The sequence below is a fragment of the Zosterops lateralis genome, assembly GCF_965231275.1.
Source record: "Zosterops lateralis genome assembly, chromosome: 3".
Lineage (NCBI taxonomy): Eukaryota > Metazoa > Chordata > Aves > Passeriformes > Zosteropidae > Zosterops > Zosterops lateralis.
In genome coordinates, this window is record NC_139764.1 from 54,953,783 (window position 1) to 55,075,678 (window position 121,896).

At 38.2% G+C, this 121,896-nt stretch overlaps 2 protein-coding genes across 3 annotated transcripts; both read right to left on the bottom strand.

Annotated features, from left to right (window-relative positions):
* Window positions 1–55,358: 55,358 nt before the first annotated feature.
* VIP (vasoactive intestinal peptide) lies at window positions 55,359–61,505 on the bottom strand (the record flags this gene model as incomplete). Of its 2 annotated transcripts, XM_083858300.1 has the most annotated exons (6): window positions 55,359–55,530; window positions 57,045–57,153; window positions 57,748–57,867; window positions 59,356–59,460; window positions 59,841–59,981; window positions 61,393–61,505. In XM_083858300.1, the coding sequence occupies 6 exons, from the start codon at window positions 61,503–61,505 to the stop codon at window positions 55,522–55,524; spliced, it is 597 nt and encodes a 198-aa protein (XP_083714426.1). In that variant the 3' UTR covers window positions 55,359–55,521. The 2 variants fall into 2 exon arrangements, with proteins under 2 accessions (XP_083714426.1, XP_083714427.1); XM_083858301.1 differs by lacking the exon at window positions 59,356–59,460.
* A 12,037-nt stretch (window positions 61,506–73,542) lies between these two features.
* Window positions 73,543–99,914, bottom strand: MYCT1 (MYC target 1; the record flags this gene model as incomplete). Its single annotated transcript, XM_083858001.1, has 2 exons — window positions 73,543–78,881; window positions 99,665–99,914. 2 exons carry the CDS (start codon window positions 99,912–99,914, stop codon window positions 78,349–78,351), a joined length of 783 nt encoding a protein of 260 aa, XP_083714127.1. The 3' UTR covers window positions 73,543–78,348.
* Between the last annotated feature and the right edge of the window lie 21,982 nt (window positions 99,915–121,896).

Below are 121,896 nucleotides of genomic sequence, written 5' to 3' on the forward strand. Positions count from 1 at the left end.
AAGAAGAACTGACAGGAGTCTTTCTGGTTTTCCATAGACAGAAAGTCAGATATTCATCTGACATAGAGACATATATATTCACTGACTTTGAATCCATATTTTGTCTCAAAGTAATTAAAAGGAACACCCCAAAATCTCTCAAGTTGCTGCAATGTATTGTTGGAGATATCAAGACTGGTCTTTAGCAATTTTTTCCCCTTCCTGTGGCAACTGACTACATCATTATCTGCTAGGAGTTTAGGTATAATACTGTTAACCTGAAAAAATAACAGAGTCTGTCTCTGCCAAAGCAAATTTTGAAGTAAAATAACAGGTCCAGGATGTAGGAAACAAACATAGAAAACACCTGACCATCGCTTTCCTGGGTTGGTTATCCAGTCCATCTTTGGGTGACCAGACATCACAAGGTGCCTTGTTACTGCAATGCAGTCAACCTCAAAAGATTTAGTTGTGGTGGATTCCTTATAATCTTTCCACGCTCTGGATGCACCCCTTGTCCATCTGCCTTCTTGATGATTACTTAGGTGTTACAATTTGTTACATTATTTCTATGAAATCTAATTACAAAACCAAGAAAACTCATCCTTCAATATCTTGTTTCGTGTTCTAACAGGCAAAAGTAGCATATAGATGTTTATGTATACATATAATTTTTCTACAGACTCTCTCAGCACCAAGATTTGATGCCTAGAACAGAAAATCGTGACAGTATTCTAAGGTTTGGTCTTCACTTTAAAGTACCTGTCATTTCATCATTGTGTTGTGTTAGATCAGCCCTGAAGGCAGTTGTAGATGAAGCCTGTTAAAAAGGCACAATAGGAATTTACCAACTTTGGACTTGTTTCTGTTACAATTATGGATGCTCTTTCTCAGCTAAGTTTTTGGCACATTTTAATCTGATCTTTTTATAAATAATTCTATTGTTTGCTTACCCAGAAGAATAATTACAGTCATCAGAGCTATGATCTCCTCTTCCCTAGTCCGGAGTAACTAATAAATTATTTTATTTTATTTTATTTTTATATTTTCTAGTTCCTCCCCAGATTCCTTAGTTTCCCCTTGTGGATTGCTGAGAAAATGTGATATTTAATCACTAAAAAATACCCAACAAAATTTCTAAAAGGAAAACAATATACACAATTCTATGGATGAAAACAATTTACACAGTTCTATGGATGCTGGTGTGGATGGTAATGAAAACCTTCTTTCATTTATGTGTAACATTAATAGCTGAGTACCTAAGTCCTTTCTCAGGGGAAAAATTGAATTACAAAAAACTGAAGAGGTGAGATTTCATTTCCTTGTTGCATCTGCAGAACATTGTGGGGTCAACAGTCTTTATTTTATTTACTTAGTGAATGATATAGAAAATGTGCTTTTTAAAGAACATGAACACACCAGAAAAACAAAGATCCATACAAACTAAATGAAGGCTTTTTTTTCAAAAAAACTCCACTTAGTCTTTTTCCTGCTGTTTAGTTAAAAATCTGAGTAAACCATGTCAAAGGTTAGAAATACAAGAAGCAATTAAGCACTTATTAGGTTTTTTTCCCCCTTTTTATGTATTCTGCAGAATAAAGATGATATCTGCTTTATTTACTACAAATATGCAGACTTCAGATGGCCTTGCTATTATCCAACCTGAATGCACAGAGCTAAATCAGAGAAAGCTGTTAGTGAAAAACAACAGGAAACAAAACCACTGCAAATATCAGATCCTTCAAAGAACAAAGAAGAGCTGCTATTTATTCTCAAGTGGCACTGGAGAATAGAGGAGACAGAAGCAAAATAGCCTGTGTCCAAACAAGCTAGTGGCCTGCAGCCTCATCATCTCTGAATTTAGAAACAAAACAAATTCTACAATCTTACAGATGCTGAGGTTGGCAGAAGTGAGAGTGGATGAGTTTAAAACATACTGGGAGCAAGCAAGGGAAAGGCTGCGGCAGTTTGCAGCCAGACTCACAGCAGCAAGGAAGCAAGGAACTGGGTGGACAAAGCTTAGTGATACTGGCCAGGAAATACTGGGATGCAGGCTGAGAATGAAGCCTATTGCTGCTTTAATAATTTTGCTTTATGCACTGCAGACAGAGAGGGTCATAAAACCCCACATTTTTCCTTTACAGAAACTGGTTTTGAGACTCTGAAGTCAAACATTATTTGATTTATTGAATTTATTTGTCATTGCCACAGGTTTTTGTTGCACTCTGCAGAACAGGCTGCATGCAATTGCTTTCCTGCTCTCATCAGGAGGTGTTACCTGAAGTTGTACCTATCTGGTTGTGCTCTTGATATAAACAGAAGACATAACCCCCTCAAATAACTGCAACTTGGCACTTTCCCATATAATCCTTCAAAGAAGGAGAGGTAGAATTCTAGTCCCAGATTTTCTAAGGTAGCAAAACCCTCTCTTGGTTCTAGTTATGGAGGTTTAGCACCTCATCAGACTTTTGATGAAAAAAATGCTAGAGTTCAACAAAAACCCAGGTGAAGTTTGGTTCCTAAAGGGTGCTTTTTAAAAAAAATAAATTGCTGGTGTGTTCATAGTAAGGTCTTATTATCAAAACTCTATTCTAGTCATATCCAACACCAGAACAACTGAACTAGTTCACAAATTGCCCTCACTATTACAGCATCACAGTAAATATATGGTATACTATACATTTATCTGGAAAAATGTATAGTAGAACACGGCACATTGTTTTAAATGTTTATACACAGTGTCCTCTGGAGGAATTCGATATATTTTTTCACTTAGCCCAGTCATGATTCAATTTCTCACATTCTGAACAGCAGGCACAGATCTATATTTTTTTTCTTTATTTCATTGCTGGCTGATAATTTTATTGTATTTCATTTTGAGATTCGTCTCATGAACACAGTATGTGTTTTGCATTTAGCTAGATCTTTCTTATTTTTAGATCTTTCCTGATTCACAGTATGCTTAAAAAAATAATAAAAAAAAGCCAGCCAGCCAGTAGCTTTTGTTCTTGCAACCATTTAAAATCAATTTGTGATCCTTTCCACTCAATCTTTTTCTTTAAAACTGATAATATTTTCTGCATGAAAAGTTGCTGAGTTGAGAACAATAATATATATTAAAACCATACATGCATTTTTATTTTTAATTGGTTTTATTATATCTGTGCATTTTCTTATCACTGTCTTCAAAGATAGGATTGTATCATGAAAAGCTTTGTACAAAAGAACAAATAAAGGGCCCACACATTCCCTCTGTGACTTCACATACTGGAAAAGAGATCTCAGCTTGGGCAGTCATGTGAAAAGCTTTTTATCTTCCCTTTTTCCCTCTAAGGTAAGAGTCCTGACTTTTACTCTCTAAGGTTCTTTGAGGAATAGGGGTGAGAAGTCTTTTTTTTTCTTGTTAACCACAACCTGTCAAGGCAATCACTTTTTCTTGTAACTCATGAAGACTTCTTGGTCTTGTCTACAACAAAGTACTTTAAAACACGAGTCTGGTGAGTGCCCTTTGGGAATTCCCAAACTGAGGCATTACCACTGAGTATCCCATCTGTAACATGCCAGCAACAGCCTGGATCGTACTTTGGGGATATCCCAAGAGGCACATCTGCAGTAGCCAGAGCAGCCAGATACATGATCCATGATGAAATTTGCTTCCACAAGGACTACTGCCAGACTGTCTCTGAATTTTGTCTCAATTTGATGCTCATTCCAATACCCTAAGCACAAAATATTTACTATTACAATGGAGGAAAGACAAGATACCAGTCTAGAAGTTGAGAGTTCCTGCTTTTTCTCCAACCTGAAAAGTATTCAGACAATATTTGGGACTGGAGTAGAAAGTGAACTAGAAATGGAGCCACAAAATTCTCTTAGATTCTCATTCTTATGCAGGAAAGTTACATTCCAGACAAACGTCACAAGTAAGTGATGGAAGGAAATACTGGTAGGAAATGTTTGAAATATTAAAACACAAAGCACTTCAAACTTTTTTTTTTTTTATGTCCAGGTGTCATATGTTTTTGTCATACAGCTTGGCATTACCATTTATTCGTACATGGAAAGTGTTTTAGTATTTAATAATATTCAAATAGCTGGCACTGATAAAATTTCTTTTAGGTTAATATATCAATGCAATCACTGGTCAAAGTATGCCTTGGATTTCAGGGTTCTTACCAGTAGCTAAGATTATGATTCAGAATCATTGTATCTTTTCATAATTATACTAATGTCAATCTGATACAGTTATAAAAGTAAATAAATATACAGAAGTACATTTTTTGAAATGCATTATCTTTGCTTATGAATCTTTTTGGTTTTTCAGTTCCTTGCAATCCCCCAAACTGTTAACCACTGCTTTTCATCAGTAGTGTATATATATATCATTGTGAGGTCTCATATACAAAGAGGTCCACAAGATTGTAGCACTTGTTTGGACACCTCCAACTCATGGTTTTTCCCAGGTTGGGTTGCATTTGGGACTCCTGGAAAAGTTGACACAATATTTTCAGACCGAGAGTATGGGTTTTAAAGTTTGTTCAGCCCTTCCTTACCATTAATATTTATAGTCTTTGAATCCTTTGGCACACAAGTACACAGACAATGACCCTGCAGAAATAATGTAAAGAAGCCAGACATAGGGACAAACAGAGATCTGATGCTCAAATTCTTCCTCTGACTATTTTATTCAGCAATATACAGACATAACCTGAACCTCCTGGAGGACCTGATAGGTGACTTCAAAGAACCACTTTGCTTCAGCTAACTTGTGGAAAGAGACACTGAGTATATTCTCTGGAGTTTGTGATTCTGAGGTTTTTTCCCTCTTTTTTGTCTCAAAAAGATAATCTTTCGTCTTTCATACATGGACCTTTCATCCTTCATAAAAGGACCAAAATGAGATTTTGGTTGCAAAGATAGTGACAGTCGTAGGAGTTTGGTTGTCCAGTGCTGCAAATTGATTTATTTATTGTAGAAAATATAAGTTTTGATGGGAAAAAGGAAAAAAAAAAAAAAAAAAGCAAACTATGTAGTCCAAGTTGTCACTTATATTCAGGCCTTTGTCCCTATCAACTATTATCCGTGGCACCACTCAGTAAGGATATCTGTAAGCATTTCAAGATGTAAATAATGTAGTCAGTTGCTTCCAAAACAGAAAAATTGGGATTTTTAACTTTCTTGTGGCTGTCTCTAAGGTCTATTGAACTCAGGCTGTGTGCCTTGGCTGATTATACCTAACATACTATACCTGTTTGCTGTAAGCTTATAATAATTTTTAACTCCTGCTCAGGGAAGCAGATGTTTAAAAAAAATGTTTGAACAGCAAGCTGAGCGCAGCCACATTACTACATGGCCTTCAGCTGTGTAAGGTTACAGAGTTATTGATGTGCTGCAAACTGAGAGCACAGATTTTCTTTCATATAAACCATGTTTGACTTTATCTGTAACAAAGTAAGCAGAAATCACATTCTCTGAACTGCAACTGTGGCAGTTTTAATATTTCTGTAAAATTCTTCTTTCTGCAGTATTGAGGCGTCCCTTTGAATATTCTATCACATGTCAAGGGAATTTAAAAAGAGAGAAGGAAATAGTGAAAGAAAGTTCTAGGACAGATTTGTGTTAAAGAGTTTTTATATGTTAATTATACTTAATTTGACTTCTTAATGTTAGTGCAAGACCTCAGTAGAAAAATTTAAAGGCCATGTTATGGGGAAAATACTAGAAATATGAGTAAATGTTATAACTGAGAAAGAGAGAAAGTTCTCCTAGGGAAGGAAAAGCCATAGCTCTCAGATCCTCAATCTCCTTGTGAATGAGCTCAGTTCAAAATACTTCTGGAGTACCTATGGTACTAGGATTTGTTTCTTTGCAAGCATTTTAAGTGCACTTTACTAGACATGCAGTGTTGGGAGGAGGACCTGTCATTTTGTGAGAATGTGAACAGCAAACAGGAGGAATAGTGTGTTTCCTGGGAATAACCAGAGGAAAATCTTGATCTGATACAGTAAATTGCAGTGAACATTGAGCACTTTGGAGAAGCCTGCTTACTTAAGTGGGTCTTTTGGGGGCTTTCTTAGCATTTCATTTACCTTAAAAAGTATTTAGCTTTGGAAAGTTCCAGGTGTTTTTGTTGCTGTTGTTGTTGTTGTTGTTGTTGTTGTGGTGGTGGTGGTGGTGGTGGTGGTTTTTTGTGTGTGTGTGTGTGTGTGTATGGGGTTTTTTTGTTGGTTTTTGTTTTGTTTTGTTTTGTGTTTTTTTTTTTTAACACAGTTATCAGTATTTTACATCAGTCTCTAATCTGGATTATGCCTTCTAGGCAATTTTAGAGCATAAATATTAAATAGACATTGTACAGAAATAATATCTTTCTCAAATACTACTTAAGATATAAGAATTTAGTATATGCAGATGGATCATCATATCTCTGGGGGGTTTTACAGCTTACTGCTTTGATTGATATTTCTCATTGATACAAAAGACACCGTTTGCATATCTGAAATGTGGCATGGACATGTGAATTCTGAGCATGAATCGCCAATATCAAATTTTAATGAGTCTTAGCCTAGCCTACATTGCATCTTCAAGTATATTGTACTAGGCCGGTAATTACAGTCTTTTATACAAGACCTATTTTAAGATACTGTTTTTTATATAATGTATATTTTTATCTTGACTTTGAAAGATCAGATCCTGTTTGTCATGTAAATTCTGCCTTGTGAATGCTTCAGTGACTTAAAGGAACATCTCAACTTCCAAGCAATTGAAGCAGCAGTATTTTTCCTGTGATTGCCATGTATATGCAGTTTTCTTCCAAATTCTTCTGACTGAAATAAAGATGATGGGGAGAGGTGGAAGAAGAATATATGACAAATTTAAAATTAAGTCCATTCACAAATGAAACAGCTAAAATAGATTTTATTTAGCTCTACTCGGAGTCAAAATAAATGTTAAAAAATCAAGTATTTATATATGCAGGCTGAATGCTCAGTTCCAACACAAAGATTAGTGGAGGTCCTCTTCTTTTTTCTTGTTCTGCTCAATCTTTCACCTGGGTAAACTTGAACACAAGAAGCTTAACTGAGGTATCCTATGTTGAGTCACCGGTACAGATCTCTCTGCCCAGGATCCCTTTGGCTTTTAAGAATCTTGCTGTAGTCCTCTTGGGATCACCCAGGTCTGTGGGCTTCAAGTAGTATTAAGAAAACCCAAATAAGTGATATTTTAAACAGTTGGTTTAAAATCAAACAACCTGAATATGTAAGATCATGCTACAAATATATTCTTCAAGAGAGAGGAATTCTCATCAGTTTTGCCAGTTCCTACCAAATGCAAATCTAAGTGAGGGTATTTTTTTATATACTGGTAGGGATGCTGAGTATAATAGGTATTTTTTATGTCTTCCAGTAATCTACTCTGTTTTCCTTTCACTCTTCATATAGTATCTGCTTGGAATAAAAAAGATGTGACAATCACAGTGGCCCTGGCGTTCCTAGGTCCAGCAGCTGTCTTGAGATGTATAAAAACTGCTTATTTTTAAACATGCAAAACTACTGGGAGGAGAGCAGAGGAAAATGAAGAATTCAAAATGATTACCAGATTACAGAGATATAAATAATATGTAAAACAATGGTATGTAAATGTACCATGGTGTAGTTAGAATATATTGCCACAAAAAACTTTTTATTTAATTATAGACCATGGAAAATGAATCTCCAAAACCAGGCAGAATTTTAGACAAAGCTAAATAATGCTTTAACATTTCATAAAGGGGGCAACTACATCCTCACTTCTTGTTGTGGAGGCAAACTTCAAGCTAATAAACGACATCAGAGTAACAACATTTTTCTACTGGTGAACAAAGAGTTTGGACACAAATCATGTCATTTTCTCTACACTTCCAGGATTTAGGATCTCTCTCTCAGTTTTAGGAAGACTTCCCAGTTCCACAAGTAAATTACTACTTTTCTCCTATGGGATTATACACCATCATGTTTCAGTCTGACAGTAACGTCTTTGTAAGGATCATCCAGCAGCAACTGTATTATTGAAAGTGATCTGCTGAAGAAAGAAAAAATTTCAAGATATCAACATTTTGGCCATGACATTTAAATGATACAGGCTGAGCTCTGTGTGCACATCCTAAATTATATGGCCAGGTAACTCAGAAAACATAATCTGTATAAAGAGAAGATTTTTTTGATATAATCTATATAAAGTAAAACAATGTGAAAGACATATCTATTGGTGTCAGAATGAAAGCACAGTAGTTTTTACTTCATGAAATATAACTCAACAAGCGTATAGTTCTTATTTCACACAAGCCTCTTAGTTCTCTTCTAGTTTAGGAAAAGTGATTTGAAATATGGGTGATACTACTTACACCATCTTGGGTCCATCTATGAATTCATCATTTGAGTTCTTACTGATATTATTTTTCATTGCAAAACCATCAGGGTAGATTAGGTTTTTCAGAAGATGAAATCCACATGTTGGTAAATGAGGTTGTTACATTTCCTACTTCTTCAGTGTTAATTACTATTCAATTCATATGGTAGAATTAAAGCTAATAATGAAGCTGAAAAACTTGTGTCTCAGCTATTATCAGTAAATTTGAAATATAATCTGCATTTTATATGTCTGTGAGAATAGGTATTGTCCTGAGAACTTTTTGTATTATTAGTATCGCTCAATAATTTATTTTGATGCCTAGTCATCTTTTATTTCTCTCTCTCTCTCTTTTTTTTTTTTTTTTTTTTTACTCCCCTGTAGGAAATGAAGATTTTTGAATACTCAAACATAAAGCCTGTTTGTGTGTGAAAGAGAGGAATGCTTTCCACTAGCGTATTTAGATATAGACTTAACCCTAGCAGTCGGATCACTGCTCTGCCGCACTTCGAATTTGAAAGACCATGAGGTATATGCTTGCATGATATTATTATAGCTTTTTTGAAGAAGACTTTCTTCCTGTGGCCCATTTTATCTTTGCCAGTTTTAAGTTATTTCAAAATGGAGTTGACTGTCTGTAGCTCCTGAGGCACACCAGCTGCCATGCTGCAGTGCAGCTTTGACCTCTGTGTTCTGGATGACTCCAACAAAATTGTTCGAGTCATTTGACATTAAAATAATGTTCAGTGACTCTGTCATTTTCAACCAATTTCCTGAATAATTTCAAATCTATTAATATACAGGAAACTGCTGCTTGACAAAGGTTGGATTCTGTGAATGCAGGAGCACCAGTTAATTTTTAACTTCCCTTATTATCTGAAATGAAACCTGATATGACAGGCTCATTTTCAATACCAGATAGTGAGGAAGATGGAAGCAATGCACATAACTGACATCCTTATCTGAAAAATTGCAGTGATGTCTTATTTTTCTTGTAGTCCAATGTTTTACATGACAAAAAGAAAGCTAAGATAAAAATATAATGCTACTGCACCAAAGTCTCACAGAAATTCAGGAGAAGAAATTTAATTTTAAACTGGAATTTTACCTTTATACTTGTAGCTTATTAACTGAGCCTGTTAATTACAGTTACAAAAACCCCTGCTACATTTTCTTTCTTTATCAGGCTTCTTGGCTGGAATGAAAACAGAAGAGTTAACTGATGTGTATTAGGCACAATCTAGATCTTGTTACTGCTTCTTTCAGTGTTACCTCCATTTTTATTTTCATGGTTTTACCTAATGACAATATTAAATAACAAAAAAAAAGCCAACATATAGCCTGACACTTAAGGGTGCTGAACTCCCTTAAAAATTATTCCAAATACATTTTTAATTTACCTGTTACATTTTAGACAGCTAACAATTCTAGCTCTGAAGTTTACACCTGATTTTTTTTTCATGGCATCTTAGCGAGTGTGCACTAAAGGGTGTCTGTGCCAAGCTACTTAAACTTGGTGAAAAGATCATTACTCTGCTGAAGAGACTGACTACATATTATGAAGCAGTAAGAACTGAATCACTGAAGAGTTTATTTTCAGCAGACAGAAAAAGGTATGATGTTGCCAGATTGAAAGATATGACATATTGTTTTACTTTGATGAATATTGAAGATTGTCTCTTAAAGAAAAATTGAAGACCACAGATCTTTACATGTCAAAAAAATGGATAAGCCCAAGGGGAAAAAGGAAAGGGAACCACGAGCTAAAATTGAACCGTTGAAATGTGGTGATGATTGTAGTCATTATACTGCTGTCAATTAGATTAGCAAGTAGCTCTGGAAATGGAATTGGATGACAAAGTAATGGAAAACTTATTTTGACTGCAACCAATTGGCTTACAGCAAATTAGCTAATGAATGACTTGAGTTTTCAACTCAAAGGTAGATTTCTCAAATCTTCTGGATAAATACCTAAAATTAATCAGATCATTATCTTCTTACAAGCAACATCTCTGGAATACAGAAAACAAACAGCTCTTACTGAATTTTCCCCAAATACTTCCAAAGAAATGGAAAATATGCATCTCTCTCCTTTCAAACAGGCAGACTCTGAATACTCCTTATTGTCAATATCCAGCCTTCACGGAGAAACTCACAGAAAGGCAACAGGCACCTCTGGACGAGTAAGCAGTTTTACTATTTGATGTAGGGAAAAGAGCAACTGTAGAACAGGACAACTTTAGGACACAGAAATTCTGGTCTGAGCCCCCAGCGCAATGAACACAAGCCTGGAGCCACATGAAAAGAATATGACCATATGCAAGGAAGTGACAAATTTGCTTTGTGGCCTTCAAAGCATGGCCCATGTCTTTCGTTACTCTCTGTACACGCTGGGTGCAGTTTGGTTTCTGGAAGGAGCTAGACATCATGTTTCCATTCAGTCTTAACAGCCCAATCCTTTATTTTTATTCTAGTGAAAAAACAGATAATTTCCATTTAACACTGCTAAACAAAATCTGTCAGTTCATCAGTATAGGCAACGTTAGGTGTGCAAGAAGTGGGAAAATGTGCCAGAGATATATAAAAGCTATTAAAGTATAACTGATTTCCTCAGCTCTAGTCAGAATTGAGACAATCTACATACATTTTATGCCATGACTTCAAAAAAGATAGTACTCTTAGATATATTCTTAATCTAGTCACAACATGACAGATATGAAGGTCCATTACCTCAGTTCTTTATTTAGAGTTAATCAGTGTAAACAAATCTGAAATTTAAACACATATATCCATACAGGATTTTCATATGCATACTAAAACTATTTTTCAAGTAATATAAGTTAAATTGACACATCTTTTAAGACAGAAAAACCTTACTTTGCAGTTTAAGGCATTGAATGGCTGAATTTCTGTACATTTGTCTCACACAGGGTAGGAAAGGAAAGCAGTAATAATAGCCATGAGTCAAAGCTGTGATAGCAGGCTTCAAACTGTAACATCTGTATATGTTCACTAAAAATATGGCTCTAATAATTGCAAGACCATTCCATCCAGTATTTATTACAGAGATGATTGAGTACAGTTGTATAAAACCCAGACTCTTTAATCCATTTTTCTTGTCTCTTTGGACGGTGGCCATACTTCAGATGCACTGCACTGCTGACAAATGAGTGAAGAATACAGAATGCCTTTTCTGTCAGGAGCTTTGCAGCAGGATTGTCTAATTCTTACTGTAGATAAAATAAACGCCAAAAATCTATGCACAAATGTGCAGCCATGCTGGAGACAGCAAACCTGAAATGCTCTCCTATATCTTGCATGAAACTCAGTCAGGTGATAAAGAATTTTCATTTCGTTCATCTCATTTTTGAGGATTCCACTTATTCTTTAAAAATGCAGTTCTTGGTATTTTACTAAATATGGAGATGGAGAAGCAGAAAAGTTTGTTTAGAATATAAACCCATTTCAGCTGTGAATTCTCAACTTATTTTTTGACTAATCTTTTTTTTATTGACTTTTTATAAACACTTTTCCTACCTCTTATTCCACTTTTTTTTTCTTTTTGTTACTACTTCAGTTTATTTTTTTAGAGAACATTAAGAAAACATAATTTTTAGGATAATCTATCTTAAAGTACCCCAAATCCTCAGCAGGCAAGAATTAGGTGCACTGAGATCACTGGCAGTCTTGCTGAGCAGCTTTTCAAATTGTCTGTGTCATGTGGGACTGAGGAGTGCCTTTTTATTCTACATAATTCTGGACAACACTTAGGACACTAATGTTCAGCACCCAGCAGAAAAGTCCTATAAAATATAAAGATTAATAATTTATATATATATATATATGTATAAACAGATAATATCTATATATCTTGAGAACAGCAATATTGTGATCACCTGAAACAAAAATATAGGAATTTTGATTAGACACAAAGAATACCTACAGTTATGTCTTGATTATCTGTACCAAAAAAAAAGGTAATAGTAATCACATTTGGTATAAAAAGGCCGAAAAAAGAGGCAGGGTTTTTTCCATCTTTTATGGAATGAAAAGCCTGCCATTCTTTCTGGAAAGTGAAAAGGTCCCTCACAGGAGAATAATAGTCACTCTACAAGAACAACTTAAGGAGAACATTGCCCTTTATTCTACATGGAATGACTTGTACAAAAATTATTTTTACTGATGAATTCAGACAAGTTAATACAAAACATATACAAGTCTTAAAAGAATATTAACATGTTAACATGAGAGCAATAAAACATACACCCCAACATATGATCCAATCCAATTTCAGCTGAAAGGATTAGAAAGAAAACTTATTCTTAGAAAACATTCACTCATGCCACTAGGGAGGCAGGCTTTTGAAGTTACAGTGTTTGATATTAGAATGAAATTTTCAAACCATTCCTAAATAAAATAATAAAATTAAATTAAATTAAAACAAAACAAAACACAAACAAACAAACAAAAAAACCAACCAAAAAACCACAAAACAAAACACAACCTCCCCCAAAAAAAACAAACAAAAAACCCCCAACAAACAAACAAACAAAACCCCACCAAAAAACCCACACAAAACCAAAACTAAACAAAGCAATTAAAAAACAAACAAACAAAAACCCCCCCAAAAAACCCAAAAACCAAAAAAAACCCCACCAAACCCAGCAGTTAAGTAAACAGCAGAAAACCTGCAGCAAAGGCTGGTAATCTGAAGCCAATTTTTTAAATCACATTTTACTGTAGCAGATAACACAATTGATGAAACACAGCCCATCATATAATTATCTCATATTACTGGTATGGTTGAAACAGGACAGTAACTATATCCTTCTGCCACTTCTCTGTCCAAACACTGTCTCTAAAACACTATGGACTTCTAATATAACACAGACTCCTTACCTTGAGCCAGCCAGGCTGTAGGAACTCTGGAGCTGCCCAAACAGAGCAGTTTATCTATGCAGCCACTAGTGATGACATATATATGATTAGGAGAAGACAGGCTGCTTGCACTGTTTGGTGGTGCTTCTGGTCCAAATTGCACAAATACTTGTGGATGGCATGAATTCCTTTTCAGAAAGGAAAAGGGAGTTACTTGATCTATTTCCTGAAAACAATCGTCAGCTTAAAATAGCACCAGAAACTTGCTTGAAGTGTCCAGAGCATTAATGTCAGGATCTCTTAAAATATTTAAAGCAGAATTTCAGTTCTATGAGGTTATTACCTAGCAGGTAGATCACAAAAAACACCTGTTTGTGCAAAAACCTGAAAAGTCAGTGGTGAAATTATTTATTTAATAAATTATTAATTGTAATAATGATCTATACAATAACTAGCCAGTATAATAACTCATACAACTATCCATTGATTATTAATAATTTTCAGACAGTGGGAGGTTTTCAGCAACCCGCAGTACTACTTTCCTGAACCAATGCAGTTCCTCATTCTGCAAGGAGCATGGGAGAGGAAAACTGTATCACAGAGAGAGGAAAAATATTCAGTTGTTCTGGATTTATACCAAGCTAAAATTTTTCAAAAGGCAGGATATTGAGTTCTTCCTAATGGTCTTAATAAGAACTTGTCCAATAGCACCCATTTGTATGAACTCTGAGTATGTATAGCATGCAATCAAATAAATTGGATAATCACTTTCTCTTAATAGTCTTGTAGTGATTGTAGTGACTGAACATTCAGATGCTTTCACATATTCTACGTGTTTGGTTTGTAGTATAAAAATAGCAGGAAAACTCTGAATTATTTCATCTTGTTCCAAGGATGAAAACATGACATAGGCTTGGCATACTTTCCAGATTTAACTTGACCTATAGTAGTTTTTCATCATGTAGGTAGTGAAAGGATAGGGGGAGTGGAGGAAGGGTTCCACTACATTTCTTTAAAAAATGGTTAGGAATAAATCTGTATGATATTATTTACTCAGTGCTTTTGTCCTTCTGTTCCATTTGTGTGCTCAGCACTTCAAACTGATTATTCCCCAAATCAAGCTAATAGGCCAATTAGCTGAAAGTAAAGGTAAATTAGACATTGTAAATATAGCATAATTAGATTTACTGACAATTAATGAACTGCTGCAGATACAGCACATCCACAAAGGAATATCAGGAAAAGTAGAAAATGACTGATCTGAAAGTATAATTTGTTAAAAATTTTTATGCTAGAAAAGATTTATTTTATTCCTCTATTTTTGATTGCTACCAGCATTGCTATACTATTATCAATAACAATGAGTATATAAGTAAGTAAAAAATTATTATCTTTTCTAAAACATGGAGGATAAGCAGTCTTGTTGAGCAGAAGACCCTTAACACTGATAATTTCAGTATTGTACTCTGTTGACACCATTAGATCTATCCAGTAGTTAACAGTCACTGTGCAAGTCGAAGTGGAAAATTTTAATTCCTTCCTTTCGTCCCTTTCCCTTCTCCACCCTCATTCCTCTCAGCTTTTAGCAACAAAGCCATCAAACATCCTGGTTTTACTCCTGCTTTCGAAACATTGAATGTTTACTGGGTATAGAACTTGGGTGACAGATGGAATTCAATAAATATTGAGATATTGTCGTTTGAGGTGCCCTGATGCCATTTGAATTGGATCATCAGTGGAGGTAGAAGTTACATAAAAAACCTCTTGTCTAAAATGGCACCAAATATGGTTTTTTAGGCAACTGAATCAAACCTCATATCATTTAAGAATCTAAGCATCTAAGCATCTCATATAATTTAAGCGTCTAAGAATATGAGCTGTAATCCAGTTTGAAGTTAAGGTGGGACTAAAATTTTGCATCTAGAGTCAGAATTCTAGGTGAGTGTCAGATGCCCTTGTTCCCTTTCCAGTCACTAGGCTTGGTTTAGCTGCCTATATGCCAGCTCCTTGTGGAGCACTCTGAGGTGTAAGTCCTGGCCTCCATCTGCTTCTCACCTATGTATCTCACCTAGGTCCTGCTGCATTTATTTGTCATTTATGTGCAGTTGTATAAAGCTGCATAGAATGCCACAGATATTTCAAATTATAGCAAGCAAGTGTATACATGGACAGCTCAGCTGGACATTAGCTGGCCTTTTCACATACAGGTGCAGTCAGATCAACTCCTTTGAGCTGAATCTCACTGTTAGAACCTGTATGAAATAACCCTGCTCCTCCTAAAGTCAGCAAGAAAATGAGGCCCTTCCAGAAAAGGGTCCATGAAAATTTCACTTCAGAGCATCAGCATTACTTCACACTTTGAGGAGGACCCAGTTCTGAAGAAGCCTGCAGCTCCTTTGCTGGAGCTGACAGCCCAGGTGGGTGTCTTAGGTGGCACATGGATCTAGACACATCTGTATGATCAGCTGAGTCATGGAGTGCCCCAACCTAACGATGAGCAGACAGCAGGAGACACTCTTGTAAGCAGTGGCTCAGTCTGGGAGAAGGTCCAAAGCTCATGGGAATCTACAGATTGTGGATCTATAATCCACAGACAAGGTGCTTCCCCAGCTGAGCAGTGATCTCAGCCGTGAAAGGCTGTGATGATGTAAAGTCTTTTGATATCTTGTACCCTCCTCTATGAGTCTGCCTTGAGCTTTTGTCCAGTCAGCAAAGGCAGCTCTTGCCTAATCAGCCTTTCTGGGACTTTGGGAGGACATTTAATTCATTCTAAATTTTGAGCAGTCAGAGCAGTTCCTGTGCTGGAATTCCAGTAGGAATTAGAAGCTTAGATCATAATGCTAAGTCAAAAGATTGACTTCAACAGGTCAACATTACCTATGAATTGCCATAGGTGTACAGTGTTTAGCAAATTTTATAAAGGTACTTACTGGCCTAAAATATTTTAGTGGATTTTGTTTAATTTCAATCCCACAAAGCCACTTTAAAATTTTTGCATGTACCATACAAAATGAAGTCTTCAAATTATGTGACAGGAAATAATATAGATTAAAAAAAAATATAAAATATGCATAAAATACACATTTTTTCATTGCGGGATATATTTTGTGGATTAATACCTTAAAGATTTTGAAGTTAGCCATATTGTATATTTTATAATTATCATAGTTATCGATTGAATGCAAATGCATTTCCTTGAGAAACTCATATTATCAGAGTACACCTTCAATCCTCATAACACTCAAAAGAAAGAAAAAAAAAAAGACAAGAAAGGTACCCTAGTATTCCAGTAGTCTAATATTATTACTGCAGCAAAACCGTTTCTTTCTCATTTTAGTGTCATCCACTAGTTCAAGAGTTAATATATTTCCTCTCCATTTTAGAAATTTTCATTAACTGTCATGGTGCTATTTCAAAATATAGATTACAATGCTTGCATATCTGAGCCTCATAATTATATTCTTTTAATGTAAAGCACTTGTATCATGTATATTGTGGGAGACTGAAGAAAATTCTAAAATTAACATTGTTTCAGTGTAAAGGCCCCTTTCCCCAAAGGCAAACTCCCGCCTATATTTAGTATTATCTGGAGATATCTGCAAATGTCATATATGACCTTCTGTTTTTACTTGACCACTTCAAGCTACATTGAAGGTAAACATTTAGCTAGACTTTTCCACTTTTATGAATCCAAACCATTTCCTGCCCAAAGCCCACCTTGAAGTCTCTGCAAATATTTCCCTGTCTGGCTGTGCAAAGAGCTTTACCTTACTGCAGTTTAATAAATTTTTACTCACCTCTTTCAAAACATAAAGGTCATTAATGTACTCTTTCTTCTTTTTCCTCCTGAGATAAAAATTATTCTGAGGACAAATTTAAACCAAAAACCAGAAGAATGACTTAGGGTTCTAATATTTAGCTAAGGCTATTAAATGCTTTTTGTTCCACCCATCCCAGTATTTTAGATATAGAGTGAATTTTATACAGCAGTTGATGAACTCTGATGTCACTGTCTAAAACCAAGAGGAGTTTAAGGAAAATTTGATATAGAAAGGATCTCAGGAGGTCTTACAGTTCAATATTCTCAGAGTAGGGTCAGCTGTGACATTTTTCCCCTGGTGAGACTTCCTGCTCCAGACCATAGCTGACCAGTTCAACAAGGGCTCAGCCTTCTGAAGATCCAAACTACACAAATTCCTTTTGAATTGGGCTGGTGGTAAAGAATTTCTACCAGCCCCCACAGAGTTCAACAGGGAATTAAAGGTACTCAGCTGCTTACAGGCTCAACCCAGATAAAAGAATAAAGCATAGCATTTGTAGGGGAGAAGTTTCTTACAAGGGAATTATTATATTTTTTTATACACTCACCAATTAAAGAGCTCTCCCCTGGGCTACCAGAAGCACTGAAAACTTTGTAAGCCTGTGTCCTTTCAGCAAATGAAGAAATACATAGGGGGCTTGCTCCAGAAAGCCAAAACAATTTCAAACTTAGTGACTCATGAGCCTTGTTGAATTCAAGAACAAACAGTTGTTTGTAGGAAATAAACAGCACAATTGAAACGTGAAGCTTTAAACCATTAAAAAGAAAAGAAAAAAAAAAAAAGCTCGCTTTCAGTATGGTTTTTATTCTTTTTTTGATTCTTTAAAATAATAGCATAAGAGTTTAGAAGATGATAATGTGAGGACCTGGACTCTGCTGTGCCTCCATGAGCTGTGCAGTTTTGAAGAATCTACACTACTCTTCATCTAATCATCAGCTAGAGTTACCTGCTGCCTTGTTTTGATTTCACTGGAACTGATGCTAGCAGAAGATGAATATACTGGCAAAGACCAGGTACCTCAACAGTGAGACACCAAACAGAACAGTCTCTGAATAGTCACCTTCATTTTATGATGTAAAAAAGACCTGGTTTTGTAACCTTTAACAAATTTTACTCAAAAATAAAGCAGTTGTAATAAATGCTACTCCTAGAATAAATATATATAATCCCATTGAAAATTCCCTTCCTTAGAATTAAAAAAAAAAAAGTTCCCTTATGCCTTCCAGAATTCAATAAAATATTCATCGATGTTGAAAGGGTGGAAGGGAAAAATCTCATCACTTGTGTTTGCTCTTTTTCTTTAACTCTTACTTCTCATACTCTTCTCAAATATAAAGAGCACTTGCACTGGTTCTTTTATTTAATTTGAGCCTTAAAAAATGAATTTACTTGCCATTTATAAGAAATATATTGTCTGAATTCCCACTGTTTTCACTCTCTATCCATAGACTTACGATGTCTTTATACAGTTTGCAAATAAAAGACCCCAGGATAGTTTTGTAAAAAACAGTGGAGGGTAGTACACAGAATATTCTGAATTGAAAGAGACACACAAGGATCATTGATTCCAGTTCTTACTTGAATGGCCTATAACTAAGCTATGATTGTGGAAAGATGTGATATGATGTAATCATGACAGCATGATGTAATAGAATTGTATGGATCTCTACGAAAGCAAAATTGCCACAATTTATATCACTAATGTGTTTTTCTCAATCCCTTTGGAGACAGAGCGCAGACCAGTTCACCTTCCCCTGGAGCAGCATCCAGTACACCTGGAGATGACTGTCCCAGGGATAGAAACACAGCCCTCCTTATCTGCCATGGGCTGATCCAGACTGCACTGGATCAGGGTGAAGCTGCAGAACACCTGTGGTACATTGGTGACATCACTGTGGGCAACAATCCAGAAGGAGTAGTTCAGAAAGGGAAGCAAATAATCAAAAAACCATATGAAAGCTGGTTTTTTATATTCAAAATTTTTAAGAAAGGCAAACAGGAGATCCAGTTTTTAGGAATAAAATGTCAAGATGGACATCATCAAATCCGAATAGATGTGATGAACAAAACAACAACTATATCTCCACCAACTAACAAAAGCCTTCTTAAGCATTGTGGGTTTTAAGAGAATGCAGGTTCCAAAGGACAGTCTGATTGCCCTCTCTATCAAATGATCTGGAAGAAGAATGATTTCATATAGGGCCCTGAGCAATGACAAGCCTTTGAACAAGACAGGAGATAGTTCAGCTCAGGTGAAATCCTGCTGAAGAGGTCTCTGTATAATAAATTATCAGAAAGTGAGAAGCAATATGCCTTGTTTACTGATAGTTTCCTACTGCCATGTTGTAGGAAAGCCCTGGAGGTAGAAGTCATCTATATGGAGTCCTCTACGGCAAGTCTGGAAACTGCTGAAAAAGAAGGGAAAATGAAGTCAGTTTGCAGAGGTGAAAGTTATCCACCTGGCTTTAGACATTGCTGAAGGAGGAAAATGGCCAATACTTTATCTATATACTGACCTCAAGGAGGATATGCAATGTATAGATGGGATCATGATTGAGGCATGGACTTGATATCAATGTGAAACATGCTGCAATTATCAAGGCAGCCAGTTAAAGCCTAAGTGGCATGAAAGACAATGGCTGAAATATAAATATGGGGAGGTCTGGAAGATTGGCTCTATCACACTCCCACAAGCCTGCCAAGTCATTGGGCCTTTCTCTGCCCCTTTGGATTTGGAGAACTCAATCCAGCTCCCCTTCAGTCACACTATCAAGGCAGTAAAAGTCACCCAGATTAATGAAAAATGAATTTTGATGAAACCACACAATCTCAGAGGTGATGGGATCAGATTTGACTTCAGCATACTGCAATCCAGCACCACACACAATATTTCATGCTCTGAAAGAGTGTTATGACCAATTGTGTCCAAAATCATGAACTAAAAACTCACTAGATATTTTACAGGGATTTGCCCATAGACTAAGGGAGTAGTATCTGTGGATATATATCACAAGAAAGGAAAGGTGATGGTGATTAACTGGTATTAGAAACTGTGGGAACTGGGCATGACTTAAATGCTAGAGAATAACAGATAGATACTGTCCTGGTTTTGACTGGGATACAACTATTTTTCTTCCTAGTAGCTGATAGAATGTGACATGTGATAGGTTTAGATAATGAGATTATTGTTGATAACAAACTGATGTTTCAGTGGTTGGCTAGTACATACCTTAAATCAGGCACATTTCAATTTCCCATGCTCTGCCAGTGAGGACATGAACTAAAAACTAGGAGGGAGAACGGTCAGGAAAACTGATTCAAACGATTCTAAGGGATATTCCATACCATAAAACATCATGTTCAGCATGTGAACTGGAGGTAATTGATGGGGAGAGGCCAATCCCTGCTCAGTAACAGGCTGGGCATCAGTCGGCAGGTGGTGAGCAATTACATTTTGCATCAATTGTTTTTTGGGGTTTTTGTTCTTCTCTCTCTTCTTGTTATCTCCTTAATCATTATTATGAATACATCTCACTTTATTTCAAAAGGGTTCTTAAACTGTTCTTGTTTCAATCCAAACGTTTTACCTTTTTCCAGTTGTCTTCACCATATTACTGGGGTGAGGTGTGTAGGGCAGTGAGCAAGTGGGTGTGTGGTACTTAGCTGCTGTCTGGCATTAAGCCATGACAGGAGGCAAGCCTGTAAAAAAGAGTGCTTGCAATGTGTAGAGGACATGAGAAAAGAAATTCAAGCATTTCAAACAAAATTTAGAAAAAGTAATCTCTTAAATTTTGTTGACATGGTAATCACAATAATGTATTATTAGTATCACAGTTAGGTAGAGTCAAATAACTCCTCTTCAAGCATAGTAGGGAAATAAAATGATTGAAATTTAATTGAGCTTTGTTCTGCACACTGAAAGCACAACTACACTTCTTTCTGGTGCTCTTGAATGTGAATCGGTTTTCATTTGACTATTGAGATTGTTTCATTTACTCTGAATAAAGCTGATTTCCTGGTTACCTGGTTTACCTAAAATATATGTTGGGAAAACACATTTCAGAACTATTGTATGATAATTTATGGCTTAATATCTGATGCCTTTTCCATTTTTTAGGATCTTTGTAACTTTAAATGCTGCGTGAAGGGGAAATAATTTTTAATGCATTTCACATTAAATAGATTACTTTTAAGTACATGGTGCTAAAGTTATTCTTTTAATGTTAGGTATTGCAGGGGGTAAAAGTTTAGATTAATTCATAAAAACACTCTTTAACAGAATTTACCATATCACAGCACTGGTACCAGCTATACAAACCAGCTATAGCCCTATGGAATTGCCCATTACATTCTGAGGTTTTCCCATCCTTATAATTCTCTATAAATGTTCATACTGCACTTCCATTTTTTGGTGATCTTTCTAACACTTTTCCTGATGACCTTTCCCCTCAAGATATTGAAATAGCCTGGTGATCTCAAATTTTATCTATTTACAAATTTACCAAATTCATTTAACTTGTCAGAGATATCAGGAAATATTTACTATCTTATATTATCTTTGAAAAAATGCCTTAATATTCCAAGCAAAGCTCAGTTTTGCAGCTTTTGTATTTCCATATATCTTCAAAGCCACCTCTTTTTTTCTGTGAGCACTCTGGAGATGTTTATAACATTCTCATTAATGTGCCACCAGAGCACTAGTTGCATGCAAATGTGTCTCTTGTGATACACTAAAATACCTAAAAAAATGTTGTCTTAGGTTCTAGATACCTGGGAAATATTTCTGTTTATTACTGGTTTAAATTAATATATAAATAAACTGATCTTTTATATTTTTATTGACTAGGAAAAATTATAACTGAGTTTCTTGTATTTTAATAAAAATATTTTGGTTAAGAAAATGGTCCATACCTTTTCAGTGTGAATCTTTCCCAATCTACTTTCAGTTCCCCAATCTGCATAAACAAGAGGTGAACACTGCAGAAATATTCCTCAAGTATTGGTCAAAAGCAGAAATGTTGCTAAACTTGGTATCAGTCCTACTAAAGGAGCAGTAACAACCCTCTCAAAACAAGGATAGAAACTCTAAACGTGTAACTCATCTCAAACAGTTAGTTGTTCACTTTGTGAAATTAGCAGATCCTAACATTAGCCTGTAAAATCTCATGGTTTATGAACAAACAGCTGGATTCTATGATTTATGAAAGATGTGTAATTAGAATGGAAAATGCAAGAAATGCAAGCAGACAACAGAGTTTAAAACTCTGTCTTCCCATTAAGATACTCTTTAGAAGGAAAATCTCTGGACGGCACTGAAGAATGAAGAAGCTCTACAAACCTCAGACACATTTAGAAATTGAAGTAGGAAAAAATTTTGCTAACCTTATCATTCCAAATGAACTCTTCATTTTTATTTGAATATGCCATAATTCCCAGACACAGCCTTTTTAGCAGGAAAGGTCTTTCCATCACTCCTAACATTTATTTAGGTGCTGATGGTTTGATTTCAGTTCTCTTGCAACTGCTGACATTTGTGCCTCTCCCTAACTTCTTGATCTGAAAAACTATACTGGATTTTTCTCCTCAATTATCTTATCTCATTTGCAAAAATCATTTAAATAAATCTGTTTGATTTTGCATTACAGAAGTGGACCTTCCTTGCATCCTCATGACACAGCCTGAATGATCAGGGAGGCCATGACCCAAGATATCATTCCTACACACGACTGAAGTCTGCCCATTCCAGTGGTTGTAGGAATCTCTTTCTTTTTCATACTGCACAGTACAAAAATCATGTATGTCATGTTTTTTTCTGAAAGCAAGGATGCTTGTATGGCTCAGAGCAGGCTCTTCACATCACTATGATGCAACAACTATTCAGGGAATGCTTAAATTAAGAAATTTCCTAAATTTGATTCTATATCAAACTTTTAGCATCCTTTCAAATGCCCACAGAGCAGCTGATCCCCAGAAGTCAGTCAGATGAGGAGTATTTTCAGTGATATCAAAGGGTGAGGAACAAGTGTAACTACGTAACAAAAAACTAACTCAAAATAAGAGAATTGTTTTCAATCTGCATTTGAGCCATGTGCCATCCACTGTGCTTGCACTGTCAACACCTGAAGATCTATGTACTCCTGTCCAGCTGTTGGTAACTGCAAGACATCTGAAATCAAATCATGGAGAGCTAAATTCTTATTCTTATTCTTCCAGAAATAAAAAAACTCTTTCTTCTTAAAAAGATTCTGGCTGATAAATTTTGATTTTTTCATATCTAAATTAACACTCCCACAAATTTCAGGGAGAAGTCCCTGTGATACAACCTAAATTGTTGCAGTCTGCACATTCCAAAATGGAGGGATTGCCAGAGAAATTTCCTATTTTTTACTTTACATTTATATATCTGTAACACATAAATCTGTCTTTAAGCCCAAGATTTTGCAATGTATTACTTAAAATTTGCCTTCACAGGTGACTTTATCGTCCAATGAGTAATGTAGAAGGTAAAGAAAAAGAAGAAATAATTTACAGTAATGATTATTAATATTAGCAATGATTCTTTGGATTTGAAACCTCACATATCACAGAATCACAGAATTCTTAGGGTTGGAAGGGATCCCTGAAGATAATCTAGTCCAATCCCCCTTCCAAGGCAGGGTCACCTAGAGCAGGTGACACAGAAACTCATCCAAGTGGGTTTTGATGGTCTCCAGAGGGGGAGAATCCACAACATCCTTGGACAGACTGTTCCAGTAGTCTGCCACCCTCAATGTAAAAAAAAGTTCTTGGGATAAAATTTCTAGTATTTATTTTATGGCCATTGCTCTTTGTCCTGCCACTGGGCACCACTGAAAAGAGTCTGGTACAATCCACTTGGAACCTGCCTTTGAGATATTTACATGTATTGATGGGATCCCCTCCCAGAGAGGAAGCAGGCCCAGCTTTCACTGTCTCTCCTCGTAAGAGGGATGCTCCAGATCCCTAATCATCTTTGTAGCCCTCCACTGGATCCTCACCAGTAGGTCATTCTCTTTCTTGAACTGGGGAGGCCAAAACCAGGAACAGCACCCTATATGTGGCCTCACTAGAGCCAAGTGGAGGGGGAGGAACCTGCTGGCCACACTCATCCCAATTATCTCCAGGATACCACTGCCACTCATAGTCCATAATCCACCAAGGCTCCCAGGGCCTCTTCCACAGAACTGCTCTCTAGAAGGTCAGTTCCCAGGCTATGCTGGTACTTGGGGTTATTCCTCCCCAGGTGCAGGACTCTGCATTTGGCCTTGTTGAACCTCACCAGGTTTCTCTCAGCCCAACTCTGCAGCCTGTCAAGGCCCCACTGAATGGCAGCACAGCCTTCAGGTGTATCAGCCACTCCCCCAGTTTGTATCATCAGCAAACTTTCCAAGGGTCCATTCAATCCCTTCATCCAGGTGATTGATAAAAAAGTTGAATAATATTTGACTCAACTGTCACCCTGATCTTTTTATGCCTTCTGATGTTTGCATTTTTGTACTGAAGTTTCTCACAGATTTTCAAGTGATGTTATAGCAACTGTCCTTCTTGTTTTGGAAACTGGTATTGATGTTTACATACCTCTCTAGAAGAAGAACACTTCATAGACCTTTAGTTTGACCAGTGGGGTCAGAGAGATGTCAACCTCATTGCCCAATCCCTGATCAAACTCCAAAAACTATATATATGTCGAAGTCAATAATAAACTGTCTCTCTTTTTGCTCTTACAACCTGACCACATAAGTGTTGTTCTTTTGTGTCCATCTAGCAATGCTCAACATTGTTCCCTGGGGAACATCACAGAGGGCAGGCTTCCCTCTGGATTCTGCTCCTCTGATCATGGCCCTCTGAGCTCTGCCATTCAGGCAGTTCTTGATCTACCTCACTGTCCTTTCACGTAACCCATATTTCCTGAGCTTACCCACAAGGATAGTACGGGGGACAGTGACAAAAGCCTTGCTGAAATCGAGGTAGACAACTTCCACTGCCTCCACTTGCTGACACATCCTACCATGCTATCACAGGCTATCAGATTGGTCAAGTATGACTTGGTGTATCTATGCTGACTATGCCTGATGACCTTTTCTTTTTCATGCTTGGTGACGACCCTCAGAATGACTAGTTCCACCACCTTTTCAGGGATTGAGGTGAGGCTGACTGGCCTGTATTTGCCTGGGTCATTCTTCTTGCCCTATCAAACCAGTCTTTGTTAAGTTGAGCTTTGTAAGCAGTGAGGCCAAAGCAACAGAAGAGCTTAGAGATTTGAATCATATTAGATGAAAAGTGAAAAGTGCAGAGCTAATATTTTATCAGTGTTTTAGGGAACAGTGAAAACTGCAGCCAGTACATGCAACCAAGGATAACTAATGGCTATAGTAAGATATATGCTTTGTGCAACTGGGGTGTGTGACTGCAGCATATATCAGTATATCAGCCATTTTCAGTCTGGTTAGTAGGTGTATGAAATACAGCTGTACCATGGGTCACAGATTTAGTGCAAGATAGCAAGAAGTATACACATAGAAGTTCTCCAAACCCACCCTGAAAGCAACATCACTGCTTTTGCACTGCGCTTACCTGTCAAGTTAATGTGGCCTTTCTCTTCTGGTGTTAGTCATGCCCACAATAGAAGATAAGAAGATTATTGAGCTCTTGGGCTCTTATGATAAGCCTTATGCACTATTGCAATTGAACATCATGATTCCATAACACACATACCTTAATGCTGCCATCCAGCACTTTCAGTGAGACTGCCTGACATGCCAAGAGGATGGGCAGAAACTTGCTGCCTCAGGTGTTGCACCTCTTTTTCTGCAGTTCCATGTGTTTATTTACAGTTAGCAATTCCTAATGGTGGGATATGACCTCTTCTCACAAGGACAGACAGTCTGGTTAATGTATTTTATTTGTACCATCTGGCTTTGTAGCTTTATCTGAGAAACATATGGGCACCTTCAGAATAAGTGAAAATAAAACATTAGGTGCAAGAGGCTGTGGAAACAATCTGCCACTCTTCCTTGGCAAATCCCTCCCACAAGTAAATGTCATCCAGGAGTGTAGCTGTCAAGTCAAACAGTGTCCCATGCAGCCCCAGGTGCCAGGCACTGAGCCTACCAGTGGATGTCAGGAAATGTGGTTAAGGATATGCTGTGCAGCCACTCCTGGGTCAGCTGCTGGAGCAGTTCTCTGTCCTGAGAGGGCACTGTCAAATGCTGGACTGTCTTTTCTTTGGAAAGAATAACAGGTGGGGGAAAATAGTGTACTACTAGCAAAATTCAGCTTCCTCATAAATCCTTCTGAACTGATGCAAAAATTTTATCCAGACTTATTCCCTGAGGCCTATCTCTTATCAAACTCTATGTGAATACTTAAGCTTTTCAGCAATAGGTAAACAATCGCCATGGTTCTGAGCTCTGTTTCTGAAAATATCTGTAAGAGAGGTGAGCAGAAGAACAGGATGAAACTCTCAGCTTGGTTCTCATCTCTCAGAAAGCTTGAAAGGCAAAAGCAGTGTTACAGATTAATACATAACTTTTTCTTTACATATACATGCACTTCTTACATTTGTACAAATGTACAAATAATTCCCAAGACAGATGAGGAAACAAGTCCTTCACTCTTTTGTTGAAAAAAATTGTGATTGAAGATGAAAAGGTTTTGTAGACTTTCCCTTTCTAGCTAAGATTTGGAAGGGGCTGCCCTTGGGGCAGTAGTGGTGAAGCTGGGTAGCCCTGACCTCTTTTCTTCCTTTCCTGGGACAAGAAAACTCTTGGAATCCCTTTGCTTTGACTCCAGGGCGCTGCATGAGAAAAACTGTTAATTCTTTATCCTAGTCTCAGGGGCAGCAGCAGGGCCTGAATTTCTTGCACTTCCTCATGAGCCTCTGGCATCTTGACATTTATTCAGAGTTTGGTTGACCTCTGCTGCCTTTATGTATCTTTAAAGTTCATTCCTGTGCAACTGTCAATACATCTATTTTGTAGCTTTGAAATAAGAAGCTTTAGGGTGACTAAAAGGACACTTGTAACTGTTCAGTCAAGTGTGGTTGTGATTTTAAAGACCTTCCTGTTTTCGGTTGACTTTTTACTAATATCGTACCTATTTTCGTCAACACCTTTGGAAAATATGTTGCATTTTCTAATCATTTTACCTTGTGTTTCATGAAGTAAGCTATAAGGTAGAAATATAATTAGTTTAGGGTTCAAAATTTATCCCAAAAAATATTCCCTGGAGCAAATTTTTTGTTTACCTTTCAATCCTTCATAATCATAAAATCAGTTTTTCTCAGAATGATTGAAGTGGTGTTATCATAAACCAGAAAGTAGACTTTGAGTTGTATAAAATATTTTTAATATGACACTAAAATAGAAGTAAGAAGTGCAGATTATATAAAATGTACCAGTAATTGAGCACTGAGATTGAGGTTAAGTTCTAGAAAAGCTCCCAAGGAAATAAGGGGATACAATAGGTCACTTTAATTCTCTGCTGAAAAGAGACATGGCTGTCATCTAATTGGTTACATTATATGTGACATTCATATCTGGATAGAGCTTCAGGAGTTGTAGCACCAGCTCTATTTCTGTTTGGCCATTATATGTTAGTGCAATAGTATGGTAAGTCTAATACAAACACTTCAGGGTGTTTTTTCCAGTTTAGGACCACAAAAAACCCGCTGTGCTTTATCTTTTTCAGTCCCATGCATGAAGTAAGTCAATCAGCAACTTCAGGTGAACTAACTGCAGTAACTTCAGCTGTTCTAACTCAAAAGAAGCTGCACTTTGTGCTATATTCTATAGCATGAGATATGTGTAGGCTGCAGAGATAGCATGAAAAAAATGACAATGACTTATTTGTTGCATGAAGTGTCAATTTTATCCTCAGAAACCCTTGCCTTTCAAAGCTGTGTCTACGATGTAAAGGACCATTGTTTTCCATCTCCTTGGGTGATTTTTAGTGTCAGGGGAGTCAAAGGACCCAGTTAAGCCTATTAGACAATCAAAAAAAATGTTTTGCCCATCTGGAAGCATAGCTCTGTTGTGGGCAGCTCTGCTCTGCAGCAGCAGGACATGGCTAAGGTGTGCCTCATAGGAAACTGTGATAATCAGACCTGGAGATGGTGTAGTCACAAGTTTCATTGCTAACTAAGCAGAGTCACAGCCTTCACTCTGAAATTTTTAAAAAATTGCTATCTCAATGGCTTGTGCCAGCTGGTTGCTGCAAGCCCTGGGGACCAAACAGATGTCTCAGGAGGTTCAGCTGACCAGGACCATGCCAGGAAGCTCCTTCTTTCAGGAAGGCACCCTTCAGGCATATTTCTGATTGTACCAGGCTGTGCAGACTACCAGTGCCTGGTCTATCTGCCAGCCACATTCAGTAGAGAGACCAGAGCATCTCTACTGACATTTGCATACATATATTTGGTTATTTATTTTCTACCTCTTTGGCTGCTCATAATTTTTCCTGCATTCCACACCTTCTGTTTTCTATCAAACTGTATCCTTTTGTATCACAGACAATTTCCTTTGGTCTTTTCTCTTTCTCCCTGGTATTAAATCTGATTTTTTTCTTCTAATTTTTTATTTGTGTTCACAATTCCCCTCATCCTTTTTTATATTTCCATTCTCCTCTTTTCCTGTTTCTTTGCCTGAATTCTCACAATTCTCTTTGCTCCCTTCTCTTTCCTGCTTCCTTTACTTTCTCTCATTTCTCTAGAAAAGGAGGCTCAAAGATGACCTCATCACTCTCTGCTCCCAAGTAAAAAGTGATATCATGAAATCAAATAGCCTCAAGTTGCATATGAGGAGATTGGATATGAGGGAAAATATATCTTCACCGAAAGAGTTGTCAACCATTAGAAAAGGCTTCCCAGTGAAGTATTTGAGTCCACATCCCTGGAGGTTCTTAAAAAAAGGTGTACATGTGGTGCTTGGTGACACTGCATAGTGATTAGGGACATAGTTTGGACTTGACAGTGTTGGGTTAATGGTTGGACTTGATGATCTTAGTTTTTTTTCCAACCTAAATAATTCCAAGTTTAATGATTTCTTTTGTCTTTCTTCTTGATCTGATTGTTAGCGCTACATTGTGGTGTTGGATTAATCTATTTTTCAGTGACATTTCCAGGCTGAGAATTTAAATAAAACTAATTCATGTACTATGAATATAAATCTGGGATGCGAAGTGTTTTGTATGAAAACCTGTAGAAATCCAGTCTTCAAATCCAACTTCTTCAGGTAAAGGCAAATGCTGAATTTAAAATTAATCCCCTCCCACTCATACATCCCACTTCATTAAACACCTTCCCTATTAGGTCACCACAATAGTTTTGTCCCTGAACTTCACCATCCTGAGACTAGAACTATTGCTTTTTGGATTTTTCTTCCCTATTCCTGAGGAGTTGTTTAATTTGTGAGCAATTTTTGTTGTTGTTGCTGTTGGTTTTGGTTTTGGTTTTTTTTTTTGTTTGGTTGTGATTTTTGTTTTGTTTTGGGGTTTTTTTGTTTGTTTTTTGATTTTTTGGGGGTTTTTTTGGGTTTGTTTTTTTTTTTGGCTAATTGAAGAAGGATATATTTTTATGACATATGGTAGTTAGACAATGTCCCAGTCAAAATCAAACAAACCAGAAAGTTAGAATTCATTAAATTTGTTTAAAGCTTCCTCACTTTCGGTACTCATTGTAGCAAAAAAACCCCCAGCTAAAATGCTACTTCTCCAACAAATATATTTTCGTTTCTCTTGAAAAAAAGGCAAAATAGTAGCAAGAGTCAGGTAGATGTCAAGTTTAATACTGGTCTTCAGTTTTCTGATGTCAATGATTTAAAGAGGACATTGTATTTCTGTAGTTTTAGTGGGATCTCTAAAGGACTTAGCAAAGAGATGGTGGTCAAAAAAGCTGCATAATACAGCCTAAGCTCACGTGAATGACAAATCTGGGTGTCTCTGTCCTTTCAGAAACCCTCAAAGTCCTCCTTTGACAGGAGTGAAATTAGATGTCATCTTTAAATCATTGAAGCCTGCGATCAAGCAAGGCTCCTAATCTTAACAATTCTTTTCCTGCACATCTTGGTGTAGCCATCAAGGTCAGAACCTGCAGATACAGTGCTTGCTCCTAATACAGTGGTGAAGGAGGTTGCAAATGGATGGGCAGTGCAGACTGGGCAGTGGGGAGAGAAATCTGAGTCTCGCAGACAAGGGAACACAAATCTTCAGATATTCTATGTATTTTGCACATGGAAAACAGAGTTGAAACTTCATCCAAGTACTGAGTAACACATCAAAGCTTTTTTTTTCCTTCTATCAATGTTTCTTAATACATTGCCCTTCACTGGTTAATATCAACTTACGTTAGACAAGGATTTTCTCTTATCTTATTCACTTTTCTATATTGTGGTTTATGAAAAAATACATAACACAATGAGGGGCAGCAACAATCAAATTATTATCTTTATTAGCAATGTCTCTTTGGCACAGTGAGGATTGCTTTCTGATAGCCCAGGTGCATGCAAATGTCTTCTAGAGAGCTCTACCCCTCACTCTGAGCCAGAGCAGTCTGTGACTGAGCCAGTTCCCAGGAAGGCCCAGAGAAGCTGAAGCAAGGAAGAGGACTCATGTCAGTCATTATATTAGGCTGAAACAGCTCTTCAAGACTTAATATTTATTGGCAAACTGTATTTCCAGTTTTGAAGTCTCCCACATTGAAGGCAAAGGCCTGGGCCAGGCTTCATATGTCCAAGTTGTGAGTTTTAAGTAGAATAACTGTTCAAAATAAAATTAAAGCAAATTTCCTGCTGCAGGGTTCAAGCCTGGCATGGATTTACTGCAATTCTTTTTTTTTTTTTTTTTTTTTTTTTTAATGAATATTGAACTGAATATTCTTTAGATTCCTCTGGCTGGAGATCATAGTAGTCCCTACAGAACAGCAATTTCAAAACTTTTTTGATCAAGGTAAAAACTTTTGTGTAGACATTTTCCACATACCTACATTTATCTATCTATAAATTATATGCATGCACAGTGTACTATATAAAGTTCACACTCTAAGTTGTACCAAAAAGAAGAAATTTTAACAAGGATGATATAAACACAAAACAAGCACTGTTTTCAATTTTTAAAATATTCTATCTTTCTTATTAATGGCACAAAAATATTTTCTTCTTGCACCCCAAAGGATTACCTTGCACACCCCCTGGGTTTTATACATGTCACCACACTTTGGAGACTACTGTTTTAATTGATGTGCTATAGTGGACTAAGCACCTTCTCAGTAGCAGAAGTAACAGTAACAGTAGCCCAGTTAATCTGTCCACAGACCAGTAACTTGATTTTAACATCACATTCATATGGATTTTTCAGTCTTTCAAATCTAGTTCATCTTCTGCTTTGAGTTTTCTGGAATATATGTGGCTGGTTTGAGTTAAAAACACTTTTATTATGGCTTTAGGAAGTGATGAAGTAACATCACATTCACATAAAATTTTCAATCTTTCAAGTCTAATTCATCTTCTGCTTTGTGTATTCTGGAATATCTGTGGCTGGCTTGAGTTAAAAGCACTGTTATAATGGTATTAGGAAGTGATGAAGACTTGACCATAGCTGTCTGCTCACTTCCTTTTGAACAGAATCACAGAAATTAAATAAGAGAGTGTTTGTCATTTATTTAATTGTTTGGAAATGACTGTTTATTAAAAATTACTGGAGGATGGCTGATGTATTTCCAGTATTGCCTTCAGGACCTGAATCAACATTGTAACCTAAAACACTGTTGCATTTAGACCAGAATTGATGATATATCGTTTATCTAGGAGCCTAATGGTATAACATTACCATTAATTCAAATTCATGAAATTGATGAATTATTCCAAGTTATAAAAATATTTTAAAATTTTCTCTGAATTTCCAACTTTATATATTTATGTAAATCCTGCAAAGCACGGTTGGTTTTTTTTTGTTTGTTTTTATGAAGGTCAAATATTTGAATGCCACAATTTGGCCACTAATAAAATATAGAAGGAAAGCAACCACCTCCAGAACTCTTCTGTCCCAAAACAGGACTCTGAGGGTGACCTGGGATGGACTGAACTGCTGCTGTAAAAAATAGACTTGAGCCCTCTGATCTGCTGTCTCTGACACAAACATCACTGTAGCAGCAAGCATCCACAAAAACTCTAATCTCAGAACTTTATTTTTCCAGAAAATATGACCTTTAACATTAATGCCAAATAATTAAAATTTTAACTAATAACATTTTAAAGTCTAATCTTTTAAATGGATTTTTCAGTTTTCTATCCCTCAGAAAATCATATATGGTGTTCAGCTTATTATTTTTCTCACTGTAACAGCTGAATTTCCATCTCCATACACCTTGACAAGTTGTAATAGTGTCACAGCTGCCTTTAAGTATTATTAGGGAGTTGCTGAACCCCAGCATGTGGAAGAACATGGATAGTATTGAAGTTCATTGAAAATCCCTTTCCTGGTTAGAACCAAGTAACATGCAAACCATGTAAATCACTGACATGTAACTGTTCTGCTTATGCCACATTTCTGTCACTGCTACTTTTTCCTTCCACAGTTTAAAACTGTTAAAGGAGTAACCATACATTATCTCTGCCTTGCAATAGCAACACTGCCCCTCACTTAAAGCTAGAAGCTATTATCTTGCCAAATTAGGGAACTCTTCTTGGGATTCCATGGACAGGAGGGACATTTATTAAGTCATCTCTTGATTTTTGTCAGTGAAAAGATATTTGTGCTTCTCTAGAGCCTCTTCAGCAGCAAAAATATGATCCTACTCATATTTAGGTAAAAAAGTTCCCACAGAGTTAATTGGAAATGGAGAGTAGACCATGGTCAAAAGTACTGTAGTATACAGACATCACAGCAGCACCTAGCTGGCAAGAAGATTAGAAAGCACATCTGTTCTGAACCATTAAAATGATATAAAGAAATTGCCTTTAAACCACCTGCAGGACAGTAATTTCATACAATCATTACAGAGTCATTAAAAGTTAATGTAGAAAAAACACCACTGTGGGAAATGGAATCTTCTTCTGTGTTCACTATATACTCTAAATATGTGAGCAGAGAAAGGTCTGAAATTTATTGTGTCAGATGATTATCCCTTGTCTCCAGAATATATTGTCTCAAATATTTCTTTTGTCACAGATTAGACTATTTTCTACATTTTCAAGCCATACAGAGAATTTTCATGTGCCACATGACATGCACATGGCAGCAGGATTTTGGAACCCATTTGAGATGATATTCTTGAATTCTAAAAATGGTATAGGGGTCTGAATTTCAGGTTTTTAAATCCTTTTATTCAAAATAGAAACACCAAGATGGGTATAAGCAATATGGACATAATGAAAACTGAGAAGGGGACACAGGTATTCGTGCTAGGATCAAAGCAAGACTGGAGAAAAAAAACAATGGAGTGTTAAAAAAGGAGCCTAATGTTTTAAATCAAAACAAGAGAAAGGCATTAAATGATGTCACAGAGAAGATTGTGGTTAAATACTGGAATGTTTTCTTATAATCCTTTGTTACATGGATAACACGAATGTGAAGGGACTATGAAGGGGCTCGTGGAAAGAAGAGATATTACTTACAAATGCATTCATCTGCTCTGAGGGACAGAAATTCTCAATGACAGACTGGGCTGGAAGAGGATGTGAAAAGTACTACCTGTTAACTTTGATGATGTCCCCCACAACAGTCTTGTAAACAAACTATGGAAATACAAGCTTGGACAAAACCATTGGGGTCAGGGAAGATCCATGCACAGGAGGAAGATAGTGTATGATGTAGAATCATCAGTATGTCCCCATTAATTGTAAAGCTACATTGTGTGGAGTATTTTCCTTAATGAATGAAAGAAGAGAAGAGAAAATCCTATTAATTGCAAATAAGATTAGAGGCAAAGAGACCACATGCATTTGGAAGGAAAAAATAAAAAGAATGAAAAATGAACTTGGCAGATTGAGCAAAGGTTTGAAATCAAGAGTATGTAATTTAAGTGGCTCTGGATATTGTAAATTTAAATTTTTAATAAATTTGTAAATTTATTGTAGTTTGAAAAGCACATGATAGTGAGATGTGTAAAGGAGAAAATTCTAGCCATAAAAATACACAGTATGAAATATGTGTGAAGTAGTCTTTTAAATCTACCAACATCTACCTGGATTAGTTTTTCTTTACTTCAAAAAAGGTTTATCAGAGGTGTAATGTCTACCAAAAAACCCCCACCAAACAAAAACAAAGGCAAAACCAAACAAACATACAAAAAACCTCAAACCAAACCAACCAAACAACAGCAATAAAATCAAACCAAAAAAAGTGGTTTGAGCAAAAACCACTCAGAGCAAAAAGTGTGGTCAGAAATGTTGAAAATATAATTGAAAGAGAAAAACAAGGAGACCTTTTATGGACCCAACTGTGCATGAACCACAATTTATAGGTTTTAAATGCTGATTTTGAAAAATTCAAATGCTATAAGATGTTCCCCACATCTACTAGGGACGGTACAAGAAAGAATACCTCAACTGCAGCAAACGGTGGTGAGGCTGCCTATTAGGAAAACAGTCCATTAGGATAGTGGAATAACAGCTGCTGCTTCACAGAAAAGTTCAGAATATCCCATCACTGGAATTTTTAAGACATTGTTTTGTCAAATATCATTTAGGGAAATGCTGATGTAATTGACTCCTTGTTCAGTCAGAATCGTGGCTGGTGTCTCTACCATCCTATGGTGTGGCAACTGCCTGGAGTTTTGGAATAAAGCCATTTGTCCAATCCAAAACTATATTCGGAGGAACACAATTTTGCTACAGCTGCTGAAAAAGGGGGAGGACTGGAACGGGAGGAGTAGAAGGAAGGTTGGAAATGATCTGTAAAGCAGAGTTCTGCATCAAAAAAATAATTTTAAAATGTGTAATTTAAAATATGTCAGTAAAAGGTAAAGCTACAAATGCAATAAAATAATCAAAGGAAATAGACACTTCTGTAGCAAAAATCTGGTCTTATGTCATTTAAATACACAAGCAAAAAGCCAATCAATATTCTGTTAAGCCACTGAGGGATATACAGAAAGTGGGAAGTAAGTTAATGACGTTAGTATTGCTCTGAGCCTGAATAAATTCTCTGCTTTCGTCTTCATGAAATAAGCCAAAGGTCAGATTCTGAGGATTGGGATATTTTCCCAAGTGGGAGGGAAGGGAATGGAAGCGTTGAAAGACTTTATGAGTACATCAAAGCAGAGAGGCAATTAGAGCTGATAAAAGTTCACATAGAAGCAGATAGAGATAAATTGCATCCCAGATTTTTTTTAACCTAGCAAGTTGTAGAAAGATGTAGAGTTTTCCAGCTCATAAGCTCTAAGAAAGCATAATACATATATAGGATTCAAGAGAACAGAGATTCAAGAGTCAAATTGGGGTGGCCATGACACTGAAGTTTATTTATTTAATGATTTATATTTTGGTTTATTTATTATCTCAGCGACACACATGGGAAAGACTATACAATGAGACCCAGTGAAGTGAGTTATACATGACAAAGGAAAGAGATAGCAGTAAGCATTGATCTGAAATCATCACTGTGGTGTTTTCAAAGTAATTTGCACTTTGCAGTCTCAGGTGTTTGCTGTTATTGAAGTTGTTTTCTTAATATCTCATACTTCAATTAAACATACCTGAGTTACTTGCTGTAGAATTATGACAGAAGATAATTCACTGATATTCAGTTGTGATGATCTCAAATGTAATTTGTTCATATCATTTTAGCTGTCTTGAGTGAACAAATTAGATAACATTATCTGTCTTCTTCATCCTACTTTAGCTTTGCTCAGTTGGATCCCCCTATATAGAATATTACTGTGTTCTTAATAAACCAAAACCAGGGAGAACAGTTAAGAGCAGAGAAGAAGTGTGCGGTTTCCCAGATAACATGAGTTAGTGTACTGCCCAATGCATTCAGTAGAGGGGAGTGATCTGATTTAGAGAAACAAACTGTGGGAAACCTACCTATAGCATCTACTAAGACCTTTATGTTTACATGCATAGACCCTTGGGCACTTCTTTTTAAGTGAGGGGCTTCCTGTATAGCTCACAAATGTATTTCATAATTTCAGTATTATTCATAATTTTTTTGTCTTTCTGCTCCATCCTCTATGGCACCCTATAAACTGCTGGAAACAACTTTGCAGAAGAAAGTTGTTAAGTGGTTTTCTTTGATCAATAAAAAGCCAAGGTTTATCAGATGTTTAGATCCAGTTTAACCACAAAATATTAGCACAAATATAATCATTAAAAGATTTCTATTACTAACTGGTCATCTAAATATGTTTAAAAAAACTCAAAACACCAAAACCAAAAGAACATTGGCATCTCAGTCAAAATCTACCTCGAAATGCATAAGCACATATTTTAAATTTAGTAACAGAAGTAGTAGACAGAAAGCTAGAAAAATCTGCACAGGACATCTCTTTTCCACAAAACTGCTACAGTACACCAAAAAAGCAGTTTCAAGTGAAAATGGCAAAGTAAGAGCTAAAAGCCAAGGAAAACATTAATCCCTCTGTCACAAATTGCTTCAGACAATCCTTGCACATTAAAGATGGTTCTGGTTAGAAATGACAGTATTCAGTCAGCTCTTGTGTTTTCAGAAGTGCTAGCAAAAATTTCTAATTGAGAAAAAATTACTTCTAAAACCTTTTTCTGGGAGATAAAATACAAGTACATTTAATATTAAAAAAGTATTTTTTAAATGCTTTATATAAATATGATCTCTGTGATCATTAAAAACACACATTAAAATAAGCTTTAAGACACCACGTGCTATATAGCTCTTTGTGCATGGTTTGCTAGAAAAACATCATCATTTAAAATGCAACTTTTAAACAAACAAAAAAAATTTTATTCAGAATACTGTTCTGAAGTTGTGTAAATGTGTCTTGCAGTTTTCAAAAGCCATTTTTGCTAGATTTAATAATTTCTAGTTGCAGGCATTTGAACTCAGTTTTTTGAAAGTGTAGATTTGAACCGAAAACATAAGCAACAATAAATACAAGGAATAAATACAAGGTTTTACAAGGAAATTGAAATACATGAAACCTAGTGTGGAAGAATTTAATTTTATTTAATTCTGAATATCAAAAAAATTCCTATATTAATCCATTAGACTTTTACTAGATGACTTTACAGCCCCTTCCACTCAGAGAGTTTAACATTTTCAGGGGTTTCTGTAGCAGTTGCTACTTTCACATGGAAAGTGACCCATGTTCTCTTAATCTATACTGAGCATATGAGCACAAAGTGAAGTACCCTTATGGATTAGTTGCTAAATTAAGTATTTTAGTAAGCAATTTAGTATTTTAGTAAGTGCAGTGCCTTGCCTCTCAAACCCTGCTGCAGCCATTGGCTGAAGAACAGGCACTTTATGGATTATTTTATCTTCCAGCTGGAGGACTGGGGCTGGGTCACAGGATGTGCCTCCATTGTGTTGACACCAGGCACTGCTCTGCAGGACCTGTCCACCTGTAACTCTAGTTTAGGCAGTGAGGACTTTTGGGGGGACATTTTCCATTTCTTAATATATTTTAAATGCAAAAGGCTGTTACCCAGCCACTAAAACAATGAATCGACAACCGAGGGTATTGGATTTAATTTCTGACTTTGTGGAGATATCAAATATGCTGCTTATATTTTCTACAGCATAGTTTCTCCTCCTCTGTCAGATTTTAATGATTCTGGCTCTGCTTCCCAGGAGTGTTCTTGATGAGCTTTAATTAATATCTTTAAAGTGTTCTGAGCTCCTTACCTATGCACTGTAATATCAATATGAAATATGATTAGATTTCAGAAACAATGACTATCCCAAAGGTTAATAATAACAAGATTAATAGTGTATTGAATTTTATGTCATCTGTTAGCAGCTTACATGTCCGATATTATGGTTTATACTTGTGCCTGCCTAGAGGAAAAGAGTTTTTGACTAAAGACTTTTTTCCTGTCTATTTTTACATATCATGTCTAAACCAGTTCTGGTAAAAAGTCTCTGTTCCTTTCAGAGATTGCACTAGTCATCAGAAATGTTCTTTTTAGTAAGGAAACAATAAGGTAACATCACTGAGGTAGTGACCAAAAAAACCTTCTGCTCCCACACAGGAAAAGTGAATTTCATGCTCCTCACAAAACCTCATGTCAATTAACACGTTCTTCCTACTTACTCGGGCAGGTTTACTCAGTACAGTTCTCACTGTTCACAGATTTAAAATGGAATTGTGCCAATTTTGCCAAAAAAATTTTTCATCTGACAGCCATCCAGGGCAATGCTGAAAGTGTTTTGATTGCCATGGTCTTGGACTTCTGGTTTCAGAGGGCTACTTGTCACATTTGTGCTAAATCCTCCCTCAGTACCCTTTCAGATGTTACAAGCAGTCACAGAAAGAAAACCAATCTTGTCATGTTTTGAATAAAGGGAGGCACACTGTTGAAGGGCTACTGAAAGTCTTTTGCTTCCACTGTTGCTCTTTGATTTAAAAAAAACAAAGCTTTTTGCAACATTACACGGAACTGGATGTCCAAAAATTGCTGATAGTGAGTGCCAGTACTTCCTGTACACAGTAGGATGCTCAACAGAGCATCTGCAAACCTCGCATGTGCTGACCAAGGCATTTCCTAATGTAGGCCATCCTGATTCAGCAGGATATCTCAAGGGCTAGGTTTCTGAACAGTATCAGGATTAATTTTCTTTCTTTTTTTCTTTCTTTTTTTTTTTTTTTTTTTTTTAATTATTCTTTATATTCCAGGATATAGATGCCAGTACAATTCCCTTTCTTAAAAAATTCTGTACATTTATTCAAAACCCATGATATAAATAAGAAGTTTTCCTAAGCATACAAAGAATCCATGCTTCTCCCATCCTCATCCATTTTTGCTGTTTTTCTGGCATCATGAAGGGGTTTTTTTTGCCGATTTATAATGAGGTATTTTCAACAGAAGAGCTCGAGAACATTCCTTTCTGGCCAGTTCCTGAACGCATACATCCCTTTGGTCAACACAGTTCATCAGAAGGTGAGCTTGAATCTGCCCTGGCAGTAGCTGACATTAGTAGAGCATTGCCAAAGGGGGAGTGTTACCACCCCTTGGGCATGTGGGATAAACAGTGGGATGCTGATGTTCAGAGTTCAGAGACCAGTCACAGTCCAGCACATGTAGATGCAACAGGCAGCAGCGCCTCTGCTCTGTGGATATTTATGAGATGCAAACATCACACCTGCTGCAGCTGGAGGGGCTTCTGGATTCTTCCAGGATCAGAATTTTAAACATGAGGAAATGTAATAGTTTAAATTACTTTGTGTACCATTAAGTTCCTTCAGGGTCAGGCAAGGGAATATGGCTCTTTTCTCTGCCTCTCTCCCTTTTTTTTTTTTTTTTTTTTTTTTTTTAATGACTACTTCTTTATGTACCCTTTTTTGCTCAGATACCAATGAAATTTTGAGACTTAAGTCTAAATTTAAAAACTACTGAATAATACAGTGAGCTTCCTATTTGCCAGCATGGTTTCAGTTTCATCCAGTCTTAAATGCCTTAAAAACAGTCTTTTGAATATTTAAATAAAATCTAATCTACTCTATTAATTTTAATTTTGCTTCCTATATTGTATAAATAATTGTGTGTAATACGTAATTATTTTGCAAACTATTATACATTAAATATGCATGTAATAATTCCTGCTGTTGACCCTTCTAAACTTACAATATTTTACTCCCACAATATCTCTTACATATTTTTCCCTCTTACAATTAGTAACATAAGACACCATTAATTTTACCTTGTTTTCAGCTAAAGCATTCATTTCACATCAGACTTTCAGTGTCTACTGATAATTTCATTGCTTGTTCTTAATTAATATTATATGTCATTCAGCTTACAGCATTCAAAGCAAATGTTAAACCTCTGGCAGGAAAAAATCCAATCGGCACTTTATGTGCTCCAATAAAATGGCAGACAACAGTTGGGAGTTCTTTGGCAAAAGGAGTGCTTTGCTGGGAAATGGAGCATGAGCATGACCTCTTGTGACCCTGAAAACCACTTAAGAGTCACAGGGCTTATGACACTGACCTCAGGTAGCTAAAAAGAGCAGGTCCAACATGCTTGTGGGGACAGCAGCATTGCCACACCACTGCTTCATCTCTGGGATAAACCAGAGTGCAGGACTCAGACTCTCATTGTTCAGGACCTGCAGAGGAGTTATGAGACATACTTTGGCCTCTCCTGAAATAGGTGTCAGTCTTTTTAACACGAAATTATTTTTATGTATAACCAAGCAGTATTATTTTCTATCGTTGTTATCTGATGTATAACTGAAAATTATAAATTCAACTCAGTGATTATTATTACTGTTATAACCTGTCATTTTCTCAGGTTGTAGAGATGACAGTGAGGTGCATCTACCATGAAGGTGTAAGAGGAACAAGGATTTATTGTATGGCTAACCCAGGCAGACTTGTTGTCTTTGTCACTCAACCACACTTCTCTGTTTTCTGGAACATATGCATGTATCTGTAGAAAATAATAAACCCTGCCAAACACACTCACCAGGATTTGTAAGTTGTTGAGATCCTGAGTTGGGAATAGAACATTAGAAGTGCTGTAGACATTCTGCCCTGGCAGGATCCATGAAAGCTGCCTTGTCCCCATCACTGCCACCGCCCTGGCAATGAGCACGTCTCTCTGAAATGTGTCATCGGTCCAAGAACCAGTTTACATCAAGCTCCCTAATCTTTTGTAGTGTCACCAGTCACCACAAACAATAGGGTTTGATTGAGATTTCTTCTCTTCTGAAGGAATCAAATTGCAGTTTTGTCTCCCATGAAATAAGGCTCACTGGTTTGTGATTAAGATATATTATATATCATCATTTGTCTCCTTGTTCGTATGCCTATATATGCATGATGTGCTCAGCCAACATTGTGATAAATAGATTTCTTTCAAGAAAAATCTCTTATGCTTTGAGGTCATATCTCCTTACATTATTTTCTGACAACTGAAATTAACAATACCTCTTGCGTAAAGTTAAATATTAAGATTCACTTGCATACTATTAGTGACTGGCAGGTAACACTTGTTTAGAAGGAAATCTTATTTCCATGCAAATAATTTTTCTAGCTTTTCTGTGCAAGTACAGCTCATGACAGAGAAGATACTAAGGATGTACAGTTGCAAAATGGAGATCTAATGGGGTGAAATAGGATTTGAATAGGCTGAGGGTTTTTTTGTTGTGTTACAACTCACCATGGCAAAGACCAAAATATTTCTTCGTATCTTACAATTAATGTAAGATGGCACAGTAGCACCTCACACAGGGTTCTGTTTAGGGGATAGACACCAACCATGTTCAAACTATTCATCATTTCACAAATAACCAAAAGAATGACTGTGTGATACTTCTTCTAGGATAAAATGGGCAGGGGAGTTAAATAAGACAATCTTTAAAGGTCTCTTCAAACAAAAACCATTCTATAATTCTGTGATTCTATTAAAGGAAGGTTATTTTTGTATGAAGGTAATAAACATCTTTATATTAAAACACAAATACTCCACCCACCCCAATAATACACAAAAAATCTATATCAAATATTAATTCCAGAAGGGATATATACACCTAACTTTATCTCAGTTCTATTGAAAGTGAGGGAGAGGAAATATATTTCCTTTTCCCAGTTGAAACTGACAAAGATTTTCCCTATCAAACTAAATATCAGAGTTCAGGTATGAGTAGTGCTACTCCTATTTGCTCTTTGAATTTTTAATATACCTTTCACTTAGAGTATAAACACCACCAAGACACTGAATGTACAAAAGCAATTAGTTCTGAAATACATAATGATGGTTTTTACCATGATTGTTCCAAATTATGGTGCAGACATTCAAAAGGTAAAAAGAATCATGGCTCCTTCCACAGCTGACTATTAAAAAGCTGAATCCCATTCTATGCATACAATTCCATTTTTTTTGTTTGTGATACCAGAAAGACATAAATCATGATTGTTATTTCAGATATATATATTTGGGTTGTATCCTTTCAAATTGGAGTCTTTACACTGTACTGTGCTGCTTTGCACTGGAAAAGAAAACCAAAACAACAAACAAACCCAAAACCCAAAATAAGAGAAAACAAACCCACAAACAGTATAAGACCGAATTTTTCCAACAGCTCCTTGATACCTGTAATTTTTTTTAAATTAAAACTTGTAAAAACTTTTGTAAAGCTGTAGAAGAGATCAAAATAGATCAAAAATCTTAAAGCTGTGGAAAATATGCAAGGATCTAACTCGTTACTACTGGTTGTGATGTGCATAAAGAATAAATTTGAAATTTGCCTATGGTATGTTCACCTCAATGGAGCACAACCACAACCAGTTTCACACAGGTATAATTTCTCTAAAACCTTTGGTGTTAAACAAGCATAAAACTGCAGTTTTAAACCAAAGTTTTAATTGCAATGATGTATTGAGACAAGGGGGGAATAAAGGTAGAACGAGTGCTAGAAAGCCTCCTGCGGCAAAGCAACTGTTGGAAAGAAAACTAATCAGTCACAGTTGGAAACAGTTGGCTTTGATAGACTGTAAACAGTAAAAGTCATGATTTCTCCCCAAGTCATCTGACACCTTCATTACTGCAATTACTTATTTAATGCCCCTCACATCAAGAAGCAAACACGGCTTTATTAGCTCATGCAAGCTTATTTTTTAATCTGTATTCTTCACCAGTACTTACCAATTAACACTGTGCATCAACAACCTGCATTCGTAGCAGCTGCAGAGCTAAAAATGTATTCAGATAGTAGAACAGTATTCAGAAGTGTCATACTCCTTCTAGGAACATGACTAAGTGAAGTCAATATTATAAAATACATATTGAATCATGGATTTTGATACCTGAAAGGGAAATATTAATCTGTAGATCTACCATGGCTGTCCAGCTTAGCAAACATTAAACATTGCATTTCGGTCTGTATGTTCTTGGTCCTACTTCACAGATGTTCAACCAAGGAAATATCTCCAGTTTCACCCACAGGCATCTTTCAAAATATTTAACTTAAATCTTGACTTCTCGTGCTACAGAGGTTAACTCATCTGCAGAATCTTGGTATCAGGGCTGTTGCAACCATAACAGACTGAGGAAGTGAATAAAACCAGGTCTGTGAGGAGAAACAATACCCTTTAAGAGATCTACTGTTACAGTTTCCATGGAAAACATTCAGACTCAAGCTTTTCTTAAAGTAAGAACCAGAAATAACTAAGAAACTTTTGGGATCTTGTAATTTCATTTTGTAAAAATAAGAAATTCCTGGATTCTGGCCTCAGAGATTTGACAGTTTTCAAAGATATCACTTCCACAGAGTTTTCAGAACAGCTGTAGTGAGGCTTTATTTAGCCAAATGCCTGTAATACATGTTTATCTCTCTTGCAGTACTGAGCTAGATGTCAAGTGGAAGGCTTGGAGTGACTTTTTCAGTTGTTAGATTGATTGAGATTTTCTCTGTCTTTCCAGTGCGCTAGTGTAGGTAAGAATACATTTGTAATATGTAGAAAATACCAGTAAAATCAGAATAAGTGACTACACTTAGAAAGAAGGATTGATGCATTCAATTATCACAGGAAATATCATCAGTGTATTTTAGTATCATCAAATATTTTAACCCCTTAAACAAAGAGTTTAATTGAAAGTGCTATAAAGTGCCTTCAAACTATGTCATGAACTGAAAAGGAAAATTAGTCTATCTTTTTTTTTTTTTTTTTTTTTTTTTTTTGGTCAATTTCCTTGTTATTATGCTGGCTGAAGAAAAAGTAGGTATATTTGCTATAGGATTGAAATGTGTTCCTTAATGTCTCTTTGCAACATGCAGAAATCATTGGCCTGCACTTTGAGATTAATGGGAAGATCTCACAAGGAGCTAAGGGCTTAAATAGAAGTAATGGAAGTCAATCTTCCATTTTTTTCCTGAACACAATCTTGCATACAAGAAATACACACCATGCTGCAAAACGTTAAAACTGAATCTACTGCATGATGTTCTGTTATTTTATTTTTCCACATTCCATATTTCAGACTCCTTTAAAGGTTTTTCCTTCTTGAACTAAGATTTTAGTACATGACTTTGTCCAATAAAAGCTGCCTCTGCAAAGAATCATCATGGAGTAGGTAATGTTATAGGTGCAAACTGAGTTGTAGTAATTTCTTCTGTACCTTGCAAGTGTAAAATTCTTGTACTCTATGATCTCAGAGGAGCCAAGCAGCCCTTCTGTTCCAAGTCAGCCTCCATTAAAGTCCTGCAATGCACATTAATGCAGTGTTCCTAAGGGAATGCCATGGTGATATTTATCCTTGCTTGCCTACTAAGAAAATCCCTGCCAAGCAGGAGAGGAAGCATCTGTATGCGTGGTTGAGTGACATTTTTATCCTAGCAGATATTCAAGGGCTCTGAAAAGATTCAGATTCAGTAGGAAATGAATTTGGAAAAAAAAAACCCACCTGAGGAAAGGCCATTTGACTTTTTTTCCCCTTTAGTTTCGGGCTTACCTTGACATTTAAACTAATAACACCATCTGCAAAATCATGTCTTGTGCAGGAGTGCCATTATAACAAGTTGAACTCTTTCAGATTGGATGAAATAACAACTTAATTGTGGTCTTAATAGATTTTCCAGTTGCTTGCTGCAATCAGACCTACCTTTTTAACAGTCCTCATTGCTCATTAATTACATTTCCTCTCTTAATTTCTCCATTTCTTTCCTATTCCTTGAGGAGTATGGAAACCAGTACAACTAATCACCTCTGAATTATGTATGTGAATCATCCCAGAAACATGTGGTTGGGATCTTTCTCCAGGTCAAGAGGGTATTTTAGATACAGAATAATTTCTCATCTTGTGGTAGGGACTTATTGTGAACTTCAGTTCATCCAGAGGCCATGTTAACAACTGGCTCTTAGGCAGAAATTTTCATTCTAAACTAATTAACATGTCCTAAATTTTAGACTGCTATAAATGAGAAATAATTTGAGATGACTGACTCACCTGATCATTCTTTTCTTTTCTATTAAATGCACTTAAATCTCTGAGCGCTCTACCAAATAGACTTCAACTTACCCTGACTGCTGTGATTAAATGGATGTGGATACTTTTCTTAGACCATGTTTCATTATGACGTAAGTTTCAAGTATAAAGATGTTACCTGGTACAATGCATTGTTTATGTGATTGTAATGGAGTTGTAATATGCAAATAGAAAATCAATTAGAAGCAGAACAATGCCTAAAACAGGTATCTGTTTTCTCTAATAGATTAATTCAATACAACAGTTTAGCAAATTATTTCTGAGTAGCACTATACAGAAGGATCTCAAAATATCAAAATGTTGCATTTCTGTCTTAGTCCACAGTATTTTTCATTGTCTTGAGTGGGATTCAATTCAGTTTTTCTCCTCATATTGGTCTTTCTTTGGCTTACCCATAAAAACAGTGATATAGTCCATCTTCATATCTATCCCCAGTTGCTAAGAGTCAGAGGGTTTTTGTGTGCACAAGAACAATATTATATGTGATCTGCATAGATCTTTAATTTTTGTAGATCTATAGAGCCAGTCAAGTAACTATGACTTTGCAAGCACTTACAAAGTCCACACAGAATCCAGGCCTCAGGGGCTGCATTCCTACCTGTGGAACACAAAACCAAATTTAAAAAGTAAATTTTTTCAATAAGAAGTTTTCTGAAGAGCCATGAAAGCTGGATTCCAATGGCTCACTTTGGTGATATAATGAACCTGAAGGTAGTGGGAAACAAAGCTCTGATTAACCATGTTTATGTTTTATGCTGCTTGTTTTCCTTCAAATTGTCATTTTCCCTGGAAAGTCCAACACCTGCCAAGAATTAGAAAGACAACTATGGATAAAAAGGTATGTTGGAATATATCTGTATATATTTTTATGTACATTGAGTGAATTAATAAACATGCAGCAAAACATATTTTCCCAACTTATTTTATTTATCATAAAAATGGTAACGTGCTACATTTTTCCACCTAAAAATGTAGACTTCCTTAGTTATGAGTGATATTTATATATGTATGGGATTTCACTGTCTCTGGAGGTCTTTTTTGACTCAAAATATTAATTATTCTCTATATATCTGCATTTACTGCTATATTTTAAAAACTAAAATCAGTACATCTGCAATATTGTCATCCATCTAAGTTTCTCTCAGCCTGTAAATCTATACAACAAAACAGACAATGTGAAACTCACTTAGTTCAACAAATAACAGTCATCCACAGTGAAAAGATTTACAATTTGCTGATCTGTGATTTTCTTACATGTTGACTTGGAGTAGAGCACTCAGAGCCCTTGGATATTTGAGATCTTGCTATCACAGAAGAACCATATCAAATTACCAGTTTCATAAATGCACTAAATATATGAAGTAGCAGCTTAAAATTCAAATTGAAACATGCTCCCATAATTTCAGCTCTATGATAGCTAGAAACTTCATCTCATTTCTTACCTAAATTTATTCTCTGCTAATTTACACAAACTTGTCTTCCACAGGCATTATCCTTTTAGTTTATGCTTTCTTTCGCCTATGTATTTATTCTTGATGGAATAAAAAGGAAATGAAAATTATGGAAGGAAACTATATCAACCCTTAGATGCTGTTTTATTTTGAAGTTGTATTTAAAATAAAAATAAAAAATCCAATTCACCCAACTACTATTTTTTAGTACCTATACATTATATACTTAATATAAGACTCAATAAACAAATACAAAAGTGGTGGTTTTGATTACATTCTACAGTTATAGTAACAGGTCTTTATGTCTATATGATTAAGGATAAGATCTTCACAACTAAAAGAAATTTAACCAGGAATATGAAGTATCAGGAAACACATGAAATCACAATCTTCACAGTAATTAAATGTAACTCTACACAATTACTTTTGACACAAGTAATAAGAGTGAGCTCCATCCAAGATGTGGCTACAGCAGTTGTGCCTCTGGAGAAAGAGTCACACACCTAACCTGTAAGCCACAGTAATTCAGAGAAGTCATAAACATGCTGGCTCCTTCATCAAAATAGAAAGATAGTGGTGTATCTGAAGAGTACTTTGCTTTCAAACATTCCCTAAATATTTTATCAAGAAATGAGCAGTTCATTAATTAAATAAATTGTCTCCTAACTAAATCAAATTATTTGAGACACTCTTCAAAATCCAGTTTCTTGGAATTCTTGTTTGCTGACAGTGAATATTAGCAAAAGGAAAACAAGATTGAAAATATTCCTTTGCCTGGGTTACGGTGCAACCAGCTTGAAGAAGTCTTAATAAATTTTGGCGTGTGTGTTTGAATGGTTCAGCTTAAAACTTTCTACCACTACCAAGTACAAATAGAACATAAGTTCTTTTTCAATTTACTCCTATTTTATTTTATTCTCTTTCCTTGTGTGAAAAATTAGCAATATGTACCAGTTTAAGTTTGTATCTAAACTGCGGAATGCAAAGGGAAAATGACAACTAGACCAGATGTCATTGGTAACTTGTTATTTGTACATTTAAAATTACTGTCTGAGTTAAAGTCTTTAATCAACACATATCTGAAAAGCTGTCATAGAAGAAACAGATCAAAAAGTAAAAAATACAATTATGAATTATTTTTTTCTATTAGATATTTTGCATATGGGTAATTACTCTAGCAGATTTATAGGAAGTATCTAGTGCATCTAAGCATTAAAAAACCAGAAGATTTTTCCAACATTTGAGCTGAAAATCTCAGAAAATTAAACCTAACCAAGTGTCTGTTTTTTGAACATGACAATGTAGAAACTATGAAAAATATGCAAAATACGTATGTTTAACAATTCTTCAATTAAGTATCAGATTTTACTTAAAAATTATTGACTTGGATTGCTCTTATTTTTTCAGTAGCAGATTCTCCCACAACAAATAATACTCCATGAAGTTGTCAATTTCTTGTAGTGTCCCTCTATGATGCATCTTGTGATGTAAATAAGTTACAATGAGATGTTCTTTCAAATTACTTTGTTTATGTCCAGTAATAAAAAGAAGCCTAAAATAATAGTGGGTACTCAAGGAAATGCACACTAGACAAAAATTCTTGACCAGTCAGAGCTAGCCAAAAAGAATGCTCTTCACTCTGTATCTATGTCATGGGCTGAATTTGGAAGACTCTGGTTCCTAGGCCTGCCAAAACTCCTCTATTGATACACAGCCCTTGCAAAATTTAATCACACAATGTAGGTTATAACAGCTTAAAATCTGCTTTAAATTTTACCAGAAAGAGTGTAGAAGTCCATAATATTTTCTGCTGTGGTCTGCCATTGCAGCTAGAGTAAAGCTGGGGCAGGAAAGGTTCTCCTTCATTGATTTTTTCACTTTTTAACAGAAAATAATTTAATAGTCTATATGGATTATAATTTTGTAGCATGCTGTTTTTACACTGAAGAGCATCATTCAACAAACAGAAATTAGTATAAAACCTAATATGTCTTTGAAGCAGAATTTCTGATAGATTTCTCCCAGGGAATTGTTAAGAGGCAATGTAATTAGAAATATAACGTAGAATATTTATATGGATTAGTTCTTTTTACAGAGATAAGTTGTCTAGTGGCCATAGACTTTCTTACTAATCAGATCCTGCAAACCTATTTATAAAGCATAGGCAAGGAAAAGTCCCATTGAAATGTCACTCTGACTTTACCAGGTGAAGTTCTGTTTGTTCCAATACCGAAAAGCAATCTAATTACCTCATATATGATTCCAGAACCCTTCAGAACATTGCAAATGTGAAAAAGCTATTCAACAGTGCTAAGGCTAGGGAAATGAAATTTTGAATTAGCCATTCTTTGGGAAAATACATTTAAATGGAGACTGAAAGTTACAGAATGTGCAATACCCAATTGAATTTGATCTTTACAGAATCAAACCCCTTCTCTATGAAAGTAGGGTACATTGAGCACTTGTATTCTCACCTGTACTGAACAGAGTATGAATCATAAATCAAAGAGCGATGACCCAAGTAGTCCACTCAGCTGGATTTCTTTATTCCTGCACAGCAGTAGACTAATGATCCAGAAGGTAATCCCTGTTCTAATCCTTTAGCTATGCCTGAAAGGAGACCCTCAGCCCCTTAGCATCACTGGCATTATACTTTAGCATGATATTTTAATATACATGACATAAATACACAAATGAATACTTTTCTGGCTCTCTTCCATCTTTCTCTTGAAGAATTAATGTGGATGACAGGCCACTCTGTGAACTATACTACTCACTACTCACAGGGCAAATCAGAGGACATAAAACTGTTTTTACCCTCATCTCCTTGATAGTGTGCTAGGGCTTTGCTGTGAGCTGCTCTCCCTTTTCCCTTAGGCTGCCAAAAGTCAGCAAAGAACAGGGCTGCTCCTGCTGCCACCCATCTGTCCAGTATCACAGTGTATGGAAGGGTAACGTGAGGGCTGCATTTGTCATTTCCCTTGGCTGCAGGTTAAGGAAGTTGAATTAAAAATATAGGCTATAGCCCTGTAAAAAGGACGCAGAGATCTAGGTGAAACTACTCAGTAGTCTGGGCAGTTGCCTTTTTAAGAGTGGAGTTTTGCTTTATATGCATTTTAGATTGAATTGAGTGCACTTGCTCCAAAAAAGGTACCCTATATCAAGTGCTCGGTGATTCTGTTTTCTCAGCTTTAGAAAACTCACAAATGTTTGAGAAAAAAAAAACAAACAAACAAAAAATAGCTGGACTGAAAAATCAGCTCTTCCAAGACCTTCAAGACAGAGGCCTTCAAAATCACCAGTAATTTTTCCTAAATATTTGCAAAAACGAAGAGACTTTCAGATTCAGTTAGCAAACAGTAATTTAGGAGTGTTAAAGTCATTATAGAATATGAGCCCATTGGGCATGGGGCTCCAGTACAGTCTTGGAAATATGGATTTGTTTACAAGATTAGACAAGACAAACTGTTTCTTCAGCCTAACAAAGCAGGGCTGGGAGTGACAAGGCGTCTATAAATACATCAAAGAATACAGGTCCCTGAGATGAGTAATGGTACTCATACAATGGGGAGATGATTAGGATTGTAAGAAATGTTTGAAAATATGTGGGTCAACTTAGGCTGCCAGTAAAAGGGAGGTTCCCAACAAGTACAGCTGCTAGATCTGTGCAGCAGCAGAATTAGGGGACAAACAACCCAGCTGTGCTACTGAGGGAGTTTGCTAAGTTAATGAGTGAACTTGTGTATTGTGAGGTCCTCTGACATAAGAGATGGCTATTTCTTCTTGAAGCAAGAGTCTTAAACCTACAGGGAACAAACAGCCCTATATAAGTAAGTTTAACATCAGGTACTTTTTTGAAGACACAGTCTTCACTTGCTCTACCTCAACATTCACCAATTTCCTCTTTCATACTATAATTCCAAGACCAGAACTCTGATACCAGCTTTGGAATTCCAAGTACAATGCACTGCTGTGGAAGGAATCGCCAGATGGGACTGAAACTATTGACACCAAAGCTTGAATTTTTCAAACTCTTTTTAACCAAGACTCGGTCTCTCTGCATAAATTATATACCCTTAGCCTTGTCATGAAGAGTCTTCCTAGAATGCAGCAGTTTGCTTTCTATACTCCCTAATAAGGGAAAATTGCTTGCTTAAACCAGTGTGCAGATGTTCTGGCTGTGATTATGGGAAGAGGGACTGTCTGAAAAACAAAGATTAAGAACTGTGTTAGAATAGAAACAAATGGTGATAAGACATCTGTCAAACATACTTGTGACCACTTTCTGTGAAAAGCAATTCAACAGCATATAAAACAAGCAAACAATGAGGAGCCTCCCAAACTTCATATAAATGAATTCTTCTCTTTCAAAAAGCTGATGTGTAACAACTGACACCTCCCAGTTAACAGTTTTACTATTTCATAAGCTACTGACAAAAGTTTTTGCTCTGAGTTCATTTCCTAAGTAGAAAGGTCTTCACAGATACATCTCATCCAACAGAAGACTGTGACTGTTTTTAGATTTTCTTCTGCTTTCCTGCCATTCCAAAAATAGGGTATGTGTTGGATAAATCCTGACTAGAAAACTACTAAATAACTGTATCTACATACTAAAAGTGTTTAAATCCCATGTTTAGAAATAACTTAGGCTATTAGATGCTGTGGTCTCATTGAAATGTTCAGAGCTGTTCTAGAAAAGGATACAGAAAATGGATCTTATGCACACTTCTCATGTACATTCTTCTAAGCATATTATCCTATGCAAAAATCAATCTAATACTAAATAATCTGCCTAATGGAGAAGAACAAGATAGTTCTGCTCTTTTTTTTCATCTCATTATGGAAACAGTATTTTTTCCCAAAAATATGCTTTACTGGAAATATTGTTCTTATCATGATAATGTTGATATTTAGATATGTATCTCTTTTTACTGTAATACTATTATTTATGTCACTTTCAGTTTAATTTTGAGTAGTCAGTCATATTTTTATTTACAAATATTGATTGATTAAGTTTTTGAAAATGTTTATCCTCACAAGAAAAAGTTGTTTTTTTTCCTCTCCCTATTGGCCTGCATGTAAGTGTGTGCAAAACTGAAATAAAACCTTTCCTGTTTATTTACATCAGAGAAAGAATATGCATCAAATTATTCTTTGGACTTTCTAAAGATTGGTGTAAAAGGTGCCTAGTTTCCTGCTTCCAGTTCTAAACTAATTTGGCCAGCTGGCAAACAATTTGTCTGTGACTGCTTGAGATCAGAAAAGAGAAAAGCTGAAAATATGGTAGGTGCCTGAGCCAGCACAAGCCCCGGAGGACACATTTCTGTTTGATGTATCCAAGCAGAGGTCAGTCTTCTCTGCCAGTCACACAGCAAATGGGAAGTCTCCAGTGGTAAGTCAGGGACTGTTTGTGAGCAGAACAGACTGCTCCTGCAAATCTGGTTGTGCCAGGTTCTCTGGTTCTCTGCAATACTCCTCTCCATCAACCAGGCTGGCAGTTCTTAGATTCCCGTGCCTAAACTTAAATTCTGATCTAATTGCCCTTCTCAAAAACAACAACAACAAAAAAATTCATACACCAACATTGCAAGGCAACAGTGAGTATATTAAAGTCTGAGAAAGCCTGTGGTAAGCGGGAGGAGGGAGAGAGAAAGTTAGGAAAAATAAAAGAGGTAGTGGAAAGCATAAGTAATATTACTAAAGGCAGTTGGCAGCCTTTTCCATCTCCCTGCCCCAAGTATCTTGCAAGTAAAAAATTATTCCTGTGTGCATACATCTCTTTCCAAAAGGTCCACCTTTGGGGAGAATTCAATATGCCTATACACGATTGTGTAACTATGTTTTGGATCAAAGCTATCCATTTCCTTAGCTTTGAACGGATTTTTTTTCTCAGACTTTCAGGTGGAACAAACACTCATAGCCCTTAAAATCCATTTAAAATATCAGAGGAGCTGTTAGGGTTTATTTGTTTTTAATGTGCTTTATGGCTGTAATCTTAAATTGTTTTGTCAACTTTTGTAATTCTCATGGTTTTATACACAATTCTGACTCTCCTTGAATGGATGATGAATGCGCAGATGCACGCAAGCATGAAAATTCTCTCTATGGATTTAGGACCAAAAAAGATCCTTTTTTAGTGCTGTTGAAGATGTGCTTAAAGGTGATTCTGTACCTTTCTTTAAGAGCTCCAAAGGAAAGCTTTAAAAAGCAAACCCCATTAGATAAAACAAAGTCCAATTAATTCTATCCTGTGAGATCACAGGTATGCCTATCATGTGTTAGAAGTGAAATTCTGAAGAAAAATTGGTGAGATCTTTCTTCAATATATACCCAAATAACCCATAATAGTTTTCTTCCTTCCTCTCTGTCAGTGCTGCTCTTCTAAATCTCCAGGGTATTTTTTCCCCTCTTAGCAGTTCTCCTGACACTCCCTTTGGGGCTGACTTCTTCGTTCTCCTAATAATGCAGTGTTTTGATTCCACTCTTAGGACATTCTGCAGATAGGCTTTAAGACTGGTGGGATGTATCAAATCATTGACAGGATGAAAACTTGTGTCATTCAGTGAAATATTACAATTTCTCTTCAATTTTGCCATTTAACCTTACCATGACCACTTGCCCATGAGCTTGAGGTGAAGTGTTACCTCTTCCTCAATTAATTCCTCTCACTGTATTAATTGGGCTTTAAATCTGCTAGGGAAAGTCAAAGGTTGCTATAACAAGTTAGAAGTCATCCTTTAACACAAATACTAAGCCAAAGATATTCTGTAAGTTAGTGCCTCTCCTGTCAGTGCTAGGTTTTGCTACACTGTACACAGAATTTAGCATGTTTTTTAGACTGTCACTGTATGCTAACCCTCAGGGGAAGCTACCATGCTACTGAACTATTACAATGTCTGTGTGTGTACGTGTATATATATATATATATATATATATATATATATATATATAATTTCCTAGTAAGTGTCTCTGTTTTCTTCTTCATCTTAATGCAAAAGAGAAAATACAGGTTTCAAATTGTGCTATTTTCTATGGAGAACAAAATATCAGGAATATCAGGAAGATTAGAAAGAAAAATTTAGGAAAAAATTATTTCTGGAATTGTGTAGTCAAAAATTTGATTACTCCAATTTTCAATACTTTAAATTGACTGAATGACACATATTTAAAAAAAACAACTATGTATAAAGACCATATGCAGCTTTGCTTCTGGTTGTATTTTTTCACTTATTTTTTAATGATTACATCTCACAGAAATACTAACATAGTTCAAACTACACAGAGGAAAATTTTTAAGGAAGCATTATAGCATCAGTCTGTTAGGATCTTTCAAATATTTACAAAGATGTTTTTACTTTCAGATGTTCATAATATGATAGGAATTGGGGGTGGAAAACCACTTTTCAAGAGAAGACTTCAAAATTATGTCTTTTGTGAAAATATAACTTTTGTTAACCACTCATTGGCTTAGGTTAAAATAGATTCTGTCAAGGCTAGATAGAAATAGCAATATTAGCACCTGGTCTGTGAAAGCTGGTTTTCTTTTGACATACAGTTGCCAATATTCAAAAAAAATTGCAAATTGGAGGGCTACATATTTATGAGAACTAGTCTCCATAAACCTCAGATTTTATCATTTTAGAAGTTTCTTTCTAAATGAGAACAGTAAATTTGTAAGTGAAACTTGCAAATCAGTTTTATCACTGTCTATGTGTGCATATGTATGATTTATAAATATACTTGAAATTCCAAACTGAGCTTGCAAGTAGGTCTGATAAATTTTTCTACTTTCTACATCAATGCTGTGAATCAAACAGCTGCAAATTTTCAGTTCCATGGTCATCTACAACAATAGAAAGCTACAGAAAAGGGGACTGGAGGTTTATTTACTTGTCTTTCCAAAATAATATAGCATAAATCAGTTAAAAATATGATCTTCCCCTATTACTATAGTACAGACAGCACTTACTGGGACCTCTGTTGTTCCAGGTAACTGTAGCACTGATTCAAACCAGTAATAACTTGCCATGATAATAAAATGATTTATTGTCTGCATATTCTGTAAATTACATTCATTCTGAAAAAATAGTAAACTGTCTTCAGGTCTATTTTATATATAAGCAATAGTTTCATCATCAAAGCTACAGACAATATAATGTAGAATAACTGATGACTTTAGGCATCAAACAAGTCAAAAGATTGCATTCTGTTAGCACTTTGTCAGCTCCAGAGCATCTGAAACACAACTGAAAATAAAGGAGATATTTCTGGCATTATTATAATTTACACATTGTGAAATATTAAAAATGTGAACCAGAAGATAATGCTGGAGGTCAAAAATGTCTTAATTCTTACTCATTTTTTCTAGTTGCTTGGTAAGCTGCTAGAAAAGCATTCCCTTTTGCTTGGCAATAACCTTCAGAGATCTTCATAAAGCAGTTCTACACACTTTGGACATTCTTCTCATGTTGTATGTTCTTTGTGAGGCTATCTAGAATTTTTTTCCTTATTATTACACATTTGTCTGAAGTTGTAACACACCTAAAATAAGCCAATTAATTAGTCATGATGGCTTCTTTTCAGCTGCACACTCATTTTCAAATGAATTTATTGAAGTAAAGGATTTACAGCATATGGACTCACAGACTTCTCATGAGTTAAACTGGCATCCATATGTACAGCTTTCAGTAGAGAACTCCAGAGTAATATTTACAATGTAAATAACAATTTTTATTACGTAAGAAACAAATATATCACAACTTTCACTTCACAACATATTTGTTCTGGTTTGATGACTAAAGTCATCTCTTTGAAATACTATGTGGAACTCAAAAATAGCTTGTTCTTGTCATAGACTTTACCAGGTGTCCTTCAAGGGTCCTGAAAAGCAAAGGAGAGATGTGCTTTAGAAGTCACTTTTGCAAGCAGTTGCATCATGAGGTGTATAAGGGCAGTCAGCATGAGTAACACTTGCTCTAAAACAATTGCTGTGCTTGGGACTGGCAGGCTGAGATGTTGTTGTTCACAGGAGTTTGGTGGGAATTACAGTCAGAAAAGACCGTGGGATGAGAAAAGAAAGGTTGAAGGACTAGAGAAAAATGTTACTGCAGATTAGCCTACAGCACAGAACTGCTCACTTTGAAAAAAACCTGTATCCTTGAAATGGATACACAAATTCAGGTGCTCATTCCACACTACATTAGCAACTGGGCACTGCAATAAAATGACAAGTAACAGTCAATGCTGATTCACCTACAGGCAGATCTGCCTCATCAGTAAAGTCAATAAAAACGCAAAGCACTGAAAACATTTTCAGGAGGACATCTGCGACCTGCTGCACCACTACTCTTTCTCCTTTAGTTAATGCCAGAACTTCGAAAAGGTGCAAAATCCAAGAGCAGATATTTTTTTCATTAATCTTGTCTGGAAAGAACATTTCTTTCTAAAATCATGTTGTTTACAAACTATTTAATTCCTCAATGCATAAGCAGTTTATGTCCTTTCTAACCTTCAGGAATTATAGAGGAACTGCCACATTGATGGAAAGGAAAGGAGCATTTTCTCATTTTATTTCAGTCTTGAAAAGAAACAACGGCAGGGGGATGGGTGGTTGGGGATGATACAAGAAAACACATTTCTCCAAATTTTATCTTCAAGAATAGCCTTTGAATCTTTTTTCTTACTTTTTGAGACACAGCTGAATCCCAAAAACTATCCTATCATCAATTTCATAATACACTTTCAACAATGCCAAGCCAAATTCATTTCTACCTTACCCTTTCAATCTTATGTTCCTGCAAATGTTGATGTAGAAGGGTTTACGTTTCAGTAAACCAAAGGAAAAATAATTGTGAATTACTTTAGAAAAAATAGTAGCAGCTAAATGGAAAACAGTAACTGCAAGATTTGCATGTCAAGTACTTTCTTAATGCATAAGGTTCATCTTGCTGATGCTCTTAGTTCTAGGGGCAACCCCTTTCTAATGAAAAAGATGCTAAAGGAAATCTGCAGCATTTTTTTTAATTAAAAGAAATATCCTCAAGTTTGTTCTCTGAAGAAATAATGATCTTTATAATTAAAAATGAGTCACTTCTGGTTTTATGCTGCAGTGCACACTGGTTGAAACACCCAAGTGAGTTAGGTGCGTTATGAACAGTGCCATTTAATTAGGATTTTTCAACAGCAGCAATCATGGGATAACTTAAAGCTTATTATTAAAATTATCATTTTATTCAGACACAATCTCTGTAGAAACATAAAGCTGTTCATGGAACATGACTCCCTTTCCTAGAGTATTCTGATTTTCTTATAGGCCACACTTCATGTACAATTAATCTCATTTTATGGGTCAAGTCAAGTAACAAATAGCAAGACAAAAGACCATCTCAGCATACCAGTGGGAGGTGGCTCAACAGCTCATCTACAGAATCGTAGTTTTCTGAAAAGGATGGTTCAAGAAGTTCTGCTTCATCTCGAAGTTTAGCAGGATTTAGCTCTTCCTGGCTGTTGTGGGTCAGAAACAAGTTTTATTGCTCTCAGAAGAAAAAGCAAAGAAAGCAAAGCCTTCTTCTAACTATAGCTCCTTCACATTTTCTTACACTTAAACCAAACTGTTACAGAACATACGAAATAGCATGCTTAATGAGACATGATATTTAAAAACAGTTGTCTAAACTAGTGAATATACAAATGGAATACAAGGTCTACAAAGCGTATGCTGGCACATCTCACCTAAACTGATTAGGACATACAGTCCTTCAGGGATTTTCAACTTCTCATTTCATGTGTTTACAGAGAGACAAATTTTCAACTTATTTCTTTATAAAATTGTTGTTCATGTTTCCATAGCTCTGTGGATTTTTGCCTTAAAAAGATTTTTTTCTAAATAAAAACAATTTAAGAATCTGTCAGAAGAGTTTTAAAATTGCCAGGTGCCATGTCCTCTCTAATCTTCTATTCTAATCTGATTGTGGTGTCTGTGCCAGTCGGAAAAAAATGTTTTGCTTGTCCTCTCTGTATACATACATGGATGTAAGCCTTTTCTGTCTAAATGCCATAGAAGTAAGGAAAGAATACATGTGTCCTTTCTTGTAGTACCTTCTTTTTCCAGTTAAAACTGAGTTTAAGTATTTCTTCACAGCCATCTGCTTTCGAAAGCGGCTGTAGTTGTCGGTGAAGACAGCATCAGAGTGGCGTTTGACAGGACTGTCCTGGGAGCTGGCAATACAACAATTACAAAGGAAAAATTAAAATATGATATCTGTTTAAAAAAAATACCATTAAATGAGTGAAATAAGCTTTATTATATTGATTAGCCTAATAAAATAAAATTTTCATTTTAGCTTTCATTTCCATCTATGACTTTGGATCTTTCCTCTGCTGACAAGAAGCCACTGCTTCCACGGCTTATTATGTATTTTAAGAACAAAGATCAAATTCCAAAGATTGTTATTCAGTCTTTTGGGACACACCTTCCACTGTCTGTCTTCTCAATTTTGCCAGGGCCTATGCAATTAGGACACATAGTCAATTATTTCTAGAGTCCTTGTCCCAAGATTTCTGCAAGATCAAGTGGTTAAGTGTGGATTTCATGACTCTCTCATGCCTGTTCTCACACCCCAGGCTGCACCTTCTAATAAACAGATTTTTTTTCTAATTTCTATCATTTGTGTGAATATATTTCAGTACAATGCCAAGGTACAACCTGGTTTAAGTAGCAATAAGTTCTTAGAGGACCTCATTGCTGTTCACATTGAACACAGTGGAAGTGGAGTCTGCCACTGAGGAAAGTTAAGAGTGCAGCATCACATAAGTAGCTACAAATGCTTGGTCTAAGGTTTCAGAAGACAAAACACACCTTGTGAAAGCCAGACCTGGAGACCTTTTCTTCGTGCACAATCTTGGGAAATGTCAGGGTGTTCTATTTTAAATGGTCTATGTTAGTTTACAGCCTATGAGAAACTGGAACTGTATGTTCTGGAACAAAGGTAGCACTGACATAAACAGTGGGTCTAATTTTTACTCAGCTTTTGAGCATATGAAGTAGGCATATAGTGGTATTGTCACAATGGCTCACAGTTGCTGCTTATGGATTTGAAAACATGAAGAGTATACAGTGATCTTATGCAGCACCCTATGTGCTTTAGTTTATTAACATATTGGTCTGGAAATTGCACCCAGACTCCTAGTCTATGAATTTGCCTCATTCTTTCTTGAATTCTGCTGAAATACAGATCTCACAAACACCTGTCAACATGTTCTACAGCAGGAAAAAACTACACATTTTCAGTATAAACCAATCATTTCTTGATTTTATTCTGTATTTCCCTGTTGTTAAGTGCTGAGTAATCAATCACTTTGTATTTACTTCTGCCACTCATCCACCAAGCTAGTAAAAACACTACCAAAAATAAGAATTAGCAATTCAGCATGATAATCATTATATTTCCAGTACACATTATCCATGCTTTGTGCAGTGTCTGTTCCTCTACCTCGCACAGCTGTGTCAGGAGTAAACAGTAATATACTCATTTTGTAATATCACTAAATACTTATATAGGATTTTCAGCTCCCCCTTAATTATATAAGCTTTTCTTCCAGTATCTCTAAAGCACAGAAAGGAGACCTTGGATACAGAAGAGTAAAAAAATTGCCAATAAAGCCAACTAGGAAAAAGAAATCTACCTAATGTAAGTGTCACCTCACCTAACTCGTTTTCTAATAAGCGAATGTAGATATCTCTTCACAGCAAGTTTAGCCAAAAGATGGCTGTAGACACTGGTGAAAATTCCATCAGCATTCCTTGCATTTCTGAAATGGACAATAAATAAACTCTACAATACAGCCTGGGTTCATGTAATTTTGATAATGTTCATTTCGTAAACATACTGCTTTCCTTAATTTAAGTATTGTACATCTTAAAGGGAACTAATTTCTTAAAATAACTTCCAGATTTTCACAGTATTCTTTTTACTCCTTCCTGGAAAGTTAATACATTCATCATGCCAGAATGTAACAATCAACATTTCTGCTGACATCCTTACTGCTACCACTATTCAAGCAGCGGCTGTGGGATTTTCTTCTGTAATTGAGTCTTCCTTTCCTAATTCTCAGTTTGAAAAGGTGAATGATCTTTTGGCAGAAATCAAGTAGTCCATCATCTTTGTATTTATGATAATAAAGAAACTCACCTATCAATAATTCTGGACAGATCGAAATAGAATTTCTCATTTTCAGGTACTGTGTTCTGCAAAATATCTGATTCTGACTTTAATGACCCACGGGCTTGGTCAGGTTCACTGGCTCCAGCAAATGGCATTCTGTTTCCCAATCTGTTGGAGAAAGAAACCATGTAAAGTACAGCTGGCTGAGGACATGCCACACTTTACTAGAGTTAACATTCTGGTTTGCATCAAATGCACATCTACCTACTTTAGTCAGCAAGGCAATTTAAAGAAATCTGGATAATTAAAAAATAACTTTTCAGGTAGAATCCATGCTTAATTTTACATTAATTGACACAACAGATCCTTCTCTCAAATTCACATTTTTCTAGATAAATGTTGTCACTGAACGCGATTTATTCCAGTGCATAATGTATGACAGTCACAGCACAAGTGACAACCATGAAGCTTTTCCTAACAACTGCGTTTTGGATAAATGATGAATGAAATTAACAGCCTCTACCCAGCAAAGTGAAAACTGTTCCTGTGAAGTACTTAATTCCCAGTTAAGATAGAAGGTGTGCATTGAAATGCAGAATGAAACAGTTCCTAGGCCTTCTCCAAAGAAAGCAAATACACCAAGAACTTCAAACTAAATAAAAAGTTCAGTCACGTATCTCTACATGTTTTTATTCTCTCGTGTTAGAAGTTAAAAAAATCTCCACATTTAATCTCTTAAAATATATGATGGCAATTGCTCTGCATAAACTGATGTACAGTTACTTCACATTTTCGTAAACTGCGGTTTCTTATGAAGTGTCGTATTTTATCAAGGGCAGTCTGACTGCACAGCAGTCGTTTGGCATCTTTCCTCCTGGCTGCTCTGATATTCTGTGGCAGACAAGAGGCTCCCATCGTTGTAGGAAACCCCTGTGTGTGATGGCATGCAAAAAATCACACACTAAAGCTAAGAGAGACATGCCCTTGTAAATTTAAAGTCACTTTTAGGATAATTTAGATCTCTGATTCATGTAAGTCTTCTGTCTGGTTAAAAAAAAAAAAAAAGGTGCCAAATTGCTGTGTAAAATGAAATGCTCAATCGCACCTTTTGGATCACCGCGCTTTTTTGCCTGCCTTTCCTTGGTCCTCCTACACTTTATGTTTCTCTCCCCGAAATGCAAACCGTACCGTTCTGCCATCTGGTTTAACGGAGCTGGACCACCAACTCCAACCAGCCGAGGGATGCAGAGGTACAAAACCTCCCCTCCGCTCTGTCCCCGGGGCTCACCGTGCCCCGCATCCCGTCCTCCCCCTGCGCACTCCGCGGCCAGGGCACCCCAGCCCGTGGGGCAGCGGGGCTGCGTCCGCCTCGGGAGGTGCGTGTCCCGCATCCCAGGGGCTTTACACGGGCGGGGCTCGGCCGGCACCGCCCGGGACCGCAGCACCCGCCCGACAAACACCCGACGGGAAGCGCCGCTCCTTGCGAGGGCGCACCGGAGGACCGGCGCTTCTCACAGCCCCATCGGGCACCGGCGGGCGGAGGGGCTGGAGCGCGGAGCGGAGCAGAGCGCGGCCTTACCGCGGCACGGGAGGGAAGGCGGCGCCCCGCGGGGGCAGCGCCCGCGCCCGCCAGCAGAGGGCGCTGAGGAGGGCGAGGGCGAGGAGGAGCGGGGAGGCGCCGCGGTGCTCCATGGCCGCCACCTGCGGAGGGAAGAGCGCACCGTCACCCTCCGACCGGCCCGCCCGCACCGCCCGCCCCACCGGGGCTTCGCCTCGGGCCGCCGAGCCACTGCCCCGGCCCCGCTCCCAACCCCGGTCCCCGTCCCGAGAGACGCCGCCGGCCAGCAAGGTCTCGATAGCAGGGGAGCTGCCGGCGGTCACGGGGAGCGGCATCCCCGGAGGCGACTCCACCGACCAGCGGTGCCCGGGGCTCAGCCACTTCAGCGGTAGGGGAGGCTCCCGCCCCGGCTGCCCTGGGCTTTCAGAGCCTCTCCCCGCTCCCCGACGGCCGGGATGTCTCCCCTGCGGGTCTGGGAGAGGAGAAGAGGAGCGAGGGTGCGGGACGGGCACACGCTCCTCCGCTGGGAAGTTGCCGCCGCGGCGGGGAGAAAGTTACTCACGGAGCCGCGAGTCCGTCGGTGCGTGTGGCTGTGCGGAGCGGAGCGGTGCTGGGGCAGGGTGCCCTGCTCCGCTGCGCGGCTGCCGGGGCGGCGGCACAGGAGGAGGAGGAGGAGGATGAAGAGGAGGGCTCCGTCTCGCCGCACGCTCTGAGCTGCCCGCCGCGCCACCGCGTTTTATAGCGTTTACACGTTTCTGCTTCCGAAGGAGCAATCACGTTACTGGAGAGACGTCACCCTTCCCAAGGGGACGGTCGCTTTGTTCAGGACAGTCAGAGACTTATATTTAACACATGAGCAGTCGCGTACCTCTTCCCCCTCCCCCCCCCGGCCCCCCCGGCCATTATTTGATTTATGTTAATGACATAGTTTTGGAGGAGCGGAGCCCCGTCGGAGGGGTGATTCCGCCTCGCCAGGCGGGAGAGCGGGCGGCCGTCGGGCTCTGCGGGGACAGGCCACCCCGCGCATCCCTGCCCGCACCCGGGATGGCCGGAGCCAAGGGGGCTGCGCTTTCCAGGGCCCTCCGCTCCCTTCCTGCACACTCCCGTGCTTCCCTGAGGAGCCCCTGCCGCGCCTCGGGGTTGCTCCCTTTCCCTCGCTCTCCGGCAGTGTTTCCACGCTAAGCTGGTCCCGCTTCGTCCCTGCCACATGCCAGTCCCTGACGGTTCTTCCCGCCCGAGGTGCGCGGGAACTTGGTCTGGAAAACAGAATTTTCCTACGGGTTTTAGTTTGTGTCGGGGTGTTTTCTACTCTTCGCTATTTTGTTTACGCTGCCTACGTGTTCGTGGAGCACGGATTAAGGCTCCCATCCCAGAGCCGCTTGGCTCATCCAGGCACGGCGGCGCTTGTGATGGTGCTGTGGATCCCAGCGTGGCTGGAGTGTATCTTAAACCCCCCTGAGCAGGAGAGGCATTAGCTCTGCCTTCTAAGGTGTCTTAAGCCCAAACCTCGGGAATGCCACAGAAAGGGAGAATCGCTTTCCAGCATTTGGCTTTTCTCCTTCGAATTTTCCCTGCCTCAGAGAGGTCTGTGGTCAGCAGGGAAAGGCCCAGGGCAGTGGGCGTGGGGCCGGCAGGACAGCGCTGCCCCAGCCAGCGCCTCTTCAGGGTCGCACCGTGTCTTTTCGGTGCCTGCCCTCCCTGAAATATTTGCCAAAGAATCGCAGAAGAATTTCAGCTGTAAAGGTCATTATCCTCTCTTTTTTTTTTTTATTTTTTTTTCTCCCTCTTTTTTCCCCCCCTTTAGCTTTTGTGCCTCTAATCCTCCTACTCGCTCAGTAACGATTGTACCAAATCCATACAGACGATTTCCCCATTTCTTCTTACTTCTAATAAGTTTTTCTGTTTCATGTTTCACTAAAGGTTAGGCAGGCTCAATGCCGAAGATTCTGCGATGCTTAATCACATTTTCTAATTCAGTTACATAAAGAATAAGTGAATTAGATTAAAAATGCCTGGAAATTTGTTTCTCGGATGACAGCTGTGACTAAAACCAGAGTTCCTGCAGTAGTCTAATTTCAGGAAATTTTCCCCTTGTTACTACATAACTAGGGGTCGAAGGAGCTATTCTGCTCCGGAATGGCAGGATGAGCATCAATGGCACCGTATTCCCCTCACCTCAGGAATATCCCGGCTCGGGAAGCACAGGCATTGTGCGCGACCTGGGGAAGTGCAGTGGGCTTCACTCAACTACTTGCGAGAGGAGAGAGGAAAGGGAAAGCCATCTCCTGGGTGGCGTGGGGACGCGTGCCTGGGGCACTGCCAAGTCTCCGGTTGCCCGCTCTCCTGGCCTGGGGCGGCCAACGGCGAGGGGAGGCGGCACCGGGACCCCTCGGGCAGGGCGGGCTGAGGGGGCCGCGGCTGCCCCCGCTCCTCAGCCCCAGTTCCCAGCCCCGCTCCTCAGCCCCAGTTCCCAGCCCCGCTCCTCAGCCCCAGTTCCCAGCCCCGCTCCTCAGCCCCAGTTCCCAGTCCCTCTCCTCAGCCCCAGTTCCCAGTCCCTCTCCTCAGCCCCAGTTCCCAGCCCCTCAGCCCCTCTCCTCAGCCCCAGCTCCCAGCCCCTCTCCTCAGCCCCAGTTCCCAGCCCCAGTTCCCAGCCCCTCTCCTCCTCCTCAGTGCCGCTCCCGCCGAGGGCGCCGCTGCGGGAAGAGCCAAACGCTGCTGGCAGCAGGAAGCGGGGAAGAAAGAAGTTTCCTTCCAGCGCCGGCAAGGCCGAGTTAGCGCAGCCTGTAGAGGGGGTCTCGCAGGAGTCCTGCGGACTGCGGTCCCCGGGAGGGAGGAGGGGAGCAGCCGATTCAGTCTAAGGGATCTGTCAAAAGCAAGTCTGCTCTCAGTTGCTGTGTATGTGCAGTATAGGTGGCTGCGTGCTCTATATACATATATAGATGTATACAGAGTAAAAATTGGAGAATCGCTGACAAATCAGGGCTTTCTTACCATGCTATACCATTTGGGACACCCTTGCATACCGTACCTGTGAATGTGGTTTGCTGTAACTTTGTTTCCCTTCTTTGCAGGTAGTACACCAGGTCGGGCAACAAGCTGTCGGCCTGGCTAAAGTGGCCTCAGAACCTCTCTAGGGATGAGAGTATTGATAAACCTCTCTAGAGCTCCCTTAACCATCTGAGAAATCTGTAGTGCATCTACACTTACACATCTTACAATACCATCTATTTTCCATATTCTATAGGGAAGAAACTGAGTCATAGGGAGATCAAGTGGTTCCTCTTGTTTACTCAGGAAGTCTCCAGTGGAGCTTTGAATTGACCCCAAATGCCCCAGACACTCTTCAGTTGCCCTAACAATTGCCTGCATTTCCCTTCAGCATCCTGTTTCAAGCCACCATCTCCTCCTCTTGAAGACAAACTGGGGAAGAGATGCCTCCTCCCCATTCCCCTTAGTCCTTCCTTGCATTTCTCGAGAGGATTTTCATTGAAGGAGGCTGGTTTGGGATGACTGACAAGGGTTTGGGATGGCAATCCATCTTTTCCAATTTTTTTCCCTCCTGAAGCTGAAGGATACACTACTGTTTACACATTTGAATAAGTTTTGATAAGACTAAGTCATTAAAAGAAAATAATTCTTTATAAAGAGACAAATGGAGAAAAGACCTTTTCCACTGATGTCCTAAGTGAGTCCTCTAAGATCTAGGCAGATTAACCCTTTTTGGATGGTAGCTCCCACTGTTTTGTACTGGCAAAAACTGTGCACTTTCAGGAAAGTGTCACTTGGGAGAAAATAGTGCTTGGAAGCTTCTCAAGGATAATAATTAAACACAGGCAACTCCTGGGAAATCAAGTACTTTTCATTGTTTTTTACAGGAATCCTGATGCATAGCACCCTCACATTTACTGAACCTTATATCTTTATTTTATGTATTATCAAATATCTTTTGGTTACTCTTCATTTTTGCTTCAATGTCTTCTTTAATGTTCCACTTAATAAAGAAAAAAAAAAAAAAAAGGTTACAATTACAAAATTGTAATATTTAGGAGTGATGGAAAAGACAACATGGATCAAGGACCAGAAGTTTTCTGAAAGTTTGTGCAATGTATATAGATCAAGTATTACCTAAAATAGCTAAATCATCTGGAGTAAGAAAATTGGGAGGTCTAAGGTTTGTTAGTTAGATTTACTTACTATTTTTAGCATGTAAAACTGTTCTGAAATTGATGTGCTAAAAATCTCTTAAAGCTAAATCCTGAGATGAGAGAAATCTGCTTAGTTCCATGAAGGACCTGCTTAGCATTTACCAAATTTATCATGTAATTGTATTTTAGAAAGAGAATTGCATCAGAAATAGAATTAACATTTTGTTTGGCCGAAAAAGAAAGATAAAAATACTAAGAGACTTGTTTTAGGACTTTCATATTCTATCAGAAAAGGAAACTTCTACTGACTCATGAGCTCTCTCTTACGAATCATTGGGTTAGCAGAATGTCCCCTGTGCATTACAGCTCATGTTGCTGTGGACGAGTTCAGAAACTCTGCCTTTGATCCCACAGCCATAGCATATTGATCCATGAGTTTTTAGAGCTTATAGAGCAGATTGATGGTGCACTACTATCCAGCAGCTAACAGAACAGCTTTTTCAGCTTTCACAAAAGAGGTAACAGATGATGAAAATTCAAGAAACTGTATATGAAGAATAAAAAATGCAACTAAAATTTGATAAACTAACCTGCCCTTTTCTAATTATATAACGGCACGATTAGCATATTTTCCAATATCTGCTTTCAGCATCGTGTTGCACTGCTGGATCCCACTCTCCCATAAATATTCATACTCCTCAGTATCACCTGGTTTGAAAAAATGGATAAAATGCTGAAATGAAAATGCTGAAGCTTTTTCTGGCTTCACTTTCTTTGCAGCTGTCTCTGAATGCTTTTTTAGAAGAAATAAGGAGAAAATCATCAGTTTGTTCTTTTAGGTAAGTTTTATTACAGAAGTACAATCCACATTCTACCATACTTTTAGCCTGACTGAGTTCTGAAGACTCAGAAATGTGATGGCAAGCAGAATAAAACACAGACAATATCTTTAAATTAAAAACTCACAATTTGGCTTCTGCAACAGAAACATTCAGGAGAATGGTGCTTGTCTCCTCAGATCCCAGGCTGTGGGAGGGTCACACAGGTGGAACAGGGGGCCTTCATGTCTTCTCCCACCCTTTTTGGGTCATGCTTTCATGTCAAAAGTGTGGGTCCTCAGAGCAGTATTACCAACTGAAGCAAACTCCTGCAACGTGTAAATCGTATTAACAAACATTATACTGTTTATACCACTTGAACAAGTTCCTCCTGTTTCAGGTGGTACCTTTGCCTTATTAATCTGTGTGGGTTAAAATTTTTCAAAACCAGTTTTCAAAACCACTGGAACATTTGGATTATGCCCATGACTCCCAAACAGTCTTCCACCGCTTGCATTCATATGTCTGGGTATGTCACCTGCATCCATGTCACAGACCTGCTTGATTAAAACTTCTGAGTAGATGCAATGATGAGCAACAGGCATGTGAGACAGCTGCTGACTCCTGTGATATTTCCAAGGGTCTTTCCCCCGTTCCTGGGATGTTATTTGGGAAAACTAATAATGTGTTTTCATACCCAAAATGCAATCTCAGCTTCTCTCAAAGACTCCAAAGCAGTTTGGGATAGGCATTTTGTTCTCCATATGCTTATGTTGTCTGGTATGTGTGTGGACTACTGCTTCATGTCCATCTGGTTCATGATATGCAGCTGTCATAGAAGTGTCAGTCCAAATTCCTTCTCATTCTTTAGCACTGATGTGATGATTTTGCCATCCCCCTCTCACTATCAGACACATGTATTCTACACTCACACCTCAGGAGGATCCATGGCTACACAAGCTTTAACAGGAGCTTTAATATATCTGGTTTTTGTTCAAAGCAATTTCCTTCTAATGTTTCACCTGACTTGTCTAAAGGATTCCATTTACCTTAAAGCCCAGAAAAACACATGGTAATCCAAAGTTTGTCAGGAAGCAAAATAATTTCTGATTTGGTTGTGTTGTGTTCTTTGTTTTGAACAAGCTCTCTGAAATATGTCCTATTTCTACCAGCACAGTTATAATCTTCAAACTAAGCGAAGGATCAAATGATTCTTTCATCACCGGGTATGTTTCCCTCTTCTGCAGCTCCTCCAACCCAATCTTCTTCTCTGCAAATCTAAAATAACCTCTGCATATGACAAGAATGTGTATTTTAGATGTCATAACATTCAGTCTGAATTTCTCATTCATTTTCACCCAGCTCTTTTCTTCATGGTTTTGGAAATACAAAATTGGATTTTCTATGGTGAACCTTTGAAAAATCACTTTATTTTTTTATGGTGTTCTTACATGTGTAAATATCTGTAAGCTAATATCTAATTGTCTAAAGAGATACTAAGAACACTCTTTCAAACCCATGTCCCTATTTTCCCCATGCTCTGAGGCCCGTTGCCTGTCCTATAAGATGGGATCTTATGGAAGTCCTTTTGTCTCTACCTGCACAAAAGAAATGCAGAACAGAAATAACCTCCAAAACCCATTTGGGTTAGCTGTTAAAAGTAAAACCCATAAACAGTGCCATATGGAGTTCAAAATTTAGAAGTCTGTGACCAAACCTACCTTGGGTGCCTGATCTCACTGTGATTCACTATTGACACTCTCCTTATGTAGTCTGCAAGTTTATCGGGATCTTGGGGAATCCAAGTTTCCTTTGGAAACTAACAATACTAATGACTAGGAGTGCATCTGCAAATGCAGGCAAGCTGCTGGAAGTCTTTTTGCTTCCTTACCTACTTCCTATACTGCAAAAGAGCCCATGAAGTATGAGAGGATTTAGCCCGTTTACACATTTGTAACCATATGATAGGAATTTTTCATGGGTTGTAAATGTAACATCTGTGCCGAAAACACTGGTATACTTCCCCAGTTTTGCATAGATCCTTTTTCCTGTGTATAATACAAGATGCTGGTTCTTGGCTGCGTGGCCAAACTCTTTTTGTCTTCTCCAGTGAATACTGCCACTATTGCACTGTCTGGAAGCTTGTGAGAGCAGACATACCAGCTCAGGATATAAAAAAAACCACGTCAGTCGGGCTGGAAGGCTCATCTTAAGATGCTAATTATGCCAGGATAACTTTATCCCTTGAACTGACCTAATCATCACAAGTTCTTTATTTACCAAGCTGAAAAAAGAAACCATCTAAAAGCTAGAGCAGAAACAAGCTAAAAATGCTTCAGTCTCAAGCAATTACCACTATTGTCTTCATGGAAAAAGAGCTGAGAGAGGTTTTCTAAAACTGTCCATGTGTATAAAGGGCATAGTGTAACGTGCTGTCTCTTAGCACTACTCTAAGCCTAATGTACATTATTATGGCTGTGGAAATCTATATTCACATTTAGTTGCCACACAGAAGCCATACAAAGTATCAACCTGTTAGTTTATCATCCTTAATAAATGATATCATTTGAACCTGACTGGTTTTGAAAGAATTTCTGTAGTCTTCATGGACAAGAGAGGTACAGTTTCAACTTAGTTTGTCATTTAGTTCAACTCCACGGGTCACCCGAACAAACAATAACTGCTACATCTTGTTTAATTGGCTTCCTGGCCAATACATCAATGGCTAATTACCCTTTCCATCTTACATGAAGCATTGAGAGTGTTCCAGTAAACATAGCACCACAGTCAATATATTCCCCTTTATTAAGTCCACGTGAATAGATCCAGTACTAAGTTACTAAGAGATTTTGGGAAATGACTATTATCACAAAGATAAAAGACACTAGTAGGCACAGCAACACCTCTGATAGTCATTCTGTGTGCTTTCATCATGTATGTGTATAATTATATTCTACAGTTTGTTTGCATTTTTGAATGTGACTAATGAATTAAAGTGATTTCTGCAGAAATAAGTGAAACATTCAGTACCAGAATCAACTCTATTGAATATCAATATTAAAATGTTGCTAATTGTTGGACTTAAGCCATGGACCTTAGCACCTTGAAATTTGGTAAACTTTCTGCTCAAATTGTAATAAAGCATGGATTCATAAATTTTTAATGTAGATTTGAATCTTGCTCCTGGTGACTCCATGTCAATCATGTGGTTACTTAATAGCTGCACAGTAAAAAAAACCTGTGTAACTATTTTCCAGCATGTAACTACAGGATTTTCAAGTATTATTTCATGTAGTAGATCATTATTCTGTACACTTCCAGCAGTCCAAGTCACAGGGGTTTTTTTTTTGTTTGTTTGTTTTTGTCTGCTCTGAGATATTATCTAGTCTAATAGAAAAATTTTCCACAGATGTGAAGTCACACAATGTCACAATAGAAAATTATATCCCACACGCATAACACTAGATGTGAAAAGGAAGGAAAAGGTCATCTCTTGCAGGTATTCTTCCTGGTTTATTTTCAGAGATGCTCTCAGGTTGCTTCTAGTAGCTTCAGTTTGGAAAGAGGGGGGAGGATCTTTCAGGATGGTTAGAAGATCATCCAGGCAGGGCTTCTTTGTCTATTGACATTACTCAATAACTGTTATAATTTTGAACACTGGGTTCAAAGACCTTTGGAGTGAAATGGTAGCAGAATAATTGGCTCAAGGAGGTTTACCCTTTTCTTAGATCTTGAAACAAATATGTTGAATAGTATAGCTTGCTTTTTAAGACAAAATGTAGTTTAAACTGAAGCTGAATCCACCGTCCTATCTTAGCCTCTATTCCCTTATGCACATTGCTCCCTCCAGAATTTCATGGCTCAGAAAGCTCATCCTCAGCACAACTTGTGGTTTAGATGTCTGTGACTGCACAAGGTCAAGGATCAGCTTCTCCCAAGCAGAAACAAGGGCTGTATCTCCCAACTTGACTACCACCAGCTGGCTAGGAAAAACTTAATGATTGTCAGCTTGAAAGCTGAAGAGCGTAGTAATGTGCAGTGTAGTCATATTTTAGCTACCTACTATGTGCAGTGCCTAGTAAATAACTCTGCTTACTAATAAAATTGCATACAATTAATGCAGAATTTGTGCACACAGTAAAAGATAGCCGAACAAGATTGTCTTAATAGATAAAAGGTTACAGGGTCACTCAGAAATGCACAGCATGTACAGATTTAAGAGCATGAAAATAAGCCAGAAACTGGAGTAATTAAAAAAATTCCAGACCCTTTTTTGCCTTGTCCTCTGGAAAGCTCCAGACAAAGCTGAACCCAAAGGGACATGTCTCAGGGTCTATCAGAATAATGCACTTTGTCAATTCCTCATACTGTCTAGAGGCAGTAAAGATTAAAAACAATCTTTTCACAAGCCTCTAAGAGATTGTCCTGCTGGGGACAGTTTGTCTTCTGACAGTCTTGATTACAAGCAGGGTCATTGTAATATTTGCTTCAACAGTCAGAGGAAAGACTGGCTGTCTGATGCTAGAGCTGTCTTTGCTCTCCTTTGCTTTCCAAATCCACCTCTAAAATGCCCCTCCAGAAGTGATCTTTATCAGTGAGACTCTAGAAAAATTTCTCTTTAGTCTTTCTTGCTGTCATCCAATTTCATAGGCACATCATCCAGAGAGATGAAGATAATGCAAAAACCTCTGTGGAACAACAGAACTACCAAGACTCAAACCAAGCTGTAATTCAGAGGTTCCTAACCCTGCTCTCACATCAAATAATAGAAAGGAATGGACAAGCATTGATTCACCATGTCCTTGATTGTCAGCCTCTCATGTGTCTCCATAAGGATGTAAGGATCACCATTATATCCCTACAGAACTTTTTACGTGCTCAGAGGGAGACTGGGCAGGTGAGATGAGGAGAGTAGTCATTTGTTTTCACAGGGAAGAAATTTTCAAGAAAAAGTAATCATTTGACAGATGAAAATTTTGTTCCTGAATTAGCATCAAACTAGTTCTTAAACTAGAATGATGTGCTTTTAATCAGAAATTATATTCTGATTCAACAGAGTTATTAAATATATGAGTAATCTCACTGCAGCCAATAATAGAGCAATATAGATTAAACTAGCAGCAGTCAGCCAGAGCATTTGGAAGGTTAAGAGTAGATTGTGAACAAGTTTTTTCTGAATTTGGCTTGTGCAGCAAGGCCCTCAGTCGTGTGTCTAGCATATGGTATTTGCAAACCCTTAATATAATACAGTATATTTCTTATTTTCCTTTAATTCACTATTGTGGTTTAACCCAGTCAGCAATCAAACCTGACTCAGCCCCTCACTCACTCCTGAAGCAGCAGGATCAGGGAGAAAATCTGAAGAGTAAAAGGTAGAAAACTCATGGGTTGAGATAAATAATAGTTTAATAGGAAAAGCAGAAACTGCGCATACAAGCAAAGCAAAACAGGGAATTAATCCACTGCTTCCCATGGACAGGCAGGTGTCCAGGAGAACAGGGCCCCATCACAGATAAAAGTTACTTGGGAAGACAGACCATCACTCCAAACCTCCTCCTTTCCTCCTTCCTTCCCCCAGTTTATACATTCTGAGTATGGTGTAATGCGATCTGGAATACACCTTTGGTCAGTTTGGGTCACCTGTCCCTGCTGTGTGTCCTCCCAACTTCCCATGTACCCCCAACTTCCCTTGCCATGTGACAGTAGGAAAAGCAGAAGAGGCCTTGGCTCTGTTTAAGCCCTGCTCAGCAGTAACAAAAACATCTCTGTTTTATCAACCCTGTGTTCAGCAGAAATCTAAAAAATATCCCCATGCTCCCATACTAGTACTGTCAAGGCAATTAACCAACCCCAGCCAAAACCAGCACAACTGTTTTGTTGTACTGTTAAATAAACAGTTAGCCTTGAAACTTTTTGATTGCTAGTGACTCAGACTTTGAGTACAAGCACAACAAGACTGTCTGAAACATTCTTGGTTTATTTTTACATCTTTGTAATGCCCGGCACTGGAAGCAGCTTTTAAATCACCTAGGCATTTAATGTCTTACAGGTGCTTTGAATGAAGGAGGAACATCTATTAATACCTCTGTGAACTGAGAAAATGCACTCAAAGGTATCTGATGACATTTAGCCTTCAGCACCTTTAAAACCTCTGTGAGAAGGCATGCAGATGATATGCTTTGTTATGGATCAGAGAATGATCAAGAAAGACCATTTTGGGCATCTTTCAGGAACACTGTCAGGACATCAAACACACTCACACTTTCCTTATTTTGCGAAGTCATGGTAAATCTGCCATTTTCCAGTGTGTTTGGATTAGTTGAATCCTGTCAATCTACACTGAGCTTTCACAGTGTTCTTTTTTCTCTCCTAAAAATTTTTTGTTTTATTGGGAATATCTCTGCCCCTAGACCAGGTTCCATGTATTGGTGTAAGAGATAAAAATTTGAAAATGGTGAACTTTGGTGTCTCAGAGACAGCTTAATTTTTTAATACATTTCAAACATGATTACATGATGTGGAAACATATTTAATGTTCACTTTCCTTGTCAGAAGTGATTCAATGCCTAGAAGCATTTAGAAGCTTTGAAAGATTTAATTTAGTGTATATACAAGTACCCAAAAAATGTGTTCTTATGCATGCAGGAATTTTTATGGAAATTTCATATTACCCAAAATGATCCAAAAATATCTATGTCATGAATTAGTGCATTGTGGAGTTACAAAAATTTTGCAAGGCAAATCAAATTTTTTGCAAGATGTCGTCTGCCACACAGTACTGACCAAAAGGTGTATGTACCTTTCCATGACATTTGCCCAAGAAATTAAGGAAAAAAAAATAAAAGGGGGAGGGGAGGGGAAGATTAGTGCTTTGATGCTGGCAAACTAGTACTAGAGAGCTTATCACACACAAACCAATCAATTCCTCAAAGTGATTTTCTGTATAAGAAAGTTCTGGCAGAACAACAAAAGAAGAAGAGAGTGAAGATTCGTGTATTTTTATCATCATCCTTATCCACAGATAGAGCTTACTATGGAGCTAAATGGAGAAGCACTAAAGGAGAAAAGAAAATCTACAATCTGTCTAGAAAAAGTTTAAAGGGAATTCTTCCCTCTTATTAAAAAGAAACAAACTTTAAATGATTAGCAGGATATTCAGTACAGGAACAGATCATGGACAAAAATGGGACTCCTGCTTGCCTCTCCATGTCCTCAAGCCCTAGACTGATCAGTCTAGGGGATTCATCCCATTTCAATGTGCAATTAATCATCAGCAACTTCTCCATACATGTCAAAGAAATGCATATCACTGCCAGCTGTGATTTGTGCTCATCTTAGGTTTGAACAAGAGAGCAGCAGCATCCTTCTTTCTTACACATCTACATGCTGCTGTTAAAAAAATGTATTGATATGGGTGCAGGTCTGACATGAACTAGATAGGAATAATTTTGCATTACAGTGCCTTTCCATACTGTTTCTAGTCATAGGCACATCAGACAGTTATGTCCTAAATCGGCAAATCCAATTTCCTGCTATCTCAGTCCCATCACTATGCGTAATCCCTTTCATGATTAAGCTACTCTTGTTTAAAAGAGCTCCTTGCTCTAAAATAGGGCAACTGCTCCTTCACAGCCCTCAGCACACAATCACTTGATTCTGCTGCTAAATAGATGAAAACATGTCTCTGATGCAGAATGTCTCCGGGAATGCAGACAGGAAACATGTTCACTGAAATAGCTCCTCAGTCCAGTCCGTGCCCATCAGGCGTTGCCACAGTCATGCACCAGTGTCGTCAGAAACCTGATGGAAGCCAAAAGCTTCCACAGGAGTCAAAAGCAGAAACAAGACTCTCAAACCAGACTCTTCCCAAGTTGTTTCCTTTACCTGCAAACTGTTTGAGGGCAAAAGCACGGAATAATGCACAGACCTCACCTGGCACAGTGAGGCCAGAGATCCTTAGTGGAGTCACTGATGTTGCTGCTGCTACAGTGTGAGGCAGTTTGTTACTTTGTGTGCTTCAAAAAGAGCTGCTGCCAGCAGTAGTTCACCTATTGAGTGCTGCAGTAGTTTTCTCAGAACTCTCTAGTCCAGCTGGTTGAAAAATACTGAGTCGATTGTAGTCAATATTAATATTAAATTGAATAAGAGATTAGGATCTTGTCATCCTGTTTGGCATTCAGAAAGGTAAATATCCAAACAAAGTCATACAGGATTTCAAAATACTCAATCCCTTTATTGACTCATGTTTATGAAGATACAAGTATCTTCCTTGAATTTTAGGACTTTGTAAGTTTAGTTTCTAAGATACTGTTGTCAGTATTTTGATGTTATATTAATGCCTTTTTCTTTAGTCTGCTCTGGACTTAGCAGAGGTAAATTTCCAATTAGTATTTTCTTTCTTTTTTTTTGTCCCCGAAGCTGTACTGCATCATAGTCATCACCTAATTTTATCAAATGCTTATAGGTCAGGGATCTGGCATATGTCATTTCACCTCTAAGAGGATATTTCCTAGTGAGTATAGTTTTCATTGATTGAAAAGCTTCATGATAAATTACAAGTGAACTTTAAAAATATGATTTGGCAAAAATACTGCATGTTCAGTGTGTTACAGTATGGCTGTCTGAAGAGGGGTTCAGCAGCTCTTCAGTGGGAAAAGGTCAAGGAATATAGCATGAACTACTTTTGTAAATAAAATGGAACATAAATATTCTCTGACAAGCAGCTGTCAAGTTTTGCCTTCTATATGAACCTGTAACTGGAGTGACTCTTTTTGTGGACATGGACAATAACAGTATAGCATTTAGCTTCATGAAGAGGAGAAGTAGTTTTGCTTACTCAGAACAGGGTGTCAGGATGTAGATCAAAGTTCTGCCTATCAGTCCCTTTGTGATTCTGGTAGGACCATTTTAATCATATTACATGCAAAATAATTGTCGAGTTCAATTCATGCTTGTGAATGCTCTGAAATCTTGAAATCTTCACTAACACACTGTTTTAATTCAGCTCTTCTTTCCAGTATTTTAAATTGAAATAAAAGACAATTTCATTAAGCAAATACAATCTTTTTGCATGTGAAACACACAATGATTCCTGAATCCCAGTGTTAATTTGAGGGTTGGTCTTGTGCAGTGTGCTTTGGTTTTAATGCAATAAAATGTGCATGAGTCCATTTAAGCATGAACCTTATAGTGATTGCACTTTTGCTTAAAGCAAGCATTTGCTCAAACACAATGTGAATTGAAGCTGAAGTAGTTATAAACCAGTGGATTTAATACCTGTAAACACTGTTATTTTTGAGAGACCTTCTCACTTGTAATCCTTTGAAGTTGTTCTCCTAGAGCAAATTCTGATCCTGACTTCAAATAACATCTTCAGTTTTGGGGTGTTTCCCCACAGAAGCAGAAGGTGGTGGGAGCCCTCATTCACATTTCTAACTGAACCTGCTTGCATAATTAAAGATAATATTTCCCTTTAAAAGATCTTTCATGCAAGCAACCATATTCATCATTAAGAAAAAACATGAGTTTGAGATTATAGCATCTAACTTTATTCCACATTCTGAAGCTTGCAAATTCTTGAATGCTTGCAAAACATTTATTTCAGGTGTGAAAACAAGTTTTAGGCATCTGACAGTCATATTGGCTATGCACCAAACATGTGTGGTTGTAGTCTTCCTAATCCAGGGCACATAAGAAGTGTTTTGATAGCCAGTGCAGGAGGCTATCAGGAGGAAAAAAAATACAGTTCATTTAAACTTCCCTCTTTACATTGTTTACTAAATACAGTGTAATACAAGTAATAATTGTGTAATAAGTGTGCTGTGGAAAGTTCTACTGTAATGTAAAGTGGATTTACAATCCAGAAGTAAAAATTTTCTCATCTAAAATGGTTTCACTCTCAAGGGACCAGCAGTTTTGGCCAGCTGGGTGCACACTGGGTACACAGCTGGTAGGGTAAGTTGTCTCTTCCACAGTCCATCAAACCCATTAAACAAAGGGAGCAGGCTTGAATTCTACTTTCTGTAGGCAGGTTAGAATAGGCTGCATCACCTATTCTATAGGAATGACGCTTCGAACATATTTTTGCTTGCAATGAAATTCACTAGACTCAGAAAAACTCTAAATGAAAAAAAAAATAATGAATGAAAAAGCACAACATTTTTTCTTTCTTTCTTTCTTCAGAGGACTGTTATTTTAAGTATGTAGCCTGTAGTCAGCCAAAGGCAGTGTTACAGTCTTATCAGCAAGTTCTGGGTTTGCTAGAACCCATAGTGTCTGCAGTGAAATGCTCTGTAAACTCTGTAAATGATTGTTCTTGCAGCAATGACATACCTCTCTCCAGATGTGTTGCACACTAAAAATAAAACAATTAAATCCAGTCAGTAAATATATGTAAAATAATTTGCCTTTACAATAAAGAATACTTGTTGTTTACAGTAAGTATTGCTTGTAAGCTCAATGTTTGTGGCATTTTTTGCGAATAGGTGGATATTGGGCTAGAATACTGTGGATCAGAGATCAGTGCCAGTGCTTCCTGAGGGATGTTACTGCAGCAAAGGGATGCATGCTGCCAGTCTCCAAAATCCTGGAAAACCTGGGAGATATTAAACATTTTGCCCATTCACAGAAGCTGCATTTTGTCCCTCCTGAAAGAGAGATAAGAACTTGTTCTCCCTACAGAAGCCCCATCAGAACCATGAGTCCTGAGCCTGATATTGCCTAAGCCTTTTAGAAACAACAAGCATATTTGCCAGTGTGGAGTGTAGACAGCTCCTCCACTTGTGGAAATTCTTTACCCTTAATTTGAACATGAAATATTTAACAGGGAACTGATACAATAAGAGTTAATTCGGGTCCCATTTGTCTCCGTTATTTCCAAATCCTGAAAGTTTTGTCACATCATTGCAATTAGTCTCTACTAAGCCAGGGGTTATCTTGGCATGATACACATATAAAAGTCAAGAATATATGTAAGCCTCAACTAAATACTTAATCTTTATCTTCATATCCCAATTCATTATGCAATCCCTGTATTCAGCCACAGATGTCTGAAATCTTGTTTTAGTGAAAGTCAAGATTTCAGTGAATAAAAGAAAGAATTAAACATTGGTACAATTTGAGAAAAACAATTTGAAATAAGGAAATGACTAATCCCATAGGAAATCAGGAAACTTAATTAAAAAATAGTTGTCATTCATACTGCTTATCTGGATAACCAGAACTAGAAAAATGAAACATGAGGAGTTCTGCCCATACAGCCTCATCGGGTATTAAAATGTGACTACCTGTTCTGCTGGCTGCAGACATAAAAATCTTTATAATTGCTATCATGCATTTAGTATGTTGTTCAAAGCTTCTTTCTGTATGAAGCTTCGCATACTTCATTTTTTTTTCCCACACTGTGGAGAATTTTAAACAAGCATCCCTAATATGGAGTCTTTTCAGATCAGATCATTGCATCTGGACAGGATGTCTATAGCAGCCAGGACTGCATCCTCTATGAGGTCTGCGTTTAAGGTTCCTCAAGCTGAAGCTCTTCTGGGGTTATAGCAAGAAGGAGGGTAATGGGAGGTGCTCTCTGAAGATGTAACAAAAAACATGTAAAATCAAAACTTCTTAATAAAAAAGCAATAGTGAAATTTGCATTGATGTGCTGTGTATATCAGTAATCTCTAGTATTATCTGTTTCTTCAAGAAATTATTTCTTTTTTATGTGGCAGCATTTTTCCCTCTAAAATAAAGAGTCAATGGCTGCAATTAAAGATACAACACTATAAATATGCAAGCATACAGCAGAGCAGTAAATAAGAGCCAGCAGTGCAAAGACAAGTGATCTCTCAGACAGTGGGATGTTGTGCTCCATGAAATTACTGCTATAGGCATTTTGGCCAAGTATGTCCCCTCTGCAGCTGCAGTTGGAGACTTTTGAGAGATCTTCATCATGCACAGAAAATTGTTGAGATAGTTGAGGTTCCTCCTAGGATGCACATGTTTGTTCACAGTGAGGACGAAACTCAGGATTCTGGGAAAGCTTTTATGATGGTTTCATAGGCGGGAGGTGGGGTTTGTGTGGAGTGGCAGATGCGGAGGTTGTTGTTAGACCAGTGGAATTCAGGTCGACTCAAGCTGTTGGTGGTGCTTCCCACAAGGGTTGTGGTGGTGTTTGTGGGAGTGAGGGTGATCAGCTGACTGTTCGTCTCCACGGGCAGGGGGGGACTCTGCAGAAAAGGGTGGAAGGTGGATGCACGGAAGCTTGACTTCCTGGGGAAAGAGTTGGCCTGCTCCAAGGAGGCTTGCCGCTGGAAGGTGAGGCTGGCCAGGCTGAGGTTGCTCCGACGTTCACAGCTGCTGTTGCGGTAAAATCCAGTCCTGCCGGCAGCATGGCCATGGGAGGAAGGTCTGGACCGACGGCTGAAGGATGAGGGGCTCCCCTGGGAAATGTGGGCACTAGCTCTGCGACGGGACAAGCAGGTGAGAAATGCCCAGATGATCCCTCCAATCACCAGTCCAATCACCATGGACACTGTGAAAGCTATTGTTATGTGCTCTGAAACACAGCAAAAATGAATGTCAAAAGTTAATGAAGTAACTCTGAAGGATATTCCTGCAAGAAAATTAATTTAAAATGCTGGCCTCCTGAAAAGGTGAACTGACCCTTAGGTCTTTGTAACAGCTTGAACATCACAACAAAAACACAACAGTTGAGAGTTTACTTACATTTTGGTGTTTTGTGGGGTTTTGTTTGTGTGGTTTTTTATTTGTGGTTGCTTGTTTCTTGAGGTTTTCTGGGTGTTTTTTGGGGTTTTTTTGTTGGTTTTTTGTTGTTGTTGTTTTTTCTTGCTTGTTTAATTTGCATAATTCGACATCATCCAGAAAATAACTTAATTTAATATCAGTTTCTGTACCAAGGCAAGGAAAGTCTTTAGCCTTTCCCAGAATCAGCCACCCACCAGCTCCAAGTGTTATAAAACTGCCAAGTATATCCTTCTCTGGGGAATAGGAAGTGTGGATTTATGCAGACTTGTCCTTCTTGTTATAGACCTTTACGTTATGTGTGTACGTGTTTGCAAACTCACCTATCAAAACAGTGATGTAACTTCTGCCATGTTCTTAGTGGAGTGAGCCCTGTATTTATTACAACATGAGAACACTTCCCAGCCTTTTACTGCTGAGTAACAGATAGTTTAAATCCCCACAGTAATTAATGTAAATGACTATATCCTAAATTATTACGGTCAGAGATAACCATTTGTAACACTAAGTCTCTTGAATATTTGCTATCCCCAATGCCCAATTTATAGATAGATTATTCTGCCATTACGAAAAGTAAATTTCTAGCTCTTTTAGGAGTGTTTTCAAGGACTACAAGATATGAAAAAAAAGCCAAACAGAAAAACAAAACTCATGGCTGGAATTGTTTACTCTCCCTCATGGTTTCACAGGATGGAGAGATGAGATTTTTCCTTGTATACTTCTAAGAAGAGGACAGTTACTTCAGAAAATTTCACTCAGTTTGCAGCTGAGCATCAGCATGATTGCTATTGTAAAAGGTTCAGATATATTTGTAATCCTGGATAAGGCCTGAAATGAATGCAAAACCTTTATAGATCCTCACAACATTTAAGAAGGGATTGGATCTAAACCAAGAAGGAACACTGTCTTGATAACTGATGGAGCAAAGAGGGAATAAGCAAAAAAAAAAAAAAATGGGACACATTGAAACATCTCTGTTCTGTCTGTACTGTTCTATCATATTTGCAAAGTATTTTTGTGAAGAAGGAAAGAGTTTTCATTATATAGAGAAAGGCGAGCAACTCCTAGAGCACACTGAAGAGCAGGCCAAATAACACTGTGCCAGACAGAAGGTATTAACTCCAGGACTGGGAGGCAGACATTAGAGGCCAGAAAAGGCAAGCTGAGACTAGGCTCAGAATTTTCTAGCAGCCACTAAAGAGTTTCCCCTGGATTTATGGTGCTGTACAAACAATCATTCCCAAACTCCAGAATAATGACAGTGAATCTGAGTTGTGGGATTTGGCCAAAGTAGGTGCTGAAGATGCAAGGAGAGTGAGTGGCCTGAGTGATGGCTATGGAGAGCAGCCAGCACACCCTGAAGAGGGAAGACAGGTGCCAGGCAGGGCCAGCAGGACTGACTTGCAGACAGAGGCACCCCAATACTGACACTCTCAAATGGATTCTTTTCTTTAAGTCAGCCTTAAACTTAGGACAGGTCACTTCAGGAAAGGGGAAAGAAACATTAGCTTTGTTTCCAGTAGAAGAAATGTAAATGTTTATTGGTTAATTGCATTTTAAGAAGTAGTCATTATTTTCTTCCTTATCTACCTTCTTACTTTTCTCCCTTCAGGGAAAAATTGCAAGTGAAGTGATTCATACTTGGAAGGCTCACAATCCTACTGTTCCTGACCTGTAACCTCGGCTTTCAGGTAGGCTTATAACATTATCCTTTTCAAATAAAGACTGGCAAAGATAATGCATTGGATATTGTTGCACAGGACTGCTCCCTCTCAGGAACACTTTGGTGTCCTTTCATTCCGAGAGGGATCAGACTTGACCCTAAAAGACAAATGTTCTTTAAGCTCTCATTTCTACAACTCAAAACCTTTTGACTGGGCACACAAAAGAGAAAGGGTGACTGCCTAGTCTGCTTTCTGCAAGAACCTACAGGTTCTTGCAGCATCCTGCACTGCAACTCTTGGTTTCAGATCAGATCACTTATAAGCAACCTTCTTCTCACAAGCCCAGTGTGATTCTGTCCTTTATAAAACATCTTTAGAGACATAGCAGGACTTACTGTGCCCCTTTTGGTCAGGAATAGCTTATTATGCCATTTTAATAGATTTAATACATTCTGTTACTGCAAGTTCCTACTCATACTCCCAAAGGTGGGAAGGGAGAGCCAGAACTTGGTGACCTCCAGTTGAATAAATCCCAGGGGGAGTCCTGAAGACAGCACTTCCCACGCACTACTGCCGTCCCTGCATGGCTATGGGAAAGTGGAGCAAGAACTAATCCTTTCTTGTGCTCATTTCTTCTGCACTCAAACTCAAATGCTAGTTGGGTTATATTTGAGGCTGCCAAGGAATCCCCCAGGCACAGGGCTCTGTGCTGCCACCAGATATCCCTGCAACTCTTTGGGCTCTCAGCTGGCAAAGAGGATCTCCACAGGGCTCAGCAGCCTCGAGCGTAGCACCATGGTGAGGATTTGTTCCTGCATCCCTTGAGCCATAATTTTCACCGCCCGCACAATCTAACCAGGGTTTCACACTGTTAGAAGCAGATAAGGGAATTGACAAAAGTATTGAGTGCAACTCTTCAGTCCTTCCCACGTGCTGTTCCCCTGTGCTGGACGTACAGCACAGACAATTATCCCTCTGGATAATGGCGTCAGTTTCTTTAACTTGTTTAGTTCTTTTAGTTTTAACTTGTTTAGTTCTATCTCCATATATGATGGAAAAATCGAGGGTCAAATTATTCCCTGATGAAGCTCAGCTGGATTTAGTCTGAGTATTTCAGTTGCCAGGACTCCATATTCTCTCTTCTCCATTTGGACCTATATTTAACCCCTTGGTTCTTGTTACAGAAATATCATTAGACCCATTGGTTACAAACATTTCATTTTTTCTCTTCCCAAAATCTCACTGACTTCAGTTGGAGCTGTGGGTCACAGTAATGGATCAAACTTGTTCTTTGCTCACTCCCTGCAGTGGATGAATTTTGCAGAAACGTAATTCAGTTCTAAAACCTTATATTGTAGAATTGTAAATCCATGCCCATTGATTTCCTCTTTAGAATGTCCAGCAATCACAGCCCTGAGATACACTGGAGAAAATATTATCAAACAGAGAAAAAGATCAAAGGCAGAGTGGGACTTGCTGCACCTGGGAGTTTGAGAGGAGCAGCTGGCCTTCACCAAAGGGTTTTTCTCTTCCTTAATCTGGCAGTGCCAGAGCAGAGCTAGCCTTGGGAGTAGTCAGAGGGACACTGACACAAAGTGTCTCCCAAGGGGCCACTGTAATATCTTATGATTTCCTGAGAGCTGTGCCTGTCATTCTATCCTCTGCTTTTAAGGAAAATAGTGAAAAGAAAGATCTGGGGATAAGTTAGGGATGCTGCTAATAGCAACAACTACCCAGGGCCCAGTCCCCTAAATATGTTTGATCTGTATGTTTCTCAGGCTGCTCACACTGCCTGCTTTATTTGATTATGCCATAATGAAAATGATTTGGTACCTCCTCTCAGTCAGTTCTCCACTCTCACCTCTAACACCAGTTGAGGTGAAGGACAAAGGTTTTTATCAACAATGCAGGACAGACTTTGAGGTACAAACCCAGAAATAAAAGGCTAAGGTAAAAAAGCAACTGGATATCTTAGCCATTTTACCTTTCTATCTGTGAGACTTCCAACATGACCATGCAAAAAAGGTTGGAATTTCAGAACCTACAATAACATCCATAACTTCACAAAGTTACCCCCAGATCTGAACATGAAGTCAGCACATTTGTCTGCCCAACATCTATCCAGATGATAGCCAGATCAGGCAATTTCTTTTGAAGTCTCTCTGTTTCCTCCACTATAGTTTCTGCATGCAGTGTTAGGGAAGTGTGGTGCTACAGGTTTGTACAGGGGATTATTGCGTCTGCTGTGCAAAACTTTTTCTTGGTAATTGAAGATTTCTTTAAGAAATTCATAACTTTCCATGAACTGTATCTATGAAGGGATAGCATATATCCCATCAAATTTATAACCTCTGGCAAGTGCTTATCCCTTGACAGAATCTACACTCTAGAAATTGAGACATGTTATTAGTAACAAGTGATGATAGACTGGCTGATGTTTTTCCTAGCACTTGGCCCTGAAAAACTGTTTCCCATCTGGCCTGGACATCTGAAGCAGGGTCAACCAAAAGCGGCTGATACCAATCAGAAAGTCTTCTCAGAAGTGTACTAGGTTCTCTTTTTCCTTACTTTGGGGTATACTTCACTGAAAAAATAGCAACACAATCCCTACCTAGATGCATCAGTCCCTGTATTACCCAAAATCTTCATTAAATAGATTTGCTTTTTGGGATAGAGAATCCCGCTTCTATCTGTAGGCTTGCAGGATGTTTGCAGACATGCTAGGACAACCTCTTACTTCGCTGAATTTCATTTTCTTTAATTTTTGTGGACCACATCAGCCATCCCTTTGAATTCAAAACACATTTGTATTGGGGATTCCCAAGGAATCTTGCCCTCAGCTCTGACTGCAATGAGCTGCAATAGGATTTTTTTCCTTGACCTCAGGAAATCCTTGGGACTTGTATATTTTCTATACCCTTATGGTAAGTTCTACAAGGTGTAAAATTAAGGTGGGCACAGGATCTTCCTTCCCCCATGCTCACAAATATATACTTTGGAAAACTTTACAGCTGGCCCTGATGGGATAGTAGTGAACCAGGGTGGGGTGGAGGAAGACAGAAGAAAGTACCGAATGCAAGGGAAAGAAAAATGGAAAAACATCTTTTAGTCAGGCTGTGGACACATGATGAATTTGAACTGCATCTTTGCCAATATTAGCTAATAAAGCTAATAAAGAACCACTCAGCTTTCCAAGCATCTGTTCTGCTCATTTTATTACTAAGCACAAGAAGTCAGAAAACACCCAGAGGTTGAGATGATACCTGCACTCCTGATTTGATTTCTAGTGTGTGACTTCCAAATATTGCAATCTTCATGTTTTAGAGCTGTTATTTTTTTGTTGTTGTTATTGTTATTACCTTGTTCTTGTTTTATTCAAAGAGTAATAATTAAGCAATTGTCTTGGTTTGGGCCAGCACAGAACTAATTTTTCCAGAACTGCCATGAGGGAGCAGAGCCTGGAGCTATGTGGGCACTCTAGGGTGTTATTCTATGTCACCTCATAGGGTGGAAAAAAGGAATTCTCACTTCCAGGAAGAAGAGTATGGCTTCAGGTGGGACAAAAAGCATGGCGGGGTAGGGAACCTGTTGGTTCATTTTCTCTAGATCTTGCCGTGTCACACTGAGGGTTTTTTTGGGGTTTTTTTTACATTTAAAGCACCCACTTTTTGTATACTTTTATTATACTGTTGCTGGTGTTACCCTTTGTTTTGTTATCTCATTGCTGTTTCCAGTAAATTGCTCTTATCTCAATCCATAATTTTTACCATTTTGTACATCCGATTCTCAGCTCCACCCCTGGGGAGGAAATTAGAAGGGGAAGGCACTGGAGAGTGAGTGAATAGTCTGGTTTGGGAGAGCCTGGGGAGGGGCTGGGGAGGGGGGCACAAAATTGAGGAGTGCCATTCCTAGACCACAACAGAAGTTTTATTTTAAAGTTATTAGAAGTGGTAAGGTAGCTTGTCACCCAAGAATGGCATTTTTTCAGCATTTAAACTCAACATTCTATAGAGACATTTTACTTATACTACATTAGAGCAAGTCCATTCATCTACTTAAATGTCTGAGAGTAATTTTCCTATTTTTCTCTTTTTTCCACCTGCCTCAAACTAGCATGAGACATTGTACATCTGACATGCAATTTTTATTCCATGGGGATCCAGCATACTCAGAGGTAAAATATACAAGCTCATTGATTTCAGCTGTATTAGCAACAAGAAGTATCAGCACATTCCACTGTGACATATAGTGAAAAGAGAGTTATTTTTATACCTTAAACCAAAATTTTATCATTTAAAATCTATTTCCATTCTATTTCCTTCCTTCCTCCACATTTTTGCTAGCTGTCTCTCTTTTATGTGATGATGTATCCCAGTTACTTAAAACTTGTTTAAGTTGGTAAACGTTCCTCTCCCTACACGCACACACATTTGCACAAACAACTTCAGCTTGCCTTGACCCAAAGCTGAAAAGCCTTGATAACTAGTAGAGGGCTTGATGAAAAAAATCAGCTCAGCCTTTTTTCACTGAGATGATCTTTTCCCAAAATGAAAGCTCAGTGACAAAAGTGGGTACAAAATTCATACGAACCAGTGTAGGAATTCATACCTTATACATCCATTGCACAGCTTAGTATAGAGCACCAGCTAGTGTGCTAAAGCATGAATTGCATTCTACATATTACAAATCTGCTAACCTGATAGTAACAATGGTTCAGACACTATTTTCGAGGAGTCTCAGTATCTCAGGTTTCAAGGGAGGTTCAGCTAAGTCATTAGCAGATGATCATAACACAGTCTCATCTGTGCAAAACCAGACTGGAGCAGCCAGGGTCCATCAGAGTTCAGACAAACTCATAGCAACTTCCTAACAGCTACAGTGTTAAGGACACCTCCCTGTCTGAGCATGCAGGAGCCACTCTGGCAGTCGCACTTGCACCACCAGAGCTGGGACAGAAGCCCTTTTGCAGCTAAACCTCCCAGCCCAGACAGTCAGACCAGGTTTCCTTACCAGCTCAACCCCCTGGCATCCTATAGCAGAGTCTCAGATGTCTAGATCCTAAAAAGAATTTCATCATGGTGCAATAACTAAATAACAAAATAACAGCTAGAGCTAGTGCCTCCAAGAAGGGACCCAGAACAAAAGGGCCTCTAGGCTTTTGTCCCCTCACAGTCTAAGGGTGGGAAAATCTGGGGTGTTTGGCTCTTGCTGTCTCCAAGAGTCCAAGTGTCCGGTCCCCTGGCAGGGCCACAGGTTCCTGGGCCCTTTTTAATGCAAAGGGTCAGCAGGTCACAAACTCTTGCCTTGGGCTCATCCTCCCGCCCCCCAGAACACAACCTGCAACTGGCTCTGCAGCTGCACCCCGAGCTACCTGCACTGAATGGATTCCTCAACAATAGCAAATGTACATCTCTAAGCAGGACAGGCTATAGCTACTCATCCTCAGGCATCCCAGGCAGTAAATTTGGAAACAAAGTATACCTGGGGCCCAAAGAGCCACCACTTCTTCCCACCACAGAAGGCTTGAAGTGATTAGCAATACTTGAAATTTTACGCTGGTTCTACCAGCTCCAAGAAATCATTTTAAGGTTAGTATCAGTAGCCAACTCCTGTGCTACTGTTGTCATGCTGAGCTCAAAAAAGCAATTTCTTTATATCTGATAAGTGTTGATATTACTATCTTCCCAATTGCCACTAATTGTGTTAGTAAAACAGCCTCTCATTAATCATTTGTAGGCAGTCTGTGATTCAGTGGGGTGGATGAATCAGTTGCTGCGTAATATCAACCAGCTGTGATCTTAGTCATGGCAAAACTTCAAGAAACTTCACACATGGCTCCTGAAAGATAACTGAGAGTGACAGGCTACAGCACAATGTGGTTCCGGTGGTTGTGATGTCCAGAAAACAGAGTCTGTGGTGGGAAATAAGCTGAAAGAAAAGCAGACCTTGTGCAAGACATAAAAACTAATAAGTGAGATACAGTTGCTGCCAGAAATATCAGAAATATCTGCATTCAGAAAAAAAACTTGCTAAAGGGATGTTTTATTCAGCCTGTGCTACTGAAAGATTCTTTTCTACAGCAACAGAGAGTAATTCTTCCACTTCACCTAATAACAGGGGGTTTTTTTAATGTCCACAGCAGACAAAATAAGAAGTGCTGGTTTTAAAATAAAGCAAAGAAAATTAAAAATCTGTTTGTATCTATGAGGACAGGTAGGAATGAGAATAGATAATCCAGACATGTAGTACATCCACCCCCAGTAAAGATTTTAAAAAGCAACATCAGTTAAGAGTTGGAGTATAGTTAATCCTGCCTTGAAAAAAAAGAGTAGAACGAATGTCAGCTCAAGGTCCATGCTGACGTAATTTTGTGCAGTTTCTAAGATTTTCTTCGATCAGGTAAGCAAATGGGCTGCAGAAGCATCAGAAAAATTATTGATTAAATGACAAGTTAAAAAAAAAAGAAAAAAAAAGGCAGCCCGTGCTTTTGGATTAATACTCGTTTTGAAATGCAGAGGGGCTGATTGCTCATCAGAGGGTTAACTTCACAAATGAGGAACCTATCTAGGAACAAGATTGCCCTCTGCTGGAAATTGATGCTGGAAATCGAAACTATACAGAAACAACTATCATTCTAATAAAATAGGGAGTCAGAAAAAGCTATCGAGAAACATTCCAAGGGAGGATTACAGAGACATTCACAGTATCTCGAAACCCAGAAAAATTCTGAATTTCATCATCATAAACACTTAGGACTAGCCTTTTGCAGAGGCTTTGAAAGTGAAGTAAACCAAGGCACAGCTAAATTGTTCAGAAGTATAAAGATGTAAAACTTGCACAGTTTTGTATCTTGATGCAATGATCATGGTAGAGCATAAGGCTAAGTCTTTTCTTAAATTCACACTTCTTGACATCTGCAGTTATATCCAGAATGATCTTCATGGACCAGGGTGCATTTGCTTTGATTACTAATACCATAATTCATTGTGATAAAAATCCAGAGGAGTGGAATATGCCATCTCAATATCCCACAAACCAACTCAGAATTAATGATGTTCCCTTGATATTACTGGCAGTTGATTTTTACTGGAATGACAAATAAGGAGTAATTGTAAAAATCAGAAGGAAACATCTAAGATAGAGATGTCAGCATGTTTAATTTAATGCCTTTGGCACAACTATGTAAAACAAAGCAAAGACTCCTTCGGGCATACTTTGTTACCATGTGGTTTCATTGTGATTCCTAATGCATAACAGAAGCAGTAATAGAATTTGATAATTTCTGTATATGCAGCAAACAATCCTCTGGCCAGACATTCTCAAACACCTCACAAGAGCAGAGCTAAGCTATATGGTCTCTGCATAAACCAAACACTGAATGACAATCTGACACAGTGCAATATGATTTTATACTTATTTCTTAATTAATAAAAGAATTTACACCTGAGAATAAATAATCTCATATATGAACAGACCTTGATATTTATCAGAATTTTCTGAAACTCTTAAAATTAAGCATGAAATACTGAAACACATAGCCTACATTTAAGAAAACAGAAGACATCCAGAGGTAGCACAAGGATTTGGGGGTCTGATTGGGAAGATTGTGGGGTGAGCAATATATAGAACACATCCTGAATTCCCCCACAGTAATTCTGTTGTCAGTGCCTGACCCAGATACAGCTTCATGTGGAGTTTGTTCTTACTTTAAGAACCCCAAAAACCAAGAAGTATACTGGAAGCCCAAATCTCATAAGAATATAGAGAAGAATATTTTAAAAGATTTAGAGTGAGAAAGCACACTCTGAGTGCCTTGAGACTACTAGCTGTACTAGAAGAGAAAGGTGACATTTCAGCCTTCCCAGTGCATCCTATACACAGTGGCTCCCAACGCCGCGCTTGCAGTAAGTGCTGAAAGCTCTGTACATGCCCCTCTGAGCCTCAAGAGTCTCTTTCTATCACCTGAGAGAGAAGACCATGTTTCTTCTCCTTGCTTTTGGCAGTGCAATCTCTCTCCCTCTCCCTCTGCTCATCTGTTTCCCAGGAGAGGAGCAATCTCCCCTTTACACTTCCATGACTCTTACTCTCAATTTTAAATGCACACCATATATTTAGCAAAGTATTGGAAGGTAACCCTTCCTATGGCAGACAGGTTAGAACTAGACGATCTTTAAATTTCCTTCCAATCCAAACCATTCTATGATTTTATGATTAACATAGATAAAATTAATGAAACGTGTGCAGCATATTGTCTTAGTAGAAGCTGAAGGAAATCTACTGAGGCTCAAAACTGTGAAGTTTCTCCAAAAGAATCCTTTCTCACTCATAACATACTGCCTTTGAAGTACTGCCACAGCGTGTTCTGCTAACTAACTTCTGTATTACTTGTTCAAAAATAGACGTCATTGAAAATGCTGTTCACTGCTTTATTTACAATCTCATTATTTTTCGAGATTGCTAAAACACGAACATTCTTCAGGTGAAAATTTAAAAATATGTACAAACTTGAAGAATGGAAGGAAGAGTTGTTTGTGAACTTTTCTGAGTACTTTTCTGAAGTATCCAATAAACAAGTATTAAAGGAGCAGGAATTGTGATCTGTATTTTTTTTTTTTTTCACTACAGTAATATGTGACCTACTCCAGTAATGCAAAAAATCTCCTGCTGCATGTAAACAGGTGTAATATTTAGCATTTTGAGAACACACAAGTATGTTTATATGTGATAGTGCTGTAATTTTCAGCTAGTTACCCGAGGTTCAAAAATTGACCTTTCTTTGTGCCAGTATTTTCTGGGTGAACATCAATCTGTTTGGGAGATTGCACCAAATATTTCCATGAATATTTTTATCAGTGTAGGCTTGGAGATCCAATTAAGTAATAGTCATAAAAAATCTGTGCAACCACAAGCTAATACATACTGGAATAGTTTCTAAATGAATGGATCACTGATCTGGAGTATTAGTCAACTCTTCTTGACTCAGGACAATGATCCAGGCTGGAGACCAGTATGGAGTGGGATATTGGTCCTTGTCTCACATGAGCCAGCAGTGTCTGGGAGGCTGTATTTGCACCAGGCTGGCCCAGGTCCTGCTTGCCCAGAGATTCCTACACATTTCAATTAACAGAGCTATTCAATAGCTTCCTTCTTTATCTATATTTTGCCAGCATAACTTCTGCACTTCCCACTTCAGAAGCCAGGTGTTTGCTTAGTTGATTCATTTTCCGATACCCTGGATAATGGAGAGATGGTATTGATGTAACCTAATTTTTAAACGCAAAAGGTTTAAAATTAACAGATGTCACTCAAATGGTCAAACATGTCATAAGTGTGCGTTAGCATGCTGGATTGTGAATGCAAATGTCTGAAACAGGGAATTAATTTTCTTCTGCAAATAAGATGGCAGTGAAGCAAGGCAGAGGCCTCTGGTGGAAAACAGAGTATGCCACGGCTCTTTCCTTCAGCAAGCATTGGTCAGAGCCCAGAAAACCCAAAGTTTATACATTTCATTAAACTGACTATTTTTTTCCTCCCACATTTATTTTGCTGAAAATTTCCTAGGTGTTATTTCATAACAATGCTGTATGTGTTTATAGCATTGATGGAGTTTCAGTTGAGGTCATTTAACCAATAAATCTTAAAATATGATTGTCTCATTTTCGATATGTGCATATCAAATTCATGTTTTTCCTGCCTCTTCAAGTAGAAGGGAATAAATTATACTAGAAGAATAATTTAGGATTGCTTGGTGCAAAGTTCAGTACAGTAAATACAGTAAGTTTCAAAATCTGAATAAGTATATTTTTGTATAAGAAGTGAAGTTTCTACCTTGAAAATGACATTGACATTGTTGATAAATGCAGATAAATGTTGATAGTCTTTTCTCGTTTTTTTTTAAATTTTCTTTTATTTTTTTTTTCCAGAAGAAAGGATATGGCTATGAAATTTAAAAAATCTTACTAAGAAAAAATATTCAGTCTTGAGCCTTGATTTTGCCTTGTCCTCCTGTATTTTCATTTTGGACATTTATTTCCCTCTCCATGCTTCAGCTTAATCTTTTGTTTAAGGGAGGTGGTATCACACACAGCCCCTCACTTGGCTTACCAAGATTTTAATAAATAATATAAACTCATTTAACTCCCGTTTAATATAAATGACAATGGTCAAATGAGAAGTTGTGTATAAATACAGAGCATTTTCCTTCAATAAGTTCTGCAAGAAGAAGTGAGGCAGAAGCATGGCATCACGGTGTGCTGAGACCAGCTCACGTGTGTATGAACACTGTTAGGCTCTAGCAGGTGACCATGCGGCCTCAGGGCATTTATCCTAAGGAGAACACAGAGCCCTAAGCTGCTTTGGTTCTGTGACACTTTCACACGCCAAAACGTTCCCTGGTATAGCGCTTGGAAGAAGAAATATACTTTGTTTCCTATGAACCAGGTTTCTGCATTTGGTGGATAAAAAATGATGCTTCTGGAAGTTCATGTAACAACGAGCAGCACCATATAATTAGTCAATAATGTAGGTGTAATGGTTAAAATGTGTGTATGCTGTGTGCCTGATTATTATTTAAATAATACTCTGAAAAACTTTCCCTTTTCTTTGTACCACTTCAGATTTGTGTCCTTCCTGCTAAAGATGGTGAAGCATTTGATAAATCAATGGCTGCATACCGGGGTGAGAAAAGCAGTGATTGTGGCAGATGCCACAAAACAAAGCCTGCGGATGACAGACTCACTTTAAAAGAATAATTTATACACAAGAAAGAAACTATGCTCCAAATAGACAGAATGCAAGAATAAGACTGGTCTCTTCTCTTTGTGACATAGTTTGTTGCTTTCATCCAACTACAGTAATAATGCTCTTTTCTTTGGGCTTGCCAGAATAAGGGAAAAAAAAAAAGTTCCTCATTAGTACCTACTTTTATCTCTCTGACAGGCTTGCACATAAGATCTTGGAATGCATTTATATGTTAACTCTTTCATTCTAAGCCTCTCTCAGTCAGGCTTTCTCAATATCTGATTATTGTTATGGTCCCCTTTGCTTCAGTAATGGAAGCAAAAACTTTCAGCTGTTCATCAATTTTTTAACCTAACTGATAGAAAAATTAGCATAATGATATTAAATTTGGGATAGTTTGATAATTCTTCCATTCAGAAGACAGTATATGATTTATGAAGCAAAAGGACACAGTCACTCCAACAAACAGTGCTGCCATGTGCATAAGAAATCCAACTGAAAAGCTGCATAGAGATCAGCTCTTCCCAAACACATCTGAGGGGGACCAGAAACATGGGATATCTTGAAGCTGAGAAGGGGAAGATAAGCAATGCCTTCCTTTTTAATTACATAACAGATCATGGATTTTTTTTTTTTTCTTTTTTGATTTGAGAATATTTCTGGAGGACTTCCGATGAGGAGCCAGGGACATTGAGTGTTATAGAAGAATAAGATTCACTTCTGTCAAGCTGGCACTGCAGAGCTGATGTCCAAATGCAATTGCTGCCTTTGCTAATGCCTCACAATCACATGTTGTTTTATCTTCCCTCACTTAAACCCACACCCTTGTTGCCATTTCTCTCAGTATTACTGCTATTTATATGACAGCTGTGTCCTCTTTGAGTCACTGGCCCAAGCTGCTCTGCTGCTGCCTTGTGACACATCCCAAGTCAGCTCAGGGGAAGTGGAAAGGGGAAGATCTTCTGCTGATCTTGACCTGACAACAATAAAGTCTTCCTTGTGGAGACTTACAGATTCAAGCAGAGGAAAGGTGGTGTGCTGTCCCACTTGCCCTAGAAGTCTTCTGGCTACCATGTTTGTTGCTCAAATTATGTGGCATACTTAAATCAGCTTCACACTACTTGATCACTTGAGAAGTGAATTAGTTATGTGATGCTTTCTATATCTCTATCACAGGATTATCATGCAGATCAGTATCTCTTCATCCATATGAACAGGGTTACTCATTCAAGGTAAATATTTGGTGAAGTAATCTGGAAATACAGCTTCTCTATTAAATTCATGATCATGCAGCATTGCACTGAGGAGCAGGAAGGAGAACACGTGGGCGTTCTAGATTTAAAGCTGGTAATAAGGGAAACATTTCAAAAATTAAACATTAAAATAAAGATCTCATTGTCTTTCATAGTGTTGTTTAAATGCATTGTATTTTATATCTGTGTTGTACATCTGCTTCTCAAATAAATCTACTTGAAATAATCAATGTGTTTACAGGAAACCTTTGCAAAGCTAGAGAAGTCTTTCTATCTGATCATATGTCATATTTTACCTCATCACCATTCTCTTGAGAACATTCTTACAAAAAAGCACAGGGAAATTATCTCTGATTTTCAAATAGGGACCTGAAACATGCTGATACCATCTATCTTCTCTACAACAAACCCAACCAAAAGTTGGTCTTCCAGTATGCCTATTTCAAAAACATCTTTAAGGGAATCCAGTTTGTTCTAAGTTCAAGTTGCCCGTAGGAAAATAATTCAATTTCTCAGTGAATTTGGGAAGATTAATGGTATTTTACTCCATGTTAAGAACCCTCCCTTAGGAGTCTTAATGCATTTTGAAGTTGATAAAAATTTCTTGTAGGACGAGTGTGAGAAGGCTTTATGTCACCTGCCTTTACTCAACACAGCTGCTAATCCATTAAGCCAGGTATGCTTACAAGTGTGTTATTTGACAGAATTGGAAATCTGCAGCCCCAAGGGCATGGTCTGTCCACACAAGACTGACACAAAGGTGCATAGGCATTTTCTACTTCTTTCTGCACTATACCTTGTCGTATGCACTCACACCATTCACAAACTTTGCACATAGTTTAAGGAAATTGTGCTCAAATTAATCCATCTGATCAATATCTTCAGGGATAAGAAACATGGCTGTATTTTTCAGCCAGTTTTCCTCACCATTTCATAAAATAAATTCTGGTAGTTTTCTGACTAAACTAGGAAATGCATTCCTCCTTATTATTTACTATTTTATGCTAGACTATTTTTCTATGGAGTTGCCCAAATTCACATGCCACTGACTGATACTAGAATAAAACAATGAAAAAGGCATTTGGATTTGCACTCTTCAAAACAAGCTCTTACTCTACCATCACTAGATATACTTGGCTTTGAAATAATAATCAAAGATAAGCTGCTCTTTGTTATTAGAAGACAAGAGTAGAAAGGTAGTTTTAGTCATGTACAATTTTTGCCTTTTTTAAAGGCTCTATCTTTAGTAATGAGTAAAGGAGAAAAATATTAGTCAAAAGATGAAAGACTAGGCAAGCAATAAAGAACTACAACAACTCTAATAGCAAATCTGGAAGTATGAGCTATTTATTTGATTGTAAAAAGTAGGTGAGGAGTCAAAAGAAAGGTTTGTTCACACGCAATTAACTCTCATATCCACTCCATCATTATGGGCACTGCTAAATGTCTAGCCAATGATTTGAGCCCCTTAATAGCATAGACCACAAGCAAAAACCCCAAGCTGCAAGTAAGTCCCGAGCTTTGGATCAGTGACTATGATGAGACAGAATTCAAACTCTGAGTATCAAGTGTTACGCAGACTTGTTAAAGCAGTGCATGATAAAGCCCTCTGGGAAATCTGAGCAGGAAAGTGGTTGCTGTAGATATTGTCAGTGTATGCCAGATGGGGAGGTGCAGATTCAGTGTGCAGACTGCATTTTTCATATATATATATATATATATATATATGGTTGGCTGTGACACAGGAAAGGTTTTAGTACAGGCTTTTTGACCAAAGAACTCAAACATATTCTTTCAGATATGTCTGACTTCACCACATTAATATGGTTCATTCTTTCCTCTGATAATATTAGCCTAGATTATTCTGCTCCTTTCCCTCCCATTCACCATGTATTGATGAATTTAACTTGCTTTTAATTTTCATTCTTACTGGATAATCGTAACTAGGTTTTGTATAACATTTTAACTAAATGCTAAGAGGAAATGAGGTTAAAGAAATTAAAAATTGTCAATATCATTTATCACTGTAATGCAATTTTCATTTATTGTCCCCAGTAGTAAGGCTCTATTCTTACTTTAGGTCTCTGTTTTCTGAAGAGTATCTACTATTTTGAAGAGTCCTATTATTTTGGATAAGCACTGTAAGGAATTACTACCTAAAACACTATAACAGGACTGCATGGTGAGGTTGAAAGAAAGCATTTTGTCTCTCCCTGCCTCTGTTCTCCCATTGGGGTTCCTTCCAACAACATTAGCCTATAAAGTCTGAAGTCATATGACTCCAGCACAATAATTTCAAAAGGAAGAAGCTAATTTTTTCACATCCCATTTCCAAAATTTGTAGGCATCAGTGATCTGACCCAAAGACTCTGCAGAAAAATTATATCTCATGTGAAAAAAAATTATTCCTTGTGCCATGAATTCTGTATGATATGTGATGTGCTGCCAAATATTACCCTTTTTAAATTACTGTGTGTTTTCAAAGAGAATTGACTAAACAAAAGAGACAAACTGCAAGGAAAAACTCCAGCTGATGCAGTGTCAGTAACCACCTTAATCTATTTTGGTTCATTGTCATGAATTAAAGCACCAGGAAAAATGCACACACTGGGGTGATTTTCAAAAGGGAGAAAAGAGAATTGAAGAGAAGAATAATAACAGTTCAGGAAATACAGTCTTGAGGTTGATAGATCATCTGAATCCAAAGGTCTCATTTTGTTGTGTTTTCCTCCTTTTTTCCACTTCCACCCTGAAGGTTTTCTCTATTAAGAAAAAATCTTCAGTGGTGTAAATCACCTAAATAAGTGTAAATAAGTGTTTCTATGTCACAACTTTACTTCCTCCTTTCTGCCAGGAAAGGAGTTGCATTGTCAGCTTATTGAAATCCTCTGCCCTGTTAGGAATGCCAGGGCAGTATCAGGATAAAGGCCCTCCAAGTGTCTCTCTGGTTCATTCAAAGATGCAGGTCTTTTTCAGTCGTCAGACTAGGAACAGTAGTGGCCTGTAAGAAGATCCCACTGCCACATCTGCTGTCCAGTGCTTGCTCATGCTTCTACTCGGCCATGAGTGCCACTCATGAAGGATCCCAGAAGAAGAATCATGTCCCATGGCTGTCTAGGCTGGACTTTGCAGTGCCCAGCAGATGTGTTACTGATGGTGTCAATGCTGCCCTTCACAAGTATTACTCCAGTGTATAAAAGCCCTTCACCACAATGATTGCTACACCAGTGACACAATAAATGCAGCATCAGGCATTAGAATACACTCATCCCTAATGCCTTTTTTTTTCAGCAGAGCACATAGTTTGACTTCTTTCAAACAAACAGACACATTTTAATCAAGAGAAGACCAGTGGGTTGAGGGAGAGGCTAGACAAAATTTGATTTTTTAAAAAAACATGGGTGCATTTGTAGCTTATGAAGCCAAGCAATAATGCCTATAGTATGTGCCAAGCAGTTTGCAATCTCAGAATGCTGGAAGACAGCTGATATATGGCATTATTTCCACACACAAAACAAAGAATGCCCTGGATTCTGATTCAAGAAAAGAAAAATTCTCCTTAATGCTTTTAAGTTATTAAATTTTAAGGTTGCATTTCTAAATAGACACTTGAGTAAAACTAGACTGAAGAGTAGTCTAGGGATCTAAGTTAATGTTGATTAAAATCTGCTTATACTTTCTCTCTCTACTGCTGTCACATTGATCAAATGTACTATTTAAATTAAATTTCCCAATCTGGAATTATATCGCTATCTATGCTGAAGAAATAGGATTGTCTTGACGACATTTATTGTATTTACTTGTGTGCTACTGAAAATGCTTTTAGGAATTACAAGAAATGCACTCCTGGTTTGAGTGAAAACATCTTTGCTCCCACTGTTACCTTATAAATCAAAATGAACTCAATAAAGACTATATTAAAGCAGTAAAAAGTGAGATTATTAGTTGATGAATGGGTATCAAACCTTGAATTTCTCATTCAGCTATTATTAAGCCTCCTTTTGAAACTAGTAATAAAAACTATAATCCAGACTCTCTGTCTACAGTTACAATGTGCCATCAGCAGTACTGAAATTCAGCCGAGACTGGCTTTAAGTGCTTCTCTTCTGACCTCTTCCAAAGTATCGCACTATGGATTCCTACTGCAAAGGAGAGTGGGCAGTAGTTACATAGCTTCACAGAAGCTGGCACCTGATAGAAATCAGCTCCTGCATCCTGCCAGTAGCTCAGACAACTTATCTGAAACAGACATGGATATCTACAAAGACTTTGTGAAACATCTGTTGTAGGGAAAAGCTCTAGCCAAGCGAGAGTCAGGATATAAATTTTCTGCTTATGACACATTACACAAAGGACATTTGCTGACAGGGCCAGGAGTTCTATCATAAACTGATTATTTTAAAACAGAAAAGTTTAATATTTTTGTGTTCCTTTGTTTCATCCACTGCATAATTTAGCATTTCAAAAATATTGCAGATTGATGATGGTGACATTCTGAATTCAAAGAAGGATTACTGCAAGGTCTACAGCTAAGCATTACAGTTACTGACTCTCCAGTCTGTCACTGATTGCAAAAAAATGTGTACTGTTTCTTTTCTAATATTATCATTTTTTAAGATCTTTGCATGAGAGAAAAGGTTTAGACTACTTAGACAACTCACACAGAATGACTTATATTGAGGTGTTTATATCTCGCTTTCCTCTACACAGCTTGCTTAAGGCACATTACCACTGTCCTGGAGCAGTTGTAAAAAGATTTATATGTGCCCACACATAAGTAACACAGAGGATGGCTTAGTTTGTTCATTGTTCTAAAATTCTTAGAGTCACTTTTAAGAAGCTATTGTGTGAAGTTATCACTGGAAACTGGACAACTATAGAAAACAGGATGCCTGTATATTTTCCAGCATAGGGAACCAGCTGTTAGACAATAGATGGTTTACAAAACTGTAAGAGATTAAATATCATTATGAACAGTTGCTTTGACTATTTTTACAACACTGATTCTTTTCTCAAAAACTTAGTCCCTCTCAGCAAACCTTTGCACATATGCTGAAGTTTACACTTTGGCTAAGTCCATGGAAGATGCTTAGAAGTCACACATGCAGGGAGAAGGAATGCATCATGGTAATGTAGTAACATTCACAGTACTACATGGTGGGTGGCTTAGAAAACAGCCTGTAAGCCGTGTCCTAAAAAATCAGTTCCAAGTATTGCATTCTTATTTAATAAAGAACTAAGTTTTATTTATATTTATTACGTGTATTTTCATTTTTACCTCAAGTTATGAATCTCCAGGATGTCAGGAAACACACCTCTATCATTTTAAGTGGTGTTTCCACACAGTGAGCTTATGTCAGTCATCATCTTCTAACATATACTATACGATGGCCCTTCCTAGTCTACCATACATGATATACCTACAGGAAACTAAGAGAAAATTATATTCACTCCTCTAAAATCTATCATAAAAGTAAGAAAAATCTGAGAGGCATCTTCCCTTTCAAGGATCATGCAAGCTCCTCACAAAAATCCAATTTCTGAGGTTCATCTGCTGTCAGAGCCTAAGCAAACGGGATGTGATCTGGGCTGGGTACAGTGTCAGATAAGCCAGGTGAGCAATGAGGATGAAAGGAGGTGCTGGCCCTTTCAGCAATGTCTGCTAAAGTGTGTCCTGCTCTGTGTTGTCAAATGCAGCAAGTTTTTATTCTTCAAGAGCCATTTTCGAATTACATCTATCTTCACTGTAAAAAATTCATTGTTGTTCTTCAGAGTCCAGCAGACATTTTCCAGACTAAAGGCTCTGAAACAGTAATAACTGTAATTTTTCCTCAGTTAATCTCTAAGTATTTATCAAAGATGTCGAGTATCAGTACAATACCCTTTAGCCCAAGACATAAAAATTAAGTAAGTCTCTCATATGTGTCACTGCAGGAAGCCTAGATGGTATTCAACAGATTCTTGTTCCTTATGACAAGAAAAAAAAGGACTTCTTTCCATCCTCTTGTAAGTTCTTTTTTCCACTCTTTTCCTGGGGCACTTCCGTGCAACCGATGTCGTATTTTGCTGATGCATATTATATTTTAGTTTTAAATAGTGTTCAGATTCTTGGAGGGATCGTCGCACAATAGCAATAATATAATAGGGAAAACCAGATACGTGATTCATTCTAAGCTATTTGCTAATAAATGTTAATATCAAACATAGCAAGCAATAGAGGTTTTTGGAGGGAAAGATCTTCCACAGCAATGGCACAGGATCCTTTAAGATCAAATCAATTAATCTAATTACCCTGAATGAATTTCAGTATAACATATACCATACACTTTCACCTCACACTTTACATTTCAGTTTATGAACTATTCCCCGATTCGGGTGAAAGGAAACAGCCATAACAGATAATAATCAAAATATAAATTGAGGAAAAAATAAGGAAAAATCTCACCATGAGGCAGCACAACAAATTACAAATAACTTTTCATTCTGGAAGAATAGGAGTTTATTCCAAATGTTGAAACACATTTAGCCTTTGCTATCCCATTTTCATCAAAAGATGAAACAGATCATGTCTGCTGTGTAGGTACATCCATTAAGCAATTGAGAATGTCTACCTGATCTGACTATTGACTGAAGTCAACAGACACCTTTTCAACTGACTGCAGTAATGAACTTTCTGAAACAATCAATTTTCCCCTTGCAGCTTCTGCTGTCTCCATTCATTTAAAAACATGATAAAACTTTGTCAAAGAAACATTTGGAAAACAATCCTATCACTCCAGGAAATACAAAACCTATTAATTACTCTTTGCATCCAACATGAGGCTTGAAAGTATATAGAGGTATTTTTTTAAGGCAATCAACAACAAATATCTGCAACTATATTAGAAATATTCTGGAAAAAAATATATCAATATCCTTACCCCAAAAATTTGGTGGCCATGTGATTGGAGACAGAGTACTGTTCTTATCCATAACATCCAAATAGCAAATACAAAATGGTACGTCCACAGAGGAGCAATAGTTTTCTGAATGTTTGAGATTTTGCACTAGAAGCAAAGCTTTTGTGCTGCCACGGAACTGTGTTGTTTGCCTGAAAGGAAATGGATGTATCACATTTCCTGCTTGTGGACTCGAATTAGTAAGTGCTTGCCTTATCTTGGAACACCACATGGTTCCCGAGACAGGGAAGTAGTTTCCTTCTCGTCATTTCCTCAGCCAGAGCAAATTGACTAAGAACAATACTGAATCTCCTCCTTCTCTGAAACTTTTTGAACTCCAAAAGTCCAGAGAAAGAGAGATGAAAATTTCTTTGTCTTTCCTTTAAGGATTTTCTATGTTGAAGACATTCCTTCTACATCCAAAAAGCACTTGTGTACGACAGGAATTTTCAATAAGAAAGAATGCATCAAGAAGTTCTAAATGGACACAATTTTTTAGCATATTAATTTAGGGTATGAGGATAGTTAAGTATTCACCATTGTTCCCTGGTTGGTTTGAGGAACTAACTGGGCCTGACAGTGTAACTGTAAATTTTTCCCTTTCCACACCCCATTCTGAAATATGAGTTCCCTGGAACATAAACAGGCTTTGAGCTAATTGCTTGGACACATTTAATACAATGCAGTGTTAATTCCCCAATGGAATTGTAGGTACTGCTGCTATATATAACATACAGCAATAACAACATAGCTACAAGAGAAAATAGCCAAGATATTTAATGGCATAGACCTGGAATTAATGGAGAATGAACGGACATAGAAAAAAATATGATTTTGTGTTTTTGTGACAATTTCTGTAGAACCTAGCTTCAACTATTTTCTTCTTCAATATATTTCAAATAATGGATACCAATAAAAATTTTGCTATTAATGGAAACTTCTGTTCTATGAAGAGGTGTATGAGGGTTTTCTTGCCCTTATAGTATAAAACCCCCAAACGAACCTAAACCTAGAATTAGCTATATTTATTTTTCATAATGAATATCTAGAGTCCCCTGAATTTAGGACTTAATTTAGTCCTAAATTTAGGACTTCCAATCTTAAGATGTGGATTTGGCATAATATTAGGGTTGAACCTAACGTCCTGATAGTTAATGGAAACTGATAGTTTTCAAAGCTTATGCTTAAAATGGCATATCCATATACTGATTTAAAAATTTAAATAAAAAAGATCTGATTTTCAGGTGACTATGAACAAGATACAACTTCATAAGAAATTCTGGGGTTATTTAGTTTCAGTTGGGACAGTAATACCAGAATCAATTCTAAAAATATACAAAAATAAATAGTCCTTAACTAGGGTTAGATTTATGCTCTAAGAACATATGGAAACAAACCAAAACTGAATTATTGTAAATGCTAAAATGAGGAAATAAAAATTATTTTAGTTTACTGACTGCATCTTTTGAGATGGTCATTGTAAAAAAGAATTGAGCACAATCTAGCTGAAAAGCATCAGACACGATTACGTGTGCAAAATATTGCATGTTACACATAATCAAATGTATGAAATACAAACCTTAATTCTTTGTGGAAAAGTTGACAGTACTGAGAAACAGGACAGTTTCTGCCTTGACAAGAGTGTTCCAAGATGGGACTTCTCTTGCTTTCCCCAGAAACAAACAGCTGATGTGGGCAATTACCAGCAGCAGATCAGAGAAGCTGCACAACCAAAAGTCTTATCTGTGCCACACAGCTATAATGCCCATCAGCAACTAGCAGCAAATAAAGTTTTAAATGAATAAAGGTGATGTGGGTTTAAACTGACTTGGTAAGCAGGAGGGTCTCTCAGGTCAGTTTCAAACTGTCTTTCCACTATTTACTCTTGAAATAAAAAGGAAGAGTTGCTAGTTTGGGCAACAGAATTTATCTAAAAGGGGTACAGCATATCATATCCCTAAGACAGAATCACAGAATGCTTTGGGCTGGAAGAAACCTTAAAGATCATCTAGTTCCAACCCCATTGCCTTGGCAGGGTTGGAACCTTCCACTAGACCATGCTGCTCAAACCCACATCCAACCTGGCCTAGAACACTTCCAGGGATGGGGCATCCACAGCTTCTCTGGGCATCCTGTGGAATCTTCACCAAAAGCTAAAGCAGATTGATAAATCACAGGCTCTTCTTAATTTATTATTTTAAGTGTAAGACTAATTTTATTTCTGTTCTCTTTTTTTTCTGAGTAATGCAGAAATATATTTTACTGGTAACTCCATAGGTTCTTCCATTTACCTTTATTGAGAAATATATTTTCCTGAAAATAAAATCATCATAGCTGAAGGAACCCTCATGGGTAAAAATGCTCATCATCTTTCATTATACTGGCAAGTATAACCCACTGTCACTTCTGACTGACGGGATATGGGGGTATGTAGGTGATGAGATGTCAAACACATTACTGATGTGAGTTCAATTCCAATGAAATGAGCAGTCTTCACTCATTGAAAAGACTAATTGAATTCTGTCCTTAAAGGTTTTGAATGCACTGATTAAATTAGGGGAGGTGCTTTGAATTTACTGCGACACTAGCCCTAATCCTGAGAAAACACAGGTATGTATATTGAATTCTCCTGCATGAACCCACAAAATCTTATTTCAAATAAAATCAGAGTTCACTAAAAAAAAAGGAAAAAAAAAGAAATAATAGAATGAGCATCCAGTGAAACTTTTTTTTTACACTTTCCAACTGGAGATTATGATTTAAACTGGGATTTCCTTTAATTGTTTCATATTTCAGCAGTCTCATATTTGTCCTTGGTTAGTTTTACAGCTCTCCGGATGCATGAAGAAAAAACTCAGGAATTTTTTTTTATTTGACCAGTGATGAAAAATGTTCCTGGCTACCATCAAACTCTCAATGTTAAATGGTGTTCATAATGTGACAAAGGACTGAAAAACTTCATCCTGAATTTACTTGACTCGCTTCAAGTTCAGACAGCAAAGTTCTTCAGTTTACCAGCTACAGTTTAAATGTTCTACTGATGGTGGCTCTATCAGAATACACCTTTCAATATCATATGACTGCTATGAATGAAAAGAAACGTGGCTGCAATAGCATCACCATCTTAGAAAACACATTGATTTCTGGGAGTCTGTTAGTTGTTACTAATTTTCCTCTATATTTTTCAGATAAAGAATCATGGGCAGGAATTTCATGAGGATTTCAGACATTCAGTATTTGAGCTGTGAAATCTTAAGGACATAATATAAAAAGAAGGTCTCTCATTGCTAATTATGCACCATTATATGCTTGAGAAGACAGTGGCACTGTGCAATATATGAATACTCTTTTTGTTTACTGGAACATGTGTAACATTTTTAGATACAATATTCAACTCAAAACTCTGAACCCATATTTTTTTTCCCTAATGTGGAAGTCTTACATTATTCAGCGAAAATGACTGAGTGACATAAAAAGAGGCTGAGGAGAGCACACCCTTTCCACTACGTGGAGACACTTTCTAATTCCTGGTTTTTTTCATGGTATTTGTGATATTAAAGACTGTGTGTATTTATGTGTGGGTGGAATAGGAAGAGGGAGAAAATTAAAAGAGGATACACAACAAAATATGTTACTGCATTTCAGCACTGGTTAAACTTAAGGTTAGAGAAAAAAAAAAAGGAAAAAAAGAAAAAAAGTATTTTTGATTCAGGATTAAATATTTTAAATAAAATGTATCTCAAAATCACCTCAGGGCAGTGAGTCCTGCTGGAAGTAGCAGTGATAAGTCATGTGGGCAAAAGACAGTTTTAGCATCTTGATACTGAATTCCCACAGGCAAATGATAGCTAGGGAGTATTGTGCTGAGAGTTGGCATTATGGGGCTTGTGGGAGTCCATCTGCACACCTCAGTCCTCGGGGACACAAGGAGGTGGAAGAGGGAGGGAGGGGGAAAAGATGAGCTATTTGAGGCTAACAGAAAGTCAGAGACTCCTTCTCTTCACTGTTTCATCTTATCTGGCAGATTGCTTGATATTCTGTGGTGGCCTACATGACACCAGCAATTTGGAAGGTTGAAAGACTCAGATTCAAGCTTTTATCAGGAAACTAAATTGGAAGTAACTATCCCAGAAGAGAAGAAAATAAGGTACTATCATTACCTAAGATTTTTTCCTCACAGGGAATTAAAATGGAGGCAGAAACTCATCTAGTTTCAACCTTCAAGTTGAAGTTCCACAAATAACTAAAGAGGATTATATGACATGATTGCTAATAGAAGCAGAAAACTGGAGTCAGCAAGCCAAAAATCCTTCTTCATTGTTAGTTCCACAAAAGTATCCTGTGAACCCACATCCCACACAGCAGATGAAAATTGAATCCATCAATATGCTTTCCAAAATGTGGAAAATGTTTATCTAATGGACAAGTTGGTCAGTTTTGCATAAACTTACAATCTAGAAAAGAGATTTGACATTATGTTCTTAGAGTGAATTATTTCCTTGTCTTCCTTGTCTTCAGCTGTGATGCTACAGGGCAAAGGACAGAGCAATAAACCTTGGAGTCTTTCTATTCACTTCTGCTCCCCTGAAAGTCCTGAGACATGCAGTGCTGAAGCATGACATTTAGTAAAGACATTACCTTAATTCAGATTGCTCTTCTATTCATTCTTCTGCCCCCTAAGAAGGAACCAAGAAAGGGGACAGAAAGAAACAGCACCCAAAAGCAATTCAGTATGACAAGAACATTTTATTTTAACACTTTGGTGGTAACTGATAGAGTTCTACAGTTGAACTGAAAATTTTACCTCCACCTACCAGTGCTAGATAACAAAATCATCTCTTGCTGTTGCATTCTGTCCAATCTGCTGTTAAAAAGATGGAACAAAATGGAATCCATTTCTCCACTCCCTAGGATGGAGAGAGGATATTATTTCATTGAAATAATATTCACAGATGGAGCTGTATTTGTTCATGCTGAGACATACTTCTCTTTCACAGACATCAGTCTTCTGCTGTGAGCAGCAAGTCTCACCTTTACAGTTCACAAACTGTTTAGAAGCAGAATTGCATTTTTCCCAAGTGGCCACATGGAATTTAATGGACTTATCATGCTGCATTCCCTTATTACAAGGGGAAAAAATATTCCTGTGTAGTACCATTAGTGTGTGGAGTTGTGCAGCAGTGAATCTGTGTGCAGGTTCAGTACCTCTGCAGTGCTGCTGCCCGTGGGTGGGCAGAGACTATCTGCAATCCTTCTGCTGAGATGCAAACTAAGATTTAGGATTGACACAGCCTTCATTTTATCACGCTGTTAGTCAAAGCAAGAAACAACATACTGGATTCAAGGTACGTTTCCAGGACCCATTTTTATAGTAATTTTAGTGGAAAGGGTTCCCTGCAGTTGTTTCATTACAAGAGTTAGGTAAGAGCCTAATCCAAATACATAATTGCTAATGAAAATATCCCAAAACATAATGAGATACCATAGTAGGTGTGAAATGGAAATATAAGCCTCCAGAGGGTATTTATAGCTCCTGAACATCTGAAATATTTTCAAAAAATGATAATAGAATGATGATAAGAACAAAATATTTTCTGTTCATGTGTTTATCATAGGGCTGTTTCCTAAAGTTAATTCTTCTATAGATTCCAATGCTAAAAAAACCCCAACAAAATCAGAGTGATTTTATAATAAGATTTTTCCCAGTCTAAGGTATTTTATATCTGGATTACTTAATTATTTCTTTCCAGACCTATATCTGGTCTACCAAGCTAGTCACGAAAAATGGTCTTTCAGTAGCCATACGCCACCACAGATACCATTTTGGTTTGATTTAGTTAGGTTAACTGTAGGCATCCTGCTTAATTTTCATGACTCCATTTGTTTGATAGATGAACAGATTGGAAATTCTTCTTTTATTTTTCTAGCCAAATGGCTTGTTACAGTGAAAATCTGCTTTCTGAGTCATGCCGTAGGTAAATGAGTAATGTGAAGCAAAACAACAACAAATGTTTGACAATTATAGCTCCCTTCATCAGTTTACTACTACCACCATAAAAAGTCTAGAGAAAAAAATTCCCTCTACTTCAGTTTAGAGCAAGAGGAAATCCTATGGGGAAGGTTAAGAATGGAGGCATGGTGAACAATTGAAGGAAATTGCCTTTCAGTAGTCTTGAATGTTTAATCTTCCCGTCCTCTGATTGACAGGATCACACCACAGTCGTGGTGCATCCATTTATTCCTATAAACCCAACAAGCTTGAAATGCCACTCATGAATTTAGCTGGACTTGTATTCCTCTGTTACAGTACTTTTGATTTACTGACAGATAATTCAAATTTACATGACGTCAAAATGTTCTAATCACATGAAGCCAAGATCAATCATTCAGAAAAGTACAGAGTGCAACAATACCTCATAACACTGAAAGTAGAGGTTTTGAGGACTATTAAGTCCATGGGCACTGCTTTGTTTGCCAACATAGCTTGTTTGGTTTTGTAATTAATTATTCTTTTTACAGTTTCCCCAAAGCTTCCCATCCATTAATCCCAGCTCTGTTGTACTTAAATTCTGTACAGACAAATTACAGTGAAACTAGATAATTTGCATTTCTTCTTTTTATTTGTAAATTATTTTTCCTGTACTCTGCAGAAAAATATCACAATGAAAATTAAGAGTGCAAGCTTCCATTCATTGATTTTTTAAAATTTTTTTTTTAATTTTTTAAAATTTTCTTTGTCCTTCTCCTGAGAGCAGCATATGAGGGTTAAAGAAATTTCACAGGGAACTTGTTTGCCCAGTCTGTCATGCTTGCCTTGCTTGTTGACCTGCAGTTCATTAGAGCAGGACCATTACTTACTGCTGTAACAAGAAGACTCTGGCAGCAACTTGCTTATCTGACCTTGTCTTAAGCAGAGAGTAGTCAAAAGCAAAAGCAGGTATTTGTTTATATTTAAGTGGGAAAAAGGTAGAAATCATGTAATGAAAACTGTTCTTCCCTCAGCATACCTATGAGTCCCAGACAAATTATGTCCCGAACTAATTACAGAATTTTGCTCTCATGAAAGACTGCAGTAGCCATTCCTCCCACATATACTTTCCTTCTGGTCATTCCAGAACTTTCCAGAGTCATAAAACCTCCAAACCTTTGCCCTCACCCTCACCTATATAGCCATCCTAGCCATCTCTGACAATCCCCCTTACTCCCTTTCTCCTGAGCACCCACACAAACCTCTGTACTTGAAACCTCCACACTGCTGAGCACCCCGGTCCCTCAGCAAGCTAATTGGAGAGCTCCATGGAGAATGGAAATGCAATTATGGTCCTTTGGAAATTGGTGAATAATTAATTTACCCATTTTGTACTGCAGGTCATTAATTTTTACTGCTCTCAGATAGCTTGCTATTAAGGAGAGTAAGCTTAATTAATCTTGTGCTGGAAGGGTGAGAGGTTGTGGAGCAACCAAGCATGGAGTGACAGCAGAAATTCCAGATGTAGAAAATAATTTACCAGTAAATACAAAGAGCCTGGTATTCTTTGAAAGAATGCATGTGCACTTTCATGCATGCTTTCAGTTTTACAATGATGAAACTTTCAGTAGAACAACTCCTGATTTCTTCCATAAAGGTCTTGGGAGACAAGCACATCTAAGATGTAGGAATTCTGAAACAGATATTTAGCAAACAGAAATCAGCACCAGTAAATTGAATCACATGTACTCACAATCGTGTTCTGAATGATTGAAAATATCAGGAAATAAAATTATGAGAGATGAGGAAAATGTTATGGAAATGAAACTGTTAAGACAAAGGCAAAGCATTCAACAGCAGGACTACTTGACATGGGCCAGTCAAACTTAAGAAACTTAAGAAAGAAAGCACAGTAAGAAAGAAAGCACAATAAGACTAAAATGTATAATTAAAGGACATACATCAGGAATGACTGCTAACCCTTTCAAATAAGATCACTTGATCTTAATCAAAGATCTCTGGACTGATCAGGGTACAGTCCTAAAACAGTCAGGGCAGTGCATGAAGTGAGATTTAAATGTAAACAAGAAACAAGTGGAGATTCCAGTAACTAGACAGTAAGGGGAAGCAGGAGTAGGGGAATTAATGTCAGCAAGAATGCTTCCACTTAACAGTTTTGAAGACAAAGATAAGTCTCATGTCTTTTGAAACAAGGGGTGTTGCCAATTCCCAGGAATATATTATGAAAGATTTTTTTCATAGTGATGACAACCTAAATCTGATCTTCAGATAAAATCAGAGAAAATACCCTCTGACTGGGTGATTAACTGGTTGCTGTTTCCTTATTTAGAAGCAGAGTCAATAAAATGAGCAGGCAGACCTCAGAATGAAATATGTTTGGATTTTTCCTGGACTGGATTGAGCTGACTGGAGCTGGGATAGGAATTTTGAGATGAGAAAAGAGAAGCAGAATGGGAAGCATCTAATATGGTGGGCCTCAGAAGACAATAGAAGACAAAAGAAGTCCAAAGGATCTAGAGATTATCAGTGCTGGGTTCACTACTGACCACATTGTTCTCCACTGTGTCCAGAGGATATGAGTATGTGGCAAGTGTGAGCTGCAGAATGTTGGTGGTCCAGCTAATTCTGAGGCAGGTTGCCTTTTTAGTTCTAGGGTGCTGCACTTCAGAGTCAGAGGTGATAGTCAGAACAGTGGCTGGTATAGTCATCCCTACCAATACAACATGAAGACAAAGCCAGGCCATTCTGTTCTGACAGTATTTTACAAAATCTGTGTAAACAACAATAAAATGTGTCTCTGCAGAACAGAGAACATTTATGAAATCTCCAGAAACAAGCATGGAGGAACTAGAAGTATCTGTGCCTTAATATCATAACTTTGACAGTATCTGCAAATGGCACTGCAGAATGGCCCCATAACACGGAGGAGCAGTTTTATAAAAGGTGATACTGGAAATTTAAAGTAAAATGCTGTAAGGATATAAATTAACAGTAGGCTGTCTGAGCTTCTCTTTCAGCTATAAAACTTAATGTTTGGAGGTCAAAGAGACACAGTTATGATTTTTTACAACATAAAAACTGCTCTGAAAGATTGTTTGTTCTCCCAAGAAGAAAACTTAACAATGATTTGGTCTATAGGAAAAATATAGGAAAATAGGAAAATATATTCACCCAAAGCATTAAGGTAGAAAGAAAGAGTTCCCTTGGGGACTTTTTGCCTAGTGGAAGAGCATATTTACTGAATAATTATTGTGGTGAATTTAAACTACATTCTGTATTTTTGTATTGTGCCACAGTATTTTCCTGAAATAAATGCTGCAGTGTAGTCTTGAAACTACCTAATTTCCTTGCATTCACAGCTAAATATTGAAAACATCCAGTGAAAAAATATTCAGACATTGTAGGAATTAATGACTCCTATGAAATTGCAGCCACCTTCAGGGTAAAGCACAGCACTGAAACAGTGGGCACAGTTAAAGCAAAGAGATGGGTAGCATAATTTCGGGGGGAAAAAAACTAAAAAGACATTTTGCAGGCATGATAACTTATTCTTTTAACATTGCATGGCCTTTCTATTGTCCATTTAGAAATCTTACAATTTCATTCTTAGGTTTGATCTATCAATTCAGAAAATGTTTGTTAATAAAATTCCTGCCTGTCTCTATATAAAAGAGATTTGCGCACCATTATTTTTCATTGTCTCTTTATTATGTTATATTATTCTTAAAGCTCTTATTCTGAATAAGCATTTTTTTTACAGAAATTGCAAAACTCTTTTAAACAACGCCATCTGTTTTCATAGAAAACGACATGCTTCCTACTCATTATATGCTATTAGGCAAGACATACAGCTTCAAGCTCCTGAATGAAAATGAACATGATAAAAGAATATGGATGTTCTCATAAAAGAATCCTGACGTTGTTCAGAAGAATTCTTGGTGCTACCTGTCAACATCAAAGGATAGAAAATAATATCTGATAACATTAATTTCACAGAGATGGCAGATTTCTGCCCTTGGAAGTTCACATGAATACCAAGATGGCTGTTTTACCTAATGAGTTTAAGGTATATTCAAAAGGAGGTCAGGAAAGATTTTGGATAAATTTTTTCACTCACATAATAGTGTTCAGTGGCACAGATGCATGCCTTGTCATTTAAAATATTTACCATACCAGATGTATTTTAGATATTTAATTCTGATAGGCTTTTTTCATATGTTTTGTATTCAGACCACTATAGAAGTCAGAAAATACAGGTTTGAAACTTCAAGCATAATGACAGTGACAGAGAATAGCCACTGAGTGTCAGTCAGCCAGTAGCTGAGTAATGATAGTGATCATGAGAATCTTAAATACATTGATTACAGATTATGAAAAATCATGGGGCCAGGGTTTCCTCCAGGTAGATATTGTACTATCAGGGAGATTAGCCTCACACTAGACCCACATGCTGCTGCTTATAACAACTGAAGGAAAGCAATGAGGTTAAAAATCCATTTCTTCTTAGAAAAATAATGCTTTTTCCAATCTCTGACTGATACCACCTGGCTTCTCACGTTTTGGCAACATCAGTTTGTTCTTGTAAGATGCTGCAGCTGCCTCGTGTGGCACACCAAGCTTCTCACCCCTTATTAAATACCCCGTTCTCAATTTCAGTTTAGATCTCCACATTGTCTAATTACCCCAACTTTCCCATGAGCCTTCTCTTCCTAACAGGTTAGTCTTTTATTTTACTCTCCAGATCATCATTTTACTGTGGCTACTGACATAGGCTGTGGTTTCCAACTTGTTTGTTGTTTTTACCACAAGGATTTGTTGTTTGACTGTAATATTGTAGTTCAGAGAGGTAATTATTTTGATTTCTTTATAATTTAAGATAGCTTATTTTTTTCTGTTCACACATGAATCTCAAAGCAAGTTAAGAAATGCAATTATTCTGCCTAGTGTTACATAACAGGAAGATAATTCACCAAGGTATTATGACTTTTCCTGATAAGATATTTGTCCATGTTTGTTTTGAGATCTGTGCCAGCTGAAAATCTGCCCAGTGCTGTTCAAAGGCACAGTTCAAAAAGACATCTTGTCTCTATTAGAATGTAAGGAAACTCAAAATGACTTTTGCTTTGGTGGCTGAGAATTTCTTGGCCTGCTCCTGCAGCATGTTTTTAGCCCTGCACCAGAGGAAACATCTTTTTGATACAGTCCACAGGGTGGCACAATCAGATCATGATTGCTTTGCACTACTGGCTCATTACAAAGCTTTTACTCTTCCTGTGTTCATCTGCATTTTTAACTGATTTTATTTATTCATTTTTAAATTTTATCTTTCTATGCCAAAGCATTGTTAAAAAATTTTACGATATGTGTTTAAAGACTCATCTCCACAACACACAAGGGGCTGGTGGCACAAGAGTAGGTAGAGGAGCGTGGGAAAATGAAAGGCTGAGGGGATAAAAAGTCCTGTGAAAAGGAGTAGTGTTTGTTGATGGGTCAGTAGGTCTTTAGCTGCCAGTGGAGCAGGGCTCAGGGCTCAAGAGCTGGGCAGACTGAGATCCAGGGGCCCAGCACTGGCACAAGGGGGTGTTTAATATCAGCCATGGGAGGGGTTCACCCTTTATGGCTCTATATGTATTTGCATACATTTTCTGCTCTCAGGCTTTCATCCTGATAAGGCAGGACCAGGCTGGTCCCATGACAAGTGTCATCATGAGCACTGTGGTTTTGGTCCCTGCTGACCTGTGTATGCAGCCACACATTCCTGTGTGTGCACAGTTACATGGTGAGCACACACACCCATCGGGAGAGCACACTCAGCTTTGCTGCTGCCTGGATATGGGACAGGAACCTGTGGGAGCCTTGCTGCTATTCAACAGCTGGATTGAGCAGCTTCTAGTGGAATTTCTAGGCTGGCAGTTCTTCTGCTTGAGTAAGACCTTCAAGTAATAACTTTTTATTTTAGTCCTATTTTAGACATTATTGGGGCATCCACTTTTCAGTCTTGTATAGAAGTTTGAGATTTTAGTATTTTTTTCTCCAATTTAGTGTAACTTGTGAAGAATAAACAACAGAAAATTGTCAAAACAATACATTTTGAGAGGATATAATGACTTTATTGACAAAAATGGGGTGACTAACACTAGAAATAAATACCATTTGTTTTAGCTTGACTCTTGCCATATGCTAGACTGAGCTCATTCAGTACATATGAATCCTAATTATCTCTAAGCTGTTAAAATTTGATAACTTCACTTACAAGAACGTATCACATATCACAGTATAATATACTAGTCTAGCAGATAATTTTTTTCCTGATTTTTTTCCACTCCCACATAATTTTGTGTAATCTCATTCCACTATATTTATTTATTTCAGCACAATGCAAGGGAAATGAAATGGTGTGTCGCTGTATTTCATGTAATTCAGTACAATTCATGTTAGTGGGAATATATTCTCCAGCTTCTGGTTGTATCTTTATTTTATTTACAAAGTTTGTTCACCCAGGTTACATTCAAATATAAAACAAAAGCACTTAAGTACAACATACAAAATTATGTAGAAAAAAAAATCATGCCTTTTACAGCTTATAGATTCTTGGAGAAGTAAGGAGAGATTTCAGCTACCTTGGACTTCTGGAGGGCAGACTTTGGCCTGTTTAGGAGACTGGTTGACAGTCCCTTGGGAGGCAGTCCCAAAAGGCAAAGGAGTCCAGGAAGGCCAGTCATTCTTCAGGAAGGAAATCTTAAATGTGCAGGAGCAGGCTGTCCCAGTACGCTGAAAGATGAGCCAGCAGGAAAAACCGCCCTGGCTGAACAGAAAGCTTTGGCTCAGAGATAAAAAGCAGTGTTCCACAAGTGGCGTTTCCCAGGTCTCAGTACTGGGGTCAGAGCCTCTCCTTCATTTAATATCTTTATCAATAATTTGGGTGAGGGGATCAAGTGCAACCTCAGTGAGTTTGCAGTTGAGACACCAGGCTGGGAGGGCTCTGCTGGAGAGCTCTGCAGAGGGATGTGGACAGGCTGGATTGACAGGCTGAGGCCAGTTGCATGAGGTTCAAGAAGGCCAAGTGCCAGGCAGTGCTATAGGCTGGGAAAAGAGTAGATGGAAAGTGTCCTGGCAGAAAAGGACCTGGGGGTGCTGGTCAAGAACCACTGAACCTGAGCCAGCTGTGCCCAGGTGGCCAAGAAGGCCAATGGCAAACAGAGAAAAACATATCCAGCCAGACCAGGGACTTGATTGTCCCCTTGTACTCAGCACTGCTGAGGCCACACCATAAATTCTTTTTTGGGCCCGTCAGTACAAGAAGGACATTGAGGTGCTGGAGTGTGTCCAGAAAAGGGCAACGGAGGTGGTGAAGGGTCTGGAGCACAAGGCTTATGAGGAGTGGCTAAGGGACCTGGACCTGAGGGACCTAGACCTGAAAAAAGAAGGCTCCTCAAAAAGGGAGACCTTTTCTCTACAGCTGAAAGGAGGCTGTTGCAAGATGGGTGTCAGTCTCTTCTCCCTATTAATAAGTACAAGAACAAACAGCTTCAAGCTGCCTCAGGAGAGGTTTAGATTGAATATTTGGAAAATTTCTTCCTGGGAAGGGTTGTCATGCACTGGAACAGGCTGTCCAGCCAAGTCATTGATTCCCCGTCCGTGGAGGTATTTAAAAGACATGTAGATGTGATGCTCATGGACAAGGTGAAGCAGTGGATTTGGACTGGATTAATGTCTGGGCTTGATTATTTTACAAGTCTTTGTTCAAACGATATGATTATTTGATTAAACGTTTATACATTTATGCTTGATACCGTACATGAAAACCACATGTCGAGCTGCACACATCTCTCAGGAGATGTGTGGCAACGCTTCCAGGTTGTACATAGATACTGTGTGGCAGTTTAGGACAGGAAGGAAGTGGCAACTACTGCTTGCTGCAAAACCTGCAGAAAGAAGGGTGTGCTCTTTTACTCATACCAGGCTCAGCATTCACAGTTACAACAAATGGACTCAAAAAGAAATCTGGACACTTACAGAGATATCCTGTTCTGCAGCCTGACAGAGTATCAAAAAATTAAAAATGCCTGTAGTGGGAACAGTGATAAATGCCTTCTAGGAAAACACTTGTCTAGTCTTAGCTTAAATATCTTTCATGATGCCAGTTTCACTTCTTTCTTATGATATGTGGTGCAAAGCTTTATTTCCTCCTAAAATTTGTGGTTGTGATATGACAAAACCATGTACAAGGTAAGCAGATTACTTCCTATTCTATGTACTGTGGACACTGAGAAATGACCCTTTAGAATGTTTTATATACCTCATGCCAGTTTTTAATCTCTAGACTGAATAACAATTTCAGACTTCTCTTTTAGATTAAGCGTTCTAAACTTTCCACCATACCTCTGGCCATCCTCTGGATTTTCTCGACCTGATTTAGACATTTTTTGAAGTGTGGCAACCAAAACTGGGCCAAGTAGAGAGTGATACAATACTGAGGCAAACTGAAGCATTACTGTACCTCTTTTATAGACAGCATTTCTCTTTTAAGGAAGAGCGCACCAAATTCTTCAGTGCAGAAGACCTCTTCATGTCTCAGCTAAAAGCAGCAGCCCTTGAGGGTGCTATATAATATCAAATCTAATATCCTGTCCTTTCAGAAAAGATATTTTAAATTCTGAGCTTTTAAATTTTAAGATATTTTAAAAAGATATTTTAAAATCTGAGCTTTTAAAACGTACAGTGCAGCATTTAGTGCTGAAATTGAAGCTTACACTAGCAAGCATTTTGCTGAGCTGCTTGAAACAATAGTAGTATTACTATATGAAGTCTGAGCTTCTGCAGTGAAGATACTCTCATTCAAGTTAATACTTATAGTCTTAAACTAGAAAAATAAGATAGTATTTTCTGAAAGAGGCAGCAAAGCAAGGAAAGTTTTCAGCAAAAAGATATATGTAAAAAGGGAGAATTCAGAAACATGTTAGCATCCTCTTCCTTTGCCATTTTTGGTGCTGCAACTGGCATGGGGTAAGGCAGAGAAGAAGGACAAAGAGGTAAGAAAAACTGGATGAGAAAAGCTTTTCAGTTCACCTCCTCCACATCTTCACACCCCCCTCCCTCCCCCCAACATACCCCTCCAACCAACCAAACAAAAAAATCCCACAACCCTTCAAAAGGAGGAAAATTTCAGGCCCAGTATGCCTGGTTACACTCATTGTCAGAAAGAGGTAATTTTTGTGGATGGCTGGAGGTGACCTAGATATGTATATCCCAGTTTCACATGAATTCTTGCTGTAGCTCCTGGTATGTCTATTTCTTCCACACAGGACCCTGGCTCCAAGAGTGCAATCCATAACTGCACAGTATGGGATAGGTGCCATAAGTGTAAGTGTTTATATCACGAGGGTAGCACCAATTTTAATGTGACTGGTGCTAAAGGACAGGGTGATGCTGAGTAATCTCTACTGCCTAACTCAGATTTTATCCATCCACTCAGTAAACACCCTGCATGCTAATGTTGTAGAATCACTGCAGCACTGCCAGAAACGATGAAAACTAAGAGGTTTATTGGCACCGCTTCTCCCAACTTCTCCATTTCAGCTCCAAATGAGTGGGTTTTTTTCCCAATGACACAGACCAGAGATGATCCATCTCTTAAGCAGAAAAATATCCTTCTGTCTCCCGCATGCAGCTAGCCTTAATGGTATCAATTAAAATGAAGGAGGGAAAAAGCAAAATTAAGTCATAGGGATTGTGCAATATCTTTGGAAGAGGCAGAATCACGTTTTATGCTGGGGGCACAAGCACTGTTGCATGGTTAGCGTGGTTTGAGCTCCAAAGTGGCAGACCGTCTTGCCAGCTCCTTTGAATATTTCTGTCCTGCTGCTGTTATGTAAGAGCTGCTGTCCCAGTTTGCTTGTGCAGCTCTCTGCCTTATGCCTGATGATGCTCTGGAGCCTACGCCGAAGGTAATGCCCTACAGCACGCTATATATTGCAGCAATAATAATAATAGTAATATAACTAGTAATAGTAATTAGCAGCGACAGCTCGATGCAGTCAATCTCGGAAGTATTTTGGCTACTGGCCAGAACGCACTTCGGGGGTGTCTCGGGGCTGAGGCCGGCGTCTCATCCTCCGACTCCCGGGCACAGCGGTCAACGCGGCCGCCCCCGGACAAGCTGCCCCGGCTTTGCTGCTGCTGCTGCAGCCGCGGCGGGGCGGGGCGCGGCCCCCCCGCCCTGCGCGCAAGGACAGCGGGCACCGGGCCACGGGCTGCACCCGCCGCCGGCCGCGGCAGGGTACGGCACACGCATCCCGGCACACGCATCCCGCACACGCATCGTGCACACGCATCCCGCACACGGACCCAGCACACGCATCCTACACACGCATCCCCGCACACGCATCCGGCACACGCATCCCGCACACGCATCCCGCACACGCATCCCGCACACGCATCCCGCACACGGACCCAGCACACGCATCCTACACACGCATCCCCGCACACGCATCCCGCACACGCATCCCCGGCACACGCATCCCGCACACGCATCCAGCACACGCACCCCGCACACGCATCCCCGCACACGCATCCCGGCACACGCATCCCGCACACGCATCCCGCACACGCATCCGCGCTCCCGCCCTCTCCCCACCCCCGCACCTGCTTCCTCGCCGCGGGCCGGCGGGGCGGGGCGGCGCGGCGTGTTGTGCTGGGTAACCAGGCAGCTGCGCCGGGCGCGCCGAGGCGCGGAGCAGCGCGGTGCGGCGGGCAGAGGTAGGGACAGCAGCGGGGGCTGGGGCGGGGGGTGTTCGGCCACCGCCAGTGGCCGGAGCGCGGCCGGGAAGAAGGGGGTCCCACGGGGCAGCCTTCCCACCAGCCTCCTCCTGCCCCCCCTACGCAGAAGTGTTTTGAGATGGATCCCAAAGTCGTGCCGCGGTTGCGGAGTTTGGCCGTGCCCCGGGATGGGTGTGAGGCTTTGCCCTTTGGGAGCGGACAGAGCCGGAGGAGGGCTGTGGGGGTTCTCCCGAAGTGGACGTGCGTGTGTGGTGCAGAGATAGGCAGTTTTATGCTCAGTCACACACTGCTGCAGGCCGAAACGTAGTTAACCAAAGGAAATGTGACTATTGACGGGCGCTCCCGGGAAGGCAGTTTTAGCCTGGGTTGGCTGCACGCAGTGATGGTGCAGAAAGGACAAGTGCACCACGACAGAGGCGCATAGAGCCCATATGTTCCCTGCCTGTTGTGGTAACTCCCCGGAGGTAAGACCTGCTAAAATACTCACCGACAGGGTTGTTACTAGGAATCTGACAACCATATTTATGCTGTGGAAAAGTGCTTGTAAGGAATATTAGTAACCTGCTACGAGAGACCAGATACTGGAATTTGATGAGGAAATAGTTAGGTAAATCATCCGTGTGATGGCGAGGGGAACTCCAGTGCGTCTGGCTGTGAGGGATTTATACCTGCGTGGCTTGTAGGGGAATAGTGTGTGGTGTTTCTGGCTGCCTGCCAGAGCTCTGCTAGTGCCGAGCCTGTTGAACGGTTCCTTACAGGCACGCGCTTTCCTCTAGTAGTACTAGTGATGGACTGCCTGCTCTCCGTCATCCCTGATCGTCATTTCTGTGATTCTTGCGTGCACTTCCACATTAAACACATCCCAGGCTGTCAGTACTGATGGACTCTGTTACCATGTTGCCACTGGATAGAAGTCAGGGTGCTGTGTAATTTTAACTGGTAAACAGAAAGGCTTTTTTGTTTGTTATACTAAATGTTTGTTGAATGCTGAAGGACATGAAAAAAACTGTTTTCTGAGGTACAGCGTTAGAATTTTGGAGTTAATTCTTTTCTGGTGAGAGTCAGGCATTGTGTTTTGGAATGTTTCACACATTCCTTAAAGCACTGATGCTTTGCCCTGAGAAAGGAGCTCTCCAGAATGAGCGTGGTGCTGCGTGTTGGAATGATGAAATTCTCATCTTTGCAAATCCTGTTAGATCTGAATGTAGAAGGAATAATCCCTACATTCCCACCTGTTCCTTTAATTTATGTTCATAGTGTCTGCTTTGGTTTGTTTGTTTAATATTACTATCAGAAATAATGTATGTCAACAGAAATTCCATGTTGCTGAGTATAAAATACCAGTGTTTATGTATTTTACAGGTGAATCTGAATACATTTGAGATTTTTAAAAGATTTATTCTATTTTTACTCTAAGCTATTGTAATAAGTTTCAGCAGTGATTTGGACTGCTGTAATTAATACAGACACAAGAATCTTGTAATGACTATATGATTTCATACACCATTACTTTATTAAATATGAGAGTTCTCAATGATGTATTTTTGGGACCTTAAGAACTTCACTGGAGCCATGCAGAGTTACACAGCCTGTCAGCGAGCACACTGCTCAGAAAAACTAACTTTGATACTGGATCAGTGGGAGCAGAGCCACATAGGGAAAGAACAGCACTCTGTTAGTATTTAAATTTGAGGAGAGAGTAAGAGTTCCTGGCAATGAAGAGGATTTCCTGGATGAGGCACTGAACAAGGCATGAACCTTTGAAGGCTGGCACAGTGAGGGTGATTACTGGGGGTCGACAGACTTCTGATCCCAATAGGAATTCACACACATTCACCCTTCAGACAAGACACTGCATTAACCCACCTCGGTTATGCTATGTTAAAAGAAGTCAGTTGTGGTTCAGTTATTTTTTTCTTACCAACTAGTGGCAGTAGTTATTGAGAAAGTACATACATCCCACATGATTGTTTTTATACTTGCTCATTACCATAGCTAGTGACAAACCTTTAGAATCTTGTCTCCTTAGAGGTCATAAAGGTGAGGTCATCTGAAGTGAATGGACTTTTGGCTCTGTTTCACCCAAAGACACAATTAATTTAAAGGGAAAACCAGAGGGGTTGCATTCGTATGACAGTTGTCTGCCAGTTGCTTATAAGTTATACTTAAGCAAAGTTTCTTGCTTGGGAGATGTGCAGGAATACCAAAGAACTGACGCTTACTTGCTTATCTCAAACTCGGTTTGACCCACCCTTTCCTGAGATGCTTCAATGTTTTCTATTTTAGTGGTCTTTTTTTTTTTTTTTTTTTTTTTTTTTTTCTCCCACAGATGTAGCTCTGCAATAGTCATGTGCTATAGGTCATATTATGCCACAGAACTCCTAGGTGTCATCAGTGTTAAACCAGAAAAATCAGAACAATTCTTCTGCCATTAACCAGCCTACACTTCAGATGTGAGCTTCACTCTGTCCTATTTGCTTGTGTATTGTGACCTCTGATCTTAATCTCACCCTGTCTTTGTCTGCGCAGATAGTAAACTCTTTTAGGCAAGGATTATATTCTGTGTTTGTAGAAGGTAATGAGCCACTGATCCCTGTCTCCTGCTATTACCAGCAGCTGTAGGACTGTAATATATTCCTGCACGATTTCAATAGCAAGATTACTAAACCGTAGTTTACGCTGTCTTTAACTTTTTGTATTGGTAAGTCTGAATGACCTTTCTTTGCATGTATCTAAAAATGTGTGATCTGCCAATTTTCCTAAAAAAATCAAGTTGCTGCCTTTTATTTTCTGCTAGAACAGTTTGCATTCTTTGTTCATATGGAATTACAGCTTTCAAGACAAGAATCACACCCTGAATTTTTGTCCATCTTACCAAAAAACTAATAGAAAGTAGTTAATAAAATGCTCACTTGCTGAAATGTAAATACATGCGTAGGTATGCGCATGACTAGGATCCTACAAATAATGTTTAAATACTGGAGTACAATGGTAGGTAAAACCTAGAAGATTGTGTGCCATATATGCCACAGATTTAAATGTCAGATGTGCAAATTTCCTTGAACTTTCAAATTACTAATTGCTGTTGCAAGACCTTCAAGCTACTGTAAAATAAAAAATTCTATTCAACTCCAAAGTATGCTTAAGGATACCTAGATGAACCAAAATAATTGCAGGTTCCAGAAAGGATCTAAATCTCTCTCTCTGCTGCCCCACAGTCCCCAAGAAAAACAAATTTTATACTTCTGGGTAGTTACTGCACATTAAGTCAGTGTGAGATTGGATGGTGAGTGAGAAAGAATATTGTGTTTCAGTGTTCCTGTTTCAATGTGGTTTTTGTCAGTAGAGAAAGGAAGCACAGAGTAACAATGTTGGTATTCAACCATCAAAAACACCTTTCAGAGCCAAAATTGCATTTTCCATTATCTTATGTGGTGCACAGTTATGTCCCATTGCCTTTGGGAGAGTTCCAGTATCCACCGACTTCTGCTGCATTGGGTTTAAATGAACAACTGCAGACTTGCAGTTCAACTGTCATAAAAAATTACCAAAGGGACTCCTCTGTTGGCCTGGATTTTGGAAGATCAGTGAGGAGATACTGTGTTTTTTCTGAGGAAAATATAAGAACTATGTTGGATCACTCTACCCCACTTCTTCATCCTAGCTCTGAATTTTATATATCCAGCAGGCATCAAGTGCAACATGACAGATTTATCCAAATAAATTTACAATAGATTCTCAATTTGTAATATACCAGTTATCAATATCTTGCAATGAATTTTATTGAGTTTTTCCACTTTTAACTTTGAGTTTATTTAAGAGGGTGCTGCTTCCATTTTTTGTCATGCCTCTGTCTATTAGAAATGTGTTCAGTGGAAAAATCAGCATAATACTAATTGAGGCAAATTAATCTCTCCTTGATCTTATTTTCTGTTTTCTTTTCACTTATCTGGATAAAAAACATTTGATTGCTGTCTTTAATTCTCAGGTGGTCTTTCAGCAGGTCTCTCTTCATCCCTGTATTCAGCACACATTATGGCAGCGCTCTTCACTTCTCATGCTTTGTTTCTGCCCACTTATTTCTGAGTGATGGCTTTTCCAGTTACATCTGGAGCAGTTTCATTCTGTTCTGAACAGGTGTAAAACTACTAAACTTTGGATCTAAAGAAAACCCCAGCCTGCTTCACAGGGGAGGCACTGTGCTTTTCAGTCTAATTGACTTGTCCACCGATTTCCCTTTCATTTATTTTTTAAGCACTGTGTTTTGAGATCTTTCCCTGACCTGCTTACATGCTTTGGAATATTCTTGAAATATTTTGGACAATGCCAATCACTTTCTTAGTTGGAGCTATTGATTAGCATTTTTTTCCCCACTAACAAACAACCTAAACCAGCTGGTTTTCTGACTATTTGCTGTTTATTAGCGCAGTTATAACCTCCAGAAAATTCTGGTTCCTATCTTTCTATGAGTCATTTATTCCTGACTGGCAGAAGGCTCACTGCTCTCTCATGGAATTGCATCTGTTCAAGTAGTGTCTATCAACCTGGCAGCATTTCCAAGACCTCCCATGTTTCAGGAACAGAATCTGTGGATCAAAGTGGATTTCTTTGCTGTAGTGCTCTACAGCAGTAAACTATGCTTGGAAATTATTTTCCTAGATTTTTTTTCCTTGATCAGTTCTGTATAACTCTTGCTTACCAAGGAAGTCTGCCTCTTTGTTAATATATAATGGCACCCTAGCACTTGACCCTATTTCAATTGTTCCTGAGATTCTGTTCAGTTCATGTGCTATAGTTAATTTAGTTACACCACTATATTTTTTGTATCTGAGTAACATTTTATCTGTAAATGTCTTCTAGCTGCAGGACTTCCTTGAATTTATTGCTCTGTTTATTGTCCTCTCAAATATCTCTTTTTGAAATGTCTCAGATTAGAAACAGTCCTTTCACTGCCTGCCCCTGTCTATTTCTTGCTCTTCTCAGTATCTTTGTTTGTTATTTGTGTTTATCCTTGTTTAGCTGGAGTTTCTTTATCTATTCATGTACTATAATGGGAGTTTATAGAAGTCTGAAACTGTATTTTCAGGTACAACATACTTTCACATCAGTAGCTTCTTCACCTGGCTGCTGTATATGGCATCAACCTGGTGTACTGGGAATCACAGAATGGTTAAGATTGGAAGGAACCACTGGTGGGATCATGAAGAATCTGCAATTTGTGGCAACATGAAGTACAGTCAGAAAATTGTTTACCTCTTCTTGGTCAGGTTAATCTTCTGCCCTTGTTGCACATTGTTTATGTTGTCTGCACCTCGCATGTATCTCTTTGTTTTTCTGGAACCACACTGTTGACAGGCAGGTCTGATTTCCTTTAATATGTTTTGTAAACTTTAAGAACTAACAAATACATTTTATAAAGTATGTTTTGTAAACTTTAAGAACTAAA